General features: G+C 43.7%; 12 protein-coding genes, 1 long non-coding RNA gene, 1 other non-coding gene and 1 pseudogene across 15 annotated transcripts; 5 read left to right on the top strand and 10 right to left on the bottom strand.

The window, feature by feature from the left end:
* Positions 1 to 1,314: 1,314 nt before the first annotated feature.
* LOC133911579 (UDP-glycosyltransferase 92A1-like) lies at positions 1,315 to 3,190 on the bottom strand. Its single transcript, XM_062353874.1, has one exon. The coding sequence runs from the start codon at positions 3,086 to 3,088 to the stop codon at positions 1,598 to 1,600; it is 1,491 nt and encodes a 496-aa protein (XP_062209858.1). The 5' UTR covers positions 3,089 to 3,190; the 3' UTR covers positions 1,315 to 1,597.
* An 11,520-nt stretch (positions 3,191 to 14,710) lies between these two features.
* Positions 14,711 to 16,122, bottom strand: LOC133911578 (GATA transcription factor 1-like). The gene is made up of 2 exons (XM_062353873.1): positions 15,713 to 16,122; positions 14,711 to 15,620 (listed from the first exon to the last, which is right to left on the bottom strand). Exons 1-2 carry the CDS (start codon positions 15,791 to 15,793, stop codon positions 15,087 to 15,089), a joined length of 615 nt encoding a protein of 204 aa, XP_062209857.1. The 5' UTR covers positions 15,794 to 16,122; the 3' UTR covers positions 14,711 to 15,086.
* An 8,020-nt stretch (positions 16,123 to 24,142) lies between these two features.
* LOC133910880 (MDIS1-interacting receptor like kinase 1-like) lies at positions 24,143 to 27,652 on the top strand. The gene is made up of 2 exons (XM_062353118.1): positions 24,143 to 26,997; positions 27,090 to 27,652. Exons 1-2 carry the CDS (start codon positions 24,291 to 24,293, stop codon positions 27,500 to 27,502), a joined length of 3,120 nt encoding a protein of 1,039 aa, XP_062209102.1. The 5' UTR covers positions 24,143 to 24,290; the 3' UTR covers positions 27,503 to 27,652.
* Positions 27,653 to 29,977: 2,325 nt separating this feature from the next.
* On the bottom strand, positions 29,978 to 32,611 carry LOC133911577 (xyloglucan galactosyltransferase KATAMARI1 homolog). Its single transcript, XM_062353872.1, has one exon. The coding sequence runs from the start codon at positions 32,231 to 32,233 to the stop codon at positions 30,428 to 30,430; it is 1,806 nt and encodes a 601-aa protein (XP_062209856.1). The 5' UTR covers positions 32,234 to 32,611; the 3' UTR covers positions 29,978 to 30,427.
* Positions 32,612 to 43,066: 10,455 nt separating this feature from the next.
* On the bottom strand, positions 43,067 to 44,839 carry LOC133910879 (xyloglucan galactosyltransferase KATAMARI1 homolog). Its single transcript, XM_062353117.1, has one exon. The coding sequence runs from the start codon at positions 44,712 to 44,714 to the stop codon at positions 43,179 to 43,181; it is 1,536 nt and encodes a 511-aa protein (XP_062209101.1). The 5' UTR covers positions 44,715 to 44,839; the 3' UTR covers positions 43,067 to 43,178.
* A 1,390-nt stretch (positions 44,840 to 46,229) lies between these two features.
* Positions 46,230 to 48,064, bottom strand: LOC133911576 (xyloglucan galactosyltransferase KATAMARI1 homolog). Its single transcript, XM_062353871.1, has one exon. It carries the CDS (start codon positions 48,023 to 48,025, stop codon positions 46,478 to 46,480), a length of 1,548 nt encoding a protein of 515 aa, XP_062209855.1. The 5' UTR covers positions 48,026 to 48,064; the 3' UTR covers positions 46,230 to 46,477.
* Positions 48,065 to 50,008: 1,944 nt separating this feature from the next.
* Positions 50,009 to 55,267, top strand: LOC133911575 (uncharacterized). The gene is made up of 7 exons (XM_062353869.1): positions 50,009 to 50,140; positions 50,512 to 50,604; positions 50,787 to 50,921; positions 51,065 to 51,163; positions 51,808 to 51,948; positions 52,540 to 54,161; positions 54,243 to 55,267. Exons 1-7 carry the CDS (start codon positions 50,042 to 50,044, stop codon positions 55,132 to 55,134), a joined length of 3,081 nt encoding a protein of 1,026 aa, XP_062209853.1. The 5' UTR covers positions 50,009 to 50,041; the 3' UTR covers positions 55,135 to 55,267.
* A 1,730-nt stretch (positions 55,268 to 56,997) lies between these two features.
* LOC133911574 (dirigent protein 16) lies at positions 56,998 to 58,950 on the bottom strand. The gene is made up of 2 exons (XM_062353868.1): positions 58,436 to 58,950; positions 56,998 to 58,290 (listed from the first exon to the last, which is right to left on the bottom strand). Exon 2 carries the CDS (start codon positions 58,033 to 58,035, stop codon positions 57,223 to 57,225), a length of 813 nt encoding a protein of 270 aa, XP_062209852.1. The 5' UTR covers positions 58,036 to 58,290; positions 58,436 to 58,950; the 3' UTR covers positions 56,998 to 57,222.
* Positions 58,951 to 59,092: 142 nt separating this feature from the next.
* On the bottom strand, positions 59,093 to 85,678 carry LOC133911573 (protein PIR). The gene is made up of 30 exons (XM_062353867.1): positions 85,401 to 85,678; positions 84,426 to 84,498; positions 84,149 to 84,213; positions 83,096 to 83,173; positions 82,354 to 82,473; positions 82,179 to 82,249; positions 81,500 to 81,592; positions 80,867 to 80,936; positions 80,176 to 80,240; positions 79,441 to 79,636; positions 79,145 to 79,296; positions 78,848 to 78,941; positions 78,314 to 78,529; positions 77,193 to 77,404; positions 70,989 to 71,136; positions 68,554 to 68,722; positions 68,243 to 68,319; positions 67,260 to 67,430; positions 66,809 to 66,885; positions 66,560 to 66,662; positions 65,418 to 65,537; positions 65,143 to 65,286; positions 64,634 to 64,783; positions 64,017 to 64,160; positions 63,748 to 63,835; positions 63,128 to 63,255; positions 62,099 to 62,303; positions 61,530 to 61,702; positions 60,828 to 61,049; positions 59,093 to 59,435 (listed from the first exon to the last, which is right to left on the bottom strand). Exons 1-30 carry the CDS (start codon positions 85,452 to 85,454, stop codon positions 59,241 to 59,243), a joined length of 3,873 nt encoding a protein of 1,290 aa, XP_062209851.1. The 5' UTR covers positions 85,455 to 85,678; the 3' UTR covers positions 59,093 to 59,240.
* Positions 62,795 to 62,914, top strand: LOC133913914 (U6atac minor spliceosomal RNA). The gene has a single exon (XR_009909149.1). It is a non-coding gene; the product is annotated as a U6atac minor spliceosomal RNA (small nuclear RNA).
* A 5,916-nt stretch (positions 85,679 to 91,594) lies between the features above and the next one.
* LOC133910426 (uncharacterized) lies at positions 91,595 to 96,850 on the bottom strand (annotated as a pseudogene).
* A 2,855-nt stretch (positions 96,851 to 99,705) lies between these two features.
* Positions 99,706 to 100,916, bottom strand: LOC133910425 (uncharacterized). Its single transcript, XM_062352829.1, has 3 exons — positions 100,909 to 100,916; positions 100,359 to 100,617; positions 99,706 to 100,274 (listed from the first exon to the last, which is right to left on the bottom strand). The coding sequence occupies exons 1-3, from the start codon at positions 100,914 to 100,916 to the stop codon at positions 99,957 to 99,959; spliced, it is 585 nt and encodes a 194-aa protein (XP_062208813.1). The 3' UTR covers positions 99,706 to 99,956.
* A 3,920-nt stretch (positions 100,917 to 104,836) lies between these two features.
* Positions 104,837 to 108,210, bottom strand: LOC133911570 (PHD finger protein ING1). Its single transcript, XM_062353866.1, has 7 exons — positions 108,016 to 108,210; positions 107,305 to 107,376; positions 106,457 to 106,644; positions 105,910 to 105,970; positions 105,640 to 105,787; positions 105,437 to 105,566; positions 104,837 to 105,323 (listed from the first exon to the last, which is right to left on the bottom strand). The coding sequence occupies exons 1-7, from the start codon at positions 108,041 to 108,043 to the stop codon at positions 105,213 to 105,215; spliced, it is 738 nt and encodes a 245-aa protein (XP_062209850.1). The 5' UTR covers positions 108,044 to 108,210; the 3' UTR covers positions 104,837 to 105,212.
* A 129-nt stretch (positions 108,211 to 108,339) lies between these two features.
* Positions 108,340 to 110,103, top strand: LOC133911571 (uncharacterized). 2 transcript variants are annotated; one of them, XR_009908667.1, is made up of 3 exons: positions 108,537 to 108,764; positions 108,873 to 109,408; positions 109,496 to 110,103. It is a non-coding gene; the product is annotated as an uncharacterized LOC133911571 (long non-coding RNA). The 2 variants fall into 2 exon arrangements; XR_009908666.1 differs by having other exon boundaries at positions 108,340 to 108,764; positions 108,873 to 110,103.
* A 3,339-nt stretch (positions 110,104 to 113,442) lies between these two features.
* LOC133911569 (cysteine--tRNA ligase CPS1, chloroplastic/mitochondrial-like) lies at positions 113,443 to 117,317 on the top strand. Its single transcript, XM_062353865.1, has 9 exons — positions 113,443 to 113,744; positions 114,389 to 114,452; positions 114,885 to 115,046; positions 115,361 to 115,531; positions 115,616 to 115,897; positions 115,977 to 116,102; positions 116,209 to 116,412; positions 116,532 to 116,714; positions 116,824 to 117,317. Exons 1-9 carry the CDS (start codon positions 113,566 to 113,568, stop codon positions 117,064 to 117,066), a joined length of 1,614 nt encoding a protein of 537 aa, XP_062209849.1. The 5' UTR covers positions 113,443 to 113,565; the 3' UTR covers positions 117,067 to 117,317.
* The last annotated feature ends 10,741 nt before the right edge of the window (positions 117,318 to 128,058 follow it).

Below are 128,058 nucleotides of genomic sequence, written 5' to 3'. Positions count from 1 at the left end.
AAACGGGCCCGGGCCCATGTGTTAGTGGCACGGGGTGGTGGTATGGATGAAAATGGGCTTCAAAGTGATGGTATAGATGCAATTTTCGGCTTTATGAAGGCGTTTATCGAAGTGTCTCTCCTTCTCACTTAGTTGGATTCTCTAAATAAAAATCTAGTCCAGTTTCTGGACCGAGGATGATGGCACAATTGGTGGTGTGTCTTTCCTATAGGCGTCGTAGTAAAATCCTTCACTATGTTCCGGTGGCTACCGGTTGAGATGTCATGTGGTTCCGATCAGTGACGACCATGTACATACTTACCCCCGAGTAGGTAATGTTGCGACGAGGCTTGTATCCCTTTGGGGATGCATATTAACTCTGAACAACTCTTTGCCTATAATAAAATCGACATAGCTCGTGGTGTTTGAAAAATAGAGGAAGAGGGCAAGGGTGCATTCTTCGCATACAGCTGATGGAAGAGGCCGGGGGAGTGCCAGCAGTCGGCACATGAGCTCACATACAAGGACCATGGTTTCATGCTTGTTTTTGACTCCTATCTCGAAACGGTTCTTAAGGTCATCTCCAGCAGCTACCTTAAATTTTTATCCTCAAAAATACTATTACAGCATCCCCTATCACTATTACAGCATCCCTTATTTTTTCATCTTGCTGTCATCCTCTGTGAACAGTACAGCTACAGTGTTGCTACAGTACAGACGTTGTTTTTCTTCTTCGGGCCCACCAACAATGTTGCTACAGTGCAGACGTGGTTTTCTATGCTAGAGGTGGTCTAACGTGACGTTGTTTTCTTCCTCAGGCCCACTGACAGTGTTGCCACAGTACATACGTTGTTTTCTTTGCTGGGGATGGCCTAACGTGGCTGCATCCTACTTCTGAAATGGCAACATGCTTGTTTTCAATGACATGAACAATAAATGAGAGTGCTCGAGTTGGGTTTGGTTGATGTGTGCAGCGCAGCACAAGCTGCCCCGCCCGCTCGTACTTGTCTCAGATAACTGCCGTGGACCATACTGATACTACTATACGTAGGAGCTGCACCTTTGAGCGCCGGCAGCCCGGGAAGGTGAAAATTTTATATGCATATGTACATATATGGTTTATCAAAATCATTTATTTATATTAAAATTTATATTGGAGAAATAGGTGAAAAAATCATTAAACGTGTGCTGTCTGAAGCTGCATGCGCCGCTTAACACACCACGAGTTCCTCGCGGGAGCAAGAAAGAGTACGCTCGACTTGCAATCGTCTAAGTTGCAGATCCGTGCAAGCCTCAGCTTCACGCTTATTCGTCTCTCTCTTTTTTTAAAAGAAATGGAAAGGTGAAAATCCATGTGTTTTGCTGAAACAAAAGACCGAGACATTTCGGTATAGGACTTACGACCTGCGCTTGTTGTGATACTAAATTACCAATACACAACACAGCACAAAAATGAGAAACCACTTAAGATAGAAACACAATTATAAACTAGAATACGAGCTTCGATTATTGCTTAGGCGCATCGCAGAGATCTTTCCTGACTTTTCTGTGAAATTTGAATCGTTCTCCTATGAAGTTTCTGCAAAGTGTTTGTGTTCCAAACGACAGTTTGTCATGATCAGCCGAAGGCATTGCCAAGGAGGCGCTCCATAGCAAGCACGGACGAGCCCTTCACTTCGCCGTCCGCCTTGACAGCTGCGCGCGCCAACTCCTTAAGCTCCGCCGCCTTCCTCCGCATGCTCCTCGCCTTCTCGCCGTCCCCGAGCACCGTCTCCACGACGTCCCTGACGTGCTCCCACCCCTTGTCCAGCCCTCCGTACATCCTCCCGGACGCCACCTCCACGCCGATGCCCAGCTCCTCCAGCATGCGAGAGTCGAACAGCTGGTCGGACATGAGCGGCCAGCCCACCACCGGCACGCCGTGCCACAGGCTCTCAAGCACCGAGTTCCACCCGCAGTGGCTCAGGAACGCGCCCGTGGACGCGTGAGCCAGGATGCCCACCTGCGGTGCCCACCGCCGCACCACTACGCCCTGCGCCGCGGCCGCGACGCGCTTCTCGAAGCCGTCTGGCAGCCACTCGGCGCGGAACTCTTTCTCCCCGTCGAACTCCACCGGCGCACGCACCACCCATATGAACGGCCGCCCGCTGTCCTCCAGGCCCCGCGCCAGCTCCATCATCTGCGATGCTGGGATCGTGTTCTGCGACCCGAACGACACGTACAGGACGGACGCCGGCGGCTTGGAGTCCAGGAACTTGATGCAGACGTCTCCATCTGGAGGGGTGTCGGAATGTGTTCGATCGCCGATGAGGGGACCAACGGCGAACGTCGGCAGCCCGGAGAGCTTCCCGATGTGATGAAGACCTTTCGACTCGATCTCTTCGGCTGTGTTGATGACGAGACCGCCGGAGTTGCGGAAGTGGAGGTCAAGCATCCGGCACAGATACGCCATCATGGGGTTCGAGGCCTTGTCCTCCGTGACGACCACGTTCAGGAACTGCACGTACCGGACGCGCACGTCGGGGAAGTCGAGCAGCGTCTGCTCGTCGTCGAGGTTGGCGGGGCGCGGGAAAATCGGCGGGCGGAGCCAGAGAGCGAAGGTGATGGCAGAGGCGTAAGCGCCGGAGGTGAGGAACACGCGGTGCTGGACACCGAGCGCGCGGGCGCTCTCGGCCGTCCATCCCAGGAAGATGTCCGCGAGGACGCACACGTTCTTGCATCCTTCTCTCCCCGCGAGCTCCGTCACGAGCCTCTCGAACGGCGACCGGAGCGCCTCGGTCGCGAAGTAGAAGGCCGGGAAGTCTTGGAGGGGGATTGCGTCGCTGCTCTCGGCGTCGGGTGGCAAGCTATGGTCCGACGGTGAGAACCGCAGCTCGGCGAAGCGGATGGACGATCCGGCCGGCACCGCGCGCCGGAGGTTGGCGACGTTGCGAGTCGTGCTGACGATGGTGATCGTGAGAGAGCGACGTCGGCCGCGGCTGCCACGCTGCCCGAGGCTCTCAATTCGCTTGGCCAGGTTGAAGAAAGGGATGAGGTGGCCTTGCGCGAGGAAGGGGAAGAGGAGGAGGTGGCCGGCGCCGCGCTCGCCATGCTCCAGCTCGTGACCCATCGCGACGAGCAGCTTGTCCGAGTGGAATGGACCTGGCACGTTCTGAGTCTGCTACTGGCTGACTATATGTATAGACACGCACGCCTGATGCCTGCGCCGTTTGGCGCTCGCTTGCTTTTATGCTGTTCCGCTTGGCGTTTGTGCGGTGCAGCGTGGCAAAACGGTAAGCGGAAGTAGGCAGAAAAATAATTCTATGCGACATCGTTCTAGATCTAATTTATAGTATTACATATGATAATTTTTTTCTTTCTTTATTTTCTCAGACACGATTTTGTTTACCTTTACTGTAAGTTTCAGAGTGAATTATATAAAACTACAAGTATTATGTCATTTGTAACATAAAATTACAAGTATTGTGAATACTAACCTAAAACTACAAATATTATACACTAATTTTACACAAAATCCGATTTTAATTAGATTCACCAAAAAATAGTGTTATGAAACTTTTTGTACGGGTTCTATAATCCATGTACAATCCATTTTAATTGGACTCACTCAAAAATTCTATGTAGAATTTAAAATAAAATTCTTTAAAAAGACTATTTTTATAACTCCTAACAATTGTCAGAGCCTCAAATAAAATCCCAAAAATAAGAGAAATTCACTAATATTCTTATTTTATGATGGAAAAATTTTAAAATTATTTTCAGCCCTAGATTATATGGTAAAAAAGTAAATTTCTTTGTAATACTCTATTTATATACTTACAAATGAATTCACTATATAACCCAGGACTGAAAATAACTTTAGAAATTAGTCCATCATATAAGAAGAATATTAGTAATTTTTTCTATATTTTTTAGATTTTATTTGAGACTCTAACGATTGTTAGGAGTTATAAAAGTAGTCTTTTTGGAGAATTTTAGTTTAAATTTACACATACTTTTTTAGATGAGTTTAATTAAAATAGGTTGCACATGGATTATGAAATATATACAAAAAGTTTTAAGATTTTTAGAGAAATATAAGACTATTTTTGGTGAATTTAATTAAAGTCAGATTTTATGTGAAATTAATACACAATGCTTATAGTTTTGTGTTATAAATGACACAATAATTATAGTTTTGTGCAATTGACTATAAGTTTTATGGTAATTCTTGCTATATGTCCTGCTTTAAACTAACTCTTGCCTGTAAATAAATTGACTATAAGTTTTAGGGCTGTATGCATCCTTGGATGCAAAAGGTCGGAATTTTTCCATTTTCTAAAAAAAAACTCTTGCCTGTAAATACATGAGATCAAATTTTATAGGATTATTTTCTGAAGTAGACTGGCGCTCCGGAGTCTGGACGACAGGCATCCGCGTAGAGGCATCACATGTGTTCCCGTCATCTTCACCCATGCAGTTGCATATGAAACGAAGGCTGGGTCGGGCAGGATTATAAATTATGAACTGGGCGCAACTTAGGATTCTCGTTAACGCGGCTAATCCGGCTATTCTAGTCGAATAATACTTTGCATTAGCTAGGTTGATAGATATGAACTCATGCAGCTGTGTGTGGAGCTAAGGCTGAGTTTGGTAACATAGGGTTGAAACTAGGGTCAGTGCCTAGGGGGTTAACGTACAAAGCATATCTATGTTAAGAGAGTAAAGGATTACGGTAATGACAAAAAGGGGAACAGTTTTAAAAATGTAAAAGAGTGCAGGATTCTAGCCTTATAGTTTCTGTTAGATTTTGCTTCCACCTGCGTGAGGATTCATTTACCTGTTCTGGTTCTTGCCAAACTCTGTTTTTAGCCTCCCCTGCTCCTCTGGTACTTTGGGTTCAGTTTGTAATCTGTGAGTTACATTTTCCATCACTTCGGTAATGGAAAAAGAGGGGGAATCACCGAAAATAACCCTTATGAACTCTTTCAGCTCAAAAGTCGTTCGTACGCAATGTTTTCACTAAATGCCCCCATTGGCTGCTTGATAATCATATCAGAAATGGGGGACCAGATCACGTCAGGGGATCCGGCTCCTGGAGATGGATAGCTCGATACACGAACCACGGGAGCAAGTTATTTCGTCTCGAGCTAAAACAACACAAATAGTAGTTCAGACGATTGGTGGTAAACCAAGACACGTACGACCATGAATCCATGATCAATTATGTGGGCCCACGACTTCGTCGATGTATCGTTTCTATTCATTTTTCCCGTCTATCCCGTTCAATGTCCCGGCAGCTGATAGTGACTTAACCCAGCAGCACCAACAGCATTTATGGAGCCAATCAGCCAAAGACATTGATAGATTAGGGATAAAAGACATTTGATATCTAAAATATCTATCTTCTATGACAGTAGCAATAATTACTTCTAAACAAATACACGGAGACAAAATCTCTTTCACAAATCCAAGGAAAATCAAGCGCCTCACTTCTGAATCAAACTAATGAAAATAAAAAGTATCATATTATAATATTATATTTTTAACATAAAAAATGGATCCAAAAATTAGATTCGGGAAGACCACTAGGATGGGTTTTGTTTATTTTGACACCTGGTTAGGCAACTCGCCACTAAGTCTCCAATTTTCTTCATCATACAACATAGTGCAAAACAAATATGACACGATAGCTAAGGCGATGAAGTTATAAAACCCACAAATATTTCATTCAGACAGAACTTGATTGGCCCGACATTAGTCAAATGGTATGTTTTTGTTGTATTCATTCGTTGATTCCATGTTACATATATACAGGTGGAAGGGGTACCCGTTTGTGTGACTGTCCGACAACCGTCCATGGCGGTTGGGCAAAGATAAGATCAACCGTAGCACTCCCACTTGATCGAATCATCCTCATATATTGATCAATGAATAACTCCTTCAAAAACCCTGTGAGAAAAATATGAGGAGAAAAGATTGATTGTAATATGCCATTGAAAAACTTTTAAAAATCCAGTGGGCAAAAATCTTTAGAGAAAATGATATGGTATGTATGCTTTCATTGATATTGCCTCATTAAAAACCTTATATGAAAAATCTAGAGACTAAAACTCATAAAGAGAAAAAAAATGCAGTATATATAATCTGATAATAATAAATAGGTTATAAGCTAGGGACCGACTCCCCCTGAACTCTATAATTCTCGAAGTCTTCGTCATGCCAATTCCACGAATACATTTCTGGAATATTAAAGTGAGCAATAACTTAGTGAATAAATCTACTAGATTTTCACATAACCTTGTTTGCAAGATATCTTGTGGTAATATGCTTTGTGATATTGTCCTTTATATAACCTTTAGCATTTGAGTAATACAAGCAGTATTATCTTGATAGATAATTGTGAGATATTATGATAAATCTATATAACATAATCGTGTGATATGATTAATTATTCTGCAAAACAATACACTCACTCATGTGCTAATGCATATAATGTAATTATTTCATAATGATCACTAGAAGTAGCAACTAGGGTTTGCTTTTGATGACTTTAATCATAAGTCGGTACTATTGAAAATGCATCTAGACACCCTATATGGTTTTTGGCTAATTGATGACAAACGATTAAGGGACTAACATGTTTATTAAGGTTATAAACAGTTTTTAGTTCTGATGGAGAAGTTAAACGACGATGACGTCCCTTAAAGGAAAAGAGAAGCGGTATATAGTCACTCAATAGGTTACTAAAGGGTCCCTGTGTTCTACCTAGGTTGATCTTTCATTTAAATAGTTTGAATGCCCAACTTTCAAATCATAACATAAGTGAATAAGTGATCACAGGTTCATTTATTCTTAAAAACAATTTAGTCCGATAAAAAGAGCTTAGCAAAGAATCAAATGATCTTGGTAGCTAACAAGGGTGATGCGCACCATACCAAACGAAGCACTAGTTCAAGTAGAATCTTGGCTACCTTAGCCCTAGTCAATAGAATGATAATCAACAAAAGAAAGATAAATGGTAACACACACACCCTCCCCACCGCCTAAAAAAGCTTCTTTTACCTATCGTTTTGGACAAACACTACACATCTCTAGCCATTACTTCTCTAATTATAGAGGGAAATAATTGACAGTACAAAATACACTTCATGAAAGATCTACTGATGTCATTTTCAGATGATTAACCTATTTTTTGTATGTATATTTGCAGCTAGAGTTTTAAAAGGTTGACTGCAAGCATTCTATTCCTAGGATGGCAACGGAGGTAATTCATTTTTTACAACTTCAGCATGTGTTCTATTTTAATAATCGTATCAATGCATCAATAATGACACACCATGTCAAATCCATCGCACCGCTGTATAGTAACAGTTTTTCACCAATATTCCCGATGGACTCTGTATTGCTTGACCATTAGCATCACAAGGCATATTATTCTATATTGCTTTAACATTATACAAGGATTAATTGGGGCATCTACTGATAAATAAAGAAAAAAAGGTATGGGAGATGCTTCCATGCTTCACCCTTGAAATGGTAGGTGTGCACAGGTTAAAGACAATATCCCCTCACCTGTAAATAGTTTATAAACATTTGGTGGTGGCATAAAATATGTCATTCCTGGATGAGAGATATAGACCAGGATCAACAATTATTGATTTTATTTGTCTTTCCCTGAATGTATATACAGACAATGTCAACAACTTCCGATCCTAAATTGAAAAGAGAGGAACTAAAAATTAAAAATGATGAAGTACCCTTACTCCTTCTAACCAATATAGCTGGTATGCTGAATGAAGTTGAGATCTTTTGGTAGATATGACAAAACATGAAGGAGGTCTGCCAACAATTTGGGAATCAAGTTACATAAAATTGACTAATCTCTTTCCACTAGCTGTCAACAATTTTCAGCACAAATGAGTAACAAAAGCACAACATAAAGCAGCTGCTACTGTTATGTTCTACCATTCTCTAACCAAACAATTCTACAAGCTATTGAAAGACCTAGTAGCAAGTTTTTCGCAGTTTCAACCCCCATACACAAACACATGTGAGGTGGCATAAAACTCTACTAGGAGATACATAGCATAAAGATTAGAAACATTAATTTGTTTACCAAGCTCACTGAAAACCAGGTCTCTCACGATCAATACAAAACACTAATCGACTGAGACAACAACAAGACTAACTTGCATGTGCTCCTTTTTCAAACAGATGAGGTGACTTTTTTTGTGAATTGACATAAGAAACTCTGGAGTGATTATTTAGTTCGCGAACTTGTTCCTTCAGAGGCCACAAGCAAAAAGTAATTATATTCCTTAGAGGCGATAGGAGTCTGGCCCCGTTCTTTAAAACCTTTCTATATCCATCCTGTTGCATTTAGGGCGATCTTCCGAAAGGGGACTATTGTGCAGTAATAAACTGATTCATCTACTTTTTACTGCTGAACCCAGACAGATCTATCTACGCTAAACACCCTGTCAAAGCTACATTTCATGCAAACATTAATAACTCTCAGAACAAAGTAGACAGATGAATACCCTTCTGATTTACCAAAATACCTAGATCTACGTAGAACACCTCCTCAGTGACGCTAGAGTCTACCACATACACAAAGGCATCGGAATAACAAAGAGAAGAATCACCATTGGGGGTGACGAGTGGGTAGGCATCGGCGTCTAGGTGCACGAACCAGTCCCAGCCCTGGCCGACCCGCAGCAACAGCGCCGCGCCGTGCAGCGTGGAGGCGAGCGCGGACGCGCTGCGCGGGTTGGCGAACCAGGCGTCCCCAACGACATGGACATTTGCGCGGCCAGGGGCAGCACGTGCCTTACGGCCGAGCAGCGCGCAGTCTGCCGCGGAGGCGGCGCAGTTGAGGAGGAGGAGGTAGAGGTTGCAAGGGTGGTAAGTGGCGACGAGCAGCCGGAGGAGGCGGTCGGCGTCGCCCGCCGAGCCCGTGAGGAGGAACACAAGGGTGGGAGGGGTCGGCCCACCGGAGGAGACGGCGGTGGTAGCCTGGAGCGGCGCGCGGTGGGGCGGCGGCGGAGGAGGCGAGGGGGCGGGGGAGGAGGAGGATGTTAGGTCCTCGCGATGCAGAGGAGAATTCCTGACTGATTTTGTGAATTAAGATTGGGAAAATTCGCCGGACGATAATGAACTAACAGAAAGCTAAGAACCCTAACTACTTTAGAAGATGTCTGGGGAATGATTCTTTTTTTTCATTCACCTCAGAACTCATTTTTAACATCCAGTTCAGCTACGCGGTAGTTTTCGGACGGTAACAGTATTTAACAGTTTAACCGAATTACAACAGCTCTTATGGCTGCATTAACTGAAGTACTTCTCCTAATTAACCCGCTCAATTATCCACCCTTGGATCTCATCTGGACGGCCAACATTGAACCTTAACGCTTCATCAGACAACAAAACAAACAAGCATCATCTCTGAAGAAACCTGACGACTGAAGAAGCATGATGAAACTGAAGCATCTGCTCTCAGAGTTCTTGACAACTCCCCCTTCCTGAAAGCATCCTTGTCCTCAAGGATGAAATTTTGGAAATGTGCTTTGAATGAACTTAGCATCCTCCCAGGCAGCATCCTCCACTGATAGATTCGCCCAATGAATCAACCACTGTACAACAGCAATGTTGTTTCTTGGTACAACTCTCCTGTCCAGCACTGCAATGGGTTCAGTCTTGATCTTTCCTTCTGCAGTTACAAGTGGCAGATTTGGCAATGGTATAGCATTAGCTCCCAGGTGTTTCTTCAACTGGCTAACATGGAACACAGGATGAATGTTGGATCCCTCTGGTAGTAGTAATTTGTAGGCCACTTGCCCAATTCTATTCAATACCCTGAATGGTCCATAAAATTTTGATCTCAGTTTAATGGATCCCCTCAATCCAAATGCATTAAGCCTATAGGGCTGCATCTTGAGATACACCATGTCTCCTTCCTTAAACTCCCTCTCAGTTCTCTTCTTATCAGCAAAGTGTTTAATTCTCTCTTGAACCTTGGTCAAGTTAATCTTCAGCTCTTTCAACATTTTCTCTTTTTCTAACACTGTCACCCTTGCTTCTTCAGATACATTGCATGGAATAGATAGTTCTCCTATCTGTGGGGGTGGGTAACCATATAAAGCTTGGAAAGGGGTAGTACCTAAAGATGTGTGGTATGAGGTATTGTACCACCATTTAGCCATTGTTAGCCATTTTAACCAATCTCTTGGATCCTGAAATACCATGCTTCTTAGATAATTTTCCAAACACTGATTCACTCTCTCGGTTTGCCCATCCAATTGGGGGTGATATGCAGTGCTAAACCTGAGTGTTACCCCAACAGACTTGAATATTTCTTGATATAATTTGCTTGTGAAGATCCTATCTCTGTCAGATACAATCACAAGGGGAAATCCATGCAGCCTGAACACTTGATCAATGAAAATTTGAACAACTTGCTGAACAGTGTAAGGATGTGACAATGCCAAAAAGTGTGCATACTTGGTTAACCTATCAACAACAACCAGGATAACATCCTTTCCTCTCACCTTAGGCAGCCCCTCAATAAAATCCATGCTAATATGGGTCCAAGCCATATCTGGGACTTCTAATGAGTTCAAGAGTCTAGGTATATGCAGATTTTCTGATTTGGTGATCTGACATGTGGGACATTCAGCTACTAGTTTATCCACATCAGATTTAAGGTTAGACCAATAAAACAATTTCTTGATTCTGTGGTAAGTTGCTCTTTTTCCGGAATGACCTCCTATTGCTGAGGAGTGGAATGAGTTAAGGATGTCTCTCCTCACATTAGTTCTTTGTCCCACACAGATTCTTCCCTTATATCTCAGTATTCCATCTGTTAAAGAATATCTGCCCAGTGGACCAGTTTCAGTGTTCAGCCTTCCTAGCATCTGCTGATACTTGTCATCTTCATTGTATCTATCTTTGATATCTTTTACCCACTCAGGTTGGACATATGTAATGGCAAGACAGTCATCTCTTGACTCCACAGCTACCTTCCTAGACAAAGCATCTGCAGCCAAATTCTCCTTCCCTCTCTTGTATTCCACCTTATAATCAAACTCCATGAGCTTAAGAATCAACTTATGTTGAACACTTTCAGTAAGCCTTTGGGTAGAAATATACTTAAGACTCTCTTCATCAGTTCTTATGATAATAGAACTCCCTATTAGGTAATGTCTCCATTTCTTAAGTGCTTCAATAATTGTCATTGCTTCCTTCTCATAAATTGATTGAGCCATGGCACGGTTGCTGAGTGTTTTGCTAAAGTATGCAATAGGCCTTCTTGACTGCATCAGAACTGCACCTAATCCTGAGCCACTAGCATCTGTTTCCAACACAAAAGGTTGAGTATAATCTGGCAATGCTAGCACAGGACAGGTTGTCATAATCCTTTTCAGATTTTCAAATGGTGTTGTATGAGTATCTTGCCACACAAATGCATCTTTCTTTAATAAGTCAAACAATGGCCTACAGATCTTCCCATAATCCTTTACAAATATTCTATAATAGCCAGTTAAACCAAGAAATCCTCTCAGCTGTGAAACATTCTCAGGTTTTGGCCAATTGAGAACATCTCTAATTTTTTTAGGATCAGTGGATACTCCTTCTTCATTAATTATGTGCCCTAAGTGTTCAACTTGTGGCTGTGCAAAAGCTGGGAAAATTTGCCGGACGGCGATGAACTAACAGAAAGCTAAGAACCCTAACTACTTGAGAAGATATTTGGGGAATGATTCTTTTTTTTTCATTCACCTCACAACTCGTTTTTAACATCCAGTTCAGCTACGCGGTAGTTTTCGGACGGTAACAGTATTTAACAGTTTAACCGAATTACAACAGCTCTTGTGGCTGCATTAACTGAAGTACTTCTCCTAATTAACCCGCTCACTTATCCACCCTTGGATCTCATCTGGACGGCCAACATTGAACCTTGACACTTCATCAGACAACAAAACAAACAAGCCTCATCTCTGAAGAAACCTGACGACTGAAGAAGCCTGGCGAAACTGAAGGTTCTGCTCTCAGAGTTCTTGACAGAGGAGGAGGAGGAGAGGAGGTGGAGGAGCAGGAGGAGCAGGAGGGAGGAGGCAGGGGAGCGGCACGGGAGTCCTTGGGAAAGACGCCGAGCGGCAGGGCGGCGGTCGCGGCCGGCGCGGCGGGTTGCATGGGGGAATTGGTGAATTTTTGGGTGGTGCTGTGCTCGGGGAGCGGGGAGGCGACGGATCTCAACCGGGAATAGGAAAAGTTTCCCGAGTTTGGTGGACGGCTGGTGCACTAATAAAAACACAATCGGATACGGATGGATAATAGTTATTTTATATTTATATTTTTATTCTTAATTAGAAATGAAAATGAATATGAAAATTCTGGATATAGAAATGAATATGGATAGTATAGGAAATAAATACGGTATGAATATGAATCGAATACAACTACAGATTTAGATATCTGTCAAATTATGAAGACCTCTTAAATTGTGTGTATAAAAATAACAAAATAACAATGTAGTATAATATCACACATAAGAGAAATAAATTATATGTATAAAAATAATAAAAATAATAATATAGTGTAAGTAGTTAGTGCCATGGGGACTGTTATCCTGTTGGCGATAATGATTGGCTTGTTTTTCAATGGATGGGGTGAATCTGATATTATTCGTATACTTATCCGTTTTTTTATCCTTATCTGGCTCAAAAGATGTTTCTATTTCCGTACCCTTATCCGAATAATAAATATTCGTATCTGTATCTGACCTAGAAATATTCATATCCGCATTCGGATAAAACCATCCGTATCCATTTTTCCAGATTTGGAGTGAAATTTTTCCGAACCGTTTTCAAACCTACTGATGAGATTGGAGCTGTTTTGGTAGGAAATACAGGTACAACTCATCAAATTTTCGTGCACGTACGGTCTATCTGATCGTCCATTTTTATTTGATGTACATACACTTCCTCGGTTCTTCTTGTTAGCTTTGGCTTCGAGCCTTCGATTCTTTATGTAAAATAGGCAAAACCTAAGCAAACTTGTACTAGTAGTTTTCTCTAAAAAATGTGTAGTTTGTCGATCTTTATCTTTCTAGAAACAAAATCCACCGTATAACTTGAAGAAATAAGTTAGTTGAGAGATGCTTTTTTTTGGGTGGCTTTTGCAGGTTAGTTTATGCTTTCAATATCGCACACAAGGTGATTTTGAATTTTTAAAATCAAGAGTACAATTGAATATTTAAAATGCAAATCAAGTTACTTTGATGGTTCTTTTTGAGGTGTCAGGTATTTGAGACCTACAATTCAAATTTTGAAATATAATTTTTTTTGAATATTTATTATCTAATCCCAATTTGTATATTCAAATATCTCATCCCTAGAAATTAATCTTTTGGATGTCAAATTAGTGTAACAGGTATAAACAAATACTTGAAATGTAAATAGTTACATCTTATACCTTCGACTAAAATCAACAAAACTACCAACCCAACAAATTAAGACGGCTAGAATAATGGTTTAACACTTTAACTTCTCAAGGCTTGACTTAAAAGCACATAAAAAAGAGGGTTGTAGACTTAGAGCGCTTGTTTTATTTTTCAAAGTTTGAATATGGAGGAATGTTTTCCTTATTTAATGCCTGTTAGTTCATTGAAACATATTTACAATTATCTAGTCTTTGGAGATGGAGAGTTCAACTTCCCTATCATTTATTTTCTATCTTAAATTTTCTGCTATACTCTAGGACTCTAGGTTGCATTGTATCGACCGTGGGTGAGTTATTCATCTTATTTGGATCCTTTTACTAACCTTACCCTGTAAGTATAGATGCTAGGATATCTTACTTCTGAGGAAGAGTTGCATTGGCTCCCCTCCTCTGACAAAGTTTTTCTTATCCAGCCTTGCTAGTGAGTAAAGTTCGAGAATTGCATATAAGTCGTCCTACAAGTGGTTGTACACACCACAATAAATTATTGTTGTAAAATGCAAGTAGAATGGCATGCTCCAATATAATTCAAGACGTTTAGAACCACCTCAATTTCACAAGTTTGGAGCAATCACAGATTCTTTCTCCGGACAATGAAAGTATCGGGACTTTTCACAATTCAGTAGCCCACGATCCAAGCAACAGTTGGACCGTAGATTGTCGCACCACCACATGCCCCTCGATCGTACCTCTTCTGCCGCCATAAAGATCTCATTTGATCCAGGCACTGCTCGCAAAGTAATGTCAGGGCCGTGCGCTGCGACGACGGCAAAGCCAACCCTGCGCAGGATCTTCCGCTCGCTAGTAGCATCAGTGATACTGACTGGTGTTGGGACGTGCAGAGCCACACAAAATGTACTGGGCCATGTATCTGACCGTACAGTTGTTTGCATCGCCATGCCATGTGAGGATGCAATAACAATCTTAGCCTAGCCTGGACATGCTGTTCTTGGGTTTGGCATCGTTTTTCAAACAGCAGCTGTTGCCATTTCCAGGGAAGAAAGAAGCATGCTAGGAAAAGTTCCATGGTCAGTGAACATATCCGGGCGCGGCCGGCCGGTGCAGCAAGGCCACTTTCTGTGCTTTCTTGTTGCTTCACAATGTTGGGTGTGATTTGCCTCAAGCACGGAGAAATGAAGCAAAACCCGTCAAAATCATGCACCAGCCGGATGCATCTAGCCCGGTGAGTGGCGGACGTGTCGCACTCCGTGTATGCTTCAGCTGATCAGCTCTTGATCGACTCCCTACTAGGACTAGGAGAAATAGGTGCCATGATAAGCGCTTATCCCATTCGAACAGACACAGCTTATCACCATGACTCCATGAGTGACTCCATGAGTCTTGTTACAGCAGCAAGATTGCAGAGAATTTTGATCACCATGACGCTGCTCCTTTTCTCTTTACATTGTTGCCAGAGAGAGACTACCACAGCATGTAGCAGCCGCAGGAGGAGCTTAACCCCTAATCCAAAATTCCTAGCAAGACGAAAATTGCAAAGGAAAACTAAGCAGATAAGGATCGATGCTAATCATAATCTCTAATCATCGCCATCCTCCATCGCCAAGAAAGCAACCATTGTTCTCTCGGTCAAGGCGGCTGTTGCATCACTTGCACTTGTTGGCGGCTTAGCGCTCGGCGCGGCGGGCCCTGGCGCCGGCGCTGCCGGCGGGCGTGGTCTCCTCCTCCAGATGGCGGCGCATCTCCAGGACGCGGCGGTGGGAGTTGGAGTGCAGCAGCAGGGAGAAGGTGGGGCTGTTTATCGGCCGGTACTCCGGGAAGAGCCGCCCGGACTTGAAACGCACGCCGCACGCGTTGCACAGCGTGCTGGGGCCGTCCGGACCCTGCCGCCACTGCGGCGTTTCCTCCGACGCGCAGTGCGTGCACCGGCGCCGTGGCGCGTCGCCCGCCACGAGGGGCGGCAGCACCGGCGGGACGCTCCACGGCGCCATCACCCGCCGCCGCCGCCGCAACCCCTTGGTCCTCGGCCCCACCACATGGGGCAGCGCCTCCAGGCGACCCAGACCCATCAACGGACGCGACGGCGCCGCCTCCGCCGCCATGGTCTCCACCGACGGGAACGCGTCCATATTCGAGAGCCACTCCAACTCCTCCTCTTCCTCCGCCCCCTGTTCCCCTCCTCCCGCCGTCAACTCCAACCCCTGCAAGAACCACCCCCCAAAAAAGAAAAAAAATTAGCGCCTATGTCGCAACCCAACCTCAGCCGCAGCCATGGGAGAAACGAGACAGGTACCGCGTGGTCAAAGAAGGCATTCAAGCTGGCATCCGCGCCGCCGGCGATCTCGTCAGCCGCCGCCGCCCCGCCCCCCGCCATGGTCGCCGCCGCCGTCACGGCGCAGGGATAAAGAAATGGATTTTTTTTATCCAATTACTTGAACGCTTCTATTCGAGATGATCCGGTGGCCTTTTAACATCTGCTTTTCAACCTTCGCGGTTTCACAAGGTAAAGCAAGAGAGTTTTTTTTATGTGTTCTTGAGATGATGCTAGAAATCCATAGGTTTTAACGAGGGTAATAACCCCATGGAGTTCACGTGGGGTAGCCTGGCACTGTGGCTAGGGGCGACTTGGATTTTATTACGTGCTTCAAACGGCCGGATTAACCAGAATCCTCCATTAGGGTTTGCTTCAGGGTTAAGCAGTAGTGAAGAACAGAAACGGGAGGAAGATGAGCTCCGATTCTAAGCCCACGGAGCGGCGCACGCATTTCTTGAGGCGACGTCCAAGCGATTTCACATTGGTAGAGTACTATCTTTTTTTTTATTGGCTGTCTCATGAAAAGCTGTTCTGCGTGTCACGAGTCATTTCAATAATTTTTTAAGTGTAAAAAGTTGTGTTAACATGGATCCACTAAACCGCTTAACAGATGCGGCCAAGTAAAGGGTTAAATCAGGTTGGATCTGCTCTGAGATAAACTATAACATACGGTCTTTTTGTTGAAGAGTATATATATGCTCGTGGTGAGAAAAATATATAACTTATACGTATTAGTTTCTTTAGAAGGTAGCGGATAATATATTCTCGTTAGTTACGTTAGTGGTATACATAAGCAAAAGTGAATTATTTCTTGTGGTATTCTTGTTGGAGAGTAAATGCACTTAATTTTATTGGGTTCTTAGAAAGTAACGGACAGCATGTACTTGTTAGTTACGTTAGTGGTTTACATGGTCAAGTGTAAACTATAACTTGTTGTATTTTTATTGGAAATACACGCATGCTCGTGACGAGAAAAATGTGTAACTTAAGTGTATTGGTCCCTTAGAAAGTAACGGACAACACGTTCTGGTTAGTTACGTTACTAGTTTACACGGGCAAAACAACAGTAAATTATCACATTCTTGTCGGAAAAAATGTGCCACTGAATTATCGCCCATCCTTATGCCAATGATGAATAAAAAAATTTATCAAACACAAGTCAAAACATTAGCTCCCATTTGATTCAAGAGGTTGAACATAATACTCACCAACTGGAGCAAGTGAGAGTTTCAGCGTAAGCCGCTCCATGAATTAGCTTACATTTGATCTTAGGCCAATGTGTCATTGAGGCATCGGAGTAGCATGGCGATCTCAATCTCAAGTGCTGGCACCAGCCGCACAACTGTCGTCCTGGTGAGACGATGGCTGCCTGCGCACATGGTCATGGGCTCTAAACATGGAAATTGCATCGACCTGTCTACACTGCGCCACTTCGAAATGTTGACGGGCATTGGGCGAGCCGAAGGTCCAACAGCTTCCATTTTGTATCTCCATCCACGCCGGTTATCGGCCGTTCGTGCGCTGCCTCCAGGCTCCACAGCCCATACGACTACGTGGGTTGGTCTTTCATGCGGCGTCCTTGATGGTCCAAGAACGCTGCGGGAGATCAGAGTTTCAATAAACTTAAGGACATATTCGAAGAAATTCTGACTATCTGTCAGGATGGTTTGTAGATTTCGAACAGCAATGATAACTAAATCTAGCATGATAGTAATTAAGGGAGAAAAATCTTCGTAGCCGGCTCCATGCTTTTGGTATTATTGTAGGCATCTCTCCCTTCTTACTTCATTCCCTCAATTCGTACCTCATTCCGGACAGAGGGCTCACAGGCGCTTCAGAGCGAATTGGATGATCGGGCCGAGGGCTGCCCCCTCTTCGCAATTCGTACCTGTTGCCGGCGCGGCCCGCGTCGTCGGAATTTGGACGGATGCGTCTGTTTTCCAACGGCAAACGGGACAAACTGGCACGAGCCGGCGAGCCCGAGCGTTCGCTCCGTGCGTGCGTGTGGCCGAGCGGGCGGACGGCGGGCCAGGCGCAGGCGATCGCGGTGCCGTACGCCGTCCGCAGGTGGCGTGAGTGACACGCGGTTGGGCGGGGCATTTGCTGGCCAAGCGCGCGTACGCACGGCACGATGCACCAATGCCTCGGCGGGCGACGGGGTGAGAACGCGTTTACCCGGGGCAGGTGCGGCCGCGGACGGCGGCTGGTTCCCTATCGTCGGGCGGCGCACTGGTGCGGACTTCGGTTGCCTTGGTGCGCCACATCGCAAATCCTTTCTGCCAATCTACCATGTTAACCGGTGAACTGAACACGAGCGGGCACAGCTCACGAACGAGACCACTTTCTGTGCACCGTCGGTACGTACCGAATGCACCGCGGACAGGTGTACTTAGGCCATGCACAACGCTGGTAGCTGGCAGACGCTTCAAGGCAGTTGTGTTAGTTTTCTTGCCACGGTGGAACTTAGCTTGGGCACTCGACGCTTAGAGAGAACCTAATGCGTGGAACAAGTTTTTTGGGCGAAGCGAGCGCTTCAGCCGAGCGGTTTCCACCGTCATTAGCATAGCAATTACCATGATTAGTATGGAAAGTGATGAATGGACGCTTTAAACGGGCTCTTACGTTTCTCGAGATGCTAAGCATCTAGTGTAAGATAGATCTTTCCATTGCAGCTTAAGGCTCTTATGCAAATACTTCGTAATATGGCATTATTCTCTCTCTTTAAGCATCTATTTAAACATCCTTGTACATGCCCTTACGCGCTCGGGTTTAATCAAATCATGTGCTTAAACAAGTTTAAATACGGATGTCAATGTGCAATGATGGGATGTGACTCAGGAATCCATCGCAGCAGTGTATTAACAATGGCGGATCCAGGATTTCTAGGCTGGGTATGCAAGATTACGAGGGAGGGAACTAACGAAGAGTAATTAAACTGGTGGGTGACTAGGTGCATTCGTACGTGAGCCATAAACAGATGAGAGCATGCGGAAGTGAAGATGGGTCGACAGTGGACGCCTGATATTAAGCTAATGTTGTGAGTTTTAGATCTAATTAGCTGTGTAATACACGTATGTCTAATATATACTACATATAATCGATTTTTTAAAAAAAAATGGATATGCAATTGCATACCCATGCACCAATCTAAGTTCGCCACTGTGTATTAGTATACCAAGTTGGCACTGTTCCAAGATGTCCAAGCTTTTTTTTATCGGAGAAATATCTCTGCTTCTATTGAAAGTAAATTAATTGTACACAAACCATCAGATCACCAGTATAAACCACATACACACAGCAAAAGGGAAAGAAAAACAATCTTTGAGCTGCTAGCGTCACAGAGAAGCTCACAAGCTCTAAGGTAGCCGATAAGACATAAGAAAATTAGATCATAACTCTGGGTTACAAGATAAATAATTCCAAACACATAGAGAGATTCACAGCACAAAGTCATTAGATTGGACAATAGGGGTTAGACTGGAAGTTGTGGCACCACTCCACGAGATGCTCAAGAGCCGGTTCGATCTCATCCTTATCGCTCTTCTTGAGCAGGATTTTTCAACTTTGCAAGTACGAAAGATCATTGAGAAGAATATCAATTGGCTTGTTAGGGAAGGTCTTTTCAATATTCATCCTGTTACGAGCACGCCAAATCGACTAGCAAAGCCCTGTAAAGAAAAGGAGAACCAGTTTTATAGGTAGGTTTAGTTTCTGAGTCAAACATCTGAGAGCAAAGTCATCAAGGATCTGGAGTTACTCAGTCCATCCAAAGCATTCTCTCACTACACTACATGCAAAATTAGATAGCAAACATTGGAAGAAAATATTATTAACATTTTCTTTTTTTTCCACAAAGACAACAAGCATCACTACTCTTCCACCCCTCCTCTTTAAAGTGGTTTCAATTTGCAACCTATCGTTAAATATCTACCAGATAAAGATCTTTATCTTTTTATGGAACTTTGCATTTCCAAATGGTATCGCAAATTTTGCTTCTTATTCCATCATCCAGCATGAAATGATATAGGGACTTATTGGTGAAATTCCTGGACTTCTCCAGGACCCAATGAACTTCATCATCTAAGCCATCCAAATTGATGGAGTTTATTAGCCTCTTCGAAACCTCATGGTTTGCTAATTCTGAGGGAGCCAGAGCTCTTCTGAAATTGATTCTGAAAGTGCCCCCTCAAAGCAATCAGCCACTTGGCAAATGTATATGAGGTCATTTTGAATAGCTTAGGGAACTGGATCTTGAGGGGTATCTTGTATCTAGATATCAGTCCAAAAACCAATTATTTTCCCATTATACATCTCATATACAGCACCCCACTGGAATAAATATTTAACCTTATGAATACCCTTGTTCAATAATAGAGACATGTATGAGAATACCAGAAGTGCATATTACCTCCGGTACCATTTGGATTAATCTAAAGCAAGGAAAACCACAGTGATCGAGACGAATAATGCCACAATAATGCCTTAATAATCCACTTTCCCAAGGGAATTTCAGAAGCTGCAAAGCTAGGGGCACTCCACATGGCCCCCATCTTAGCCCTTGCCATGGAGCAATTAACAAAGGGGGAGGAGCAACCAAAGACATAGAGGCCATGTGTGCATGCATGTGGGCTAGCTAAGCGGAGGTAACCGTGTTGGAAGGGAGGATAATCGCATGCATTTGCAGTTGGTGGACGCATCTTGCATGATTGCGGCTGGTATTGGTACCTTCTTGCTTGCATCTTTCGTTGCCCCTTCTTCAGTTCTTTCATCGTTGTACCCATGGAGCCAAAAAAATTCCACCCTGCTTGGCAGTTGGGCTCATCTCTGTCACTAGGTTATGAAATGCATATTTTTTATCCAAATTCTGTAAGAAAATTAAATTGTAAAGAATGACTGTAACAGCTATTTTTACACAATCTCTAATTACTGAAGTCGCTGGAACCGGAACCTGAACTTGTGATACTGAATTCAGACATAGGAATGGGCAATCTTAGCTGTTACATTGTTCTCTTGTAACTGAAGTTAAGCTGCCAGAGTTGGGTAGCGTGATGTTACATTGTTCTCTTTTAACTGAAGTTAAGCTGCCAGAGTTGGGTGGCGTGAAATGTAGCATGTTTAGAGAAGAATCCATTGTTGTATCATGTTCATGTTCGCCAACCAGGTGGGTCCAATAATGGCTGCCCATCTGTAACATGAGAAGGTTCTGAGAGCAAGCCAGAGTGGGCGAGTAATTGGAGTTGGGGAGGAGGGATCATGTTATTTGTTGTGTAATTCAGCTACAAAGGAGGGATTAGTTTTGTACAACAGTACATTTCATAAAGTGGAAACAGTTTGAGCCGGTTGGGCTGACTTTTTGGGGCCAGGATCCCTGACGTCACGCATCGTCGCTGACGTGTGGGGCCGGTCTCACACATCAACGACAATGTTATAGTAACTTCGATGCCAGGAGATCTCGATCCGATTTTTTAGGGAGAACAAGAATCTTGTTGCTGCTTGTATTTTTCAGTGCTTGCTATATAACGTGGATGTCCCCAGAGCAAAATAATGGCTGCTCAAAGTAGGAGACAACTTTTTACTATATATTTAGCTGACGTGATAAAGATGAACAGTATGATATGATGAGTCGATCGTACTATACAGTGTTCCAGCATTGTTCTTGTAGTTTCTTATATGCTTGATTCATGCTCAAAATGTTGTGAAGTTGTCAATGCCGTGGTGCCAAAACCGTCTGATGCTATGGTAATCGACGTTCAAGAATTGCAGACAGTGTAATGCTGATTTGGTGTAGGAGATAACCCAGAAATCTAGTTGCTCTTTGCAAAGCTCTGTGTAAAGCAGCAATTTGATCAACCTAATCGAGATGATTTAGCAATTATCAGATCCAACGATGACAGATTCACATTTAGTATCTTACATGAGGGTGTAACATCGAAACAAGCCATCCGAGCTAGACTTCCAAGCATATAAAAGAAAAGGAAGACGCAGCACGATGAAGTTGATTGAAGTTCTTGGGCTTGCTTGGGTGCTAGCTTTACTTTATCATGTAACGCTAATACCAGTTACTGTATTAGTAATTTACTGCCAGCGCTTGGTCATAATTCAGAGCTTTCCAGAGCAGATCATCCATGATAAGCTTTACAAGATTTCATATGTGCTCTGTTCGTGAAGATAGCAGGCTAGCAAAAACATCTAGCAGTACTCGGAGAACGGTTGTTTCTATTTGGCCCTGTAATCTAAGCTGCGATAAATCTTAGTCTTGTAGCTTGCCTTGGCCTCATGCCAGGGGCTTCGACCGTTCGGATCATTGTGTAATCTCAGTTATCTTTTCCACTTAATTCAAAAATACACAGCACTCCTATGTATTTTAGAAGAAAAAAAAGAAACAGACGAAAATAAGCAAATGCAATGAAGCTTGCTAATCCATTAATCTTTTTTCGCCCTAATCATCAATAAAACGAATAAGAATATCGGCATATTGCCATCGGGAGCACTTCTTTAATAGTAATTATAAAGGTCAAATCTAAATTTCACATACCGTACCAGTGAATGGAAAACTTACAGAGAAAAGGTCAAATCAATATTTTTGTGACCAAAAAAAGTTGAAGTGTCACGGTTTAGGGCAAAGGTTAAGATTCCCTAAATTTGACAATCTAGCACACCACTGTGCTACAAGAAACTAAAGCATGATGTCCTCAAGAATCTAATCATAAAAGAGAATAGGACTTCTATGTGTTGCAAATAATGTATCATGGGCAAGTTGTGCACATGCTTCTCCACTCATATCAAGAAAATGTTCAATTACTAACTAACAATTAATTTCTTATTTGCATGTTCCTTCAATGCCACCTTCTTAACCTTTTCCAATAATACATTTGTACTTGAGAATGTAAGAGCTCAGATATAATACTACAACAACTCAACCCTAGCATAAAATGCTTGTCACTAGATGCTGCAGACATATTTCTCACATAAATCCTTGTAATAGAGCTTACCACTATTGTGGTAATGGTAAAATTTACTAGGAAATCTTGTCACATAAAAGAGCATATAATGGATTATGACTCACTGGAATGGTTCGACAATTGATTACTAGAATATTAGTAACACTGTTAGATGTGTTTTGGTTATGTCAACGACTAATTCATTCAGAAAAAAAGAAGCATGATTCTTTCTTACCAGCGGTCAAGCCTGATGAAATACGAAGGATAGAAGATTCTTGCTCACTTTTCACTCGTTGTATTGATCAGGCACTTAAAATATTAGCAATTGATGACACCTGGAACAGAATCTTACAGTGCCTACAGATTTCCCCCCTGCAAGGATCATCGACACAAGTTCCAATGTATAGGCAAGATGAGATTAAAGTACTAGTTTTAGAATCAGTCATTTGTTAAACACCCACGGCACGCTTGCTGCTCATCCCATGTAGCTTTGCCTCCTTTAGTACTTTATACTGATAAGGCAATTAAAGTATGCCGTTAACCATGTCTGTCCAGTTTAGTGAACTCCCATTATTCAGACTGACAGTCAGTATGACAACGCCATACTTAGTTGAAGCATAATTTATTTGTTTTCCCAAATGATGGCTGAATTTTCATTTCAGCTTCTAAAAAAAATCAACTTCTACCAAAATGGTCATTATGTTTTTCTTAACAATAGTCAATAGACTCAGTACCTCAAAATAGACCAGCAATATCTCTTTCCAGTGCTGGACACAGTATAACTACATCCTTTCATGCCAGCAATATCTCTTTCAAGATATGAACAAAAAATATTTCATTTACTTGAAATGGGTACCAAATTATTTTTTCATACAGTAATGGATGGTCAAATTTATTTCAGATCTTCAACAACAGTAGAACCGTACCCTCAAGCTCAATTGTACTTCAAATCAGCAACATTCATAGCTGAAAGATAACTATGCCTATAACACAATAGGGAATCAACAGTAGAACCGTACCCTCAAGCTCAATTGTACTTCAAATCAACAACATTCATAACTGAAAGATAACTATGCCTACAATAACACGATAGGGAATCAACTCCAATGGAAACCACCATGTTCTATGTTATACAATGATTGCATTTCCTTTTGTTTAACCCAACAAGACAAATTTCTCTCTCCAATGGCAAGTGATCAATCTGCCTTTCACACATTCCCTTAACCACATGGCCCATGTCTCCCCAAGCTCTCAATAATTCCAAGAGCATTTCCAGCCTATGTCCATGCCTCCTCCTAACCTTTACACTCTCATGCCAAGCTGTTCTTGTGCTGCCCAAGGCCCCACAGAGGCTACTCAACCATATACCTAACACTACAACAACACAATAGTATACCAATGCCACCAAGTGGTATTTTATTGTCCAATCCCTCTCCAAACACATAAATTAATGCATTAATCTGGTCCTAATCATAGACATAACCCTATATACTTTCCCACAAGTTTCCCTCCATTTTTCTATTGCTTCGAACAAGGCAATGAAAACACAATACTAGTGAAGGAGAGAAGGAGAGGGCAGAGGAGTGAAGGAGAAGGGAAGAACAGAAGAACCAAGCATGACAAGTGCTACTCCAAGGCTTAGTAGCACTGCACACTTGTTCTTCTCGTTATCCTTCTCCCTGGCACTCCTGTGCTGCATCGTCGTGTCCAATGCCGCCGGATATGAGGCCGCGGCGCTGCTTGCCATCAAGGCGTCGCTCGTCGACCCCTTGGGTAAGCTCCGGGGCTGGATCTCTGCGGCGGGCTCATCACGTTGTACCTGGGATGGTGTGCGGTGCAATGCCAAGGGCGTGGTCACCGGTCTCAACCTCGCCGGCATGAACCTGAGCGGCACTATCCCCGATGACATCCTCGGCCTCACCGGGCTCACCTCGATCAGCCTCCAGAGCAACGCGTTCGACCGCGAGCTGCCGCTGGCGCTCGTGTCTATTCCGACGCTTCAAGAGTTCGATGTCAGCGACAACAACTTCGTCGGTCACTTTCCGGCCGGCCTCGGTGCATGCGCCTCATTGACGTACCTCAATGCGTCGGGCAACAACTTCGCCGGCCCGCTCCCAGCCGACGTCGGCAATGCCACCGCACTCGAGACGCTCGACTTCCGGGGCGGCTACTTCTCCGGCACGATCCCCAAGTCCTACGGCAAGCTCCAGAAGCTCAGATTCTTGGGCCTCTCAGGTAACAACCTCGGCGGCGCTCTCCCAGATGAGCTATTTGAGATGTCGGCATTGGAGCAACTCATCATTGGCTACAATGAGTTCTCCGGCGCAATCCCGACCGCCATTGGCAACCTCGCCAGCCTCCAGTATCTCGACATGGCGGTCGGCAAATTAGAAGGTCCCATCCCCCCGGAGCTCGGCCGGCTGCCGTACCTCAACACCCTCTACCTTTACAAGAACAACATTGGCGGCCCGATACCCAAGGAGCTCGGCAACCTGTCCTCCCTCGTCATGCTCGACCTCTCCGACAACGTGATCACCGGCACGATACCGGCGGAGCTGGCGCAGCTCACTAACCTGCAGCTGCTCAACCTCATGTGCAACAGGATCAAGGGTGGCATCCCGGCGGGCATCGGCGAGCTCCCCAAGCTAGAGGTGTTGGAGCTGTGGAACAACTCCCTCGTCGGCCCATTACCGCCGTCGCTCGGCAGCTCGCAGCCGCTGCAATGGCTCGACGTGTCAACGAACGCGTTGTCCGGGCCGGTGCCCACCGTCCTCTGCGACAGCGGCAACCTGACGAAGCTGATCTTGTTCAACAATGTCTTCACAGGCCCGATCCCTGTGGGCCTGACCACGTGCACGACGCTTGTCCGCGCGCGGGCGCACAACAACCGGCTGAACGGCACAGTGCCCGCGGGACTCGGTCGGCTGCCGCGGCTGCAACGTCTCGAGCTGGCCGGCAACGAGCTGTCCGGGGAGATCCCGGACGACTTGGCGCTCTCGACATCGCTCTCCTTCATCGACCTCTCGCACAACCAGCTGCAGTCGGCGCTGCCGTCGAACATCTTGTCCATCCCGACGCTACAAACGTTTGCGGCGGCTGACAACGAGCTGATCGGCGGTGTGCCGGATGAGATTGGCAATTGCCCGTCGCTGTCCGCCCTCGACCTCTCCAGCAACCGGCTGTCAGGTGCAATTCCGGCCAGCCTCGCGTCGTGCCAGAGGCTCGTCTCGCTAAGCCTCCGGAGCAACCGCTTCACCGGGCAGATCCCTGGGGCGATAGCCATGATGTCGACATTGTCGGTCCTCGACCTCTCCAACAACTTCCTCTCCGGCGAGATACCGAACAACTTCGGCAGCTCGCCGGCGCTGGAAATGCTCAACCTAGCGTACAACAACCTCACTGGTCCCGTGCCAGCGACGGGGCTACTTAGGACAATTAACCCCGATGACCTTGCCGGGAACCCGGGCCTGTGTGGTGGCGTCCTACCGCCGTGTAGGGCTAGCTCCCTGCAGGCCTCGTCGTCTGGAGCGACTGGCCTTCGGCGGTCGCACATGAAGCACATCGCGACAGGGTTGGCAATCGGCATCTCGGCGGTGATTGTGGCATGCGGCGCCGTCTTTCTTGGCAAGCAGCTGCACCAGCGGTGGTATGTCAATGGAGGATGCTACGACGATGCCATCGAGGACGATGGGAGCGGTTCGTGGCCGTGGCGCCTCACGGCGTTCCAGCGGCTGAGTTTCACCAGCGCCGAGGTGCTCGCCTGCATCAAGGAGGACAACATTGTGGGGATGGGCGGCATGGGGGTTGTCTACCGCGCCGACATGCCACACCACCACGCCGTCGTCGCCGTCAAGAAGCTGTGGCGCGCGGCCGGGTGCCCCGAGGAGGCCGCCACGGTCGACGGGCGCCAGGACGTGGAGGCCGGAGGCGAGTTCACCGCCGAGGTGAAGCTCCTCGGCCGGCTCCGGCACCGCAACGTCGTTCGCATGCTGGGCTACGTGAGCAACAACCTGGACACGATGGTGCTGTACGAGTACATGGTGAACGGCAGCCTGTGGGAGGCGCTGCACGGACGGCAGAAGGGCAAGATGCTGGTGGACTGGGTGTCGCGGTACAACGTCGCTGCGGGCGTCGCCGCCGGGCTCGCGTACCTGCACCACGACTGCCGACCGCCGGTCATCCACCGCGACGTCAAGTCCAGCAACGTGCTCCTCGGCACCAACATGGACGCAAAGATCGCGGACTTCGGCCTAGCCCGAGTCATGGCGCGCGCCCACGAGACCGTCTCCATGGTCGCCGGCTCCTACGGCTACATCGCTCCAGGTCAGTATCAATTGCTGTCTTTCCTCCTGCATGAGCAGCAAAAGTTAACATCGACGCGCTTGTACTGATGTTAATTTGGCTGCTTGGAACAGAGTACGGGTACACATTGAAGGTTGATCAGAAGAGCGACATCTACAGCTTCGGCGTGGTCCTGATGGAGCTGCTGACGGGGAGGCGGCCCATCGAGCCGGAGTACGGCGAGAGCCAGGACATCGTCGGGTGGATCAGGGAGCGCCTGAGGAGCAACAGTGGCGTGGAGGAGCTGCTGGACGCCAGCGTAGGCGGCCGCGTCGACCACGTCCGGGAGGAGATGCTGCTGGTGCTGCGCATCGCGGTGCTGTGCACGGCCAAGTCCCCCAAGGATCGGCCCACGATGCGGGACGCGGTGACCATGCTCGGCGAGGCCAAGCCGCGGCGAAAGAGCAGCAGCGCCACGGTGGCCGCCACCGTCGTGGACAAGGACAAGCCGGTGTTCACGACGTCGCCGGACTCCGGTTACGTATAGATTATGGTGATCAAACATGAATCTGGCGTTCGCGGATTTGTATGTTCTGTACGTAGTCCCATGTTATGTACACTTTTTTTACATAGATTTGATTCATATTTTGGTTTCGTTCAGAGCGAGAGAGGATTAATGTAACCAATGTTTATACCTTTACAGTTTTAGGATGTAAAGCAATTGGTCCCTTTGAACGTTTCTTTCCTTTTGCAGGCCGATTGATTATTTGTTTTCATTTTGTCTACAAGGTCAAGCTTTGGGCATTAAATTGAACAATTTGCATGACGAAATGTTGGATGTTGATGCCGCACCACATTTTCCCTTTTTTTTTAGAGAGGCCGAGGAAGATTAGCTGCAGATGGGACAGTTATGTTCTCCTACGCTCGGCCCATTACTATTTGGCCAGCAAGAACTTTGAGCCTCAGGACTTAATAAGGGGAAAAGCCTGATTTGTCTCCCTCAACTTTCACGGAAATATGATCCCCTCAGGACTTAAAAACCAGGGTGGAAACCACCTGAGGACAAAAGATGTCTGTTTTTTTAGTTGGAGGAGGTTCAATAAAATGGTATTGCAATTGAGGGAAGAAAATCAAATTTTCGTGACAGTTGAGGGAGGTAAATCTGACTTTTTCCCTTGAAAAACCATTCTCTGATCATGTCCTTCAAAGAATCAAGATTCAATATTCCCCTCAAAAAATCAAGATGCAACAGTGAGCCGATTCTTTCCACTATCAATCTGATTAGCATCATGCTACAAGCTTACAACACTTATTGAAGGAGATGGAAAGAGCAAAGGGGTAACGTCTTAGTCAACAGCAAAATACCATACTTCCCCAGTTAATCAGTTACTCCTAAGTTAACTAGTAAATATCAAGACAATCTTTTAGAAACATATACCAAACTTGGATCTACAAGAACTTTTAATGCAAATGATTGGACAAAAGAACCTCTATGCAATAGAATAATAATCCTTACGCTTTATGCCGTCAGTTGGATCCTATGCTTTGAGGTGACACCATCGCTTGCTTGCATGGGCTTATTCGAGCCCCAAACATCGGAACAAAGCCGCGCTTTTTTATGCCAACTTCAGCAGCAACCTGTGAACGCGGAGGACATTACTGCCTTTGCTAGCGTATAGACTGCGAGTCTGCGATCCTTTTTGACTGGAGCTCCTCCATGGACCCTATATTTCCTGATGAAAAGAGCAGACAGACACCCGAATTTCTTGGCAATGTGCTGAATGAGAATGCCAGAAGAATAATCATTTGCAGCAAGAACATAAATCACATGAATAAAGTATCATGCATCTGTTTGGTATGCATGCATACAGTAGAGTCCATGGGCCATGGCTTTGAATTACAGAGTATGGCATTCAACTTGAACGGTATGACTAGCTAGTAGCTCACCATCTAATAAATAAATGATCATAATATATTCTTCTAGTTCTAGACAGTAAAAGCTTTAACCATCTATTCACCGAAATTTCGTCCTTTCAAAGAAAACAAATGCCATCGTCATCCGTAGAAGTTAATTGCCAGTAGTATACTGTACTAACTTCAGAATAAACCAATCCCCATTTATGTCAGCAAGGACCACACTAAAGAAAAAGTGAAGAAACAGATGACCGACAAGTGATGCATCAGAAACAAATGATGAGCAAATACTGCACTATGCACAAAAGGATAATCGAAATACAAATATCAAACTCATATCAATGGTCCATGCTGAAGAGAATTTTGGTAATATCACCACTAATGTCGTAACCAGCTGACATATTTCAACTATAGTAATTTTTTTCTTTGAAGCAAGATCAACTATAGTAACTTAGCTAGATGGACTTGAAAGAGAAAATCCTGAGTTAAGGCCACATTTTCTTCTACTTCGTCCTTCAGACTTCAATCAGAGAGGTATCATGTGCTCATCGACCATTCACACTTGCAGAGAAGATAGCTAAAAGTCTTTACTCAACTTATTTGAAGAAGAAAAGTCTCGGTGAAAGCACAATTTGAAGAAACAGAATATTTTCAGATGAGAAGTTGTCAAACATGGTCAAATTGATCTCAGATAACCCAAGTAGACAGGTTACATCACCATGAAAAGGAACTCATTGACAAATGAAATGATGGAAGATGGCTAAATGTTACCACTTACCAGTCCCAGTTAACAATATCAAATCATCAGTAATTGACAGAAGTAGCATAGTAGCACCATCTGAGCTCATTACAGGAAGACTAGTATAAATTAGTCAGTTAACAAAGGATCCAGTATAATCAACTATATAGGCTGGCAAAGTTATAGGTCAAATGGTGATTTAAGGTACTACAGATCTTCATTATAGCAATTACACCATACAACTTCGAACAAACAAACAAATGCCTAGCTGTCATTTTGTAAATTTAGCAGAGAGTTATCTCAAATCTCAAAATTGCAAGACATTTCCGTCTAAAGCATTAAGTGCAATAAGAAAAGCAACATCTTGCAAGAGGAAAGTTGTCTCCATATGTCCCTCTTTGATTACATACTAACTGAACATGTGTAAAAGATAGTGGTAGTATACACAAATCCTAAAACATTTAGTTCTAAACACAACAAAACAAAAAAAAGATAGCACAGTAACAAAATTGATATATCTCTAAATCCTGTAATGACTTACAAAGGATTATTGAGCAAAAACATAACAAATAAAAATTAGTGTGGAAAAATGATATTTATAGGGGCAAAGATAAAGCCTTGTGCCAAATTTTCCCCAAAGCACTTTTGGTGGAATGGCTTCGTACAACTGTAGGGCCACCTAGATCATCAAGGATGTTCATGATCACAATAACTATTGGATCTTGACCCATGTGCAACGCATCTGCATTAGAGCACCTTTAGAGAGGATAGCTACCTCTGCTCCCCTGATCTCATCTCCAAGATAAACTAACTTGTGGTTTAGTTCTGAACTCTTTGTTCACTTCTCCAAGAATTCTTGGCAGCTTCAGCAGATGAACTACTATAATTTCCACCTTTGTCCTTGGGCTTCGAGAAGAATGGATCCCATTCGTGAGGTCCAATTGTCCGTTGCCCATCTTCTAAGAGATCATATTTCCAACTATTCTTTTCAATAAAATCTTTATCTTCACGGTCTGCGATGATATCTCTTCTCAACTTTGTCACTTTGTTAATGATGGCTTCTACAGAAACATCAAATGCATCTTTCAGGGTTTCCAGTTTTTCCCTTGGATCAGCATATATAATCCTTGGTATCAGATTGATGACCTCTTCCCTCATCTTCTTGGCCATATCTGGGTGAATACTTTTTAGCCTCTCCTCAATGCTGATATTTCTGGTACGGACGTCATCTTCGGGAATGAAGACAGAGTATCTAGTATAGTTCTTTGGAAGATGCCATGTATATTGGACGTACGCTGAACCAGGATGGAAGAAAACAGGTATGCAACCAGCCAGCATCGAGTCGAAGGCAGATCTTCTCGTATAGGAATCACCCTGGGGCTGCAAGCAAAACAAAGAGCTCTGGAACATCTTCATGATTGTGCCTGGGGAGTGGCACTTGCTCTCCCCAAGGTCACACTCCAATAATTTACAGACACTTGAGCTCCTGCATTGATTGATAAGCTGCCCTCTGATGGACTTTGGATCACCAGGACGCGGAGCGCCTGCAAACGAGAAGAGCCATGGGCGCTCCAAGCTCCTCATTCTATCCTGCCAAAGGAAAACATCAGCATCCTTGGCAGGATGGAAGTATGTAGGATAAGGTATTCCGAAATCATTGGCATTCCACGGGCTCGACTCCACCACGAGCATCGACATGTTCTTCGCAGCCGGCATGAAAAGCAGCTTGTTGCCCCAATCAGAGTCTTCCTCTGTCAACCTTCTGAAATCCCAAGTGATCCTCCCTCCGACCAAAAAATGGTCGCGCCCACCCATCACATTCCACTCAGGCCTCTTCATCAGCCAATCCACCAAATCCAGCGACCCGGCATCCCTTGTCGAAATATTATACCCCCAGAGATACCTTGCCACATCAAACCCAGCATAGAACGGCACGAACACCGCGGCGGCAATGGATGAGTCCTTGGTCAGGCACTCGTACTGTTTCATCCGGTTGGCGAAGATCACATCGACGGAAAATTGGTTGGTGCCATACCAACCGGTGTTAGAGAACACCCCCTCCTCGTTGCCCAACGGCGGCCCAAGCCCGTCGTTGCTCATGAACCTGCACATGTTGGTCCACACGCTCAGCCTCTTGCAGTCTCGGAGCATGTCGTCGTTGAACCGCGGCGGCAGCTCGTGCACGTAGATGTACCGGCCGCCGCACGGGTCGTTCTTGTTTTCCGCCGTCTTGAGCGCCCGCTCGAACGGGTAAGACGCCACCACCTTGGGCGGCGCCTCCTGGTGGACTCCGGCCGTGGCCTCTTCCTCCTTTGGGCGCGCCACAGAAGGCGGAGGCTCCGAGGAGACGAGGGCGAGCGGAGCGAGTGGAATGTCGGGGCGGGAGACGCCGTCAGGTACGGGAAATGGAAGGTCGGCATGTGCAATGAGGACTTCGGCGGCGGCGGCGGTCCGCGCCGTGGAGGCGTCGGGCTCGTTGCCGATGACGACGAAGTGGAAGTAAAAGATGAGGACCCAGAACGTGGCACAGAGCATGGCGAGGAAGCATAGGCGCGACGGCGGCGGCTTCCCGCCTTCCTTCTCCATGTCGTCCTGGTGGGTCGGCAGGACCGACCGCCGCCTCATCGATGGCCGCCGCGCCCGCGCCAACGCCCCTGACCCGCACCGACACTTCAATCACAGGCCAGGATCCGAACCGAGCCGACACTCCAATCAACACCAAAACCTCCGGCAACAGGGCAGAGCTTGATCGCCGAAACAACGGCGGAATTGAGATGGGATTCCTGACAGGGCGCGGGGAAACCGGATCGGCGGAGAGGGGAGCGGAGTGGAGGGGAAGAGGGGGGTTCGGGTTCTGGTTTTGCGGGAGGACGGAGGCTTATTACTAGCGCAAAGCTTTTGCTCGCGGCCGCTGTGGAGATATTGTTTTTTTTTTTCCTTCGATTTGGAGGGGTTTAAACTTTGAACACGGCCGTTTATTGTTGCTGGAAGCGGAGTCGGGTAGAATTACGGCGTTGCGACTTGCGAGGGTGGGGCGTGGGGACGGAGGGGAGGAGACGTGGCGCCCGGCGCGGCCGCTTTGGTGCGCAGGATGTGGGGGAGTAGTGGCGTGCGCGTAGCTGGTGGACGGAAGGAAGCTAGGATAGGAAGAAGGGTATGTTTAGTATATGTTCTCCTAATTTAAATTTTTCCTAAGAAAAATGATTTCCTAGGTAAATTTTATAGAGAAAATGATTCTGTGTGATAAGTAAATTAAAAAATTTATTTTTTTCAGATCTTATTATTTAATTTATTTAAAAGAATCACACCCATTTATTCCACTTTGTAAGTTAAAAACTAAAAATTGTTGTTTAACAGAGTTTTTTTTCACTTAGAGAGCTATTTTAGTAGCTCTGTCAAATAGACCATAAGTGTATTTTTGAAATTCTAGGTCTAGCTCATGAGATGTTGCTTGTATGTATTTCTAGGTCTAGCTCATGGTAAGTAAAACGGGTTTTTCATTCTAGCTAGGTAGAAACATAGAAATTAGTCATTTCTATAGAGTTAGCCTGGTGGAATGCAGGCACAGCACAACTAATGATGATATTAGCATATTATTAGTGAATATTAACTTATATTAATATATTTTAAATTAAATTAAAATTTAATGTGATAAATTAAGTATTATAGAGTGTATTTATGTATGATCAGCTCAACCTCTCTTGGGAATCAAGTCCAAGTGTCATAGTTGGCTCACTGTCACCCGTCCTGATTCGAAATTTTATGGGATAACTCCAATGAAAGCTCTAAAATGCGGAGTTGAAAACAGGGTTTTTCAAGTTGATTATTTTTTGTTACGAAGCTGAAAAATTGAAGTGCTTAGAAGTTGAAATTTCCAAACAACCGGAAGCACGCAAGGTTTGGAGTGGCGAGTAATGTCAAACAGCGTTACGGTGGACCACGTTCGGAGGGGGGGGGGGTGTCGTGCTCTCTTGCTTTGGTTTACCCGCAAATTTAAGATAGCAATTCCCAGGATTTCTTGTATGGCTTTTCGCATGGCTCTAGGTTCGAGTCTGATTCTTTAGAGTCAATTGGTAAGTAGAATTGGTAAGTAGATGGCATGTGGCTCACCAAACCAGTTGGAAAAGTTGGTGAGGTGTAGATTTTGTTACCTCTTCATGACCATCCTCCGTGGAAACTTCATTTTACGTTACCTGTCTTTTCCCAATATGTGAAGTGGCATGTGACAATAGCTGAAGCATGTCCACTGATCACCGTACTATTTCATTGCTGCATGGTGGTGCGCACAAGGTACAACTGCACATGTACTTAGTACGAGTAATAAGTAGTAAGATCACCTCTAACTATATTATTTTTATTTTATTTACTTTTTGATTCTGGTTCTCGTTTTTATTCTTTTTATTTTTTTATTTTTAATAATTTTTTTTAAAAAAAGAGATTCGTGAAGGTAAATGAGAGAGAATTCCGTCATGAAAGGAATAACTTTAGAATTATTTCGTGACGAGAATCATGAAGTGAAATCGTTGAAGTGCTGAAATGAACGAATTTTTTTTAAGAGATTCTAAACCTTTACAAAAATCGGTTAGGAATAATCTAACCTTTGTAGGCACCAAGTTAGCTGACAACAAACTCAACAATGGAGATTCTCCTCAAAGTTTCTATAATTCTATGTAGCCAAGCGTTGCACGTCCACTGAACCCCACGCATCATCTAATTGACCTGGGAAAGAAAAAAAAAAGGAAAATATAATCAGTAGTGCACTTCAACAGGTCCACATTCCGTCTTGGACCATGCCATCGGAAGAAAAACCAAACGAGAGTACAGAACTACACAGCCTGTCTTCTTGACGAAACAAACGATACTTTTTCGTCAACCGGACGCCAATCACGCAACGCATGCAGCGCACAAGGAATCAAAGGGACTGGTGTGTGAAAAACACAGGCTTGTCATACTCACTCGTGGAATGCAACCCTGCCAGCTGCAGGCTACCGACAACTAAACTAGACCGGGGACGGCGGGCGGTCCCCCCCCCCCCCCCCCCCCGGCAGACAAATGCGCGCGCGCCGGCGGAATCGTCGGTGGCCTGTGAAAGCCTTGCGGCCGCGAGTGCTGCAGGCGGTGACGTGCCGCTCGCGCCGGCTCGCGCTTGGAGCAGAGCCTGCAGATGCCACGCCCCACGGCCTACGCCATGCCGGGTCCGCCTCAGATCCCAAAAGGAAATGAAAAATAGGGCGACACTGTTCTGCCGGCACCAGCTCCGATGATTCGTGCTCTTTTTCGAGTCTAGTTTCCTTCTCACCGAATTTTTTGGCCCCGGTGCAAGGCCCGCAGCCCTTGACCCGGGTCGGGTCCGTCCGGTCGGAACTCGTAAACCGGGAGAATTTTTTAAAGTTTAGACGCGTCTGGGCTTTGGAGTTCCAGTGGGCAAATGACGTGTTGGTAATCTTTTGCTGTACTTCTCCGAACCCCGATCAAGGTACGGTTTACCGACCGGAGCTCGGTAATTAAAATTGAAATTAGTTATAATTAGATCAATTAGTCCTAATAGTTTGGTTTAATATTTGGTTGATGTCGTTGTATGATCAATAAGGTCTAATTCTTGCGATTTACATCAATTAGCTATCAATTATGACTCTTTAAGATGAATTAGGCTCATATTAAAGTACATATTCATGTTTTAGACTATTTATGTCTCAGATTAAATGTTTTAAGGCTTGGATGGGATTAATCCGGCTCAGGTTTAGCATGTAGAAGGAGAGAATTAAACAATTTTTTTTGCAAAACTCTTAGAATCCCCTTCCTACACATAACTTAATCCCCAAAATCCCTCCCCAATCCAAAACCTCAACCAGAAATCCCAAAAAAATCCGAGCCCAAATCTCCAAATTCGAACTCAATTCCAATCAAGAACCTATGTCAAAAGAGATGAGAGGGAGGGCTTACGTTTTTGCACCTCTTATAGCTGATGTTCGACCGTTGGAGCTTCTTTCCTTCTCCAGTGGCACGCCTCCCTCCTCGACTCGTCCACCGCGCGTGGATCCCTCATATCCGACACAGCTTCTGCCGCTCCTCATGCCGCACGTGGTGGTTTCCTCGGGTGCCACCACAGACCTACCGACAGCGCCATGCGCAAGCCTTGCTGTATATATGCGCCGACATGTAGTTCCTAGATGGTATCACGCTTGTCTTCTCTCTCTGTTTTTCTCTCTCTCTCCATCTCTTTCTTAGTTTAAGGCCAACTGTCGTGTGTCGCCAGAATTCGCCGCCAGCTCTCGGACAACGCAACTGAGGAGAGACAAAATGAAGTTAGGTTTTGGGTTTTGGGTTTGGAAGACCGTTTTGATAGAGTACTGAAGAAATACAATATGTATAAATGCTCTGTCACACCTGCTCTTATTGTTAAGGGCGATAAGTTTAGGATATTTTAATATTCGAGGAACTAATATGAAGCTGATTAGATGAAGCCGGTTCCTTATACCTCAGCTGTCGGAAGAATTATGTATGCCGAAGTATATACTCAACCTGATTTAGCTTTTGTGATCGGGATGCTTAGCAAATACCAGTCAAATCCAGGACCGGACCACTAGAAAAAGTCATTAAGAAAGTCATTCACTATTTACAATGCACTAAGAACTACATGCTCATATTTAGAAAATCCAATAACCTCGAAGTTGTTGGTTATTCAGATGCAGACTTTGCGGGGTGTGTGGATATTAAAAAAATTCACATAAGGTTAGCTGGAGGAGATATCTCGTGGAAAAACTTCAAACAGACACTTAGTGCATCATCAACGATACAAGTTGAGTTTGTAACGTGTTATGAGGCTATTGAGTAGACTGCATAGCTAAAAAACTTTATCTCATGATTAAGAGTGGTCGAGAGTATTTCAAAGTCACTTATGTTATACTGCGGCAATCAACCAATAGTTTTCTATACGAGTAACAACAAGTTGAGTGGTGCTACAAAACACATCGATATTAAGTATCATATTGTGAAAGATAGAATCCAGGATGAGATAATAAATGTCAAGCATATAAGTACTAAGTCGATGCTTGCGGATTCGCGCACTAAAGGCTTACAATCTCATATTTTTCATGATCGTATTGTCGGCATGGAGTTATTAGAAAGTCTATAATTCTGAATAAGAGGATCATAAAGCAAATCATCTTCCATTAAGCATAACAAATATACATTTCAAGATGGAACAATACACTATAGGGGCTGAGGTTGCAGTGGCATTTCATTAACTACTGTAACACTTTATCTTGCTATGTTGTGAACTTATGATGTTAGCCTCACGATCAAGGGAGAGAATGTTGATATTTTTTTATTATGGTCATTTTAGATCCCACTAACGTCCTACTTGACTGGGCCACCTTCCATGCTTTGATAAAAAGCACAGCCAATCGATGGTTACGGTCCCGTCTCACGTGCTCTATGTAAACAGGGGGAGCTTGCACCTCACGGGCTAAGTTTTCCTATGAGGATAAATACTCCCAAACACTCAAAACCCTAGTGATCATTACGAGCGTATTCAGTGAGGTGAAGACCGTCGCCACCAGTTGCACTAGAACGCCGACTACACCGTCTACTATTGTTATATCTACATCACACCCTCGACGATGTCACCGACGGTATGCATGACATCATCACTATGCACGGCTGCGCCTACATCACGCTCATCACCGATCACTCATGGCACCTTCGAACACTGGTGCGTCTATATGCTTTGGTTTAAGATGATATTTGATATTAAAGCTAATTATCCTATGATTTAAGACGTAAGTTAGTTTAACACCTCCATCATTTCCGGTCCCCGCAATGAACCTATGTTACAACTGTATCTAGTAGATAGGCGAAAGAAATATCCGGTCCCCGCGTTGTCCCCAGAAGCCCCAAAACATTTATCGTTTTAGGATATGTAGCATGATCACTAGTGGGTCTTACGGACGAGGAGTTCTGCATTTGTTTCCGGGTTACCGCAACTAAAAGTCTTCGGTTACGTACCCCAATTGCACAAAAAGCTACCATTTTATCAACCCATCAGCTTCCAAATGGAAGGGGCTCGCACATGATGATAAAAAGTTGCCATCAGCCTCGGACCTACCAGGAGCAACCACGAGGCGCTGGAGGACGTTTGTTCCACGAGACCACGATCACCGACGCGCATATGGGTTCCTAGCGGCGACTTCGAGACTGAATTACGTCTGCCATAACCTATATCGTCCTATGTTAATGCGTCGAGCACGACAATGTTATTTTATGTCTACTTAACGGTACATATGCTAGTACATGCTTGTTGCTTAACTGTTTGTATATTAACCTGTGCCTCGATATCCGGTTGGAGAGATGCCCTTGGTGGCCTGCACAGCACGCATGGTTTCTGCGTCCATGGAGATTGCTCGAACCATCGGCAGCGGGCAGCTGGGTGTAGCTACGGGTTTATACGGAGTATCAGTACAAAGGGAGTGAGCTAAACTCAGTAACGAGGTACTTGAGCTAATTGAAGGCGGTGAGCCGGTGGCGACAAGATCCGGATATTTTTGTACGAAACAAAAAAGATCCAGATGACCTAGGATTAACTCCGAATCTATGATTATTGGTTCCAGATTAGTTCGATCCATGATGTGCTAGTTAGTTATACATGATGCTTAGTTTAGAAATAGGCTCAGTTGATTGATAATGTAGATGCACGTGTAGACTTTTTAAGTTGAAGTTCTCTTAGATACAAATTTAAATATCTATTTTTAAACGTCATGTACGTTTTGTTTGATGCATAAGCCAAAATTATGCTTTCATTATTAAAAAAATAATGGTTAGCTCCAGTAATAATACAACTGTTACAATAAATAGCATCACTGCAGAGTGTAGTACCTGCTTCCGTGTGTGCACTATTTGTAGCTTGAATACTATTGCTAGGAGTCGTGCCCTTGTCTGTTCAACTGTTGCTTAATATCTAAAAAAACTATTTCTTAATAGTAACAGGGAGGGGGGACAACTTGGTCGCCAGCAATCTGCTCCGCAAGCACATCAAAACAGGTTTTAGGCCATCGTTGGGCCTTTTATTGTTGGGCTGAGCTCCGGCTGTTACCTCCGGGAAAAAGCTGAAATCACCTGGCCCACGCCAAACGGTTGGGCTCATAAATAGGGCTTAACAAGGCAAGCCTGTTACGTACTGAAGCCCAAATGTTCAGGTAAACAAACTGGGACTTGGTGCCGGAGAATTGAAATTTTTTATTTTTATTTTTTAATATTTACAAAAATACATTATTATTTCAAAATATTGCACATATAATCTACCAACGGGTGAAACTTTAAAAAAATCAAAAAATATTGTGTTGTGTTGCTATCAAAATTCGAAACAATATAGAAGTAGTTATTCAAAAAATTGAAAAGAATATGTCATAGAAGATACAATGATCTTAAAAAAAAATTCAGACAAAACTACAGCTTGTACAATGAAAAATAAAAAAGATAATTTTATTGTATGTGGTCTGTCAGACTGCGTACAAGTAATTGTTTGAGTTGAATTTTTTTAAGAAATAGATTACTACAACATATTTTTTTTCTAGAATTTTTCATGACTATTTTAATATTGTTCTGAATTTTGAGAGTAATGGAATATACTGTTTTTTGAATTTTTTTTTAAAGATGTCACATGTTGAACGGATGACATTTTTACATTTTTAAAGGTATCACTCGTTAAATAGACGACACCTTAATGTTACCTATCCAGTAGGCGACGATAGCCTTAGATGTGTAATATTTTGAAATGTCTATGCATTTTTGCAAGGGACAATTACATTCTTATTCTTGTTTTAAAGTGTAGCTATGATTTTACTTTTACTTTTTAGATTTTGTAATTTTGCTCCTCTTTTTTCAGATTGAAAGAGCCATCTGCCCCTCTTCTATGAGTCTGTTAGTGTTTTCCCGAGTAACGAATTAAAAAATCAAACTATTAGATGGAAAATACAAGGAGAGCTGAAAAAGACAGAAATGCCCTTATAGGTATCCTGTGACATATCTTCTCTATGTCGATACCTCTCTTCTCTATTATCCCGATCCCTAATCCTCTTGACCGGATCTCGTCTTCCCCTCAGGTGGCATTTGGATAAACGTTGGGAAAGTTATATGAAAATGTAGTTGGATATGAAGTGCTGGATTTGGGTTTAGAAAATAAGTTTTTAACCCTATCTTTTGTTTGGATCCATCAGGTTTGGGACTGGCATATAAAAACTTCTAGACCAAATTGTTCCTCATCCCAAAAGACTTCAACAGTAAACCCCTCCGATGAGCAACAATTAGGCAGCTGCGTCCAAGTTTCATATCCCAGCCAAACCCACCTCCCCCGCTGGGTTACGATCGGTGGAATATGCGTCTCTTTTTTTCTCTTTCCCTAACCCAGCTCTTGTCTTATTCCCTCCAAATAAATATGGCTTTAAATGTATCCCAATGCTCATATCCCTTTCCCACCCCTCATTTCCCCTGTATCCAAACGCCACCTTAGCTGATGCGGTCTGGGGCGGGTGCGAGCAGGCTGGCACGACCGACGGGCGAGTTCAGGTGGGCGAGCTCGGCGCGTGGGCTGGCGCGACGCAAGCGAGCGGGCAAGCTCAGTCATGCAGGTGGGGTGAGCGTGGCGCACGCGGGCTTGGGCGGGCGGGCGGGCAGGTGCTAGCGGCGGGCAATGGGGAAGGAGATGTGCAGGAGGAAGGGCAGCTACGTGTTGCTACGTTCAAGTGAAAAAGAAAAAAAAAGAAGGGCTATCTGTGCCGACAAGCTTCGGATCCAACGATGATGTGATGCACCACGGCAAGATTGAGGCCAGATTGGGGCGGAGGACCCCACAGCGACATAAGGAGATTTCAAGGAGACGAGACGAAGGGGTGGAGCCGATGATATCGTCGGAGCAGAAGCTTGGCTGGTGGCGGCCATGAAGGATGAGGAATGGAGCAATGATATGGGTGTGCTAGAGAAGAACACGAGGACATCATATTCTGTCAAAATTCAGTTAGGTTTAAAATATATGCAAATTCTATCTAGTTTTGCTGTAAAATACCTCCATAATCTATCAAAATGTTTGATGCCAAAACAGAGGTAAAATCACAAAGTTCTTAAAAAAAATAAGGCAAATTTGCAAGGGTATACATATCTTTTTGTAGTTGAATTGATACCGTTAAGTGCTCTTAACGGAACGGGAGACAAACTCAATCTTCAGTTTGAAAAATGAGGGTAAAATCACAATTAAACTTCAAAATAGGGGTAAGAATGTAAATACCCCATTTTTGCAAATATTAAAAATGAAAATAATTTTTTTTAGAGAATTCATGATTTGGTATTAAGAAAATCAGGGCTTGGGCGCTGCTATTCTTAGCGCTGCGCGTTGAATAGCTATTTAGCGCCCCAGGATACCCCGCGCCCCGATCGTAGATTCGCTCGGGAAATCCGCTCGAAGCCGTAAAACTTTCGACCGCAGCCGTATATTTTGCTTCCGTAACCGTATGAAGAGCATATTTGGTCCGTTTCGATCGGGAAAACATTTTTTAGCCGTAAAACTTTCGATCGCAGCCGTAAATTTGCTTCCGCAACCGTATGAAGATGTCCTTTGGTCAGGGAACCGTATAACCATAAAATAATTTTTGTTGAGAACGAGTTGATTTCCAGATTTTTAATCGTACACAAAACAATCAGGGAACCGTATAACTTAGATTGGCCAGTAGTAAAATATACATTTATGAACCATATATGAATCATACAGAGAGCCGTAAATCATATTGTTATGAAGCGTAAAATTTAATTTTATGGTAACGAGTGATCTTTCGTACACATAAACATATTCAAAGTATCCATGTAACCATAAATCAATTATGATTAAATCATTCGTGCTTTTATTTTTCGGAACAATCGTGTTTTAACGCTCTAAACATGATTGAGTAAAAGTTTTAATGTTAAAACATGAATGACAAAACCGACAGGGCAACATTTTTTTTGTAAATTGTCCTGTCGTGAATAAATAACGTATATACAGTTAAAACAAATGAGTAAATACGAATGGGTAAGGTTATGTGCCGCAAGGGGGACCGTGAAAGAATAAAATATATATGGTTATATTATCTAGTTCAGTACGGTTATGTGCGGGTTCGGCGTCAACATGACTGTCAAAGGTATGTTAGACGTATACGGCCATATATAATATAAAATTACGGTTGGGAATCGATACAGTTAATTGCCACGTCGAATCGTTAAATAAGAAAGAAATATACGGCTGAAATATGAATGGAACACGGTTGCGGTTGTTTTGATCTGGTTGCTATATGGTTACGGTTATAAAGATTAAATAATTACGGTAAGGATATAATACATAAACGGTCGTAATAACATAAAATTTTATGGTCGTAATAATTGCTGGATTACGATTGCGGGTTGGTTGACGGGGTTTCGCGAGTTTGATCTGGGTCGGGGGGGTGGGGGCGGGGCGCGGGGTGGTTCGGGGCTGGTCTGGGTCGGGGGGGGGGGGGCGGTGCGACCGGTGCGTTGAATAGCTATTTTTAGCGCAGGGAGTAGAATAGAGAATATATATATATATATATATATATATATATATATATATATATATATATATATATATATATGTTTTGGAAAATTATGCACGACATATTTGATAAAAATAAAAATACAATGTTACAATACCCTTAAAATTCAAAACACTATCAAAATAGTATTATAAAAAAAATTGCAACATAGAGATGCTATCAGCTAGCTTAAAAAATCAAATAAAAATATGACTTGTACAATGATAAACAAAAAAGTAAAAAAATAAAAAAATATTTTTTGTTTCTTATTGTACAATAATTATTTGAGTTTAAAAAATTAGAGAGCTAAATGATAACATCCTATATATCACATAATTTTTTCATATTTTTATGACAATTTCGATAGTGTTTTGAATTTTGAGATCATTAAAACACAATATTTTTAAATATTTAAATATGTCGCTCTCGATAGCCTAGATTTGCAGTTTTTTTAAACGGACACATATATTTATAATTATTTGATTTTAAAATTATAAAAAATCATCAGTGTTGTGGAACAAACGAGTAGTCCTCGTCGAGGGGGTGATACAGAATCTTGTTCTGGGGCGCGACGGTAAGTTCGTGTTTCAGTGGCTCGATCTCTAGTCTTCATCGTTCTCAGTTCGAGTGTGGTTTTCAGTGGAGCCCTCCACCGACATCTGAAGGCTGGCAGCAGGGGTGGGCATTTGACCCAATGCTCACGGAATATTTACCGTTACTCCGTAATGGTATCAACGTTTCATAACTCTGATAGATGTCGTGGATCATCATGTAATCATGGAGCAGGAGTGATGTATGTATGAACAGAGGATCCAGATTTTGTTTCAACCATTCAACCCAACACGCCCCATGATTCGATCAAGTGCGCGAATTGTGACAGATTGTGACAGAATAAGCTCAAAAACATCAAGCGCGCGCATTGCACGCGTTATGCGTCGTTGCACACTCAGTTCTGTTTTCTCTCCCAAAACATCGCATCGCTATTGGCTACTATCCCGCTAATTATCCGATCTAACTTTGCTGGACACCTCCACTGTTGTCTGCACCAGCTGCCCTCGGGCGCCGTGCATCTCGTCCCTCAGCTTGTTGACCCTCGCGATGATCGCCTCCACCGTCACGTCCACGGCGTCCTTGAGCGTCTCCAGCTTCGACCTCGGGTCCGCGTACACCAGCCTCGGTATGAGCTCGATCACGGTCTCCGTCATCCGCTCCGCGACGTCCGGCGGGATCCTGCGGAGCGTCTCCTCGATGCTGACGTTGCCGGCGCGCACGTCCTCCTCGGCGATGAGCACCGAGTACGTGTCGTGATCCTCAGGGAGGTGCCATCTGTACTGCGTGTACGCGGACGCCGGGTGGAAGAACACCGGCACGCAGCCGGCCAGGATGGCGTCGAATGCCGACCGCCGAGTGTACGTGTCGCCCGGCGGCTGCAGGCAGAAGCGCGTGCCCTGGAACACGCGCATGAAGGTGCTCGGGACGAGGCAGCTCTTCTCGCCCTTCCGGCACTGGATCAGCTTGCAGAAGCTCGACGAGCCGCACTGCCTGATGAGGTGGTGCCGGATCGAGTTCGGGTCGGCCCGCGCGCCGCCGGCGAAGGAGAAGAGCCACTCGCGCTTCATGCCGCGCATCCGCTGCTGCCACTCGAGGATCTGGGCGTCCTTGGCCGGGTGGAAGTAGGTCGGGTACGGTATGGCGAAGTCGAAGTCCGTCCACGGGGTCTTCTCGACGAAGAGCACCGTCATGTTCTGCACGGCTGGCAGACGGAGGAGCTTGTTACCCCATTCCGAGTCGCTGTCCGTCTGCCTCTGGTGGTCATACGCCGTCCTGCCTGACAGAAAGAAGTGGTCGCGCCCGCCCATGGCGCGCCACTCGGGCCGCCGCGTGAGCCAGTCCACGAGCTCGAGCGACGCGGCATCCTTGGTCGAGGCATTGTGGCCCCACAGGTACTGCACCACGTCGAAGCCGGCGTAGAACGGCACGAAGACGGCGGCGGCGCGGGAGGAGTCGTCGGTGAGGCACTCGTACTGCTTCATGCGGCTGTGGAAAATGACGTCGAGGCCGAAGTGGTCCGTGGCGTACCACCCCTCGTCGGCGAATACGCCGTCCGCGTTGTCCACCCGCTCGCCGAGGCCGCCGTTGGCGAGGTACTTGCACATGTTCATCCACGGGTACCACACGTGACAGGTGGCGAGGATGTCGGCGTTGAACCGGGGCGGCAGGTCGTGGATGTACACGTACCGCCCCTGGCAGGCGTCGCTGTCTCCGTGCCGGCGCCGCCCTTCCCCTGCCTTCGTGACCTCACTGGCGGACGGGACCTTCTCGAGCTGGTCTTCTTGCTCGACGACGAAACGCTGGGCGTCGTCGCCGTCGGACGTTACCGCTACAAGCGATGCATGCGGTGAGCTGACCGGCGCGCCGTCGAACACCGAGAGGTGGCAGTAGATCACGAGTAGCCACGGCGTGGCCGACAGGGCGGCCAGGATGAGGAGACGAAGCAGCCACCGGCTGCCGCCGTGGGCGCCTGTCCTCTCCATTGTAATACGCCGAGTCGTTGTAGGTTTCAGACTTTAGAGTGTAAGCTCGCCGATGCCCGAAATGGCCATGCATGTGCAGAACGCCGGTATACGTGGTGTCTGTGGCGAGGCGAGCTTAGAGTGAGCGAAATTGGAGGCAGTTCATTCTCAGAGATGCCAATGTGAGAATCAAATGCAGGTGCGCGTGAGGCGCCGGAGACTGCACGTATTACGAGTCGTTGGATCCCCCGGTCAAAAATGAAAAAAAAGTGCAATACTACTTTCTACGAAGACTTCAAAATATCATGGCGGTTGACATTTTAATCAATAATATCTATAAACTATATTACTTCAAATAAAAATAGTTCTATCTTATAAATATATTTTTCATGATAAATCTATTAACATCAACCTTATACTGTTAATCTATATGATTTTGTAGCTATTTGTAGTCAAAGATAAAAAAAAGTTTGACTTACGATAAAAACTAAATGAACTTATATTTAAAATCCCAGGGAGTACAATTTGATGGAACATGGGACGCGCGCACGAATCGCAATTTCTCCTGTGTGCACCGCCATCCTTTTCCTGACCGAAGTGCGTGCAGGTTGATCGGGACCTGACTCTATTCTATTAACATCGACGTCGTGTTGGACTGATCGGGCCCTGACTCTCGCCGTCCAGGGCCGGCTTTGCGAGGACTGCACATGGGTTGCAGGCAGTCGCGTCGCTTGAGGAGTTGACGCCGGCTTATAAACATTTCATTAGCGGGTCTCAGATCAAGAGTAATAATGGCGGGCATTAATCAGCCTGCCCAGTCTTCGGGGCGCGAGACGTTGGGTCGTCGCCACACGAGGCGGCGCCCTCGGCATCTCGCGAGCGCACCGCCTGGCCATTTGTGGGGAGGGGAATCCACCGGACTGGGGCGCCGAGATGCTGAAGCGCCGCGCCGGATGCGTGGTGCTGAAGCAATGGAATGCACCGACGCTTGGACGAGGACGACGACACGAGATGCGATTGTAACCCCTGTTCTCTTGTGAAGACGGCATGCACCGTACAAAATGGGCTTATTTTGCTTGCTCCTCAAGCGATCGATATTCGAGGCACTCGTAACTGAATCGAATCCCCAGTTCGCGTTCGTACCGCAATCACACAATGGGTCGGGCAGCGCCAGGTCGACGGCCATTGAGCCAACATCTGAAAAATCTGAGCTTCTGAGCTGTTCAATTTTTTGACTGAAAACTCAGATGAACGGAGCCGGGATTTGCAGAATCAGGGAAGAACAACAATATGTGTCTGTGTGAATTATGTACTGTAGCAAAATACTGTGGAGGCTGCACCGTGCTTATTCATGTTGCATTTGATCTGGGACCTCCTGTTCTAGATAGTACGATTGAGAATCGCTTAAAGTCAAGGTATTGTTGCCCTCCGATGTTCACCCTTGAAGTAAGGGGTTGTCGTTCCCAGATGAACACATTTCCAGGTCAAGATGTAATATGAATGTGCTCTCCAGCTACTTTTGAAAGTGCCTAGATTTCTCACACTGATTTTTCTGCGATTCAATGTACAACGGCGATCACAATTTGAAGTCGCTGTGAGCAATGTAGATACCAATCTAGTGTAAACGAATACGAGTAGAAGAATAATTCAAATGAAAAACAATATGAGAAGAAGAACGGTACCCTAATGCAACTAAATAGGAGTATCAGCTTTACTATTCTGCTGCATTTTGTGACACGTTGATTCGACTATTCTGCACTTATTTTTTGTGCACGCCGACGGAGCTAGCGATCTGATTGCACAGATTGTTGTCCGGATCGCAACCTGGACTCCGTCGAGACGTACAGGAACGGCGGGTCCTCGCTGATCGCCCCGCCACTGTCGACTTCCTCGCCGTTCCTGAGCCGCGCCACCGTATCCATGATCCCCTCGACGGCGACGTCGAACGCGTCCTTGACGGTCTCCAGCTTCGACCTGGGGTCGGCGTAGATCACCGACGGGATGAGCCTGATCACCTCCTCCCGCATCCGACGCACCGTGGCCGGAGGGATCGCCCGGAGCACGGCCTCGATGCTCACGTTGCGCTCCCGCACGTCCACGTCCGGGATGAACACCGAGTACTTGAGGTGGTCCTTGGGGAGGTGCCACCTGTACTGCTTGTACGCCGACCCCGGGTGGAAGAACACCGGGATGCAGCCGGCCACCATGGAGTCGAACACCGACCGCCGCGTGCACGAGTCGCCGGGCGGCTGCAGGCAGAAGGTGGTCTTCTGAAACAGCCGCACGATGTTGCCGGGGGTGTGGCACTGGGTGCTGCCGATGTTGCGCGCGCACCCCAGCTCGCTGCAGGCGGCGGACGCCCTGCACTGCGCGATGACGTGATCCCGGACCCGGATGTTTATTGGAACGTCCGGCCGCGGCGCGCCCACGAACGCCATGAGCCACGTCCGCTCCTGGGCGCGCACCCTGTCTTGCCACCGGAGAACGTCGGCGTCCGACCTGGGGTGGAAGTAGGTCGGGTACGGCACGGGGTAGTCGCTGCCGTGCAGCAGCGTGGACTCGAGGACGAGCACCGACATGTTGCGGCTGGCCGGCATGGCGAGGAGGTCGGTGCCCCAGTTCGGGTTGACGTTGTTGCTCCTCCGGAAGTCCCACCCCGTCCGCCCGGCGACGAGGAAGTGGTCGCGCCCGCCCATGCGCCGCCACTGGGGACGCGCCATGAGCCACTCCGTTAGGTCGACCGTCGCGGCGTCCCTGGTGGCATTGTCATAGCCCCAGTGGTAGCGGACGAAGTCGAAGCCGGCGTAGAACGGGACGAAGACGGCGGCGGCCACGGCGGAGTTGTTGGTCAGGCACTCGTACTGCTTCATCCGGTTGTGGAAGATGGCGTCGAGCGCGAACTGGTGCGTGCCGTACCACCCGGCCTCGCCCGTGATGACGCCGTCGGCGTCGTCGGCGAGCGGCTGGCCGAGGCCGGCGTTGCTCACGAAGCCGCACATGCCCCCCCAGTGGTCTTCGGTCTTGCGGCAGTCGCGGAGCATGTCGGCGTTGAAGCGGGGCGGCAGGTCGTGCACGTAGATGTACCGGCCCCGGCACGGGTCGGCGCTGTCATCCCCGTGCCACATCTGCACCCCGCCGCTGAGAATGGAGAAATGTAAGTAGAGAAAGAAGGTCCACGATATCACGGCGAGAACGGCGAGGAACCGCAACGGTGGCAACGCGTTGGCGGCCGCCGCCTTCTCCATTCCCTTCACTCCGGCAGCCCGGCGCGACCGCGGACCTCCGGCTTTCGGTGCAGGTTTGAGTTTGATCAGATTGCAAACCACCTGCATGATTGAGTTGGCCACGCTAAGTTGACAATGGAGACAGTAGTGTACTGTATGTAGTTAGCACCTACAGGAGAGCATGATCGACATTAATTACACGATTGATTAATGATTCATTATTCAGTTGTTTAGGTTAAGTATATTGATGTTGTAATCGGTCAATCGAGACTTCTACGCACTGGCACTGCTTATGCACATGCATTGTGTAGTACAGTACATATGAACATGCATAGTAGTTTCTTGCACCTGCAGATCCCACTAATGTCACTCGAAGGTTCCATTCTGTACACATTTCGTATGATTTTATCTCTGGTCCATGGAATACTTACAGTAGTTTACTTTAGGGAATCGTTGATCGATTGTTACTTGTTTTTTTTTAACTCAAGATTGTTACTTGTTTAGGAGATGATCTGCGCACATGGCGTTGTAACTTATTTTGTCTGCTTTAAGATACTTCCGTTTATTTTATGAACAAAGATCTGCAAGTTCCAAATAGGGTACAAATTAATTAATTTAAGCATACCTATCGACTCTTTTTAGTTTAATTAATTATACTATTTTTTAAAATTTTGCTCAATTTGAGAAAATAGTGTTGTTAGTTAAACTAAAGAGTACCATTACATTCACTAATGTACACCTCTAATTCTAGATTTCTACTTCTCCTATCTTAGTATATATCGAAGTAGAATTTGATGCACTCCCGTACAGTCAGCACAACGTGCTTAACACCAGTACTCAGTAGTATATTACTGAGTCATACTATTATGAAACTACATTTTGAGGCAAATTTACCGATATCATTTTGAATATCCAAACTCGATACATAAAGACTATTTTATAGTCAAAGTTTGAAAATATTAACTGCATGCAATATAAAATAACACTTATTTATGACTAAAGGACGATGAGGAATATATAATTAATAATTTAGATATTACTAAAAATATGATATTATACAATAATAGAATCTCCATCGTATAAGTGTCTAACTTTCGTGAGATAAAGTTATAGAAACCACCGTGATAAGTATGACACGAACTCATTCTTTAAGAACACGATCTATCTGTACTTGAAAAGAAGCTCCTAATAAGGAAACAAGTACCCCAAATATACAGGAGATATAAATTAAATCAACTATGCTCAAGACTCTTAATAGAATACGATTCCTTTCTATCCAACTATATAAATCAGGATTGTAGTACGGCCAAGATAACCAATCTCAACCAGATACAATCTGACTTAACACAAGAAAAGACAAGTCAACTCAAATGCAGGCTCAAATGTTTTGCTGAATAGCTTAGGATTAAATCTAGATACCATCTATTGTAATCCTCCACTCGAGTTAATACAAGGATCATGACAATATACATGACATAAGACATAAGACAATATAGATCGTGTCTCTTTTTTCGATCTAACAATCGATAGTGTTGAGCAGTGACTCCTATCCATACAAATATTACATTATCGTTTTTACTAATCATGTAGCCATAGAGTGTACTTATATATCTAGCTATACAAATATTGTATTGCCGTTTTTACTAATCCTGCACGTATGGAGTGTACTTATATATCTGGCTATATATTTTGCCCAGCTAGCTACGCTGCCTACGATCATCCTCGTCCACAATTGCACATCCTAATCTTTTGGTAGTGGCTGCCGTAAATAAATAAAGCGTCTCGATGAGCGCTGATATATTTGAATACACTGTTAACGACTTGCTAACCACGCAGCATCGAGCACGAGATCGTCGAAGAGGGCGCCTGAGCTAGGTTATTTCATCCCAAGGTTCAGTGGATTTGGGTTGGGCCGGACGGCCAGGCCATCACCAAATCCCTTGTCGTCCCGGCGTGGCTGGGCTCAGAGCCCAAGGTACTTTACTTGGTACGGCACCGAGTCGACGACTCGGTCCGCCCCGCCGCCACGCCAGGCCCAAACTGAACCGAGGAAGAGCGGCCCAGCTAGCCGAGGAAGAGACGGGAAACGGCAAAACCAGCTCGCGCCGCCCGAGAGCCAGAGCGATGGAGGTCGACGGCGAGGGCGGCGGCTGCGGAGGCGGCGAGGTGGAGGGGAGGAGTGGCGACCTGGAGACCCTCCTACAAGCGATAAGATCCACCGAGGTACATCACGCATCATCTCCCTAGGGTTTGATTCGATTCAGGGCTTCATGTATCCGCGGCCGCGTCCTGATTCGTCGTGTGTGTGAGCCTGAGGGTTAGGTCGCATTGCCAATTAGTAGAAGTTAGCACGGGTGTTGTGGGGGTGGGATTTAGTGTTCGGCATGCTCATTGGTAAGCTCCCGATTTGGTTGGAGTTTTTTTTGTTAGATTTTTAATTCTGATGTTGCGGTGCGAGCATCGAATATTGTCCTGTTCATTTCCATTTGCTTCCAGACAACGCATTTATTTTCCGAAAGAGCAATTAGCTGGGAGCTCCGTGCTCAGGTGATGAAGTCAAATGTAATGTGTTAATTTACACTTATCTGTAACAGGTGCTGGAGAATAGAATTTCCCTTATCAACCAACTCGAGGGTTCCTTTGGGTATTCTGCAGATGATCTGAGCCTAATACTAGACACTCTTATTGTATCCTTTCCCCCTTCATCGTTGTTTAATGAAGTTGTTTCAATATGCATCCTTATATCACGTAGAAGAGACATGATGCTAAGTATTTCCACTTAAAAGAGTACTGATTCTATTTGCCCTAGTTGATGCTCCGAATACTTTCTGTTATTGTGTTTTGGTACGCTACCTTCACAACATTTTAGGTATCTTGGGATGATTCTAGATGTTCAGGTGTATCACACTTCATGCTACACAAGTCTGTTTTGCAGGTTGCTCTGAAATGCTCAGATATAGATACCACTGATTGTCTAGGGCAATTTCTTTCACTTGGTGTAAAGGTACTTCTTACGTTTTGAAGTGGAGTTCTACTTCACTGTATTTGCCTACTTTTTCTTTGAATATGTTTGCCAATTATAGTTGCCTATCTGCTATCTTGCTCAACCAATGAAATCATATTTTGTTGCCGGTGTACCTATACCAGGCCAGCTCGTGGTGTGGGAAGCATCTCCTATGGTCTGTCGAATCTATTGATGAATCTGAAGAGGTCCAAGAGGAAGAGCACTCCAGATTACTCCCAGAGGTCATTGGAATTATGCCTTTGGCCTTGATTAAATTGTTTAAGTTACTTTGGGTGGATTGTCACAACTACCTAGTGACATATGATATCTTCTGCTAACCTTTTTTTTTTCTAGTGACTTCAGTAAGCTTATAGCCTAAAACACCATAGATCCTTACATACTTAGGGATATTGAATGAAATCTTATACCAATGTTCCTATCGTGATTGCGATTTCATTTTATTCCCAAAACTCGCAATGAAAATCACTGTAAGGACCGTGGAAGGTAGAGAACCTTGCAGTCAGCACGAGTCAAGTTCTTTATAGCTATTATTGTGACCTATACAGTATGAGTTGCATAAATTATTGACATAAATTTGCGTTATGACATGAATTTAGTTTTTTTTTTGAGAAAAAAACATGAATTTAGTTATAACGGAACAAACGTGTAGACAGAGTCTTTTCAAGGAAGAGTTTGTGTTTATAAACAACAAATGGCAGTGTAATAATATTGCAGTACTATAAACTGGCATATTTCTCCGCTAGCTTCTTCATTTTAATTTTGCACTTTATGTTACTACATATGGAGTGCCATTACATCGTTTATCCTTTTGTGGTAATGATTCTCTCAAGAGAAATCTAATAGGAGTTCAACTTCTTGACTCCAGATTATTTCACTGACCTTAAATATCTCGATCAAGCTCCTTCCCTCCGCAGCGAAATGCATTAGTGCAGATATGGTGCATACTATTCGTGGTTTTATATTGGAGTTGTTGACTCTGATGGAAAGCTCAATAGTTGACAACAAGGTAAACTTTAATCTTATGCAGTGGTAGCATCATCTTTTTCAACTACAAGAGCTATATGTATCCCTCATAGTAAAAAAAATTGCTGAAAAAGAATTTGTTTCAGCTCCTTTTGCTAATCATTTCTTTAGTTGCAGTATGGCATACATATTCTGTCATATATGCATTTATAATTTTAGATACAGTTTGCTTGATTTTATATCCTGTTACGTAGCTATCTATTCCTGCTCTTCTTACAATAGTTTAACAATTATATCAAAGGGAAGGTTTTAAATGAATTGAGGCACTGCTTATTAAATTAATTTTGTGACCTTTCATATGATGCCCATATTCAAGCTACTTACATATATTTTAGCTACTTTAAATGGGATATTCCATGAAATGTTAGAAATGCATTGTTAAAATGATTCGTTAAAGAGCTTCCTACTTTTGAGTTGTGACTAATATATATCTTATCAGAATGAAGTTGATTTTTTATTTTCAGACTCTTATCATATCAATATGAGATGGCAGTGTTCTTTTCAAACTCTTGAAATGTTAATCTTGCTGAAATGATATCATTTTATATTCTCTCTGATGGATATCTGGTTACAGAAAATTCACGGATCAACGCCGGATATTGCTAAGGCTGCACCTGTTTTTCTAGATGAAACCATTAAACTGTGCAAGGCATACTCTGAGATCGCAAAAGCAGATAACTGCAAAATGAGCACGCCTAAAGAAGAGACGAATGTGAAACACCGTGAACCAGATCTTGCTAGTGATTGGACCAGGATTACAGCATCTACTATTCAGACTTTGTGTAAATTGGGAACCTATGCAGCATCCAGTGGTGGAAGCCAGGTGACTTTACTGAATGTATCATGGAAGGGCGTAGTTTCCTTACTGCAGATTGGCAAAGGAATGATAGAAGAAAAAATAAATGTCGGAGATATCATCTTAACCCTTGTCTCTCTGATCATAGAATCTCTGAAAGTTGCCGCTGAGACATGGTGTACACCATTACTAGAAGCCCTTGGTACCTCTGAAGCTAGAAGGGCATTCCTACCAATAAAGTTTTTCTTAATAAATGCTCTAAGGATTTGTTCTGCATATCCATCCGAAGCGATGACTATATACAAGAACATAATCAAGTGTGCACTGGTGATCACATCCTCAAGCATTTTATTCAGCAAAGAGCCACAATTGAAGGCAGCAAATGAGGCGCTTGTTGAATTATTGGAGCCCACTTCCTTTCTTTTACTAGATACACTTATGAAGTCATCTGAAGTGACACCAGAGTCCAAATGCCAGCTTGTACATTATTTTTTTGAAAATGAAGAAGCTAATAGTTCAGTTCACATGGGACAAGCTGATCAGAGAGAGATAAATTTGGCTTCATTGGATTGCATTTTCCCTACGGATTCTGATGTTCATCATAGAAATAGAGCACTTTTACCTGCTGAGTTAATTGTGTTTTTGCACTTTCTCAATGCTTCCCCATGGCTGAGAGAAGAGGTGGTAATTGAATTATCTAAAAAGCTACAAGCTCTTCTAAATATCTTCACATCAGAAGATATCTACTCCTATGTCCTCGGCTACCAAATTCCTTCCTTATATGGTGCAGACCATTCTCCTGCAGTTGTTTGGCAACCTGTTTATACTTCTCTCATACAAGCCTTGAAAACTTTTATGATTTCTTCTGTTGCTTCAAGTGCTGCTTGGAATGAGTTAGAAGCTTTCTTACTTGAAAACCTTTTCCATCCCCATTTCCTTTGCTTGGAAATTATTACAGAGCTATGGTGTTTCTTCATGCGTTATGCTGAAACTGAAACTGCAAATTATTTAGTTAATCAACTGCTTCTTCTGTTAAAGACTGTAGCATCACCAGAGAAAGTTCTTGCACCTCTCAGTGCTTTGCGGAAGGTTGCACGCGCACTATGTATCATCTTGAGCTATGCATCTTCTGCAACCGTTGATCGAATTTATACTCGTGTGCTGAATGATGAGAACACTTCCAAGTCATCGATCTTGCACTTAGCATTGTTGATGGAAGGATTTCCTTTCGATTCATTGTCTGGTGGTGCAAAGGAGCTTGCTGTAAAGAACATGCATACTTCTTTTGCTGGCTATCTGGAGAGCTACTCCAAGAATCATCGAGCAACCAATTTGCCAACTTCTAGCTCAGTCGTAACGGGACTTCCTGTACATGCTCTAGCCTCTGCATTGCAGCGTTGGTAAGTCCGTTATCTCTTATTAGTAGTATTATTCAGTCTGATGATGGCTGCCTTTTATACTCTCCTTTTGCTTTTGTGCAGCGAAATAAAGGACGCTAATGTCATAGATGAGAGGAGCATTACCACTATGTTTAAGTTCACCACCTCTCTCATAAATATGCTTGGAACTGCACCTGATAGCAGTAAGGACCACCTTGCGAAGGACATTAGTTCCATGTTGGATATTATCTCAAACATGAGGCATCTTTGCGCATTCAGTGATATGCAGAAGTTAACTTTGGAGTTGCACACTCTATTCTTGTCCACTTCTGATAATCAAAACGCAGTGCTGTCTCAATGCAAACCATCAATGGCTTCTTTTATGGCAATTCTCGGTCACTTGAATGTTACCGAGAATGATGCTAACGAACTTTGTTCTGCAATGTGTGATCTGTACCATTTCTTGCTGAGGGAACGGCATTGGGCGCTCATTCACCTTGCAATGGGTTCCTTTGGGTACTTTGCCGCCCGCACATCTTTTACAGAGCTCTGGAAATTTGTTCCTGGAGATGCTGCCCTTTCATACAATGCAATCACAGGGACGGTCATAGACGAGAACAGATTCATGCTGGAGTTGAAAGATTTTCTTCAGAAAGAGGCTGCCTTACACGGTACCAGCAGATGGTCTGAAAAGCAAATCTGTTTTCTAGTTTCAGAGGGGAGGGCGCTGAAGAAACTGGTCAAAACATATTCTGAAATTCCAGAAATCTCTGAGCCTGAGAAAGTGGCGATCACCAAGGATGTCAGCACAAAGAAGAGGAAGATGCCTGATGGAGTCTGCGAAGGGATGGTGTTGCTGCAAAATGGTCTCAAGGTCATGCGAAGCGCCTTCGATGAATCAGACTTTGCAGAACTTAGAGATCGGTTTGCTGCACCCTTGTCACGCCTTGAGGATGCAGTTTCCCAGATCGCTAGTATGTCTGATGATATCTGATTTCTTCACTGTAAACATACTGTCTTCAGATGTCATTTGTTGACTCGGTGTAATAGTTAACTCCCTGTTGTGAATGAAGAACAACTAATTGTTGATGCCCATTGACCTTTTAGAAACACAAGGCTCCCTTTTATTAAACGAAGCCATCAAGCATAATCTGTCCAATTTTCAGTAACAAAAAGACAGCAAAACAGGAGAGAAAACACGGTATACTCTGTGCCCATAAGCTGTGTAGCCAAACCACAAACAGAACATTTGATCTCTTACAAAGTTACAGTTCATGAACACAAACGCAGCTGATCTCTCACATGACAGGCTCCTGGATCACAAACTGGGAGCAATTGTGCAGAGTCGCCTCCATTCTCAGCATCACTCATCTTCTTGGCCTCCAACCTACCAAGTACGAGGGCGCGCGTGAGAGAACTCACGAGGGCGCGCGTGAGAGAACTCACTCGGCATCTGTGCAGTGCAGGTGCAGCTTGCAGGCGGCGTATGCGTCTTGCCGTCGGGGGAGTTGACGCAGCGCCGCATGATTGCAGGTTGGGGTTCTTCCTGTACCGGCAGAGGCTTGGCGGGTGCGGCTTGAGCCTCCCGCAGCCCGCGGGCGTCGGTGCCGTGTTCCTTAAATCCGCAGAGGCGCGCGGCGGCACGGAGTTCGGCTACGTCCGGTTGCACGTTGTCCCCGCGCCTGCAACATTGCTCATAGTGGATGATTGTGAGACTAAAAAGAGTTGAGTAATGTAAAATAGGAAATAGAGTAGTTACTGGAACAGTTAACCGGGTGCGCGTTGAAACTCCCGCGGCCGTCACGCATCGGAGTTCGGCTACGTCCGATTGCACGTCGTCCCCGCACCTGCGCATGGCGAGAGTGGGATGCTCAGCACAGCGCTTGCGCACCGTGGTCGGGGTTCAGAGTGGCGACCGGGGGTGGTGGGTGAATGAAATATACCGACCACACTAGCTCCGCAGCAATACGCCGCTGTTGGCGCTGCGTTCCCTGGAATCGCGGAGGCGCAAGGGCCAGTCGCGTCGGATTGCACCGCGTGTCCGGGACCCCGCCCGACGAGAGGCTCAGCCAGCGTGGAGGTTTTAAACACCGACCGGGGGTGGTCTGGGAATGGAATACCGACCACCCCTCCCTCGTACTGCGAGTCACCTCGATGTCGCGCGCGTTCCCTATGATCGCGGAGGCGCACGAAGTCACATGTCAGCTGTGTCGGGTCGCACGTCGCCCCCGCCCCCGCGCCAGGTGGCACTGACGTTCGTGGCGTGCACGCTGGTCGGGTTTGAAGTACCGACGGGGGGTGGTTGGGAAATGAAATACTAGTGGCTTGGGGGGCCGTTTAGAAATACTAGTTCTATTTTTTAGCTTAGTTTTTTGGAGTTAGATTTTAATTAAGATTTTTTTATAAAATATATTATTTCTAACTATAAAACATATATAGTGTAAAAACCATTTTAAATTATAAATATAGATGTTTTTATAATTTAATTAAATACTAATCAAAGTACAAGTATACAACGCGCGCCCGCATACCTTCCATCATTTCATGCGCCTCCTCGATCCGCGTGCATTAGCCTGTCGCCAATTGCTATATTCCGCAGCCTCCTTGACCGTTAGCTGCAGCACCAGGCCGTTGCCACTCGATCGCCATCTCGCCGTGGCATCTATTGACGCTATGCATGGGAAGAGACCTCTGCAAAAGTGCAAGGGATGGGATGGATGCTGTTGGATACATTGGCATGTGCTCTTGGGCGTCCCGGATACCCTGCGTTTGCAATTTGGTGCAACCGACCGCTGGTTCAGATGGCCAGATCGATGGGCAAAATAGTTGAGGCATAGATGGACGGATGCAGAAGCCAGCGATTGTTGTTGGACATGATGTTTTTCCGTTGCAAACAGATGTACAAATGGATAACCCAACATTTTACAGCTTTCATAATTCATAGTCGCTGCAGATGCAAACACACACTTAGAGTTACACATCACGATTCACGAGACGCAAACAATACATGCATGCGCCGATGACAAGTCCAAAACAACCACCCCGGGCGTGAAACCACCAGAAACTGATCATGGCCTACAAATTAAGCAAGGTGGACAGTGATCCTCAGCAGCGTCTCTGCGCCGTCTATGACGTGCTGTCCGGAGGCGATGAGCGGGCGCACCTCGGCGAACCCGCAGGCGCCCTTGAACTTGCCGGTGCCGCCGGTGATGGACAGCCGGCACAATGGGGTGCCCACCTTGTACACCCCAAAGAAGTTGACCGTGTCGCCGTACTCGCCGCCCTCCATCATGGCCGTGAACGCCATCATCTGCGACGACCCGTCGGCCGAGCTCGCCACGTACACGCCCTGTGCGCGCCCGAGCGGCTGCGCGCCGAGGTCGGGCCCGCTCGTCAGCACGTCGTCGATGACGGTGATGGTGCCGAACCCGAGGCTGAGCCCGTCGGGGCCGAGCTGCACCTGCGCCGGGGCCGCGGCCGCGGCCGCGCCGCCGGAGAGGCCGGTGTCCAGCGGGATGCCGTTGTTGCCGTTGTACGTGGGGACCTGGCCGTTGGAGTTGGGGATCGGCACGCCGTTCTTGGGCGCGCTGAAGCCGATGGGACGCGCGAAGGGAACCTGGCCGTTGTAGATGTTGCCGAGCAAGCCGGTTATGGGCCGCGCCGTCGGGCTCGAGCCGCCGAGGATGTCGTGCATGTAGAGCTCCAGGGGCGCGTCTGGACCGCCGGCGCCTATGCCGCCGACACCACCGCCGCCACTGCCTGACTGTGGGTTTGTCGCAGCGACCGCGGCGCCTGTCGTCGCCGCGGCGGGTATCTGTGCATGGATGGAGGCAATGTGGAGCGTGGCGATGAGAAGAACGGTGACAGGAACGACTGGTGATGGGAAGCTGAACATCTTTGGGTTTGGGTTTGGGTTGGTTGGATGTGCTTGTTTCTGGAGCTCAACTGTGTATATTTCTTTGTGATTCTGGATGATTTAACTATTGGAAGGAGTAGGGTTTTATACACATTGAAGAATGTTTGCTTGCACGTATGCATTTGAAGGCTTGAATGAGTGAAGTAGTTGTGAGTTCCGACCAAGAACATCTGGAGGGAAGCGTGAAGCAGTTGAGTTATGAGGAACTGAAGTGGGTCTACCAGAACCAACACCCTGAAATAATAGCCGGGATCGTCTCAAAAAAAGGAAATAGAAACACACATCTGAAATCATAGCTATGAACAAAACTTGCTGACTGCAATGGCTTGGTGAAATGCTGAATGCTGAATGCTGAAGCTAGACTTGGCCCAGAGCTCACCTAGGACTTCACCCTGTCAGTGACCGCGATTTCGCGTTACCGCATGTCAGAGACAGCGATGGCGGGGTGCCATCTTTGCCATGAATGACTGAAACTGGAATGCTCGGCGAGCTTGAAAAGATTTCGTGACTCGTGGTTATGCCAATCCTGAAAAGCCCAGCCATGAATATACATGGTTTGGTTACAGAATACAGACACAGAACTACGGTACCAAGGGAAAGGGAGATTTTGACATATCGTGAACTGGATCAACCAAATGCACGCCACTATGACAATGAGCAACCCTGGTCGTGGGTGCGAAAATTTGCTTGCAACGTCTGACAATATCGGATTACCGGGCTAAAATTTTGGCAGGAAACAGAATATTAAATGTGCTTGATCGGCTATTTTAGTAAAATATGTTGCAAAGAGATAATGCACATCCCAAATATAAAAAAAGATAGAGTGAGAAAAAAAAGGAGCCACATGGCACAAATAACTACATTTTGACAGCAGCTTGAGAAATACGTGCATAGCAATGACCATGAACTAGGAGGGAGTCTTCTGGCACAGCTCCTCAACTATGTACGTCATGATTCAGTGAGATAAAATCTCGAATTTGGAAGTTAAACTTGCAAACTCAAGATCAAGTTTTCTTGAGACCAACGCAGGCCCTAATTTGGATATACAACAAGTACATTCTTTTATTCAAGTCCCAGGGTTAAAAACAAGTTCATGATTGTAACTACATAATATGCAAGTAGCTTACAGCAACGTAATATATGACCTCACATACAAAAGAGGAACACATCCACCTGGAAGCTTGTCAGGTGACTCTTTGTGGCAATGTCTCGAAAGCAGAAACAGTGTTCATAAACTTCATACGGTGAAGAGGTGCCCCGCTTGGCTTGATGGCACACGCAATCTTGTCCTCGAGGGGGCAACGCGCCCTCAACATGGAGAAAACGTGGTTATTCAGCCTCCTAGCCTTCCTCATCGCTTCAAGAATGCCCTCATAACCCTTCTCACAAACATCGTATGCAAAGCAATGAATTTCCGAATCAAAATGAAATGAAATATTTAATAAATATCCTATTTCAGACTAGGCACCGAAAGCTGGCAGATAAATTAATAATGTGATATACGACCTATTACATATGGGGCATATGTTGTGAAAAGTACTAGTTTTGGACACCTGTGAAACCAAGTGTAAAAGTATTTTTTTAAGTGAATTGCACAAAACTACAACTATTATATCATTAGTAGTACAAAACTACAACTATTATGCCTAGTAATATAAAACCATTTGTACACCAATTTCACAAATAGCTGTCGAAATTCACTGTTCACCAATACAAAAGTAAGTGAGCTTCTGTTTCTCAAAAAATCCTAGACTTTTTGTACGTGTTTCATAATCTATGTGCTACCTATTTTAATTGGATTCACCTAAAAAAACTTATGTAAAATTTAAAGTAAAATACTTCAAAAAAGCTACTTTTATAAATTATAACAATTGTTAGGGGCTCAAATATAAATAGAGCATTACAAAGTAACTCACTTATTCACCATATAACCTAGGATTCGAAATAATTTTAGAAATTAGTCCATCATATAAGAAGAATATTAGTGAATTTTTTCAGATTTTTAGGATTTTATTTGAGACCCTAATTATTAAAATTTTATTTGAGACCCTCACTTTTTTGAATAATTTTATTTTAAAATTTATATAGACTTTTTAGGTGAATCCTTGCACATTAATCATGGAACACGTAAAAAAGTTCTAAGATTTTTAGAGAAACAGAAGACTAACAGCTTTTGCATCGGCGAACAGTACCTATGAACAGTGAATTTTAACGACAGAGATAAAAGAAATCGGGTTATGTGTGAAATTGGTGTACAAAACTTGCAGTTTTGTATAAATAGGCATAAAATTTGTAGTTTTGTGTTACTAATGACATAACAATTGTAGTTTTGTGCAATTCATTTTTTTTTCTAAAAACAATATCAGGTAGTATATAGAAGGGCATGTTCCACACACATTCAAAGTTTTCAGGTTAAACTCAACAGCATTTGGAAGATATGAAAATACAATGCTTAATATCCATGCATAATTTGTCTTTTCCGTATCTTGCCAATGGAGATGAATTTACTTGCTTGTCCTCCCAACACCCTTTTTTTTCTTTGAGAAATTTTTAACACTTGCTTGGGACAAAGGCTTTGTTGTTGTTGAGAAATTTTAACACTCACACCTGGTTTTCGCAAAGGATATGCCCCCATTATCTATATCATGACCTCATGAAATAAAAAAAACATTAAAAATGAAATTAAATAGCTACAGAAACGTAGCAGGTCTAACCATCAGTAAGAATAATACAAAAGTTCCCAAAATAAGTACAATAAGAAATGATCTCACTTGTAAGATATTTGGACTTTTGGTCCTATCTGAAGATTGATAATGTGAAACCGTTGCACTTTCTACTTCTGCCACATTGAGAAATTGATAGGAGAAATCAAAAAGCTCGAAGTGCTGCTGCTGTCCCAGTAAGTACATGATCGTACAACCAGCCCATGCTACAGAATCACCCAACATTTCCTGTTTCTTTAAAGGATTGTTAAAGCTATCTTCTAAATAACTCTGGAGGGGAGGAAAAAAAACTGTTAATTCACATCACAGGGATGAAGTACTAAAAATTTAACACTCACTACTATAAAAGCTAAGTAGCCCTGAAGATACATCATATGCGGAAAAGAAGAACCACTAAATGGAAGAAGACTGGAGAGCAAGGTTGGTTCAATCAATGGATGGTGGAGGCGAAGAGTGTAAATAAAGATATCCAGTATCCTGAAAATTGCCCACACCAGCCTGCCCCCTAACTGTTCGGTGTTCAGTTAGTTAGCAAGTATTGTACTCCCCATGTCCACGAAGTGGACAAAAGGTTCCTTGGTGTCCTTAAGGCTAGAGAAAACAAGTCAAATAGGATGATTTCATCATGCCCTTTAATCAATCTACGATTCAAATAAACAATAATGAAAAAGAAATTTAGTTTTTTTAATGGGATATGCAGTAAGTAACTGGAAAGATATAATAGAACAAAATCTTATGGAGTTTACTTACATACTGAAGACCGCTAAAAATGCGGTAGAAGTCCTTTGAAGTGGTAATGTCGATAAAACCTGTCTTTGGAGTTGCGCTCCATTTGCTGTACTGTCTATCCAGGGCAGCACTTGTGAAAGCAAGTGCATACTCCAGCACACTCCCAGAGTTGAGATTTGATTTGTACAGTAGACCTGTTGAAAATTGTGTTATCCAAACTGGTAACAGGGTAAAACAGTAAAAAGAAAATCACAAGTTTGCACACTTCAAGGCTTCGCTTGGATGGCCAGGATGGTGGGATTTCAACCCAGTCCATATGGATCTTAGGTTTTCCACAACGATTAGGCTGGGATCCCATCCATTCCGAACGCATCCAAGTAAGGCCTAACTAAGCACAATTGGTACCATTTAAGGTAACAAAAAAAAAAAAAAAAACCAATGCCATTTACAGCCGAGATGGTCATTCCATACCAAACCTACAATCTGGAAGGCAAGGGCCCACGAATAATTATCAACTTTTCTGAAAGTTTCACAATCAACACATAAATATCACTGGAAAACACAACACAGTAAGTTATCTCTGCACTTACTGGCAGTTTCAGCTTGCTTTGACATGACAAGAAACGTAGATGGATTTGGGCATGCAGGGCTTGATGCGATGGCATTGGTGGCAGCACTTAGAAGTGTGGTAAATGGAGTATTATCAGAGTAGGCATGCTTCACTTGCCCATCATTTCCTGGAACCAGTCCCAGCCATGGAGCTGACTGCATGAACTGTGTAGTGTCGATTTGTCTCTATTGGAGAAAAATCCGTACATGTAAGTAAGATAAAGAGAATGCATTATAACAATACAGTATGTGAAGGGCAGAAAAAAGTGTCTGGGACAAGGAAAAAAAATCCATAACTGAAAGGCTGCAGCTTAAGTATATACAAAATATACAGACCAAGACAAACATCATAAAGGCCAGCAGAATGGACAAATAACATTAACATGTGCAACAGTTCTAGCAGCACTGAAGGGAGCACGGCATGAACTTGTCCCAGAGAAATCTTTCTGCTCCTGGCCATGAAGCAAGCTTCCCCATAAAATAAAAAATGACTAAGTAACATGCTGCCTTTCTACTTTTTCTTAAATGGGAACAGAAGGATAAAACCCCCACTGAAACAATTATATTCATAAGAGAATAGTAAAGAAAAGGATTCAAAGGATCCAGAGCCTCTAACTCATACCAGATAAAAATGAAATATAAATACAGGATATATTAAGCAATAAAAGAACATGGCTGAAACAGAAGAAATGAGAGACTGTTGGCATCTCCATGACAGGGATGGAAACAGCATTTTGGACTGTCGCACAGCACAACGCAGTTAAGGCTACCCACTTCAGAGGATCTGACATTTGTACTCGATGTCCTCATGTGCATAGATGAAGGGAACTTTAGAGGTGCTCTCAATAGGTGTACGGCAAAATTGTGTCACTTCTCTAAAAAGGTACTGTTCAACTGCTATTAAAGTACCCCCAAAAGTTCACAAGACAGCAGAAAAAGCAGAGTACCAGACCACAAGTTGAAATATCTAAGAATCTAATGTAGTTTTCTGTGAACATACATATGCTTACCAAAACAATGTCCAAAATGCTCATCCAATACAAAGCACTTCCAATTTCCTTAAGGTCATGAAGAACTTCAGTTTTCACCTCCGATTTTGCTTCCCATGTTAAAATTTCATGAATTATCTTCTGGCAACCTACAGTAAAGGCAGCATACAATTCATTCTTCTTAGAACTAAAATGAGAGATGTTTCAGTGGCTTGGAACTACTACATGCTGGAGGAAGTACTAAGTACACTGGAAATTTAAGGATATTTGGCTACACAACCATGCCGGCTGAGCCTAGGCTAATAGCGTCCTATCAAAAACTAACATGAATCGTATGCTGGTTAAATTAGAACCTACAACCATAGCTAATAGCCTAGCACAGAGCACCAAATTGCCAGCAATAAAAAATATGCTACTTAGATAGCTCTGTTCTGGAGTGGAGATGCTCATGACTAGTACATGACCGAAAATGGAAATTCTGCAAACACATAGTTTCCCTTGTAAAATAAACAAAACTAGAAAGGGTTGATTACAAAAAATGAGGGCAATAAATGATTTGTACTACATTAGCGGGAGCCAGAAACAAACAACCCATTCACACTGGGATTTAGAACCATGATTGCTACCAGCTAACATGTTACCTGCTATACCACCATCAAATGAAAGAAGTCCAATAGATTTTGGCAATGCTTCTTGCAGTGCAGTTATTTTTGGCACCATACCTGTTACCTGAGAAGGAAGAAAAAACATTAGTTCTTTAGTAGATTTAATCTTTTTCTAAGTCTGCCTCCTTCGATTTTGTTATCAGATGAAAAGATGTCACACTTGTTCATCCACTAAGTTGCATTTAGGGTGTTGGGATATTGTGCCTTCAGGTGCATGATACAATACAGTACTCCTTACCACTCACCTTACTTGATATATGATCCAGTAAAGCACGGATGATTGCAGGTAATGATCTGGAACCAAGAAGTTTAACTACTGCGAACATATGAGGGACTCCAAAAAAGTCACGGTACAACCCAGCAAGACCCTGGTATGCCATGGTCAAATCCTACAAAGAAAATGAGAGGACGCAGTAGTACGAATTACGGTCTCCTGTGTAAAAATTCCTAGTAAAAAGGGAAGACATAGTAAAGTCCAGGATGCATATTATAATATCTTGCAATTTATCATATATTAATATCCAAATATAATGTAAAAATTATCAGTTTCTAAAAAAAAAATAGAATTGGCTCTGCTCATTAGTCCATAACAATAATACCATTTTCCCATCAAAACTTCATGTTATACAACTCCTAAACTTGGAAGCATGATTTTCCAATTTATATCATGTGCGGTTAAGCATTTCTGTGCACTGAGCATTATAGAAGTACTTGTGCACCCAAGGAATAGATCCCCAAGAGCAGCATTAGTGTATAAGGATTGATCGATGATATGTTCTGTTGATTGTTACATTACCAAGACTTAGAATTCATGTGTTGACAACTGTGGTGGCAACCTGCCGATTTAATAACAGATGCTTACATGTGATCCGCAATAGAAGTAGGGCTTCCCAGTAGAAGCACTTAATCTCTGAGAAGAGTGATGAGTTCCTTTAATGGATCGAACAAACCGTTGTGTGGTATTACATAGGATGAAATTGGGCAAGAAATCTGTCTGCATCTCACTCCATATCTGGTAGACCAGAAAATGTATCAAATTAGAATAATTTTTAATTTGATGAAATAGTAAATTTTGCAGGAATAAGCACAAAAATGAATATCATAATGCAACACAACTATTTGTAGTGTGATTTCCAAAGAAGATTTTGTTAGATATTTGTTTCTCTTTTACAAGTTATTGCCCACGAACAATACATCATCCACTAGTTGCACAACAACCATCAATTTAGTAATTTTCCTGCCAACCAAAGAAAATACAAGCTAATACAAGCACATTATAGATCATGGCCACCATACATTGCAAGATCAAACATTATTGCATGTGTTTTGCATTGATCGAAAGCATGAAAAGAACATGATAGGGTCCACAACCTGAGAAGAGATGCGACTTGAATAAGAAACCAGCGAAAGATTCTCTTGCATCTCGCTAAACATAAGAGAGTAAGAATCCAATTCAAGAAATCTTGATATCGATTGGTGTGTAAGCTCCAAAATATCCAACAGTTGTTGCAGTTCCTAATTTGAAAAGACAATGCGAGAGATTTTAAAAATGGAAAAATTACTGACCAGAACCAACGTGTAGATTGCTTAAGAAAACTAAGTAGAGTAAACCGGAGACTCTATAAATTAAAGTAAAACAATCTTACCACAACACCACATAGGTCTCCATTTTCAAAGCGTTCAAGTAGAAAATCAATATTTTCCCGGAACATTTTGTTCATTCTCTGAGTAATTAGGCTTCTTAGGTCAATGGTCCTCCCTAAAACCTGAGATGTAAAATGAAATCCTTCAGTAATAATGCAACAAACTAAAGGAAAAAATTGTTATAAACCTTCCTAGAAGGATATTGTATAGATTTAAAAGTAAGAAAACAAATTGAGCTTATAACCAAATAAATTTGTGTCCTTGACTCAAATAATAAAGAAAGGAACCATATGTTTGCTACTGGTTTCGAGGCTGCAGCAAAGCTACTAAGAGTAATTAAAAGCTCAAAACTTAGGCTGAAGCTTGATGCAATGGTCCAAATATAAAATGCACAACATAAGCATGATACAAGAATTTAAAGTATGACATTGAACAAGAGTACCCTTGGCACTAGTATCCTTGTGCAGTATCAATCTCATGGATGGGCACTGCCAGTTTCGAAACACAATTTTGGAAACAGAAGAAATGTTATTGTTGCACTCAGAATATAAAAGAGTAATGCAACTACGCAATCTGATATTCAGAAGCATATCAACCGACTAGGTTTACAGGATCCTGAACTCTTGGAAAAACTACATATGATTCCTCCAAAAACAGGAGCAAATTTATTCTTGATTAAAAAATACTGAAAGGCCTCAACATAAATCATCGGGATAATTTTGTTTTTGCCATTAAGTCGATCCCTAATGTTGCTTATGCCATCCATTTTATCACCTTTCGGTTTCTCCACTTGCTTCTCACATGCTTGTTTGCTTTTTCATTTTTGCCATTTTTTACCTAATGCCATCAGTTAATGGCATTTTCAACTTACAGAATACAAGTCCAATGGGTGTGAATAGCAATGATATATACTTAGGGTGATCCTTTTGCCACTAATGGAGGATTTACTGCTTTTAATGATCAATTTTTTGTGCTTTCCATGTTAACGGTCAAACTGACAGTAGCAAAAACAAACAAGCACCTAAACGGAAGAGTGGCAAAAACGATAGGTGATAAAAAAGGATGGCAGAAAAAAACTAAGAGTCGGCTTAATAGCAAAAACAAAATTATCCCCTGAACCATATCATATGAGCTGAGCCCTTACCATTACTCTTCTTAACTTGAAAATTGCATCAAATCGCAAAGGTTTGACAAAGTACTTGTCACCATCATCACATGCATATGTAAATGAACTATCAAGAAGAGTACTGCATATGGAGGAGAAAGATCAGTTGAAAAGACATTTCGAGTCAATCAGTTTGTTATTCAAATTTCTTGGTCAATTTTTTATAATATTAAAATACAACTCATTTCTGTATATACAAACAAATAGAACAGACGAAAAGGTAAATACCTTGCTGCACAGCTCTTGTAATACGTAAAGATGATCTCATTAAGCTTCTGAGCAAGAAGATCGAAACATAGATCAACCTACAAGTCAGTGCACAAGTAATACAGGTAAGATGCTTACAAATGCAAAAGAACAAAATTTCAGTTGTATCACTGCGGGTACTTCCAAGCCATACCAACACCTAGCTTTCTTCGCTATCCAAGATGGTGTTTTATATGCAACTAGACTAACCATGTGGGACTTAAACCACCACTACCAGCCCAAACATGGACCGAATTGGGTTCTGGATACTACATAGCCAAGTGGACAAATATTGTTCAAATCAATTGTGTATGTTCAGCAAGAAAGCTACAATAACTAAGAACACAGTCAAGAGGGAGAATATATCTGGCACCTACCAAAATATGCCAGTGAGGAAATGGAAAGGACAAGTGGAAAAATAGTAATTGCCTACCTCAGCTTCAATTTCATCATAAAGAAATCTCTGCTTGAGACAAGTTAGGGCATGTTGAGCAGAGTCATTGTAAAGGTCAAACGGTATCAAAATGCTTTCAAGAAGACCAGCATCTTGTGATTCAATGACATGGTCCGCCAGCATCCACGGGAGCGAGCATTCAATTGGAAACTGTCACCAAGGCATAAATTACATTTAGCCAACATTATAGTTTACAATAAGCTGCATAAACAAAAAACCTTTGATTGATAATTTGGCTAGTTGCAATGTTTAGATGAGCAAGATTGAGCATGTGAAGTTAAAATTGGATTAAACCACTGTTTACTAATTATATAAATTATTTAATTGTATTGGGATCTGGGCTAGTGTTATTCTCGAAAAGCAAAACAGAACACAGAAAACAGAAAACACTCCACAACTGAAATGAGGGCTCTATTAGCAAAGATAAATACAAGAAAAATACCACCACTTTGGCGCCGATAGGAACGAAAAGATCAATGCATTCTCATTTCTAATGAACAGTTTTACTAGGACAATTAGCATTGTGATAAACGAGGACTAAAGTTCACTTAAAACATTTTTTATTCAATGAAGGAAGATCAAAACAAGGATATATGTCACGACTCTTATTTGTGTGATACAATGAAGATAAAAAACGCAAAAGGTGTTACATGAATTTGACATAATGTGTATTAGAATCTTAGCGTTGACCATTCTGTACCTCTTCACAACTGTTACTTGGTTTTAAGTTTTAACCCAACTTAAATGAAAAGTCCGATCACGAAGCAAACAGAACAAACATGAATTGAAGAATAAAGTTGAGGATGAAACAACAAAAGGAAGAGTAAATTTGCTACTGAGAGATGATTCTACAATCAGGTAATTCGGAAACTTTAAACCTAAATTACATCCAAATTCTCACTAATAGTTCCTCTCATCTAGAATTTTATTACACTTCACTAAGGAATACAAAAATGCTCCACCTGAATTACACGGGAAGATTCCAGGTAAAATTCTCTGAACCAAAGAAACCCAAGATCAGTTAGCGCACCAATAGTCGCTGCATGTGCCCACAAAAAGTAGCAGTTAATTGCATTCTCCAAAGAAACAAAGATTAACAAACAGTAAATATGAATTTCTAAAATTTAGTTCGCTGATTTTAGAGTAATGAAACAAATGGTTAGTTGAATATTTCCCCAAGAGTAAATTATGAAAATGTATGAAATGTACTAGGAAACTCTAAGCACACGCGAATTGCTATTTCTAAGTTGACACAGCATAAAGGCAAAGGCACCTGTGTAATCCAGAATATGCAAGAAGAAACTGAGCTTGTAGAAAAATGTCTCTAATTGTTTAAGATCTTCCACAGGTATGCCAGAGCCGCTATTCCCAAATAATCCTCCAGGTTTTCTCAGATTACCACCAGATACAAGCTCACAGATAAGAAATTGCAAACAATGAATCTGTAAAAATATTGGTAAGAACAATAATAGTTAAGTCAGCAGTACAGTGAACAGAAGATATTCTAACTAGAATACAGAAGTGAAACGAAAGTTACAGCATAATGTATTGTGAAATAAAAGAACTAAATAAAAACTTTACAGTTTGTTATACTCATGAGATTCTCACCAATTCTCCAGTTATTTGTTAAAATGTACTACTTTACTATAAAAATACAGGGTGCAGTTTTTTCATGAACCACGGAAACATACATGGTTCTAAAGTGTGAAAATAATGTACATTTTTTATACTTTTTTTGTGAGTGCAAAAGCATGTACATCGATTGAATTTGACAGTTAAGTAAAGAGAGTTTTCCAAAACAACCGAAGTCTATAATCTGAAAAGACATGGTATGCTCTTATATCCTTCTGTAGTAGCATGTACATCGATTGAATTTGACAGTTAAGTAAAGAGAGTTTTCCAAAACAACCGAAGTCTATAATCTGAAAAGACACGGTATGTTTTTGGTGAAGCATCGGGGCTGGTCACAAACATCAGTAAGTGCTCAGTTACTCCAATTCATTGTCAAGAACAGGATATTGAGACAGTGCTACCATCCATCCCTTGCAAGGTGCAGGATTTCCCTTGTAAATATCTTGGCTTGCCACTGTCCATTAAGAAGCTTTCGAAGGCTGATTCCTATGCATTAATTGATAAGATTGCTGATAAATTGCCGGGGTGGAAAGCGGCTATGATGCACCCTGCTGGGAGAGCCACTCTAGTCCGGGCAGTGCTCACTGCCATACCTATCTACCAGCTCATTGCTCTGGATTTTCCGAAGTGGGTTATCAAGGCAATCGACAAGATACCGAGAGCTTTCTTGTGGAAAGGTCGCAAAGAGGTTAATGGAGGCCACTGTCTCATCGCTTGGGGCCGTGTTAAAAGGCCAATTGATCTCGGAGGTCTTGGGATTCATGATCTGGAAGTTCTTGGTTGGGCTTTGAGAATGAGGTGGTTGCGGTTCAAAAAAACCAAACCGGATTGTTCTTGGGCCAATCTTGACTTTCAAGTGCATCCTAATTCTCTGGCTCTGTTCTCCATCTCGGTGACCTCCATTGTGGGCGATGGGAGCAGCACCTTCTTCTAGTGTGACCGATGGTTGCATGGCAGAACCCTTGCTGATCTTGCTCCATCCTTGTGTGCTCTAGTGCCAAGGAGAATTGTTAGAAGAACGGTTCAGGAAGCATTGAAAAACAATGCTTGGATCCGTGACATTAGGGGTGGGCTGCAGGTGACACCTTTGCTGGAATTCCTTCAGCTTTGGGATATTTTAGTGGGTGTTGAGCTCTCTCCCAGTTTGGATGATAAACACATCTGGACACCTTCTTCTTCGGACGAGTTCACAACCAGATCAGCCTACCGCCGTTTCTTCGTAGGGGCAGTCGAGTTTGAACCTTGGAAAGAGATCTGGAAAACTTGGGCTCCACCTTGCTGCAAATTCTTCTTGTGGTTGGCCTCTTTAAATCGATGTTGGACTGCTGACCGGCTGGCCCATCGTCGTCTAGATCATCCTGACCATTGTCCCCTCTGTGACCAAGAGGATGAAAATGTGCAGCACTTGCTCACAGCATGTGTGTTTGCAAGGGAGGTTTGGTTCTCGGTGCTATCTATGGTTGGCCTGCAGCAGCAAACACCAGGACCTGAGGACCAAGTGTTCATTGTATGGTGGCGCCAATCGCTACAACATGTTCCCAGGCAACATAGCAAGGGGTTTAACTCGATGATCATTTTGGTTGCATGGTGGTTATGGAAGCATAGAAATAGATGTGTGTTTGAGGGCGCATCACCTAGTGTTAGCATCATCTTACAAGATATTTGAGATGAAGCTAAGCTATGGTGTTTGGCAGGAGCCAAAGGTCTTAGTGGTTTGTGGCCGTGAGTTTTGGTTGTTTGGTCGTAGTTTGTTCTCCCGGTGTGTTTTCTCTTGTAGCTAGGGAAGCCCTGTTGGGCGTTTGTGTGTGGGTGTTTTGAGTCGTCTTTGTCTCCTCATCTTCTTAATATAATGATACGCAGTTCTCCTACGTGTTCGATAAAATTTTTATACTACTGAAATCAATACAGCAATAATGGCGTTTATTGAAATTATTGCCACCTAGGACCCTACAAGCTTGAAATCTAGGATTGTATTATCATTGGACCATGTAAGAACGTGAACGTTGCCAGGCAGTGCAGGGGCTAAGAAGAACATAATTCGATAGATCGTTGCCTATTTGAAAACATTAATAAAACCTGTGCAGCTGTTGGTGCAACTGGTCTTGGGTAAAATGTGTTTTGTCTCATTTCCTCTGTTTCTTGGTGTAGCGAGTGCTGCTCCGGGTCTGCCTTGCTAGTGTTGGCCATCCAATCTGCCGAGAGGGTTCGCATATCAGAGAGAATCCTGAAAGAATAACAAAGCAAAATGAGCAAAACTTTTAATGTTTTCCAAACCCATTCTCAAAACTTTAGGAGTGTAATGTCACACAATTCCAGTTCAGATACTGTCAATCACAAAAATATATTGTCAGTGTATAGAATAAATGAGTTCCCTGTCAAGGGGAGACCGCACAAGGGAGTGCCAGCTAGCGGTAGATATTTTTTCAAAGACTGACCCTATTGCGCGACTAGGCAAGGTTCTCGTGACCAGCCCCTGGTCGCGGAGATAAGTCCTACGACCTCACTGGTCGCAGGGTAGATATTTCATCTTAACCTATCAAGTCATGTTAAATGCTATCTACTCAAATGTTTTCCTTCCCCAGGCACCCCCTCTAGTGAACGAAGTATTGGTCGACACAGATGGGCAGTGTCCCATCCTGTAGCATTAAATGCTATGAGATGGCGTTACAGACAGGCGTGGCACCGCACTGCAGATAGGACGGTGCCGCGAGCGGGCATACGGCGTGGGGCGATGGGACAGGACAGGCCAGTCAACCAGTGTAGGGTCTGCATACCTACCTTAGCTAGAGGTAGTTGGTTTCGTCAGGATTAGACCGGTCATATTGTTGGCACAATCTGTTTATATATACGCCACTTCTGCTATATAAATAGGGAAGGACCGGACTTGTAGGATGAGGAACACATCTGTAAACAGTTTCATACTATCCATAAAAGAATACGCAGGACGTAGGACTGTTATCCCACGAGAGACTTGAACCTGAATAACCCTGGTGTTCTTGAGTCACACACACACTGAACACGTCGATCATGCACCCATCGTCTGGTATACCCCGAAAGTATTGTCAAGAATTAACTCTCGACAGTTGGCGCGCTAGGTAGGAGGGCGCGTTTTCACGTTTCGGTAAGTGCTGATAACTTGATTGGGCTACTTATAGTTGGATCCACGACAACCGTTGAGTCTCGCTCCAAGGACTCTGGTCGCTGTGAGGTGTTCGTCATGGGGTACGACCTAGATGAGCCCAGTGTGCTCCAAGGATGGGACACCGAATCGGAGTCCGAATGCTCCGAGACTTAACGTGAAGTTTGCATGGTAGACCATGCAGCAGAAGGCAGTGGAGGCCCTCATGCTCCAGGTATTGTCAATGAGCCCTAGGCCTTGCGCAGAGGGAAACCAGCTCGGCACCGAACAGGGAGACGCTCCGATACAGCCCTAGCAACTACAAAACTGTTCAGAGGAACTCCCGCATAAGGCGCAGTCTGTGGCAGCGTTGTCACCTAGGTTGTCACACCATGTGGGCGCTCCGCGCTTGACAGCTTGACTACGAGGACATGACACCCGCACTGAATCTACAAACCGTGCGAATGCTTCTTAGCCACCCACTGGTAGCAGTACCAGAGAGTTCGCCAGTAGCCCCTGGCTACACGACCTCGCCCTCCTGGTTGAGACCGCCCGACGCCAAACCGTGGCGACAAACGCCACGTCCGTCGCAAGGGTTGGTGAAGGTCATGATCACCAAGACTCGCAGTAGGCCCCATGACAGGAAAGATCACGTACTCCCTCCACAACAGGAAATGCTCGGAGACCCCCGTCACATAGGATAGCCAACCCATCGACCTGCGCGACTCTCTTCGCCAAAGCAACCTTCGTGGCGTGATCTAGGGTCAGAGGGCTGACCGAGAATAGGGAGATCACACTCGGCATGAGCTAGAAAAGGACAAGCAGCTCTAGCACTCACTTCCCCTCGCATGGAGACGTTGGATTCCTCCAACCCATCGCCCGGGCCGGGACACTGTCGTCTCTCTCCCCGAGCACGTGCCGCCGCCCATCAGCGAGCGATCCCCCGTTACGGGATGGGTTGCAAGCCCTATCCTCCCGACTCCGAGAAGTGCGTTGGTCGGACAAGTTCCGACAGGTCCTAGTTGAAAAATATGACGAATCGACCAATCCCGAGGAGTTCCTATAGATCTATACCACCATGGTGCAGGCTGTGGGAGGCCACGGGAAAGTCATGACCAACTATTCCCCGACCGCCTTGACCGGCTCAGCCCGGTCTTGGGTTATGAACCACCCTCGCGGGTCGGTTTACTCCTGGGAGGACTTGTGCGACCAGTTTATCGCCAACTTCCAGGGGACTTACGCCCGGCTAGGTGTCGAGGATGACCTGTATCAGGTCAGGTAGCGACAAGGCGAGTCGCTACGAGACTTCATCCGGCGTTTCACCGAACGTTGGAATACCATTCTAAGGATCACGGGTGAATACGTGGTCATAGCCTTCCGGAGGGGGGTCAAAGACCAGAAGATGGTCGAGAAGCTGGCCGCCAAGGAAGTCCGAAGCACTACTGAGCTCGAAAAGCTCGCCGACAAGTGTGCGCATGCCGCCGAGGCTCGGGAGCGTTAGATCAACGCAAAGCCACGGTCGCCATCCAACCGGCCCACCTCTTACAAGGGGGTCAGAGAAAGAAAAAAAGAACAAACGCAAGACAAGACCACCCAACGTCATGAACGTCGAGCAGACCGGCCAACCGCGTCGGTGCTTCGAGAAAAAAGATGAAGGAAGGGCCGAGGCTACTGCCTGATACACCGTACCGACGCCCACGACCTGACTGAATGCAAGGTCGTGCGGGACATCATTGACAAGGAGCTTGGGGAGTGCAGGCCCAGACACGACAACGATAGTGAGGACGGGGCCAACCCTGACCAGTCGGCGCTGAGTTTCCAACAGGCTAGTCACATAGTCCACCATATCTTTGAGGGTGTCGCAACGTATTCCTCGAACAGGAAGTACAAGTCGGTGGTCCGTGACGTGTAGGCAACCACTGCAGGCCCAAGCCCGCGCCTAAAGTGGTCGGAGGTCGACCACCCCGTGTAGGTCAAACGCCATGACCGCTACCCCATCGTGGTCGAACCAACGGTGCAGAACATCCGTCAGGGTCGCGTACTAGTCAATGGAGAGAGCTCTATCAACATCCTCTTCACCGACGCGCTGGACGCCCTGCATATTCCAAGGAGCACGTTGAAACCCTCTCATCCGTTCTTCAGAATCACCCCGACTCCTCAGCAAAAACCATTGGGGCAAATGACGTCACTTTCAGTTCGCCGAATAACTTCAGAACCGAAAAGGTCCTATTCGATGTGGCAGACTTCGGGCCGCTTACAATGCGATCCTAGGGCGACCAGCGATGACCCAGTTTATGACCGTCGCCCACTACGCTTACTAAGTCATCAAGATTCCTAGTCCGATGGGAGCCATCACTGTCATCGGCAACGTAAAGACGACCATGCATTGCGACAAGAGGAGTCTCGACATGGTCGAGCTAACTCCTGTGTCGTAGCCCGAGAACGCCGAGCCCAGTGGTCGCCCGGTAAAGGTCCACGTTGCCACCAGTCCAAACAATTGGCTCAAGGCCGTTTGTCTCGATGACTCCGACTCATCCAGAACGATTCAGATTGGGGCCAGCCTAGACCGCAAATAGGAATTCGCGCTCATCACTTTCCTCCGGACAAACGCGGACGTCTTTTTGTGGAATTCGTCCAATATGCTCGAAATCCCTAGAGACGTGATCGAGCACAAATTGTCGGTACAACCTGACGCACGACCAGTAAAACAAAAGGCACATCGGTTTGCACCCGACCGAAAATAAGTACTTCGTGAGGAGATCGACAAGCTCTTGGAAGCAGACTTCATCCGAGAGGTCCAGTACCCTGAGTGGCTGGCTAACGCAATCATAGTTCGGAAACACAATGGTAAGTGGAGGATGTGTGTCGACTTTACCTACCTCAACAAGGCGAGCCCAAAGGATCTCTTCCCTCTACTCCGGATCGACCAACTTGTTGACTCAACCGTCGACAGCGATCTTCTTCTTCTTAGATGCCCATTTGAGGTACCACCAGATTAGCATGTATAGAGAAGATGAGGAGAAGATTGCTTTTGTAACACACTTTGGGGTCTTTTGCTATGTCAAAATTTCTTTTGGTTTCAAAAGCGTCGGTGCCACTTACCAGCGTTGTATTCAACTCATTCTTCGATCACAGCTTGGTAGAAACGTCGAGGCATATGTTGATGATATGGTCGTCAAGAGTAGGACCAGGGATGACCTGGTCGCGGATCTACAAGAAACGTTCGACAATATTCAGAAGTACCGCATGAAGTTGAACCCGGAGAAGTACACGTTTGGAGTCCTATCAAGGAAATTGCTCGGGTTCCTCGTATCTAGTTAAGGAATAGAGGCAAATCCTGACAAGTTAGAGCCATCGATCAGATGAGATCCCCGATCAGGTTAAAGGAAATCCAGAAACTAACAGGATGTATGATGGCTTTGAGCAGGTTCATCTCAAGGCTAGGGGAGAAGGGTATGCCGCTCTTCAAACTAATGAAGAAAAGCGACCACTTCTTATGGACGCCAGAAGCAAAAACGGTCTTCCAGGATCTCAAAAGGTACCTCTCGTCCCTTCCTGTACTAACCGTTGCTCGAATAGACGGGGAGCTCTTGCTCTATGCTGCAGCTACTCCCACAGGTTGCGAGCGGAACCCTGATCATCGAACGAGAAGGTCTTCAGCGAACAGTGTACTTCATCAGTTAGGTCCTATACGACGCAAAGGCTCGGTATCCGTAGGCCTCAGAAGCTACTATACGCCGTGTTGATGGCCTCCCACAAGCTCAAACACTACTTTCAATCCCACAAAATCAAGGTAATCTTCTCACTCCCGATTAGAGAAATTCTCCACAATAGGGATGCAGCAGGAAGAACAGCAAAGTGGACAGTACAGCTTGGGGAGTTCGGTATTCAGTTCGTCTCCCGAACTGCTATCAAGTCCCAAGCGTTGGTCAATTTTGTGACCGAGTGGTTATCCTTTGAGCCTGAGCAGGAACAGTGACCAGAGGTAGATGAGCACTGGACCATACACTTTGATGGGTCGTTTACGCTTAAGGGAACAGGGGCTGGAGTGGTCCCAACATCACCGACCGACGATATTCTCAGGTGTGTAGTTCAATTATGTTTTCCAGCTCCTAACAATATTGCGAAATATGAGGTCCTCTTGTCCAGAATGCCAGCTGCTTCCGCGCTTGGGATAAAAAGTCTATTAGCAATAGGTAACTCGCTACTGGTCGTGAACCAATGCAAAAGGAATTTCAATGCTCTGATCCGACAATGACAGCATACCTCTCCGAAGTGAGAAAGATGGAGCGACGCTTTATCGGTTTTGAGGTTAGACATGTGCCTCGCAAGGACAACTTCCTAGCGGATGAGCTGGCCCGTCTAACTTCTCACGAAAATATGCTGGTTGGAGTCTTTGAAGAAAGACACGACCATCCACTGCGGTCTCAGACCAAGGTGAAGGAGATGCTCCGCTTGTAAACAGAACACCAGAGGCAACACCATTTGAGGCAACGCCTCCTTTGATGCTGTCGAACTCGGGTGCCTATCATGTGGTCGTCCTACTTGATTAGGGTACGACCTGGATGGATTAAATCTTGGACTACCTTCAGAATCAAGGAGTCCCTAACGATGATACGTTAGCAGAAAAGATCACACGGTGAGCCCGTAGATACTCTCTAGTAGAGGGACGCCTTTGCAGTAGAGGGAGCAACGACCTTTTACCGAGGGAGCAGGGCAAGCTGATCGACCAGTGTAGGGTCTACATACCTACCCTAGCTAGGGGTAGTTGGTTTCATCAAAGTTAGACCGATCATGTTGTTGGCACGATCTGTTTATATGTACACCACCCTTGCTATATAAATAGGGGAGGACCAGACTTGTAGGAAGAGAGGAACACATTTGTAAAAAGTTTCATATTATTCATAAAAGAATACACAAGATGTATGGCTGTATCCCATAGCAAGCCTGAACTTGGATAGCAATGTTGTTCTTGAGTTTATACACACACTGAACACGTCAATCACACACCCATCGTCCGGTATACCCCGGAAGTATTGTCAAAGATTAACTCTCGGCATATAAAAAACAGAGAACCAAAACCTTCTGAACCTATTCGAACTGTGGATAGTAAATATATGCCAATTAAACAAAAGGATGGTTGAGAGAGACAGACAAGTTACCGAGAAAGGTCCTTCTTCTTTCTAAATGTTGTACGAAGCATTGTATCTAGTTTATCCTGTACAAAATCTTGGACCTCCATATGTATTGTTTCCCATAAAGCTTCAGATACTAAGGTATCACAATGTTGCATCATCAATCCAATGCTCTTTATGTAACCAATTAATTCAAGCAGAGCCCTTCGTTCTTCTGCAGTATAGTTCCAGCGTACTACCTGCATTGCAATAAGCAATATACATCAAGTCATGAACACAAGTGAAAAACTCATATTGTTGTTATAAGTTTTGAAGTTATGAAGGAACACTTTAACATGACACCAAAAACAAATCAAGAAAAAAAGAAAATAGCACAACATTAATGGATTTCTAATACAACAACTGCTGCTTCAAGATGCATGCTCAAATAACAAAGCCTACATTGAAATGGAGTAAGCTATAAGCAACAGAGAGAGAGAAAAATTAAGATGCCATGAGGGGTAAATCAAAGTCCAAGCACAACATTAAGAGGGCTATCAAAGAAAAAAATTAATTCATGCACATAACTCCCGAGGTTCATAAAATTTGTTGAGGCCTAAAGTATGTTCCGAAAGGGAGAGAAACACTTATATTGCGATAAAAAGAACTAAAAGGATTGAAAGATAGCAAATAGAGGAGAAGGATTTCTTTCTTGAATCATAATGGAATGCTATCCCTTTATAGGGATGGGTTGACTTGACCCTCGATAAATAATCTCTAAATTTAGGAAACTTACCTCTAATACATGGAATATATCTACAAGGTAACAAACCCAATAAACAAGGAAACTAATCACTATGAATCTAATTTCCAGTTAGAACTACACTGGTGGGTCCCACATGTGAACAGTAGGGGTGCTACGGTGCCTCCAAGCTACAATTGACTATAAGGAAAGGGAATGCGTTAGCGCACCATTGTTTTCCTTACAAAAGTTTTCCACTTAAACATCCTTAAACAAGCAGTAATGTAAAGAGATTGAAGTGTTTTACATAAAAAGACAAGCATATGCATTTCAGGAAATTAAGGGAATGAAAGCTTCAATAGACAATAAAGGAACACTAGTCATTGTAAAAAAAAATGAGAACTGCTTGCAGTAAAGAGGGGAAGACCTTTTCATAGTCAAAACATGTCGTGGAGTTTTGTTGAGAATCTGAAATAGGAGGTTCTTTACAGGGGCGAGAGAATTTCCAAGCACATTGTTCCCATATCCTGCCAGTCCAACGACTAAGAAGCTGGAAGCCTTCCACGACAATATCATACATGTTCCCTTTAATATCTCTAGACCAGTCATTATCTGCACCATCTGATGACTTCAATATTATCATCTGAAAGAACAGATCAATGTCAAAGCATGCAACAGGGCACCAAAGAAAAATAAGCGTCAATATCTCAGAGTTAAATGAAACAATTTACAGCTTCTGTTCCCTTTTAGGGACTCAATGAATATGGTACATCACAAATACATGTTTCGTCAACCTAAAGGTAGAGAGTTCAGTTGGAAGGAATGTTTGGAACACTGTTCAGACAGTGATTACTATTCATCGGGACAGTGATCATGATGGTTCATGAGGTATCAATTACGCAGTTATTTCAGAAAAGACTAATGAAGTAATGGAATGAAAACTTTACATGCTTAATTTCACCTGATTCATAGCAGAGGCAAAACGTATAGAGAAGTCATCATGCTCAGCTCTGATAGTTCCCATGTGATTCAAAATCAAGTAATGCCTCTGATAAGTGGTTTAGTTAAGGAATTTCAATCATGCCATGACCTGCCATACACAGATTTAGTTCATTCTGATTGTGCTATTTTCCATGCTCTAACAAAATTTCATTTGAATTTATGTAAAAACCAACATTTGTTTGAATCTATTTGTGAAAACATGTTTAGAAAACTCAGCAGAAAGGATTTCAAAAAAAAAACTTAGCAGAAAGGATATTCTTGTAGCTCTCGAGGAGGAATTTCATGAGGAGCCGGAAGAGTAAGGAGACGAGTTTGACTGGAAAAATTTTGAAAATATGATGACAATTCCTTCAACATTGCAGCAGGAGAGAGATGCAGATCGGGAAATGCCGGAATAACTGGGTCATTCTGCAAAAAAATAATTAAGATCAATAGTTAAGTTAAAAGTGTGAAATATGACCTAAATAGCATAATCAGGCAAACACCAACACCAACTCCAAACATTCTAATAATAAATAGATTAAGTAGATATCTACAAGGAGACGATCAAACCTTAAAAATGTTGAGAAGACGATTTATCTTCACCCTCTTATAAAGCGACTCGCTCTCCTTCTCTGATGAGGTTGCTAAAACAACCAAAACAGGGAGAACACGAAGTAGGGTATGACGCTCAGGAAAAAGAAGAGCAAAGTCCAACTCCAATGACTCCACACAAAATACTATAAGGACCTGTAGAATATCCTCAACACTATTGTTTTAAGTTAAGAAAATCAATACCAGATGGACAAATAAAGTGAAACAACTACGGACAAGAACTCTAATTTGTTTCAGCATAACAGGTACATAGCAGCATGCAGATTCAATAATCATCTGAAATTTTACAAGACTACCATCAGCTACTCAGGCTGTTCAGGTGCAAGGCACAATGTATGACTTTTGTGTGCAGATTTGTGGCATCGACGTCTAAACGAAGTTGTTCAAATAAGTAAGCTTTCAGGAACAATTTCAAGCGCAGAATAGTGTTGCTACATTCTCATCATGCTCCCAACAAAAATAGCATACTTACCTTCAGTCAATCATATAAAGTTGCTTATACTCTTAACTACAGCAGGAAAACTTACAAGAGACAAAATCTTTGTAGTAAACGTATCAAACTTTATCAATTTTGAAATTGCATTTTTCCCCCTACTAATTGCAAAAAAAATTGTCTGAAACAACTCATGTAGAAATGTAGAATGTTTATAACAAACAAACATTCGTGATACTCAAACAAAGAAAGCGGGATACGTATTTGTCCGAAACATCTCAGCGTGCAAATTTAATAAGATGGCCCATCTGGTGCTCAGAAAAATCTGCAAAAGCGAGCAAGAAATCAAGTTAAAAAATAAAAATGCATAGATATCAGATACCACGATAAAACTTACGTATGCCAAACGATTCAATGGGAGGTATTTGTTTCCAAGTCCATTTCCATATTGGAAGTGTTTTTTTCTATAAGTATTTTTATAAAATTGATTATTCTACTAAAGATACTGCAGAAACACACAATCCATTAGATGGATCAGTGAACACTAGCATCAACTACACTGTCAAGAGAAAAAATATCCCACTGCAGTCCTGTAATCTATGTTCGTATATCATATTCCTATAAATTCTACTGTTTTGCTTCCTGTCTTATAACATGGATTACTTGTTGAGCTTAATGCAATGGAACTTTGTAGAAGTACACTGAGAAGGAAAATAGTGTATAAGGTTCTTGCGTCCCCACTCATGCATGTAATCAGTGACTAGGGATCGATCAATCGGATGCAACCGAGCCATACATAAAGAATTGGAAAAGCGTTATCGTATTTGTTTGGCATACTGGTGTAGAAGAGGGGAAATTGGTTCATAAAAAGGATGCAGAAATAACCAGGACGAATTTAAAAGTTCCAAGATAACAAGAAGCTATAATAAAGAGATATGACAAACCAGCAACCTGAAGATCATCCAGCTCTTCTCTCATGGTGTCAGTATCCTGCCACTGGGTGCTTACTTGAGTAAATGTTCTGCATGAAAATATAAGCAAAGATCAATTATCACTGCATCTATGAAGATATGGATTAACAATCAAACATGGATGTACTCTATAATCCATAAATCATAAGAAAATAGGATTTACCATAAAAATATCTAGATGTTGATACATGTTCATACTCGGTACTAGTTGGGAGTTTCTTCAATATTGAGCAAATATTTTTACTTATACAAACAATTATTGTCATGGCAACTTGAGGAGATACACTGAATACTACTACATACAAACATCAGATCACACTGCAGGAACAAAAATATGGAAAAATGAGCATGACATTCTTTAGTTGAAGTATGGTAGTTTATGACCAAAACCAAATTAAAGCGGAATGTGGAATACAGCTATACTTTTGACACTAAAAATTACCCTACCAACAAAGGAAAAAAATTGTATCGAGGCATGAAAAATTGAAAACCAACTTCATACATAACTATTGAATAACGAGGTAGTCAACTGGCAGTCAGCAAATTTTAGAGCATCCACTCATATCTGTCACTCTGCAATAGATGCTCTAAAAGAAAAGGCGTGACCATATACCTTTTGTACCATGAAAAATCATTAGGTATACTCGCTTTTGCATTCTTAAGATGATCAAGCTGCAGTAGGACATCAAGCAACTTCAGCATAGACCTGCATTGAAATCACATAAGCGACATCAAGATAAAATCATACATATCATTATCAACTTACAAAAGAAAAGGTCAAACCATGTGCTGAATTAGAACACAAAAGGCATGACCTTAACAATTCTGCCCTGAAGAATAGAGTGTATAATGATTAATGAATATAGGTGAATATAGGTTAGTGGGATAGCAGGATACTGAGTCGCGCTGATAATGTGAAGAGAGGCAGGGGTCAACCAAACCTAACATGGGAGGAGTGTATAAAGAGAGACCAGAAGGGATGTAATATCCCCAAAGAACTATCCACAGATAGAAGTGTGTGGAAGTTAGCAATCCACAGATAGATACCGTTATTACTTTTATTTTTTACTATTACTAGTACTTTTATTATCATTATTGTTTTCTCATCATCTTTTTAGTTGGATCTTGTGGATTTCATCTCTAATCTACCCCAACTTGCTTGGGACAAAGGCTGTTGCTGTTGAATATAGGTGAATATAGGTTAGCTTAGAAGCTATGTATCCCTGTACAGTCTAAGATAATATCTCAAAAAGAAAGATGCTAAGAAACAGTCACCGGGAGAAAGAACAAACCAAAAATGAGTGATTGTGGGTCCATTAACCAGTCTCTCTGGCCTAGAAAATCTCTGCATGTCAGCTGCCAGCTGCACCAGATGACAAAACAGTGTGAAACTCAACAAGAGGTGCTGCCAGAAGTGCCTTCTGAAGAGCCAAGTATCTTGAAGAAATCAAACACTCTGGAGCTTACCTTCGAAGCAGCAGATGCTTGCCATCTCTGAATTTCACGTAAACGACTCATTTCCAAGTCAAGAACTTGATAGGTTTCCAGATACAAGTCTGCTTGGTTATGCTTCATTGAATCAGGCAGCTGCATTCAAGGTTTTATAATCTATTATTCTCAAGACCATAGAAACTGATAGGGAATTATGTGCTTCATGTTGGAGAATTTATGCATCTCTGGGGGAACTAGATACCAGATAAATCGTTTGCCGCCAACATTAGAGATAATGAAAAAATAATATATGTTCTGAAATAAGCTTAGTTATAAAGAAGAAATATTTAGCTCCAACACTGACAAAATGACACTTAAGCAGAATAATAAACTCAGATCAGGACCAGTGAACCACCTCATGGAGGATGTGATTCGATCAACAAATATAAAACTGATAGAAGGTCACCCAGATCTTGATTGATTAACATGAAAAGGTGGGAAAATAGAGTAGTTGTGTGCAAGTAGAATAACTTCACAAATTAATTACAGAAAACCGGTACTGGGATAAGAGAATCACAGCAAAAAAAAAAAGGGATGAAAACATTGTTTACTCCCATTACAAGAAATCGTGGCATGCAAGTGTCATATTAATATGCTGCGGAATTGGAAGGAAACAAGGCATGACAAGAAGTATCTTTACATAATCAACAGTATAATGGCATAATGCAACAATAATTCAGGCATAATTCATGACCAGATAAAGTTAACTAAGGCTAACCTGAGGTAGTGCTTTTACACAGCTACGGTATGTGTACAACAAAGATGCCATTTCTTTTCCTTCTTGAATCAGCGTATTCTGCAATTCATTTTTCATCCAAAAGACAGTGGAAGAAAGGAAGTAAGGATATTTCATTTAATGCAAGATGAAAAGGTGTCATTACATGAAGCAGGAGGAATAAAGATTAAAAGAGAGAAAAGGAATGTGCATATGCCTTATAGACTTCATGAAATGAGTAAAGCAGTGAGCAGCGACAAAATCAACATACACAGTCCTTTCCAGGCATATTTTTGTTCCTTCAAATGATCAAACTTTTTTTTCACAGAATAGGGACCATTTGGAATGCAGGACTTTCACAGGAGTGAATGCTATTCCTGCAGGAACGGGAAAATAATTCCCACATTCCATATTTCATCAAAGGCACTTGCTAACCATTTATACAGCATATTTGCAGCAAGCGTAGTTCTGAGACCCAGATAAACTTAAAATTCTCGATGATAACAGAGAATAAAAGGTGCAATCAGTGTCATACTAGTGGCACTAAACTTGTTGAATTGTGGTGACATGTTGCTGGTAGATAGTGGTGACAAGAAGCAGGTATGATGGAAATTTGTCAGAAATCATGATAAAAACCAAGGGCAGATAGTATATAATATACACTAGCCCATATATTCACAAGGAATTGATTATAATGATGGCGATCATGGAAGGAAGTTTGTGTCTGCATGCTTGGGTGCAAGTTCATGAATGTATCCCTGTTATATGCTCTAGCGGGGGGAGGAGGCAATCCAAAATGGAAATGAAAGTGGTTTTCTCAGGGAGGGCCATCTTCAGGGTGTCTTGGGTAGGCAGCAGGAGCATAGACTACAATGAGTCGATGACTTTCCTCCTTGATTAACAGTTCATAATTCATCTAGACCAGCAGCAGCACATTTATCAGTTCACAAGGACATCTCTTAAAGATGTCAGTTCCCAAATCGGACCAAAACAGCTATGGATATAGAAGCAAAGAGGATGCGCATGCAATCGCAGAGAAAATAAGGAACTACATACCAGCTGGTTGATTGCTTTTGTATCTTCTCCTAATGATAGACGATAAGCAGCAACATCGCTGTACTCTGAACATGAAATTACAAATTTCAGATGACAATGGGGCAGTAAGAAATTGTGGCACAACTCGCATAACATTTCTCTAAGCTTAGCACGAGGAAAATAAATCTAGTGTGCTGTTTGGTTTCATCAGCTTATCAGGCATCACCATGACAACTATGTAGAATAATATACTTGAATCCAACAGTGTGAAAGGCATTATTATGTATATGTCACATACCAATAGGACTGTTAGTTGCATATCTTTCACTTGACAGGAGCACAGCTAATCCCTGCACATCCGGTTGCTCATCCTGAAATTTGAAATGTAGCTAATAAATTTGAAAGCTGAATCCAGTGAGCGCACGCTTGTGTGTGTGGGTGGGTGGGGCCATGGGGACATAGGATACATTTATCAGGTCAGAAAATGTGTGACCAAACAGTAACTACAAGTGTACAAGTGGGCATGACCCACTCCAGAACCATCAAATCAAACTTCTCCATAACACAATTCAAACCACTGGAAAGTGGAAACCTGAGGCTCCATATTTTCCAATAATGCAAACAGACACCACCGTACTAAAGAATACACCTAATAGCTGCTCAGATTGACAATGAGCTCGACAACAGCCAGAGTTGTCAGGTGTCACATCTCTCTGTAACATCTCTACATTTCAACTAAATAGTGCGCTGAAAGTAAATCATCCGCATCTGACATTTCAACTATGGCTGGACATTAAACATAATTAGCAAAAATTTAAGAGTGATGCCCCCTTTTTTTCCTCACAACACCTCCACGGTATGATTAGAGCTAAGAAAGTGCAACAATGCACAACACTCCTGCTGGGGACTAGAACCGAGCATACCAATCAGAAACCGAATTCCAGTGATCCAACTATCCCCACATATTCACATGAGCGACCACCAGGCACTCCTCCGCATTCCAACTCGGACTTTGCAATAACCCAATTGTGACACCCAAATCCCTAGATTCGCACTTTGCCTAGCGTTCTGGACTTTGAACGCAAGCATACAAACAAACGCTTAAACTACCCGCGCAAATCCGCAGCGCGGGAAGTCGAGAACCGAAATCCCCACGGCTGGAGGATACGCGCAAGCGCTGCAATCCGCGTAGGGTTTCCGAGGGCGCGCAGATCGGGCGCGAAACAGAGATGGGGAGGGAACGGGTGTGCGAGGAGGGGCCGGGCGTGCGTACCTCAAGGGAGAAGGTGGAGAGGGCGGCGATGGCTTCCTCGACGGGGATGGCCATGTCGCCCGTGCCGGCGCCACCGCAGCAGAGGCCCGAGGCGCCGCGGAGGAGGAGGAGACGCGGGCGAGGCGGTAGTGGCGGAGTAGTTGGGACTTGGGACTTCGGGAGTAGGAGCGAGGTGGTGGTACAGAGAGACGAGCTCGTGCAGGGAAAGGAGATGCAACAACTCGTACTGTCCCGTGAGCTGTGGCAAGGTTGTGGGGACCCTGGACGGTGGGATCGAGTGGAGAGGTGAGGAAGACGTGAAGTGTACTCGAAGTGAAAGGGGGAAAGAGAAAGTTACCAAATGACTATGGTCATCCTGTGTATCGTGGGAGTGAGTCAACAATTACGTGGGATACTAAGTTACTAGTCTATAATGGGTCTAGTTTATATAGAGCTAAATCGGATTTGGCATGAAGCTTATCAAAAGCCTCGTTCGGGTGCAGTTTGAATGTCTATACGGAATCTATTTTAATTTCAAGGAAAAGGTGATAACTCAAACACACTGGACAGGATGCTAACTACCTTAGCTAAGATCAGCTCTCTTCTCAATTCATCAAAAAAATTAATATTTGAAGTTTATGCCAATTTTATGTTGTACTTATTTGTACTTGTTAGTTACATTATTATACACCGAATATTTAGAGGACGTATGAACCACTAGTTTTAATGAATAGCTTAAATATGACCTACACGATAGAGATGCTCATCTCCCTCTCGCCCCCCCCCCCCCCTCAATCGAGTCTATGCGTTGCCGCTCGCCGAAGTGCCTACGAGGTCGTTGCCTACTCCTCCTACCCTAAGTAGGGATCTTCGTTTGGATGTGATTCCATCACTGCGCTTATAGGGATCCACATCAGTTGTCTCTTTTTAACGTTGTCGGTGACATTTGAATATTTGGACTCTTCACCTTTATCTTGCTAAGATTTTTAAGTATTATGATATTTATTTTTCTTTAGGAATCGTAAGAATCTGTGATAGTTTGTACTAATTGAAGACCTTATTTTCTACCCATAACTTCTAATTAAAACCGGAAGGGAGACAAAAAAAAAACATATATAGGTTGTGTTTATTACATATGTATTAGAAATGTAACAATATAGTTTCATATAGAAGCTTAATGTTTCGGTAAGATTGTCACATTATCAAATTAGAGTGGAAGTTAGAGATTGTAAAGTGGGTGAAGGATGAGTCTCCTCTTATCCTCAATGCTCTTTTATAGATGAGGGGGAGGTGGCAAATCTCATCTCTGCCCTCAAGATATTTCATGTCTCACGACTCAGTAAAAAAAAAGGGGGGCAAATAGATCATTTCGTCATTATACTCTAGCGCCCTATCATGCATTGTAGCATTTCTTACTCTTTGACTCGAAAGCATTTCACTTAGGGCTATACACATTTATATGACACTGTTGGGGCTATTCTATTTTCTCAACAATGAGTATCACTTTGCATTCCTTATATTATTAATTTGATATACTAAAAATGTTATGGTCGGCAAGCGAAGCATGTTGTTGATCTTGCAAAAGGGTCGTACACCCTGTTAGAGCCCATCAATCCGCTTCTTGATCTATCGATTGTCCATATGTGATCGGGGATAATCAAGTTCTTCCAGGGGCGTGGAACTCAATGAGCTACTAAGGGCCACTTACGACTAAATGGTTAATTGTCATCTATTTCTCCAACGGAAGGTGAAAATCAAGAGGATACATTAAGAAGCAGAAGAATGTTGAGAAAGACCCAACTACTGCTAAGTCTCTGGTTAAACAGATAGAACAAAACTAACAGTGTATGTATGAGACTAATGAGAAGGTGGAATAGGAAAAGAGGTGGAGGTTGCGTCCATTGGAGTAGTCCAAGTTGACATGCCGGTCACATCACCCCTCCCAACACAACGACGTATGAGGGATGGCGTTGCAACACATACATATGGAAGATACTTCAGGCCCCGAAGAATGTTGCCTTATGCTTTATTTCAATTGTCAATATGCATGTTCTCTTCTATTCAAACCTCTCCTAGTGTTTTTGCGATATTTTTTATAGTCTTATGTATAATTTTGCTATTTTGGTGGGCTTATTAATTATTGTCAAATATGCTATTTAGAAGAAATATCAAATAATGTACCAACACATATTTCAATGACATTCGTGGGATATATTATAGTTGAATTTACTGTCCATTCATGAGTGCAATCTATATGGTTTACCCGAACAAAAGACTTGAGTTTGGGTTTCAGGGTTTCATCCAAGTGTATTTTAGAAGATACGGGATTACCCTACTAAGTCACAAGTCGCACGATCATTTATACAAAAAATACATGAACACACGCACACGTGTATAACCAAAGCCCCACACTAACATTTCATTATTTCAAAGAAATGAGATATCTCTACTATTTAATTTGGTCTACACCAACCTCCACTAACAATATAAGACAATTCCATTATGCACTCTTGCTTTGGGATTTCATAAACAAGCCTCTCCACGGGCCACATTCCAACACCTTCCTTTCACATATCCTACTATACTCGGACATGGAGTCCACCGTCGAACCCAAAAGAGCTTCCCGGTCGGAACCCAAAAGCAATTTGTTCCATCCGTGGATTGGAAAAAGAAGAGGAGAAAAAAAAATCTCATCTATTCCAACTCAACTCGAATCTACCTGGTGTTCGCAGTTGCATCGAACCAATGCCTTCTCTGCCTGGGCCACATTGCATGCCTCTCCCGGTCCCTTGTCATTGCGTCCCTGTCCTACAGCCTATTGATGTGCACGCAGTGACATCGGCCCGACTGGTCGGTGAGGGAGCACTGCACATTAACAGTCGCAGCTGCATGCATGTGTCACTCACTATTCACACTTCGCCCAATTGATGGGTGGCAACAAAGGACCTGTACCTGCCAGTAGATTCACCAAGCACATCTAAGCACACATGCCTAATACGAGCTCTACAGTTACCGGATGTTTCAGATCGCGTGGCTCACCTAGATAACAACAGATTAGCAGCAAACTACTAAGAAACAAGTTTATTGCTGATTCTTGACAAAAGCTATACAATGAATGCAGTTGTGCACGTTATTGTTGGCCCATGATTTTTTTCACGTCCCGAAATCGTAATCACGTAATTAAGCATAATCATGCTTCTTAAGTATTATGTTTAATTTTGTGTAATTTTATTTTGGAATGCTAGAGCATTTCGTTTAGAGTCAATCGATTGAGATGGAGTAATTTGGGAGAGAAAATAAATGAATTCTCGGTTGCAATGGACTTATTCTCTAATACGTGGGCCTCACCTGGTGGGCCAACCACCCCTCACTCTCTTGGGCAGCAGCCCACCTGCCCTCCCCCCCCCCCTCTCTCCCTCCCTCCCTCCCTCCCTCACTCACTCCCACCTAAGCTCCCTCTCCTCTCCAACTGGCCAAGCCAAAGGAGCCCCACCCTCTCTCAAGCACTCTCTCATTGTCTCCAAAATCCCACCTCAAGAGAAGAAATCGAGGTATGCATGTGTTACTAATACGATCGTTAGCTTCTAAGCTCCCCATGCATCTAATTTATTTTCGTTTTCTCAAAGGATTCGAGCTAGTTTTGATGTCTTTTTGTGTTCTTGGTTGAAACACAAGGAGTATTGGTGTTCTTCCTCTTCCTGAGCTTTTCCACGTTCCACCGACGGTCACCAACCTTGGCAAAGCATCTTTGGTGAGTCTCCTAGGCTCTCATGACAAGAATGTGTATTTTGGTTGGATAAATTCCGAGTTTGGAGCTTCGATTGCGAAGTTACAATGCCTTTTGTGTTCTTGATGCTTAGGAGTGATTTTGATGCTCTTGATGAGTTTAAGTCATGGAATCAAGTTGTCGTGTTGGTAGATGAAGTTTAGAGTCCACAAACTAGTGCAAAACCTTTTCTCTTTGGATCGAGGAAGCTCGCAAATCAAATCAGCTATTTCTCCTCATGAAGAAATGTTCTATGTAGCAACCCGGATAGTCTGGGTAGTCCAGATAGCCCAGTGAAAATTCCAATGATTTGTGCTAAAAAATTATTACGGTTTAGGGTGCAAGTTAAGTCTAGAATCCTTTATATAGTGTATATGTATGTTTATGTAGGATAGATTTAACATGTGAGTCAAATTAACTGAGGAAGATCATCGAGAAGTGCAAGTCTGCCTAACCCGGATAGTCTAGGTTAAACCCAGAGGGTCTGAGTAATTCACGATGCTTTTAACCGAGCACCCTCGCTCGGAGCCTCACCCGGATAATCCGCCCAACCCGGATAGTCCAGGTTAAACCTGGAGGGTTTGGGTTAATTCGATTTAGATTTAGCAGAGAACCCCTGTCCGAAGTACAACCTGAAGGTTCCAGAACACGAAAGTTCTGAGTTCAACCCGAAGTCTCCGGCCTCCTGTTAGCTTTCTGAAGTCGTTTAGATCATAAATTTTGCTATTATTTCGCATGTCTTGCACTTTTAGCTTATTGTTATGCATATTGTAGCATATATTGTTGCACTTCATTCATACTCATCATTGCACACGTTCCTATTTAGTGAATGAGGATCTGAAGCGTGACGCAAGTGTGGTTGAAGGTGACATCGAGCCACATGGGTTCTATGAATTCTGTGTGGGTAGCATCAGACGGCCTCCTGAACAGCAAGACAAGCATATAAACATATTTCTCATATTAATTTGGATCATATGTGTCTAATATGATAGCATATGCTTTATGTATGTTTGCATGTTATCTAGTTGGTGTCGGATTTTGGTATGGGTAGAACCTATATTGATGCATTGCATCCCCTGTCTTGAGATATTGATGATCTATATCCTTGTAACTGGGGTTTAACTTGATGTTGTTTAATTCAAAGGTTAACCGAATTGCTCAGCCATACTTTAGGTTCTTCGTTAGAAATCGAGCGGTGAAATGAATTCATCGTTCGCGAGTATATGCTTTAATTACTATCACAATGATAACAATGTTGGATTTATGATGTTGGTTGGATGAGCAGTGAGGATGAGGCGAGATGTGGGCAGTGTTAGAGGTGTTTTCTTCTTCCCCGGTGTGGAGTTCTCCGAAGTAGGTCGGGAGAGAAACCAGATGCCATAGACTGGTTGCATCGTTTAAACACCAAGTTACATAGGTGAAAGTTCAAAATCAGATAAATACCTCCAAGTGTTCAAAATCAGACCACCAAGTTATGTAGCCACCATCTTTTATGCAATTATTCTTCTTGGAAGGGACGAAGAACTTATCCAGCACATATATAATTAAACTGACATGATATGACATGGTTAGTTGCAGCAACTAAAAGATTCAGAAAGTCGACCACTATCATGTACAGAGAACTGGAGAAGTCTTGCATATTTTATAGACCACGACCGCGAGGCCCAGTGACCAGTGCTCGATAGATCACTATGTTCAAAGCAAGGGACCACAACAAGCAATGGCGCCAAACTGGCACACAAGTGACGATACTTAGAAGAAGGCAAACACTAGTCTAAAAGACACTACTACTGGTAATACTACTAAACAAGGCAAAAAAAGCATTTAAATAACATATGTAGGAGGTTAGCCATTGGATCCATAAAATAATGCAAGGATTCCCCTCACACCAACAAAAAAGTTGTTATTCCCCAGGAATGTCAATGGAGTTTGCCGCTTGCCTTGCTGCAATTTGAACAAAGGTGAAGGGAGAGGAGGACAACAGGATCAGTAAAGGTGGTGCATTTGAGTGTTGTAGCCTTCCAAGGAAGGAAGCACATGGCCTCTAATGATACTTGCTTGGAAGTGATGGGCACATGTAATTATCCCTTAGGAATGTGTAGTTAGCATTAAGGTTGCAGAACACAGTTCTTAAGGCTTTCAGCTTTACCATCTATTTGTCACCTCTATAACAAGAACATGTCACATCTGCCCAAGAAATTTTGAAATGCAACTGTATTCATAAGAATTATTATTGTGATTGTATCAATGGTGATGACAAGTTATAGAGAGGAAGTGAGAACATTTTGAATAGCATACACAATAGTTATGAGGGCAATTACACACAAGAACAACTCTAGAGAGTGCAGGTGAGCCCTAGCGACGGTCTCCAACAGATTGGAAATAAGAGCAATAGGTGGATGCAACAAGTAGGGAAAATAAAGCAACATCAATGACACCCATAAAATTCTTAAAATGCCTCCCTAACCAATTCGCTCAGGACCTCTTTGCATATCTCCTTGCTCATTCATCCATCTCCAACCGCATATTTCAGACCACCCTTTGCCATGAATCTCCCTACCAGCAACCTAATCTGCAGCAAGGCCTGCATTATCTCCCACACTGATGATACACATCTGGTCATCGAAGAGCCAACCTTTTACTAACCTCCATGCTTCATTGGTTATTAGCATATCACATGCAGCAACTTTCTGTGCATTTGCATGTCATTCAGTGCAAGGGTATGCACCTCAAAGTTTACTTTGGCCAATTTCAAGTAGGGCAGCATGTCAATGAGGAGCTTCTGGTTTGACTACCTTTCTATGCGCTTGGTATTCTCCACTAAGCGTTTCAGCAATTGGTCAAGCACAACTGGGTCCAAAGGGCAATCAGGTGAATGCCACCAGACTAAGATGTCTTGGGTCTTCTCATTACAGAAGCCAGTAGATAAAAGAATCTTCTCAATGAACTCATACTGCTCTTGCTCATGGCTATCTCCATAGGTAGAACACGATGGAGCCTCTCGGGAAGCGTCGCCCCATGATAAGGTCCTTGTAATGGATCCAATTGAAAGACAACTTGATAGAGGTTCTGCAAGCAAGATAACTGTATTTATTGATACTTGCATGACCTGACCAATATTGACTAATCACATATTATAGATACTACAACCTAAGTTCATGTTTAGATAAAACAACACTAGTCATGCCAATAGGGTTAATCATGAGGTTCAACAGTCAACATGCTTTAGCTAAATTGGTGAATATTTACCACAGAAGAGCTCACATGGTGATTTACCTTGTTTAGCAGTAATTGCACTTTCTGATGAAATGGGGGATTCCTCATTAATATCCTCGAATTGTGCATCAAAAACTGATGTAGGGTTGGCTGATCAAAGTGGGGATTTCGGATCTCAAATAATAGTGCTTTCTCGAGGGGAATAGGGGATTGCAAACACAACCATTCAAATTAACAAATATTTATCATATTCTAGTCTTAAGAAAGCTAAACTTACATGTAGGTAAGCAATGTACCTTAGAAGAAGAGGGTATTTCGGGTTCATCGATCGGAGCTACACTTGGTCCATTCTCAATCTGCTCTTTTAATTTTTCCAAAGCAGCAACTTCTTGTAAGCTAGTGCAAACAGGTTGTGGTACATCTGAGTTAACAATTGCTACAGCCCTGGCCAATGAAACTCGGCTATTCAGAGTTCCCAGGGGAGATAAGGTAACCTTTTTTTCTTTCTATTTTCTTACATTTTGAGAAGAAACTCGAGATCTTTCCCTTCAAAGATGACTTCCCATTCTTAGGTTTAATCTCCTTTGGCGTTGTGAGTTCTTTATGTTGAGCCTCCATACATCCACCACCCAACCACAGGCTGTCTAAAGCAGATGAAGAGACCGGAACAAATCTCAACCTTGAAATTTTTCTGAGGGCCTCACCATCGTCAACATCACAATTAGTTGGCACCCCAACTCTTGGTTCATTGCTGCACAACTGGTTGGTAGCATCAGAGGATACTTGATCAGCAACCTCTTCTTTCCTCATATCAGGCATGGCAAGCATTTCACTTAGTGTGCTCAAGCTTCTTCACACTAGCACCTTTTCTCGTCCGATCTCATTTGATGGAACAATTATCGATCTGTTAAAGGTATGTTTCTTAGCCTCCCTAATCACATGTGACTCAGGAGAACAAGAAGCATGGCTCAAAGATGAACCGAAGTAAGGATTGATAAACCAGTAGATGTAATCCCAAGAATGACATGATGCTGGAGTTCCAATATTTGAGTCACTCAAGCTAGTGCCTTCTTCTTCAACATACTGATGATATGATCTATCTGTGCTGAGCATATTCGCCTGGATGCAACCCTGTAAAGATTCATCATGTTGTCGACACATACCATGCATTTACCAAACTCTCTCATCACTCAGATGTCTTGATATAACAGGTGCTTCAGAATCATCCAGATCGATGTGATAATTTTCCTCAAATTGCTCAATGGAAGTAACTGTTGAGCTAGGTTTTAAGACCACTATTCAGATGTGCTTCGAAAGCCTTTCTTCTTTGGCATGACCAACATCATACTTCTAAATATTGATCTTCTCTATTCTGTTTAAATCATCTGTTTGCTTTTTCTGCCTTTTAATTGCCTTGCCACCCTTCATCTCCACTAGTTTGGTGGGCTTCAACACAGTAATTTGCTTTCTTTGAGGTGATGTTGGTGCAGAATGAAGTTCTCCTGAATGCTTTGCGGAGAATGAGTTAGGTTCTTTGAGAAATTTGAGAAACAAATCTTTATTTGAATTCAACACTTCAAGAGCATCATGGAATTCTTTTGACTTAGGAGATTATCATGTGATGCTAGCTGCTTTGCTTCAATAAACTTATGTCGGACAAGATCCATTCTTCTTGTGTCGTGATCTTCATTCTGTTTCCTTCTTCGTGAAGATTCATTGCTCAAACGTTCACCCCTTGGTGGTTGGTAGCCAACTTCATAGACATCCTTATAGTCCACATCTTCGACAGAACTTGTGTGCTTCTCGAATGACATTTGGTTGTTAACTCTTGCTAATGTGGCAGATAAATTGCCGTCCAGGAAACTCCTCCTATTTGGAGGCACTACAATCATAGGAAGATCCACATTATCATCAAAACCCATCAGCCTTGCTACAACATTAGTGGTTTTCTAATTTGTGTCCTCCTCCTTCGCCATCTCCTGCGCTATCAACATTTTCATGGGTGTGCCACCCGATATATCTGACGAGCTCCTCCTTATGCTGCCAGACATCTACCAGCATGGATAATGCAGTGATCAACAGGTAGTAAACATTTGATAGCACACAATAGTCAAGCACATGGTCAACAAAATTACTAGCTCTAAAAGTTGTGCTTACTGTCTTCTACGCAGTATACTCCTTCCGTTCCAATTGAGTTCCTCTCACAGGAGAGCCTACCAGGAGAAGATCAATAATTAGGGCATCCATACCTTCCTAACTAAAGAATTACCACAGAGCTAATCATGTGGTCAACTACTGGAAGAAAAATCATTGTCACTTGGTTTGGCAGTTGCATAATGATATCATCTCATGTGGCGACCTTGGCGTGGGCTCCAACACTCAAATCAGACAGTTTGATCACTCTTTATTCCTCTAATCCACCACCCCGGAAACAACTGCAACAAAAATTGCCTCCACTAAATCATGGCTAATGCCTGGAAAAAACAGTGAACGAATTGACAAATGTGAGAAACTACAAGAGTCAGAACAAAAGTAAAGCACCAAAAAAAGGGAAGTTAGGAGAAATCAATGGAGATTCGGACGGATCAAGAAGGCAATGCCCATCGACACATAGATTGAGGTATGTGACACAATCGAGCTCAGCTGAGTGAATGTGGAAGAGAATTTGAAAGACGAAGACGCTCGTGATGCGACCCGAACAAAAGCGAAAAGAGGTGGCATATTTACCAAAAAAGCACGCAAACGGGTGGCAAGATGGCAACATCTCATTCCCCTGGTGTCATTTCGATACAACCCCGCGTCGAGGAGCCCCAAACGGCAACCCAACGACAAAAGCAGCATAGCTCGACGAACAACGAGCAATGAAATCGGATCAAGCGTCCTAAAAAGGAAGAGCCAAAGAGCCAAGAAAAACAAAAAGGCAAAAGGGCAAGGCACGGACCAGTTCGAGAATGGTGGGGAGGTGAGGATGATGACGGAGGTAGCGGCTATTAGTCGTCAAAAATCGTGCCCCCCCCACCGACGCTGTAGCGGGAGTTGGGACGGGGGGAGCGAGACGTGGGGTACATACGTGCGTGGGTTCTTGAGTGAGACGTGGGGTACATACATACGGGGGGAGCGAGAGTGAGGAGGAGGTTGGTTGGTAGATTAACGATGCAGAGGATGATTAAAATAAAATGAGGGGAAATTATCAAAATTACCTCTCGTGTGTGACATGACATGTAGGTGGATGTTCGTCGTTCGATGGTAGTAATGTAATTATCAAGTTTTTTAAAGATGGAATAAAAATTATTCCAACCTATGCATCTTATGATGCACATAGTCATTCATTATTACGTATTTAAAGCTCAAAGTATCATACCATAGAGAAGCAAAGGACCTACACGAAAATAAAATATGAAAATAAATCTCAAACACATGCGATTAGTAAACCTCCATCCGTGCTTGATAAAGATTTCCATCAATGTTGTCTCAAAAATAACATGTATTTTTTATATAGTGGCATTCCTCCTTTTTTTTTTAAACCAGATCCAAAAGCCAGTTCAATAAGTAACCTTGAAACTTATCAAGCCTAAGAGACTCGGTAAATGATGTCATTGTGGCTTAGTTAAACAGTCCAAGCAACGTGTGAATTCGAACACATGTGATGGTGATTATTGAGGATGGCCGTTCATCCGATCTAAGGCATGTAGGAACACTCTGACTCTGTTTGTTTTTTTAATTTTGATTATAAATTCCAGTCTAAAAAATAAAACAAATTGTTACAATCTAAAAGTTAATTCTTATAATCTATAATCCATATTGTATTAAAAAAATTCTACAACCTACAATATGGTGGAAAGTAACTTATACACAGAATCCAAATTATAACAATCTACAACAAAAATAAATAGACCTCAAACGAATATGTACTTGGGACTGCGACTAACTATAAGCCTCCCATTACTACGCCCAAATTCCCCATTTTGGAATAATGAATTCGGTAGACTTTTTCCTTTTGGAAAAAAGTAAGTATTCATATGGAAGTAACAAATTTTCTTCTTAAGTAGTGTAAGCCCGTAAAGGACTCTCACAGAGGATATATAGTGCAGTATCTTCTTGGTTTGCATCACCTGTCACCATCCTATAAGATGCCATAAGCAAAATGCCATTGGCGTGTTGTCCGTTTGTTAGTCTAGGTAAGGCCCAGAGTTGTTGGTTACTCGTTCACCGCTTGCAATAACTAGCGTGCCACTCTCAATAAACAAAGGGGCTGTTTTTTTCCCTTCAGCCTTACATGAGAGACAAAGGTGAAAACCCAGCTCCTAGCGCACAGAACGATCACGATCACAACAACAGATCGGAATATTTGACGGTGGGCTAGCCTAACGGTCCTAACCTTCTCCAATGCTTGGACACAAGGCAGGTTCGGTTGCCAGCTCGGAAGCCTAAATGCAATTGAAAGCTCATGTTCAGCTCCAGAGGAGATGAAGAGCTCGTTTGGATCCATATCAATACTCGCCTTACTAAATATTATCTCGCTCAGTCTAAATTGGTTGCTGTTTGAATGAGTGTCAATCTTTTAGCTCGTCGCCCGTGCATCACTCAGCCCCTACAAGTTAATTTCTCGTCAACTCAAGTGCGAACTAGTGACGTGAAAATCGGTCGGCAATTCTTAGACAAGCCAAATCTTAGTAGGGTTGGACATGGCACACACAATCAAAACATGTCCGAAGGGGCAGTGCTGCAATAGTACAATGGTTCCACTGTTGCGGTACACGAGCTGATGAGCGCACGAACGGAGGCGTTCAAATTACTAGCACGGCAGGCCGGCAGCTGCACGCTCGCTGTATTTCCTGGGGTGTTTGTCTGTGACGGGCAGGCCTGCCCACTCATCAGTGTGCCTTTTTGCCTGTGTCGACTGCCGCTGGTTTTTTTCTGTTTTCCGCCGAGCTATCATTGCTGCAGCACCCCCGGCCACGGTTGCAGAGCCAAGCAACCTTGTTACATAGAGTGCCCCACCACGAGATTTCCTTCGCCTCTTGGCCACTTCCCTCCCCAGATGACAGGAAAAAGAAAATGAAATTGCACAACCTTTAGAAAACCAAATGGGGCCATTATCACTTGCACTTCCAAGCTGTTATTTTCTTCTTCTTCTTTTCCCTTTGAGCGAATCAGCGAAGCACTTCCAGGCTTCCGTGTACAGGAGCTGCTACACGGCCATTTACTTCTAGGCCGGAAGTTGATGTCTAGGCTCGAGTTTTTTTTTATATATTTTTTTATTAAAAATTTAAATAAATAGATTCTCCGTAAGAGAATTTGTAAAACTAGGCAATTGCAGTCCTCTCAGAGGGTTGCAGTCCTCTAGGAGGGCGGTTAGAGACTCTAACCGCCTCCTGAGAGGGCGGCAGGCCTAACCGCCCTCTCAGAGAGCGACAAGGGGCGGTTAGGCTCAGAGAGGGCGGTTAGCCCCCTGCCGCCCTCTGAGGGGGCGATTATGGCCTTTTTTCACTCTAAAAATGTAATGTTTTGTGTAATTGAAGAAATAAAAAGGAATGGGTTTAAGAAAATTAAGAATTTAAATTTGGAGTAGGTTATGTAATAGTCGGAGAATAAAAAATCAGTAATTAGCAGTCGCAGCATTTTACTTGGGTATGGGGTGCGAACGAGGACAAATATAATATTAAACATAGGGTGAAAACATTACAATACACTATAACCACGATGAGGAAACAAAGGTGGCATGTACGGTTCGCACTAAGATCTACTTATTAGTGCGCCGATCCTAATCATAACATGCCTTAGAGAGGGAAAGTATGTCAGGTTACATTAGGTACTCTCTACTGAGTACATCTAGGATATTTTCCCTTTCGAATGGCATCGGGACCTGCCGCCTTAGCACGGCGGGCTCTCTCCCACTTCCTTTCCCTCTCAGCCTCCCGAGCCTGAGCCACAGTACGGTCGTGCGCCGCCTTCCTCATGCGCTCTTCTTCCTACCGCTTGAGGCGAAGTTCCTCTTGCTGTTGCTTGTACTCCTAACGTGCGTACGCTTCCCTTCTCCACCTTATGTTCATGTCGACTCACTGCTTCTGTGAGTCATTTTGCTCATTGTCGAGCCACTGAATAAAATCACAGAGCGATGAAGGGGACTGAACAAATAGAACAAGATGAGCGGTTAGTAAAAGAGGGTGCGAAATCGGAAGAGATGAGGTGGATATCTGTTATCGTACCGGTCGATAACCAGTTGTTGCATGCTGAGGCTTGTCATACTCGTAGTTGGCATATATGAAGAAGCGCAGCCCATAGGTGTATGAGATGTCTTGCGACTCGCGGAGCTTACAAAGGTCACCACAGAAGCACATTGGTGGTTTGAGACCTTCAGGTATAGTAGTCCCTCAATGTTTTTTTGGTGGGTTTGATGGAGCTGAGGAAGATATTGCACTTGAGAGATATGAGAAATGAGTGATGCTTCAACGTAAGGAGGTTTGGCTATTTATAGTTGGGGGAGGCAGGAGCATTGGATTCGCTCTTGAAGAAAGGAGTGAGGGCAGGGGCGTAGCTGGTGGCAGGAGCATCGGATTCCATCTTGAAGAATGGGAAAGTTGTGTCATTAATCATGATCAAAGATTCCACATTTCTTGGTACCCGTGTTGTCATTTATTGTTTGGAAAAAGTTGGGTAGTGTTGTCACGTCTTGTTTAAAGCCTGCACAAGGAGGCATGTGTTGTCAAGTCATGGTTAAAGTTTAGTAGTGTGGTCACTTCTTCATTGAACGTGTCTGAATACGAAATGTATTTACGACATGCTAAGTCGACCATACAAAATAAACATGTCTGAATACATATGAGTACATCACGAAGCGAATATGCATATGTAAGTTACATAAAATGTAAAATTTTACTGCTGCCTCCCTTGTTGCTATCGCCCGTGCGCCCCATCGTGGTCCCGATGCCGCTGGTTAACCCTCACATGACCCCTGGAGTAGGTGAGGGGGTCGGGTGGACCGACGTGTCTGGTAGGCCTAGTAGGGACCACCGGTGTCGAGGCCTCGTCTTGCGTGGGCTGTGTCCGAAGGGGAGCACTGGAAACCTAGGACCGCTGGAGGATGTCGTAGTCAGGTGTGCTCCCGAAGAAGTCACGGACGAGGTCGTATGCGGCGTCCGGGCCAACCTCATCCTCCTGACTAGGGTAGGAGGACTGTGAAGGCTCCGCAGGCGTCCATGTGTACTGGCTGGAGGGGCCTACGAACAAATAATCACGTTAGATACGAACAATGTGGTATTGGAAGTAGTAGTAAAAATTATATAATTGTATATGTGTGGTATGACGGTGCAGCAGAAGAAGGCCACGCTATCGTGCCGTAGTATGGCTCGTACGTTGCGGGCGGGGTCGGGCGTGGGGCCGCCGAAGACGGACCGGCCTCGTCACCGAAGTAACCTGAGCACAATATTAACTTATTTTGCTGAAAGTATTAAAAACTAGGATGAAGGGTGCCGCCAGTACCTGAGGGTGGACGCACATGGCTCGATCTACGAGGCTGCGTCGAGACTTGTGCAGGTGGATCTAATGAAAGTTTAATAATCAATGCAGTAGTAAGTAAAGGATATTGTTCAATATTATTCAAAAGTATAATTCGTACCAAGTTGCTCCGAGCCTCCATGACGTGGTAGAAGGGGTCGTGTGGGTGCCGACACGGATGAACGACGGTGCACGTCTGACGGCCAAGACGACTCAGCGTGGACACCACTGGACCTGGGAGGCGCCCCTGCTACATTTGTGGTAGATTGGCAGGAGGTAAGCTTCAATGCGCGTGATGTCTTGTCGAAAACCCGCTTGATGAAGCTCGCAACATCCGACGCACTAAGGTGGTGCCCTTGCCGGAGGCGGTCCATGGCACCAGCTGCATCCCTATGTACATCATAAATGATATCTGCCTGCGGATACAAACAGAAGTAAACAATTACAGTATACGGTTATGTTCGTTCAGTATGGACTACTGACTTCAAAAAATAACTTACTGCTAATGCGACGTTCTCGTCCCAATGCACCGGGTATGCCTCCGTTGTCGACGCGATGTGGGGCCGGACACCCTCTGGGGTGTAGGTGACATGTGTGCATGTACGTGGAATGTACCACCGTAGGTACTCGTTGAAGTTCCGCTCGGTGTGGGGACGAGCCTCCTCCACGACATTCTGTAGCGCTTGGGCCCATGTTGCCACGTAAGGGGCCAAGCGCTCTGCCCAGAGGTTACCAGCTGGCTGGCCTTTCCGTGTATACCTGCATTTGAACCACGGTAAATGTAAGTCACAGTAAAACGAAAGTTGCGAAAACTGTAATTTTACATATGTACATGTGGATTTGCACGGGGACGGTACGGATGTGGACGAGAGGGAATGCCTGGTGACGGCCAAACTGCCGCATGACGCGGTGCGGTGAGTACTCTTCGATGTAGATGTCGAAGACAAGCGGCGCCTTCGTGAGCCAGTACTCCTCGTCGCGGGTACACAACGGTGACAAACTCAATCCTGCACGCCCTTGCACGGCCAAGATGTTGTATGGCTCTCATACCACGTCATCCGGACGTAGCCTGTCAAACTGGGTACGAAAATGCTCGTATGCGCTGCGAGGCTACTCGTATCAAATTATCAAAGTTCTTGTGCTTCCATCGCTCGTCTATCGTCAGCAGCTCTCCAGGGCCCTGTGGTCGAAACACTCCTAGCTCCGTCTGGTGCTCGACGGATAAGAAGCTGCGATGTTTCTTGTCCACGGCAGGGTCTAAAAGCTCGGGGGTCGCAGGGTTAGCCATATCTGTATTTGAAAGACATGTACATTAATACATTGTTAAATAAAGATAGTAACAATATACTTTGAATGCAAATTAACTATATCACTATATGCAACATTAACAAATATTAAAATGGTACAAAACGAGTACAACGCACCATAAAACTCACCTAGATAACAAGTGCATCACATGGTGCATTTTTGGGACAATACTTATACGTGTGACCTATTTCATTGCACTGACTGCATCGCTTCACCCTAGGGCCAGCCTCGGATTCATCCATATCGTTGCGAATCCGACGAGTTTGTCTTCGGCCCTGTGCGTTCTTCATCTTTTCCAAATCAGGCACATATATTCTTGCAAACCCTGAAATACTTGTAAAAGTGTCAACAATGCCGTAACCATACAGCTCCTGGTTCTAGGTGTTGAGTATTTGATCTTTCATAAAATACTTTGACACATATTGCCTAGAAAGCATATGGTGCTCCGCACACGCAGCTATGACGTGTGTACAAGGTTTGTGGAGTAATTGTGGCTTTTGACAACTACAGATGCATGTCCCACTCCTTAGCACACACTCTTGAACATGCCGCTCATGTCTACCCCCCTCCGACCCTTATCCCGACACAGGACACTGAACATGTGCTCCGCAGTGTCCTCTTGATTTACGCGATGCATGTGGGCCTTTTTATTAGCCTTCTCTATGTACTCACATAGCATCCGTCCATAAAGCATACGATTGTCCTCAATTACAACCTTAGTAGCTGCATACCGATCAATAAAGTACTTACAGGTCCTATGCAAAATGCCTTCTACAATTCCAACTAGTGGTAGGGACCTCATTCCTCGCATGACCCAGTTATAAACCTCTGCAAGATCTGTAGTCATTAGTCCGTACCTTGCACCACCACTGTCGTACAACAGAGCCCATTTTTCATTTGGCTCATTACGTATCCACTGTGAGAAGCTCCTAATAGATGAGCCTGATCTCCTTACAATCTGCGGAGTATCGGTTGGAAGAGGTCCGAGAGCTATTGGTTCATCACCGTTAGGTGCAGCCTCCGCAGTTTGTTTTAAAATCAGTTCATCAAGTCTTGCCCATAGTGCATTGAACTTACGTTGCTGGTTTTGACTGCACAACTTCTTGAAAAGCTTCATTAACTCTTTGTTTTAAAACTGTCTGTAGAAGTTCGCACCCATATGACGCATGCACCACCTGCTTTCGAGGTCAGGCCACTGTGCTGCTACACCCCGTCGCACGCTACCATGTTGCATATCCAGCAAAGCCTGCAACAATCCTGCATATCTATCATAAATGAGACACACATCTGGTCGGTCAAGAACAATTGCATGTTTAACCCGCTCTAGGAACCAATACCAGCTGTCCCCGTTATCACTCTCCATGAAAGCAAACCCTAGTGGCAGGACTTGGTTGTTACCATCGACCCCAACTGCAGACAAAATCTGTCTTTTGTACTTCCCAGTCAGGAATGTTCCATCTAGGCATATGATGGGTCGATAATATCGAAATGCTTTGATAGTTGCAGCGAATGCAAAGAAAGCACGCTGCAACACTCTTTTTCCGCTGTACTCCACATCAGTAGAGGGGTAATGCTTGATATCATAGTAGCTGCCTGGATTTCTTCCACAAATTGTGGCTAATTGACGAGGTAGATTGTGATATGAATCTTCATATGTTCCGAACCTCATCTCAATAGCCTTTTGTTTCGCCCTCGATGCCTTCGTATAGTTTATTATGTACTGGAACCTTTGCTCAATAGCACGGATTATTGATCGTGGCTCATACCTTAGGTTGCTCACAATCTCTCCGTACATAACATTTGCAATGAAAGCAGAAGACAAGTTTCGGTGGACGAACTCTATTTCCTTAATGTGACAATTACGTTCCTTAACTATTGAGCATTGCTAGTAGTCTACACATTTCCCTCTGAATGCGTGCACCCGCCAAGGGCACTGAGGCACCAAATACTTCACATCGTACTCCCTTTTACTGAATTTAACAACCTTGAATTGCCTACGAAGAGACAACGAACAGAATTTCACTGCATCAATAACTGCCTCTTTTGTAGGGTACATAACACCCTGTGACACCTCGTTCTTATGGTACTGCCACGGTGTCCGGTCAGCCTCGCTAACCACCAGCTTCGGAAATTCATGATCCCTCCACTCTGCAGGAACTAAAGCATTACCCTCCTCGTCAGATGAATCTCCATCGGCAAGACCTTCCTCCAACTCTTCATCCTCCAAATCCATATATTCAATGATGCTAGGGATGTGCTCCTCTTCATCAGTTACATCCATCGGTTGCAGCTCTGGAACATCACCAACTTCCTCCCTGGACCCGACATTAGCCGCCTCTGATTCATTTTCCACTGCCTCACTTGGTCCTGCTACTGCTTCCGCAAAGTTTACCTCATTTTGATCTTTCAGGTACGCCTCGGCTAACAAAACAAGTGGCAGGTCACTTTCACAACATATATCTATATACTGCCTCCAAATTGATGTGGTTTCGATGAAAACAAGCTCACCAAAGTATCCATGACTAGCACGACTGAGGACAGCTTTCAACTTCAGCTCATGTTGCTACGGATCCAGTTGTAAAAACCGCATGAGCCATTTGCACACACCTACAATGGTTCTCTCATTAGCTTTACTAAGCCCCTTCATAACATGACGAAATCCAGACAGATTTACACCGTTAGGACCGTACCTAATTTCACCTTCACCATAATATATCTGAAAAATTAATTTATCTGTCATCCCTGGAAACACCCGCAAACATAACCAATGTTAAGACAATAAACTATATTTCTAATTATCGGATAAAATTATTTCTAAATGCTATCTTAGGTTCGCAAATTATCATATACTGCTACCTCCTACGTCCACAGGTACAACTCCAATATAGTAAAAATAATATATTAAAAATAATATTCTACATTGCACTGCTATCGTACCATTTTTCTAAATAAATTTGATAATTTTCTAAACCCTAGGTCATAAATATCTAAAACCTATGTCATATACTACTACTGCACTAATTAACAACAATAAAAAGGAAAAAAAAAAGACTTACCCGAAATTATTCTTCAAATCCGCGGCTCAAATACAGCAGGGCTTCACCGACCTCTCTTCCTCCCCTCTCCTCTCCTCTCTTCTCCCCTCTTCTCAACTTTTTCTTTTTTCGGATTATAATGAAATTCTAGCCTATTTTTTGGTCTTTTTATAGGAGAGGACGGCCGGGCGAGCAGCGCAACGCAACGACCGGGGAGGCCCTGGGCGGTAAGGACCCCTACCTGCCCCCTCAGGGGGCGGTAAGGGAGCCGGCTCGGGCGGGCAGGCCGTACCCGCCCTCTGAGGGAGGCGGTTAGGCCTACCACCCTCTCAGAGGGCTGCAGACGTCTAGTTTTGCAAATTCTTCTGCAGGAAATCTATTTATTTAAATTTTTAATTAAATATATATAAAAAAAAACTCTCTAGGCTCTGCCCGAAAAGTATAACGGCCCAGCCCATGCTGTCCGCATCATTTCACATTGAGATAGAAATAAATACAACTTTGGGCTGTATCTGGTTCATTGGAACTACCTTAATGCCCACTCTGGCGTTGAACGCTGGATTTTCACAAAAGCTCGGCAGTAATTAAAATTCGCTGAGATAACACGCACCGGTACCTGGAACAACCGCCAAAAAGAGCACAAAATGCTGCATCCTCTTCAAAAGCACCGCGTAAAGCGGACGGTAAGGAGATCTAACTGTACATGACATAATTGAAGCCCGTACGAGCGGCAGATTACAAACCCAGCCTACCAAATCTCCAAAAGGCAACGTACACACCGCCTGCATTGCATAATTGCAAAGTCCTAAACCTAATAGGTCTTCGGTACTCCTCAGCAACATAGAAGTAACATGTACACGATCACTGAAACAACAATGGGAATCACTGTCTGTCACAAGGAACTGTGAGCAATAACGTTTTACCCCTGTCGGAGCACAACAGCATGCACGGCCATCGTCATCAACATTCAACAACCAAGGCCTACCTCCTAGCATCCATGAGGATCAAATATCATTTGCCTTTTCGCTTCTTCTGGAATCCGATGCAATTCGGGCAATACCACTTTCCCTTGGGTTGCTCTTTCAAGCCCACGCATCCAAAGTGAAACCACTCGATCTTGCACTGCCAAATGGATACAAAAATGATTAAAAAAAAAAACAAATGCGGGTACGAAAATGAAACGTACAAAACTGAAGTAGAGCAAGGGAGGGAAAAAGGGGGGAAATGTTACGTACATCAGGATTGTCGCAAGCGACCATCTCACCATAACTGACTTGGTTGCAGAGGCAGTACGTGGGTTCATTAGGATCCACAGGCAACTCTAAATCAATAGCCGGCCCTGGCTGCTGAGTGGGTACCTTAGCCCTGCAAATAAGGGTTGGTCTGTTACAGTGAGAAAACATGGCTGGATTAAACTTACTTCAGAAGCAAAACATACTTCTTCCGACCCCCTCTGCCTCTTTCGCCAGATCTTCCACTTTTCGGAGTAGCAACAGCAGTTGACGCTCCGGCACTAGCAGTTGCAGTTGCAGTAGCAGTAGCAGCAATAGCCGTGCCTGCAGCAACAGCTGCTGCTGCCTCCTTTTCTGTTCACCAGAACACGTGGTATACAATTAGTCAGTAAGAAAAGTATGCAACTCAAAGATTAAAATCAAACTACACTGAATTCTAAAGCAACTGAAGTCTTATGCAACGGGTACAAACATACCTTGTCGAAGTTCTTCAAGCTTTCTCATGAATTGATCGAGCTGTTGGATATGCGCATCAACCTATATCACATATCTAAATCAGCAAAGTCCAGCACATTCTCAATTCAGGAACATCGCCGCAACATGAGACATGCTTATGCAGCAGAACCTAGCAAGAGATACACTAATGTAAAATTATTGACAAATCTTAATTAAAATGCTGCGATCTGTTAGTTGGAACCTAAATCAATTGCAGGTAAGATGGAAGATGTATTTTACCTGGATGGAACGAGATGGAATAACACAGATAAATAATACATGAAACAAAAAGTGGCATGTTTTGCCTTTCTTTCCATCTGAGTGGAGAGAAAAAATCTCCAGCAATATTAATATTCCTTTTTCAGAAATGAGGGGATCAAAAAAGAAGTGAAAACAACATGCACAACGATCTTATGCCATTTTCCCTTCCCCATGTTCTCTCCCTTCCCCCATTAAAATATAGAACAAAAATGACATGCTCATGGTACAATGGACTTTTCCACACGTATGTAACTGAGAGACTCTTACCAGGTCGTAAGTCTGAGTAGCTAAAGCAACCTTCTCATCAGCAATTCTAACACAATGTTTCTGCTCCTCTGTCGCTTCATCAGAAAACTTGAGTTTTGCTGGGTCAAATGTAATACTTCTGGATTCAAGCCCATGCTTAATGTCCTCTATTTCTTGCTGACAACGCTGCTCATTTTCCAGCTGCACACCTAATTAGAAGCACAAAACGGGTGCTATTTTCAGGGCAAAACGCTGAAGAACTTAAGTTTAATAAAGATCGCAGTTCTCGATAGGAGAAACAAAGGCAGTTAACATTACACTCATACAACAACATAAATAACTAGTTCAGTGGCTTAGTCTGGACAATGTTATGTTATGTATATTGACTTATAAAGCTATGATATAGAAAATTTTCTTTTTCGGCCAACGATTTTATGTTGGTGTGCCTTGCCACACCCCAGATAAAAATTAATATTCACCAAATTTTGGGAAGTGAATCTCAGACAATATCCATTTGCATGATATGTAATTGACAAGAGGTCGAAGTATAAAAATGTTGTCATTTGCAAAAGCATCTGCAATCCTGCAAGTAATAATACCCAATATTTGTTTCTAGCTCTTTTGTTCAAAAAGGAAAGACTGCACAACATTAATCAGAAAGAAAGCAGAACACTGGGCTTTCTTACAACACATGAAAAATATAATAAAAATGTAATAGCATTTGCAAGCAGCAGCATTAGATGTGTCCTCTTAAGATGCATCTGGGATTCATGCTCAACCTTTATCGCACTAAGATTAATTTCCTACGCATATTTTAAGAGAAAATGAAGAAAGTGGTTAACTAACATGACATTCAAAACTCAGCATACCTTGCAAACTTTTATCCAGCTCTCGCAGTAATGAATAGTTCCTGTGCAGCATAGCTGGCAATGCTTCAACACCTGAGAGTAATCAAACAGGGTAATGTGTTTATGTGCGTATGAATGATATTAATGTATAAATGCACCTAGGTGACGAATTTCCCATCCGAAGGGATAAGTCGAATCAGGAAAACATAATATTGACTCCGAGATTTAATGCAATAAGGACAGCATCTTCAAAAGTTTTTTGCTGGCGAAAACAATACTCTCCATACCCAACACTCCAACTTTAACGTCTAAATTTCAATTTATCAATAGGTGCAAGGAAACATGCAAGTAAAATAAAGTGCATACATACAGAAGCTTCAATCAATAATAGCTGATGATTGTACTATTTGCCCAGCTACAAACAGACATCTGATATTCCTAACAAGAACAGGACACTTCTATGGAAAATACATAATCACTATGACGCAGGTAGCTTAGTCTTAGGTCGTCTCATTCAACACGTCTCATGTACTGTCACTGCAATGCCATCTAATCAAGTAATCATGAAACCCTAAAACAGCCTGGTATACGGTATAGCCAATCGGGAAGCATCCAGAAATTCTATATCAACTCCGTCGTAAGGATACAACAAAACAAGAAACTTTGCGAGGGTTCGCGAGGAAGCGCGCGACCTAGGAAGGCGCGCGCCCTAGCGAGAGGAAGAACACTCACTTGCTTGGAAGTCCTCGAGGAATCCCATGGCCCTGGGGTTCGGTAGCCGCGGCCCGGATCTGTCCGTTTGTCACCCTCTCGCCGGCCCTCCCAACCACGCCCAGAAAATCGAGATGCGATGCGGGAGGGAGGGGAACGACCGGAGGAAGAGGAAAGAGGCACGCCGGCCGGCGCGGCAGGTGGTGGAGGTGCGCTTCGGAGATCCCCTTTTCGCAGATAAGCCCTCCACGTGAAAGGTAATTTCAGTTTCAGCGTGCTGACATCTTTCTCATACGAGCCCATGTGGCCCACTACTCCGTGATCGACAACATGTGGCCCATTGAGTTCGGCCCATTTCGATCGTTTGGCTGCCCACGAGCGACCGGATTAAAACCCTAAAGGCTTGTTCGGTTGGTCCGGGGACAGCCGGGGTCGTGGCCTGACCCCGTGGATCAGCCTGGCGCGGAAAAATTCACAGCCCAGTAACTTTTGCGTCTTCGTCTAAGCTTAGTCGGGATTCTAACCTGGCCCACCCCATTGTTTCCCCCTCTCTCGGGCCTGGAAAAAACCATCGAGTCCGTACTCCGTAGGCGTGGAAAAAAATCCTCGACGCGAGTCGGAGGCGGTGCTGCGGCGGCTACGCGACTCGAAGGCGACGTCGACGAGGTGGTCTCCCCTCCGACGTCCATCTCCTCCGGATGGCTGTTCGTTCGGATGGTTGGAGGCGGTGCTCGGATTTGAGAGCTTCAGATTTCTTGGACGTCCTGTAGGTATGTGGTTATCTTTCGATTGGATTGGATCCACTTTTTTTGGATTGGTGGTTCTTAGATTTGGTTCTTGGATGGAAGATTGATGTGGTTTCCCTGTGTGATTTGAAGGTAAAAATACTCCTTTTTTTCTTCTCGGCCGGCGGATGGACGCGAGGGAGGTGTGAAGCCTGGTCGCTAACATGCTAGTGGAGAGATTCGGGGGAGAGGAGCGCGTGGTGAGGAGCGCCGACAAGTTGGTCATTGTAGCGACGAGGCGGATGGAGCTCACTGGGAGGGACGCCAGTTTCTCGATCCCAACCGAAGCAAGTGACTTTGAGTCATGGAAGCATTTGTCGAGCACAGACTTTGAGCTTGAGAGGCCAGCAAGCGCCGCTCCAGTAAAGAGTAGCTCACATGGGCACCACAAGAAGTTGTTGAATGGTTCTGGCCTTAACCTCTCGACCATTGCCCACCTGGAGAGTTTATCCGGGAAATCCAACTACCTACCTGGATCCCTGTAGATGCTACTTTGGAAGCATATCATGATGAAACAGAAACATGCCTGGAGATTATTGTCCCTAAATTCCGTATTGGTCCTGAAGAACATGAAGTGCATGTGTCCGTGAGGCCACCCTCGTCGTGGTGCCAATGAAAACATGTTCAAGGTGTGTGATGGATGTTCCTGTATTAGTTAGTAGTCCATTCTTGTTAGCTTCCCTTGACTGATGTTATGTTGTCTGCTAATCTTCTAGTGTGCGAGGAGACATGTCGTGTGAAGGTTTTTTATTGTTACCATAAAACACAGTACAACAAATGCACCTCAGTTTTGCTAATTGTGACGGAAAACAGCCCTGATTGATTGAAGCATTATGGTGGTTGGCAATTGCAGCATTTGGAACATTTTGTTGCGATATGCTACAGGTCACAAGGAACATATCTGCACTACTAAGTTCTTTGTTTCAATGTGCTTGTTTGGGGATACGTTATGCATTACTTTTGTTTTGGCTGGAATTTTTGTTATGTCAAAAGGTTGGTTGCCTGCTCGATGTGCTTCTACGTGTACATCACTGACGTCAACAATTTGCTTGTTCTACAGAATGGCTCCTGGATAACCGTATAGGCATTTTCTATAGATGGTAAGAAAGCTTGCTTTTGGGTATTCTTGGAAAATTCATCTCAAATAGATGGAAGCTACCACATGTCGGTACCTTTAGGATTTGTTAATGTTCTCATGGGAATTAATTAGTGGTTTTTTAGCATTTGTGAACATTTCCCAGGAATTTCTGCAAGACAGTTGTAATCTATTGGAAACTGTATCTTATCTATTATCAATATAGAAGTGATTAGTGTCTTTCAGTAATGTGTTCTGTACTATTACCATTCAGCGCATTCAGTATTTGGTCCAATCAGTATCATCCAGTACAGGTGTTTGGTTCAACCTTATGAGAATTTGAAATTCAGTCTGAACATTTTGCTAGTGTACTGGACGACCATCCAATGGATTTGTTATTCCAGTGTATTTTGTTTGGCACAACACACTGTTTAAATTTTAACATTGCATGATGTCATCGAGATAACATAGTGAATGCTGGCACAATGGTTTGTAATGCAGATATGTGGTAGCTTCCATCTATTTGAACAACGTGTCAGCATGAAAACCTCAGCTAAAATCCTAGCCAAAACCGAATATATTCTTTAAGAGAGGGATTAGGGGAAGCAAGGGATTCATCCCTCACAGGATTTGGGTGACATAGGAGGGATTCACTCAATTCTTCTCTGGATAGGTTCCCGTTAAGGATTAAATCCTAAAGAACCGAATAAATCCTAAATGGTGTTTGGATAAATAGTGGATTTTGGGGGAGAAAGGGAGAGGGAGCTTGAGTTGAGAGGGAGGGAGAGTTCTTGCTTGGCCGGTTGAGGCGAGAGGAGCACGGGAGTGGAGTGAGGGAGCAGGTGAGGGAGTGAGGTGATAGGGCCGGCTAACTAGGTGGATCTCACGTGTAAAAGAAAAATGGTCTATTTTAACTGTGAATTCTATTCTTTTCTCTTCTGAAATTCTTTCTCTCGTCCGAATGATTTTAAATGAATTGCACTAGTGTTCTAAAATAATTTGCCTTTAAAACTAATCATGACGCTAATGATACATAATTAGACTTAATCATGCGATTATGAATTTGGGACGTGATACAAGTAGTGCCAGTACCTCCCTCACAAGATTTCGGCTAGGCGCACGAGTAAGTGTGTTATTGTAGGTAATATTAGTATTTTAGATGATTCATGTTAATAAACTATAATTGTTTATATCATGTACACGAGGAGCGCATAGGGGGGCAAAGGTATGTGGGATTGGGTATCCGTGAATGCCGAGCACCTACAGAGGTGCACAGAGTCAACCGCGGTGGATGTTGTCGTTACTGTTGTATAATACAATGACGCTACGTACTGAGAGTACCTTTTGTGGTACCATCCGCGCACGCGTACCACCTTACTTAGTGGACTTGTAGAGCTGGTCCTTCGACCCTTCGTCGAGGATCGTGCCCGTCTTCTTCATATTATGGTAAATGATGTAGTACTTATAATGATTTTTATTTGTTAAACCTCTATATTACTGATATAACCCACATCTTATACAGATATAAGCGGTGCAAGCTTGTAATGACCAGGAGACTGAGGAGATTGAGGATCAATTGCGTGCTTGTTGTAGTCTCTGTGGTTATTTGGTTATTTTGTCTAAGTATTGGTTCCTCGGTGTCTAACCTAATGTTTAGTTTTAGCGTTTCAATGTTGCGTTTTTGGTTCTTTCTTTTGGACTATCTTTTCATTATGTTTTCGTATCTAAGACAGTAAACTCTATATTGGTGATTTTTCCGTTACTCTGTTAATGTAAATGAGGGTATCTCCGCATTCGTTACTTCGATTGCTCTCATTGGCCATTGTTAGTACGACGTATATGATCTAAATCTATCTCTACTTTTTTATTTTTTTACAACAGCTCTTTTTACTGGATCTTTATTGGAGGTCTTAATAGAGGATATACGGGACGGAGATCGAACCCTATCGAACTGGCTCCACCCATATAACATTGCCATCGTGCTACAAACATGTCCGCGGGAAATGCTATCTCTACTCGGGAAATGCTTAATTATAGTTCAAATAGGCACACTAGAAAAACACAAGCAAGATACTTTGCCTTGCTATAAATTCTTGCCAGCAGCTGGGCGTAGCCGCCGGCCTTTTCTTAAATCTTTCTGGTGGCAAATTGATGATTTGTTATTAAAAAGATGGTTTCCTGAGAGCTTTACTTTTCGCCCTATAAATGAAAATTGTTTGCTTTAATTAACTCCCTCCTTCAAACCATGCGACTTCGTATCCTTCCACATAAACCAACAAGTTTCAGCCTTATGTGTCGCCGATTGTGGTACTGTTGACTTCGTGTGTAGTGATTGAATGACCAGTAATTCAAGGTAAACATAGAGTTAGTGTTGGGACTGGGTTCCCAGATAAAGAGAGCCTTCGGATACGGAGGTATTGGAAGGCGCTCAGAGCGACACGTGTTGGAGGCGGAACAGTCTTTTGATATCTCTTCCGGTTACACTGTGGCTCTATTTATAACCCGTAACCGGCAACCACAGGTGCCGTTTACAAATCGTACCCCCTTACCTGCTACATTCTCGAAATATCCGGAGGTATTATGGTATAAATAGGCATAATCGTATAATTACAGCAATACCCTGGGCAACCGAAATCGAGCCCACTGTGTCAAGGTGATTTATCTCTCCGCAGGACGTCGAAGCCTCCTTTGCCTGGATGCCCATCGGATAGCCTTCGTCCCCCGGCGAAGATCAGCTCGCGTCTTCGCCCGCTGCGAACAATGCGGACTGCAAACCCGGGCTTCGCTTTTCAGTCGAAGGTCTCCTTCGTCGTCGCTGGTACGGGAACTCGAAGATGCAAGCGCGTCTACACCCTTCGACCAACGTTGCTCTACGATCTTCGCCGCTGACAGATAAGTTCCCTGTAACAAAACTACAAAAGCTATCACGTAGCATCTCCAGTAGACTTCGTGGTTTCCTTCGAAGTAGGGGTGGCGGAAGATGATCCCCAACAGTTAGTCTGGTTTGATTATTAATGTAAACATAGTTAATAGAACTAATTTAGTTTGCGAGTATTGTGGGGTATGAGGTGTAATTCAAGGTAAAAAAAAATGTACATAAAGGTATAATAATTTATTATTTAGACAAATAATTATGATGTAAGAGTATTACCTGTGTAGATATATTTGTTTTGTCTATATTATAGAAAGGTATTTGTATTCAGCAGCTTGATCTAGCGTCTTTATATTAGTTATTCAGCAGTGATGCATACTGAATTAGCTAGTCTTAATAAATTAGAAGAAGATACACGACATCATAGAAGAAAAGTTAGCGAAGTTAGAACAAAGTTAAATTAAATTAAATAAAATGTTTACCATATTACACTCATCGAACAATCTAACGTGAACACCAAAATATTCATCAGAAAATCTAATATACACCAGATGGTTACACCGGATTCCGGAACAAGCTTCGACAGAGATGAAGAAGTCCATGCGCCAACCCTTGTCAGATGTTCCAAGTTAGTCCAACACGCTCTGTTCTCAACCCTTATCAGAGCACAGAATTTAAAAAACTGTTGAAATATGGGGTCTTACTTGCAAGATTCGTGATAACACAACCCGCACAGACAGGGACCCCGCCGCAAAATCCTCTCCTCGCCCCTGCTCTTGCCCCGCCGCCGCGGCTTCTTGGGTTAGCGCCTCCAGTCCTCTCTGCTCCATCCTCCCACCATGGCAGAGACGAAGACGCCGCCGCAGCTGGAGCTCTTTAACTCGATGACGAAGAAGAAGGAGCCCTTCCAGCCCCGGGTGGAGGGCAAGGTCGGCATGTACGTCTGCGGCGTCACGCCCTACGACTTCAGCCACGTCGGCCATGCCCGCGCCTACGTCGCCTTCGATGTGCTCTACAGGTAGTGCTCTCCTCGGATCTGGCTCCCCTTTGGCTTCCTAGGTGCGCAGTTGGTGGGATCGGCTGCTGTAGTGCGATGCGTTTAGTAGGTGGGAATTCTCGGTGCTAAGTGTGTGAGGATTGAGGGGTTTAGTTCAGTATTTGTTGGACTTCGTTTGCTCCAGTTGCTCATATGTGCAGTTGTGAATTTGTTCTCGCGATTGGGAAACGGTGTAGTAGTGGTGGCTCTAGGGCAGTGTTGTGGGCTTGTGGTTTGTTGATCATGCTCGGATTGGGTGTTTAGTACCTGTTAGGTGGAGCCAGATGATGTTTGATTGCGTTAATTTCTAGTTGTCTCTGATCTCTGGATGTTTGTTTGGTGGTTTATGCGACAAATTAAACCGATGACCTCTGGCCCTGCATTTGGTTCCATCATCGGAATAAATTACTCCCATATATTCAACCTGCAATCTGACTAACTTGGAACATGTTTTGTTATCGTTCAAATCAAATCTACAGTTTTATTGTTCAAACAAAATGTTTCAATACAATCGCCAAATTGCTATATCTTAAGTTTGAGCTAAAATGTACTATGAAGCTTTCACTACTGCTACGCTTGCTTCTTATGTTATATTTATCGTATAATTGGTGTTACATTCCATGTAGGTACCTTAAATTCTTGGGGTATGAAGTTGAATATGTGCGGAATTTCACTGATATTGATGATAAGGTAATAACGTGTCCATATCATTCTTGAAATACACTTTAACAATTTATAAATGGAAGGAGAAATATCTTATTTATGCTGAAAGTATCATCTATATGTGAACTTGTTATGTTGTCAACTAGTTAAACTAAGGAAAGCATTCTCATTTTTTAAAATAAAAGAAAAGATAAAAATATATAGCCATATTGTCACCAGCTCCACAGTTGCCCTCACTAGTCACCTGTGCTATCACTTTGTTTCGCTGCATGGGTGCATGTTTCATAGACGAGATCCCATGTTTAGAAAGTGGTTCTTGTTTTTATTTAAGATGAAAAGTATTTGGAACTTACATGTTGTTGCAGTTTAGACTTCTATTCAGATGCTCTCTACTTTGTTCAGTGTATTTTCCTATCTTTTTGTTCTTTAGTGATTCCAGAACTTGCTTTGGTTGTACAGATTATTAGGCGGGCAAATGAAGCTGGCGAAACAGTTACAAGTTTGAGTAGTCGGTTTATCAATGAGTTCCTTCTTGATATGGCTAAGCTCCAGTGCTTACCTCCTACTTGCGAGCCACGTGTCACAGAGCACATTGAGCATATTATAGAGTTGATAACCAAGGTATGTTCTAGTATTGCAGCAAATAGTACAACTAGGAAGCCTAACTGTTCTTTTTATGATACTGCGCAGCGGTTGTAAACCAAAGCAAACCTGGTGATTACATTTATTTGTCGCCATAAAAAATAATGTACAACCAAACCCACACTCTTAAATATTATCTCTGCTTCCAGCATTGTGAGCAATCATGCATACCTTACTATACATAATACCGGTCCAACAGAATTGTAATATGATCCTTTTTATCTCTTATAGCACAAGAAATTATTCACTCAGCAGCTGCAATTGTTTCTCGCTTTGTGTATGTTTCTGGACAGATAATGGAGAATGGGAAAGCCTATGCTATGGAAGGGGATGTTTACTTTTCAGTTGATAGTTTTCCCGAATATCTCCGTTTATCTGGAAGGAAGTTAGATCATAATCTTGCAGGTGTCCGAGTTGCTGTCGATACGAGAAAGCGTAATCCTGCAGATTTTGCTTTATGGAAGGTAACTTTGGTGCATTGATATTTCTGGCTTACTCCTGTGTGTTTGTTACTTTCTTCTCATCCTTTAGCTGATCACTATTTTCAGGCTGCTAAGGAGGGTGAGCCCTTTTGGGAAAGTCCTTGGGGCCGGGGAAGGCCTGGATGGCATATTGAATGCAGCGCAATGAGTGCTCACTATTTAGGACATGTGTTTGATATTCACGGTGGAGGGAAAGATTTGATTTTTCCTCACCATGAGAATGAACTTGCACAAAGCCGAGCAGCTTATCCAGAGAGTGAGGTGAAGTGCTGGATGCACAATGGCTTTGTTAACAAGGATGATCAGAAAATGTCAAAATCAGACAATAACTTCTTCACAATCAGAGATGTAAGGGGGTGAACACCTGGCTCAATGAGTTTAATCTTTCAGGTTTCTCTTGAGATCTTTAACAGTTGTTTTCTTTCAGATTATTGCTCTATACCATCCAATGGCGTTAAGATTTTTCCTGATGCGCACACATTATAGATCCGATGTGAATCACTCTGATAATGCAATTGAGATTGCATCAGATCGTGTGTACTACATTTATCAGGTGCTTTATTTAACTTCAATAATCAGTTATATTGACTTAATATCCAAACAATTTATTGAATTTGGGCAATAATTATCTTTTTGTCTCACTTGTAAATTTTATCTAGACTTTATATGACTGTGAGGAAGTGTTGTCTAAATATCGTGAAGAGGTTATCTCTGTCCCGGTCCCAGCCGAGGAGCAAAATGTGATTGACAGGCACCATTCAGCTTTCTTGGAATATATGTCAGATGATCTCAAAACTACAGACGTTCTGGATGGCTTCATGGACCCGCTGAAGGCCATAAACAGCAATTTGAATGATTTGAAGGTATGTTGGTGCTGTTTCTTGTGCTTCCAAGTTCCAAGGTTTAAATGTTTTGAGATTGTACCTGGCACTATCCTTTTCTTTGGACTTTGTGGTAGATATAACACCTTTCCTACTTTCAGAAGCTGCAGCAAAAACTAGAACAGCAAAAGAAGAAGCAGCAGCAGCAGAAGAAGCAGCAACAAAAGCAACAGCAACCACAAAAACAGCCAGAAGATCATATTCAAGCTTTGATCGCACTGGAGACAGAAACTAAAAATAAACTATCTATACTCGGTCTGATGCCACTATCACCTTTGGCAGAGGTACTAAAGCCACTGTGCCAGTCTAAAAATAAAATAAAATCCCACACTCTAGACATGTTTTCAGTTTATGATGATGACATGTTTGATGTTCGAAATTTCGATCCGTTAGGTACTGAAGCAATTGAAGGACAAAGCATTAAAGCGAGCAGGATATACTGAAGAACAGTTGCAAGAGCAGATTGAGCAGAGAACTGCCGCAAGGAAGAACAAGCAGTTTGAGGTATCTGACGGAATCAGGAAAAAGCTTGCCACTTTGGGCATTGCTCTGATGGATGAACCTACTGGTACAGTATGGAGACCATGCGAACCAGAGCAGTCTGAAGTCGGTGAAACAAGTGACGGTGTAAGCTGAAATAACATTTGCAGGAGCATAGCTGTTGCAGCTATGTATAACTGTAGATTAACACGGCACCATTTTTGGATGTGGTATTCGGGGTTCCAAATTCACTGGCCAGTAGAAACTTGTGTTCCTGGTTATGTAAGAAGCAAGCCCCCCCCCCCTTCCATCCCGATATACAGGACTCCTTGCGCAAGTTGTGTTCTTGATTTAAATATGAAATTCGTTACATCCATTTGAATGAACAGAATGATTAGTTGGCACTATGTTTCTGATTCAGTTTGGCTCTTTCGTTCGGTGCTTTGATTTGGCCCTTTTCTTTTGGTGCTTGCTTATGATTGGTTAACATATGTTGGTGCTCCAGTGAATAGGCAGAGAGTGATGATGATTGGGTGCTCATTAACCAGATGGTGATTCAACCGCAACAAATCGAATCAATTGCTGCAGCAGGATCACGCGCTACTCAAATTAGTTCTGACGCATGGATGAGATATGGTGTTGGGTGGGAAATACTAACTCTGCATGTTTTTATGTATGCATGGTCTATTTTAATTTTTTTTTTCATTTAATACTTATTTATTCGTTGATTTTTTTTTCATACCTCATGTTTTTTTTGCACTTAGCACCTAGTACGAATCTCAACACAAAGCCAAGCACAGCGCTGCACCTCAACCATTTGGAACGCCTCAGAGTTGCAGATGGGCTCCATCGCCGCCTCCATATCGTCACGCCGCAGCTTCACCCCCATCGCCAGCCCCCTAACACCTCCTCTGAAGAATCTCGCAGCACCATAACCTACAAAACACCGACCAAATCGCCACGATGGCATGGGATAGAGGGAATCTACCATGGTGTCGTATCTTATGTTGGCAAGGACGCGGTTGCGCTGCATAGCGCCCGGAGCTCACGGCGTCGAAGTCCATGGCTGCCGCCTCCTCCTCCTCCATCTCTCTCGTTCCCTTCCTTCTTCCCATTTGGGTGCGAGGGGTTTTCTGGATGGAGAAGTGAGCGCTCTGTTCGGCGGGTCATGGAGGCAGTCTGAGCACCAAGGCAGGTGCGGGGTGCTCGGAGCCGCCATGGCAATGGCCAATGGCCTTGGTGAGGTCGGGACGGTCGGTTAGCTCCTTCAATGGTCCGATGCATAACTCTATCCAGACTACACACATTTGATCCAACGATAATAGCTTGCCCACCTGAGGATTGACTGCGGTCAACATATTTCACATAACAGATACCCCCTCCTCCACTTTTTTTCATAAAGGCCTCTAAAATAGATTAATAATAATCACGATCCAAATATTTACGTAAACTCTAAAATGGAGTGTAAACTCTTTTAATTTGGAGCACGATTAATAATCACATCCAGCTTATTGCAGAAGCCCCCTTGAATGGATCTACTTTTTCACAAAATAGTCCATCCACGCTATATGACCCCATGGCTTAGAGCATCTCCAAGAGAACATCCATCACGCCCTCCATCCCTCCCAGTAGCCAAATCGAGAAAATTTAGTGCTCCAGCGGTCTCGCCATCGCGCACGCTATTTTGCTCGGTGCGCTATCCCGCTCCCTCCGCACGCTAGATCTGGCGTCTCCCTCCCGCACGCTATCCTCCAACCGCCCGCTCGCCCCCGTGTGCTCCCGCCACGATTCGGCCTCCGCGGCTCCACCCCGAGACACCGACGCCTCCGACCTCCGCGGCTCCGCGCTTCCGCCCCGAGCCCCCGACGTCGCCAGACTCTGCAGCTCCCCTCCGTGGATCTGGGCGGATTGGGATCGATCTTCGGATTTTTGCTCTTGCGCGGAAGCTGTGCTGCTCTGACTCCCCGAGGCGACGCAGCTGAGCACGCTGCCCCCGCCCGCCGGTCCCTCCCTCCGTCGGATCCTCCACCCGCCGCAGCACCGCCCCTCTCGCGGCCTAGTGGAGCGGAGATCCGTCCGGCCGTGGGTTGGTTTATTCTTCCGTTGGTGGTGAGTAATCCCAGCTTGTTTGACTGGATGGGTTCCCTGGTGGCGGAAGGTGCTGTCCAAGCTGGTGGCGTTCGGGCTGAAGGTGCTGCTGGACAAGCAGAGCGGGGATTCGTCCTCGGTGAAGAGGCGCATGCGAGCGATGGAGCTGCGGACCATCCTCACTAGGCTCGGCCCGACCTTCGTCAAGATTGGGCAGGGGCTGTCCACACGCCCCGACCTGTACCTCGAGGAGCTCGTCGAGCTGCAGGTGCTTCGTTGCGCATTCTTGACTTTCTTGCCTGGGCAATCTCTAATTGTTAAGTTCATTCCAGGATAGCACTATCGATGCTTGAATCATGACGCATTCAGTTTTTTCTCTCCCTCTCTAAGCTGAAAACTGCTGAAGTGGCAGCAACCTTCCGAATTCAGTTTTGACGCATCGCCTTCCTCCCGCGGGTGTCGCCGTTTCCGAGCAGGAGAGCGCTCAATCGGTGAAATATTGTTAGTTACATAATACTATTAAAAAAATAAGAGAGAGAATATGAAAGGTGAAATATGGATGTGCTGTTGGAGTGATAGATTTATATGGAGGAGGAATCTTTATAGATGACAATCTATATGGAGATATGGATGGTGTATTATAGATGATCTGTTGGAGTTGCTCTTATGGCCTTCCCGTCCGGCGACGGCGACGGCCGCTTCGTCGTCGCGAATGGACTCCGCTCCTCAGGGAAAAAAAAGCTCTTGGTGGGCCGGAAACCACCATGGCACCATCACCCTCTCCTCGTCCCCGGCGCCTCGCACATCGCCACGCCGTGACGCTAACCGCCGTCCGCGGCGGCGCCTGCGGTGCGTCTTGTGGTGGTCTGCACGTACGAGTCACCGGATCTTGGTGGTGCGGAAGGAGGGCAGTAATCCGGAGGGATTTTCGCCACCGTAAACAACTCCGGCTCGTCGGCGTCCTTGCTCATCAGCGTCAGGCCGGGGGACTCTATGAGCACCGTTTCTTGGTGCCCTCATCTCGTCGAGGCCTAACCAATCAGGTACCAGACCACAGATCGATGATGCTACCTTTACACACGTACAGTCACAGATCTCTCTTACACCAATCAGACATCGATAGTACCTTTACACTCGTACTACTGAAAACAAAGCAACCTGAAACGCCCAAGATTTTTTTGGATAATGGAAAATGAAACGCCCAGAGAGAGAGACTCTTGTTCAGAAGTGAAACAAACACCTTCAAGAACGGGCCATGACAAATCTAATTACAATCAAACAGCCAAGAATTAGACTTGCCTATAGATCCAACAATACATCAGCTCTTGCTTTTCTTGTACGAACTCACAGCACCATCTTCTGATTCTGCAGCGGTGGCCTCCATACAAGACACTTTCCGGCACCAGCGATGATATTGGCACCTATCCAACGGCGCCGGATCTGACACCGACGATGCCATTGACCAGAAAGCAGCGAACAACCATTGAGAGAGTCTTCTAAGAAAGCAGATGAAATACGGAGCAGGAGATGTGGGTTCTTGATTTCTTGAAGTGTCTCTCTCCCTCAGAAGTGATGGCCACATCCACTTCTCATTGGTCCAAAAGCAAGGGACTTAGAGGGAAAGGGGGATGGGCAAATGAGGGTTACACATCACTTCTTCAATTTAAGGGCCACTCATCACGTCATCAACTGTAACTAAATCAAGTGTCCACCACTGACATTTCTGTTAACATGCATGTAGTCTTATTGTTAGAAGGCACCAAACTTCTCCACCAGCTCAAGCTTCTGGAGTTGTCAAAGCTACTATTCTTAAGCTTCAATGTACTCAATGAAGTTTCTTTTGTTTTGCCAAATGCCGATCACAAATAATGTTGGGTTCCTTTGTGTTTAGTAGCAGTACCATCCACTAATTAATAAAAAGGAAATGATAGTGTCTGAAATGAAAACGAAATATTTAAACAAAGGCTGTCCTGGACTAAAATGATGTGCCCCGTACTGAAATTTGAAAGTGTATGTCCAGTCATGTCCTTTTTAGTACTGATTACTTGAGTGCAACAGTACCAATTTCTCAGAGTAGTAGGTAGGTGTTTCCTGAATATGAGTCTCTCCCATTGAAGTGATGCCATGTGTTTCACAAGGCAGCCTCCTCTGAAGAAATGTACAACAGGGACAGTGTGTTTGTCGAAGAGAAAGTATTACGGTTACTAAAGCGCAGGCATGCCTGTATACTACATATATAAAATAAATATTATTAGTATTAAATATAGGGAACACTGATTTTATTAATCCTTCACAGAATTACAAAGTACAAATTCCCTTTTGGAATTTACATATGTTTGCTCCTACGAATAAATCTGACTAGTAGGCGATTATTGATTGTAGCTCTTGGTTACCATGGTCTCGCGAAGCCACAAGTTAATTACAACCATAGTTTTGGGCTGTGGAAGACATCCGATGAAGCTACGCCGATGGTAGTTGTCTCTAGTTAAATAAGAGCTATCTTCGAGTATGTATAAGCACAATAAATGAAAATGTGAAATGTCATAGCCTCGTCGGCCTCTAGCAAAAGGTACCTGATCTCATCGTGCGGATCCCATAATAAAATCTCAAAAAGTATTCAGCCTTGTCAATTGCAAACAAAGAAATTCCGACCTTGTAGTTGCTCGTGGAAAAAAAAATCTCAGCCTCGTCGATCAAGAAGAAGATGAGGCTTCCCATGGTACATTAGGCTTGATGGGGCGGAAAATGGATGTGTGATAGTAGAAGGGTTGTGCTCATGCAATACTTAGGAGATTTCTCCTTGTTTAAGATTCTAAGATCATTGACACATGCCGGTTTAGCTATCTTTGATCCAGTCTTGGCTATTCCATCGACTGAAGCCTAATTGGTTGGGAATCTGTGCTGGCGATCGACGCTCCTCGCACAGGTTGTCATCAAAGGTGCTATGGCTGGCGGCAAAGGTTTTGGTGGTTGCGGTGGTTTCGGGAGTCAGCCGAGGGGTGGGCCTACTGGCGACGGTGGACCTAGCAGAGGAAGTGGTGCTGGCAGTAGTGGTTCCGACGGAGATGTTGGCGGGGCTGGTAGCTATGACGGGCATGTTGCTGGTCCTGGTGGTGGGGATAGATCAAGAACTTCCAGGTTCTCCTCCCCCTGGGCACGTGGTCGGCATGGTGGTGGTGGCTAGACGGATAACAGGAGTAGCGGTGGCCGTGGAGGAGGCGCTGGTCGGAGCAATTAGGCTACGTCTCTTACGTCACAGCAATACAACAATTTAGCTGCGGCAAACCAGCAGCCTAATCAAGCTAATTCTATAGATTGACATGCTCAGATAGCTGTGAATCAGGGCAATAAGAGATTTATGGAGAAGGGTGAAGGCGTGGGTGCAGACAGGGGTAATAAGAAGATGGTTCTTCGGTGTACAATTTATGAGGAGGAGCACTTTACTCCTCAATGCCAGTTGCTTCGTGCCCTGAAGCCTGCGACGACTTTCTGTGGTTTTGCTAATGATGGACTTGGTCTTCCAAATTCCATACGATGGCTCGGCTAAACCACAGAAGAAACATGCGGCGACTGCTTTAATACAAATCAAATAGGGCACAGTGTCAACTAAACTTGTTAAGGCAGAGATGGCCCGTCTCATTCTAGTAAAATGGTCGTGGATGGTACAAGAACATGGTAAGGATGCTTATATCGTTTCTTTCCCATGTCAAGTTGAGTTACAGCGTATGGTAGCAATAAAGGAGATCAAGACCCACAATGAAGAAGGGGTGATGATCTTTGAAGAATATAACCAGAAGATTGAGCCACGTCAGTATCTACAACATGTCTGGATCAATGTGTATGGTGTCCCATATGAAATCAGGTCTTTCATGCCGTTGTGGGTGGTGGGAACAATTCTTGGTGCCACCCAAAAGGTGGACATGGGATATCTTAAAAGACTGGGATTGTTAGGATGTGTGTGGCTATGGTTGATGCTAACCAAATCCCGGACACTACTGATATAGTTGTCGATGATGGGATTTACAAGATATTCTTCAAGGTGGAGGAGGTACTGCCACTCAACAAGTCGGGCGACGATGTTGTCAATGGAGAGGGTGACAATGATGATTTTGATCATGATAGTATAAATGAAGGGGGGAAAGAGTCAGAAGATCGCGACAATAAGAGATCAAAATGTAATAAAATCAGGAGAGCACCTCTAGTATTTTTGGGGCAACCAATGATGGAAATGCTATGTAGGAAGCAATGGAGATGGAGGAAATGATGCACCTGGGCAGTGAGGTTTTGGAATGCAAGGATGTTGTGTTATTAGGAGAGGATGTAAATGTGACACGCTCTGTTGAGCAATCGACAATGCAGGTGATGATTCCAGTCAATGACATTGTCTCTGGTCAGAAGCCTCTTTTGGGTCTTCCCTTAGAGGATAGTGCTTTCTCCAGTCCTCCATCCGATGAAGGGGATGTTGTTGTGCACATGTGAGCTTCTGATCAAGTGTTTGAATGCAAACAACATCTTCAAGTGGTTGATTAGGCTATCGATTTGGCAGTTGAACGGTTGCTATTCGAAATCGCGGATAAGGTAGCAAGAGAGGATGAGGATGTCAGAAATGTCGCTATTCTGATGGAAGGGAAGGAAACTCAGTCACTGGACTGCACTTTGGCAACATGCTCTCCAGTGGGATTGATTTCATCATTGCGGCACCCTTCTATCCCTCGGAGGGGTGTCTCACTGAATGGAGCTAGACGAATCCGTGTTGAATGCATCAACACGATAGGTATAGTTTTTTTAGGGTTCTCTCAGGTTGTGCTGGCGCGTCTCCTCCTTGGGACAATGTTGTGCATGCCTCCCTGCTCAACTTCTGTGGTTGTTTCAAATGTTGCGTTGCCAAGGGCTATTCTTGCTGATGATCTCTCTTTTGAGGCAATGGCTGGGTTGGGAAAGGAGGCCGACCTAGTTGTGGGGGCTATGGATTTACCTGGAGTTGAGAGTATGCTGGCGGAGGTGGTTTGTGCTGGCGTCACTGATTCTGCTACAGTTCCTGTCAAGCATGTTGGTGTGCTGAAGGGGAGGGCCATGCCAGTGGCCTTGACCGGTGTCTGTTTGGCTGATGGGGGGGGGGTGAGGGTGGGGAAGTTCCGTTCCTGTGGCTGTGGCACATTTGAATTCAGGCATTGGGTCTTTCTCATTAGATGCCATGCCTCTTCGCTCTGAAATTGATGGCGATGGCTTGGCTATGGCCGGGGTGACTCTGCTTCTGGCGCCATGGGTTGTCAATTCTGATGTTGGTGCCAATACTCAGGGTCTTATGGTTGCAGACTTTGCACAGGCGCCATCTTCAAATGTTGTGCAAACGAAATGGCATCAAGGAAATTTTATCAAATGTTGCCATTATGGAATTGCTCTCGTCCTGTGAACAACTATATGGCATTGAAGATGTTCACCAGGAGATAGCCACAGCTGATATATTCCCTGTCTGTAGTGCAAGACCGACGTGCAAGCAACAGGACTTCAGCACGTAGTGATGAGGATACACTGTCGAAAGTGACATATACGGTGGAAAAAAATTGCTTGGAACAAGGTACGAATGATGCATCGTTTCTTTCCTTTTCCAATAAGACAATTACTTCTAATCTTAAGAGCTTAGGTGTTGTTATGGATAGAGATGATAGAGATATAAATAATTCTATTAAGAATATTGAGATTGATAGGCTTTCTGTTACGCCTAAGCAGCTTAAGACTATATTGGCAAGAAATATAGTAACAATTATTTAGTGTTAAATATGTATGATGATGAGGAAGATATGGATGGGATTAATAAGCACCTCAATCACATATGTCGTGATCTAACTAAGGACTTCGATGATGAGGATTTACATCAAATATGTCATGATCTAAATGTTGTTCCAAGAAAGAAAAAGTCTAACTCTGCAAAAAAACAAGGGCAAAATAAAACACCCATCCAAAAAACCAAACACCCTATCAAAAATTTTTCTTTAATGAAAGGTATCTTTTGGAATAGCAGAGATCTTGAAGACTTAGCTAAACATAACTTCCTTTCGTATACTGTTAAAAAATAACACATAGATTTCATTGCTATTGTGGAGACATGTAGAAGTGATTTTAATACTTTAACCCTCAAACACCTATATGGTGGCCTTGAGTACATGTGGTACATAATGCCTCCAAGAGGTAGATCTGGTGGTATGCTAGTCGGAGTCAATCCAACAATTTTTAACATTGGTTCCATTGTGGAAGGTGAGTTTTTTTTTTTACTAAGTTCCTTCTAAAGAATAAAGAGGATGATTTCACATGTGCTTTAGTGGTGGTTTATGGACCGGCATAAGATCATCTTAAGTCTGCATTTCTTGCAAACTTTTCTCATGCCTGTAGTGTTGAAACTCACCCAATTTTAATCGGGGTGATTTTAACATTATGTGAAAATTGGAGGACAAGAATAATGATATTTTTGATCCATGTTGGCCTCGTTTATTTAATGCTATAATTAAAACGATGGATCTACAGGAGATAGTAATGACTGAATGCCATTATACATGGGCAAATGACCTTGATCCTCCAACTTATGAAAAACTCGATAGGATACTTATGAGTACTGAATGGGAAGAGCCAAAGGTTTTAGTTGAAGCGATGGATAGGGCAACATCAGATCATACTCCGTTATTGCTCAATACAGGTACTCCCTTCCATTATGGAAACAATCTCCCTTCAAATTTGAATTGGGATGGTTAATCCGAGATGGTTTCTATGAGATGGTTGTTAACATTTGGCAAAGCAAACGTCGGGGAACAAAAGCCATTGAAAAATGGTAAAACAAAATCAGATCCCTTAGACAATATTTGAGGGGTTGGGTCAAACATATAGCTAGAATCTTAAAGAAAGAAAATAAACAATTGGCTAATAAAATTGATGCGTTCGATAAAAAGGTGGAAATAGATCCACTAACACCGAATGAGGTGGCCTTCAAGCTTTAACTCAATGAGAGGCTCGCACATTTGTTGCGAGAAGAAGAGCTAAAATGGTACCAACGTGCTAAGGTGAAGGAGCTACTAGAGGATGACAATAATACTAAATACTTCCAATTAGTAGCCAATGGTAAGCACCGAAAGCAACGATTATACAAATTGGAGGATGAGAACGACAACTTTATTAGAGAAGTTGAACTCAAAAAGTATATCACTAAATATTACAAGGGGTTATTTGGCAAGCTGGAGCATAATAATTTTGAATTGGACAAGTCATATATATGATATACCCCAAGTAAGTAAAGAAGAAAATAATATTCTTACAGCACCTTTCAACGAAGATGAGGTGAGGTATGCGATATTCTAGATGGAGCATAATAAAGCTCCAGGCCTAGATGTCTTCTCTCCTGAATTTTATCAGGTATTTTGGGAAGTGATCAAAGGTGACATTATGGCATTGTTCTCTTATTTCCATCAGGGAAAATTGGCCATATATAGCCTTAATTTTGAGGTCATAACACTTATTCCAAAAAAACAAAAGGCATTGAAGATCCAAGAGTATATGTTTGTTAAATGTCAACTTTAAGATATTCATCAAAGTAGGCACTAATAGTATTGGTACCGTTGCTAAAAAGGTAATAAAACATACACAAACAACCTTCATGCCAAGATGAAACATTATGGAGGGAGTAATAGTATTATATGAACCATCCATGAATTTCATAGGAACAAACAAAATGGTGTTATATTGAAAATTGATTTCGAGAAAGCCTATGACAAGGTAAAATGGCATTTCCTTCAACAAGCTTTGTGTATAAAAGGATTCTCTACAAAATGGTGCGAGTGGATTCAAAGTTTCAAGTCAGGAGGACATGTTGGAATTAAGGTCAATGATGAGGTTGGCCCCTCTTTCCAAACGCACAAAGGACTGAGACAGGGAGACCCTCTATCACCTATCCTTTTTAATATTATAGCAGGTATGCTTGCAATATTAATGTCTAGGGCAAAATGTGATGGCCAAATAACTGGAGTGGTTCCACATTTGATAGATGATGGTCTGTCTATTTTGCAATATACGGATGACACAATTATTTTCACGGACCATAATTTAGAACATGCTAAGAATATGAAACTCATCCTATATGTGTTTGAGCAGCTCTTGGGGTTGAAGATTAACTTCCACAGAAGTGAGCTTATCTGTTATGGTGAGGCAAATGAATGTGAAGACCAATATACACACTTATTTGGGTGCAATATTGCTATATATCCATTTAAATATCTTGGCATCCCAACACACCACCGAAAATTAAGAAATAGTGATTAGAAGGGGGTTGACGAGAGGTTTGAACAAAAGTTGAGCAGTTAGAAAGGAAAGATGATGTGAGCTGTACGCCGTTTAATACTTCTTAATTCGGTCCTCAGTAGTCTTTCCATTTTCATGATGTATTTCTTTAGATCCCATGGGGAGTTCTAAAAAGGTTGAATTATCTGCGATCCAGATTCTTCTAGCAAGGAGAAAATCACAAGAAAAAAATACAGGTTAGCAAGTTGGGATATTCTTTGTTAACCCAAGGACTAAGGGGGTTTGGGAATTACCAACCTTACGGTAAAAAATATTTATCTTCTAAGCAAATAACTTTTTAAGCTGCTTAATGAGAATGGGGTTTGACAATAACTGCTCAGGAATAAGTATCTTGGCTCCAAAATGCTCACTCTAGTTTACTCATCCTTGGTGAGTGGTAACTATAAGCAACAAGAAGATAGAAAAATGACTCTTAGGAATATTCTAGATAAAGGATGATTTTACTTTAATTGCATTATTATCAATATGCATTACAGAATCTCACTGTAAAGGCACATGGGCTTTTCATTTTTTTTTTTGAGGAATTCGATCAACATTGAAAATACGACTCTAAAGCAGAGCTCGCATAATTTTCTGCAACATGTAGATTGAAAATACGACTTATCTTATCATCAGATTGACATGTGGTAAGTACGGTAAGTTCTAGAGCTAAATGCAACAATAATCGGTGCTTAAGCGACGCAAGCGTTATATAGTGTTCGGGTTCCTCTCCTGACC

This window comes from Phragmites australis, chromosome 3 (genome assembly GCF_958298935.1).
Source record: "Phragmites australis chromosome 3, lpPhrAust1.1, whole genome shotgun sequence".
NCBI classification, from domain to species: domain Eukaryota; kingdom Viridiplantae; phylum Streptophyta; class Magnoliopsida; order Poales; family Poaceae; genus Phragmites; species Phragmites australis.
This window is presented reverse-complemented; position numbering and strand designations above follow the sequence as displayed.

Bases quoted from the DNA above. Each gene is read 5' to 3' on its own strand.
- LOC133911573 (XM_062353867.1), bottom strand. From the start codon at position 85,454: ATGGCCATCCCCGTCGAGGAAGCCATCGCCGCCCTCTCCACCTTCTCC. The intron at 79,637-80,175 runs GTATCCCGCTTT...TTAAAACAATAG, and splicing joins GAGATGTTTCGGACAAATAC to TGTTGAGGATATTCTACAGG. The intron at 66,663-66,808 runs GTATTTACCTTT...CTCCATATGCAG, and splicing joins TACAAGAGCTGTGCAGCAAG to TACTCTTCTTGATAGTTCAT.
- LOC133910425 (XM_062352829.1), bottom strand. The intron at 100,275-100,358 runs GTAAGTTATTTT...TTGTATCCGCAG, and splicing joins ACGAGAACGTCGCATTAGCA to GCAGATATCATTTATGATGT.
- LOC133910879 (XM_062353117.1), bottom strand. From the start codon at position 44,714: ATGGAGAGGACAGGCGCCCACGGCGGCAGCCGGTGGCTGCTTCGTCTC.
- LOC133910880 (XM_062353118.1), top strand. From the start codon at position 24,291: ATGACAAGTGCTACTCCAAGGCTTAGTAGCACTGCACACTTGTTCTTC. The intron at 26,998-27,089 runs GTCAGTATCAAT...TGCTTGGAACAG, and splicing joins CTACGGCTACATCGCTCCAG to AGTACGGGTACACATTGAAG.
- LOC133911578 (XM_062353873.1), bottom strand. From the start codon at position 15,793: ATGGCGGGGGGCGGGGCGGCGGCGGCTGACGAGATCGCCGGCGGCGCG. The intron at 15,621-15,712 runs GTACCTGTCTCG...TGGTTCTTGCAG, and splicing joins ATGCCTTCTTTGACCACGCG to GGGTTGGAGTTGACGGCGGG.
- LOC133911579 (XM_062353874.1), bottom strand. From the start codon at position 3,088: ATGGGTCACGAGCTGGAGCATGGCGAGCGCGGCGCCGGCCACCTCCTC.
- LOC133911574 (XM_062353868.1), bottom strand. From the start codon at position 58,035: ATGTTCAGCTTCCCATCACCAGTCGTTCCTGTCACCGTTCTTCTCATC.
- LOC133911576 (XM_062353871.1), bottom strand. From the start codon at position 48,025: ATGCAGGTGGTTTGCAATCTGATCAAACTCAAACCTGCACCGAAAGCC.
- LOC133911569 (XM_062353865.1), top strand. From the start codon at position 113,566: ATGGCAGAGACGAAGACGCCGCCGCAGCTGGAGCTCTTTAACTCGATG. The intron at 113,745-114,388 runs GTAGTGCTCTCC...CATTCCATGTAG, and splicing joins GCCTTCGATGTGCTCTACAG to GTACCTTAAATTCTTGGGGT. The intron at 115,047-115,360 runs GTATGTTCTAGT...GTTTCTGGACAG, and splicing joins TTATAGAGTTGATAACCAAG to ATAATGGAGAATGGGAAAGC.
- LOC133911575 (XM_062353869.1), top strand. From the start codon at position 50,042: ATGGAGGTCGACGGCGAGGGCGGCGGCTGCGGAGGCGGCGAGGTGGAG. The intron at 50,141-50,511 runs GTACATCACGCA...TATCTGTAACAG, and splicing joins AAGCGATAAGATCCACCGAG to GTGCTGGAGAATAGAATTTC. The intron at 50,922-51,064 runs GTACTTCTTACG...TACCTATACCAG, and splicing joins TTCTTTCACTTGGTGTAAAG to GCCAGCTCGTGGTGTGGGAA.
- LOC133911577 (XM_062353872.1), bottom strand. From the start codon at position 32,233: ATGAGGCGGCGGTCGGTCCTGCCGACCCACCAGGACGACATGGAGAAG.
- LOC133911570 (XM_062353866.1), bottom strand. From the start codon at position 108,043: ATGGGATTCCTCGAGGACTTCCAAGCAA. The intron at 107,377-108,015 runs GTGAGTGTTCTT...GATTACTCTCAG, and splicing joins CCTCGAGGACTTCCAAGCAA to GTGTTGAAGCATTGCCAGCT. The intron at 105,567-105,639 runs GTATGTTTTGCT...CCTTATTTGCAG, and splicing joins GGCAGAGGGGGTCGGAAGAA to GGCTAAGGTACCCACTCAGC.